The 140657-nt window shown below is 37.3% G+C and overlaps 7 protein-coding genes across 11 annotated transcripts; 3 read left to right on the top strand and 4 right to left on the bottom strand.

Annotated features, from left to right (window-relative positions):
* Positions 1-25152: 25152 nt before the first annotated feature.
* mtnr1bb (melatonin receptor 1Bb) lies at positions 25153-39066 on the bottom strand. Its single transcript, XM_027171883.2, has 2 exons — positions 38847-39066; positions 25153-26683 (listed from the first exon to the last, which is right to left on the bottom strand). Exons 1-2 carry the CDS (start codon positions 39031-39033, stop codon positions 25839-25841), a joined length of 1032 nt encoding a protein of 343 aa, XP_027027684.2. The 5' UTR covers positions 39034-39066; the 3' UTR covers positions 25153-25838.
* A 7614-nt stretch (positions 39067-46680) lies between these two features.
* Positions 46681-93438, bottom strand: LOC113659236 (protocadherin Fat 3). The gene is made up of 28 exons (XM_047805238.1): positions 90068-93438; positions 84791-85108; positions 77423-77484; positions 75459-75773; positions 75086-75296; positions 74792-74860; positions 74056-74198; positions 72595-72870; positions 72218-72428; positions 67975-72066; positions 67366-67562; positions 64745-64898; positions 63873-64106; positions 63025-63417; positions 62622-62836; positions 62278-62415; positions 61701-61844; positions 61396-61593; positions 60540-60817; positions 59904-60439; positions 58490-58621; positions 57334-57491; positions 56522-56984; positions 55558-55711; positions 53847-54562; positions 53139-53228; positions 52146-52205; positions 46681-49307 (listed from the first exon to the last, which is right to left on the bottom strand). Exons 1-28 carry the CDS (start codon positions 93348-93350, stop codon positions 48814-48816), a joined length of 13734 nt encoding a protein of 4577 aa, XP_047661194.1. The 5' UTR covers positions 93351-93438; the 3' UTR covers positions 46681-48813.
* A 2602-nt stretch (positions 93439-96040) lies between these two features.
* chordc1b (cysteine and histidine-rich domain (CHORD) containing 1b) lies at positions 96041-101764 on the top strand. Its single transcript, XM_027171818.2, has 11 exons — positions 96041-96254; positions 96553-96602; positions 96707-96763; positions 96852-97012; positions 97153-97253; positions 97521-97579; positions 97678-97748; positions 97869-97974; positions 99902-100021; positions 100237-100299; positions 101118-101764. The coding sequence occupies exons 1-11, from the start codon at positions 96191-96193 to the stop codon at positions 101295-101297; spliced, it is 1032 nt and encodes a 343-aa protein (XP_027027619.1). The 5' UTR covers positions 96041-96190; the 3' UTR covers positions 101298-101764.
* Positions 101765-103076: 1312 nt separating this feature from the next.
* kpna7 (karyopherin alpha 7 (importin alpha 8)) lies at positions 103077-106291 on the bottom strand. Its single transcript, XM_027171817.2, has 11 exons — positions 106216-106291; positions 105999-106083; positions 105778-105918; positions 105599-105684; positions 105256-105524; positions 105052-105134; positions 104705-104968; positions 104364-104597; positions 103588-103770; positions 103300-103446; positions 103077-103215 (listed from the first exon to the last, which is right to left on the bottom strand). Exons 2-11 carry the CDS (start codon positions 106062-106064, stop codon positions 103126-103128), a joined length of 1563 nt encoding a protein of 520 aa, XP_027027618.2. The 5' UTR covers positions 106065-106083; positions 106216-106291; the 3' UTR covers positions 103077-103125.
* Positions 106292-106554: 263 nt separating this feature from the next.
* Positions 106555-109520, bottom strand: LOC113659178 (tyrosinase). The gene is made up of 5 exons (XM_027171816.2): positions 108605-109520; positions 108237-108453; positions 107859-108006; positions 107596-107777; positions 106555-107102 (listed from the first exon to the last, which is right to left on the bottom strand). The coding sequence occupies exons 1-5, from the start codon at positions 109427-109429 to the stop codon at positions 106873-106875; spliced, it is 1602 nt and encodes a 533-aa protein (XP_027027617.1). The 5' UTR covers positions 109430-109520; the 3' UTR covers positions 106555-106872.
* Positions 109521-110574: 1054 nt separating this feature from the next.
* grm5a (glutamate receptor, metabotropic 5a) lies at positions 110575-133973 on the top strand. Of its 5 annotated transcripts, none has more exons than XM_027171814.2 (9): positions 110575-110878; positions 111625-112365; positions 117104-117353; positions 121467-121702; positions 121945-122191; positions 123487-123655; positions 124081-124207; positions 128610-129549; positions 132206-133973. In XM_027171814.2, exons 2-9 carry the CDS (start codon positions 111681-111683, stop codon positions 133080-133082), a joined length of 3531 nt encoding a protein of 1176 aa, XP_027027615.2. In that variant the 5' UTR covers positions 110575-110878; positions 111625-111680; the 3' UTR covers positions 133083-133973. The 5 variants fall into 5 exon arrangements, with proteins under 5 accessions (XP_027027615.2, XP_027027613.2, XP_027027614.2 ...); XM_027171812.2 differs by having other exon boundaries at positions 111530-112365; XM_027171813.2 differs by having other exon boundaries at positions 110575-110887.
* A 1320-nt stretch (positions 133974-135293) lies between these two features.
* On the top strand, positions 135294-140428 carry rab38b (RAB38b, member of RAS oncogene family). The gene is made up of 3 exons (XM_027171691.2): positions 135294-135569; positions 136402-136682; positions 138708-140428. Exons 1-3 carry the CDS (start codon positions 135371-135373, stop codon positions 138858-138860), a joined length of 633 nt encoding a protein of 210 aa, XP_027027492.2. The 5' UTR covers positions 135294-135370; the 3' UTR covers positions 138861-140428.
* Positions 140429-140657: the final 229 nt, after the last annotated feature.

The raw sequence follows: 140657 nt of genomic DNA, 5'->3' as shown, positions 1-140657 counted from the left end.
TGTTTGTGGGGGCAAAGACGTGAGGGGTACAAAGACAAGTGTGTCTTGCCTACAGTCAAGCATGGTGGTGGGAGCTTCATTGTCTTGGGCTGCATGAGTGCTGCCTTTACTGGGGAGCTACAGTTCATTGAGGAAACCATGAATGCCAACATGTACTGTGACATACTGAAGCAGAGCATAATCCCCTCGATTTGGAGACTGGGCAGCAGGGCAGTATTTCAACGTGATAACAACCCCAAACACACCTCCAAGATTCCAAGAATCTGAGGGTAAAAATGATGGACTGGCCAAGCATGTCTCCAGACCTAAACCTTGTTGAGCATTTGTGGGGAATTCTCAAATTGAAGGTGAAGGAGCACAAGGTCTCTAACATCTACCAGCTCTGTGATGTCTCCTGCATACCTTCTTCCTAGTTTACTTTTAATTTCCTGTTGAAATGCTCAGTTTCAACATCATGCACGTGAAGACAGCCCCCCCCCCCAAACCACACACACAGGTAAAGACAGAAACAGAAACCTTGCACCCAGCAAATAAGAATCGCCTACATTGACATATCCTTACTCTATTTTGAAACCTGTGAATTTTGTTTGGCCAAAAAGAAAAAAGAATGTAAAAGAATGCAGAAATCTCAAAAAAAAATTTTGTCAGATTTATTTGCACTATGTTCTTACAAACAGGTTTTCATAAATGATATTTAAAGCTAGAGAATAAAAATATGGCCAAAGAAAAAACAGCATCATAACATTTGGTTCAAGTTCCGTGGATGTTAGTCATCTTCATTTTCCTTTAAGATCTGGTGATGCTGATGGTCTATCCTTGTTGATGTTGAATAGGTTTCAGCTCACAGATTTGATGCAGTTCAGCTAAACAGAAAATGCAATAATTGTCAGATGAAGAATGGATGACATTTACAGTAAGATGCTGTCAATATCTCTTATCACAATCTAATTTGGCATTGTGTGTGCCATTGATAACTCCAGCACTGGGGCACAAAATTTTGTTCATGATTAGGGACAATCATACTGCATCAGAACAAACAGAAAGATTATTTCAACCAGAACCACGCACATTTCTTTAACCGGCAAAGCAAAATAATGATTGTGTAGAGGTGTCATGACAAAGGTTCTTCTTTGTGAAAAAAGGACGGAGGGCTTCGACCATGCATTGACTATCGCGCTTTGAATGAGATCACAGTGAAGTTTCGCTACCCTCTCCCCCTCGTGCCATCAGCCCTAGAACAACTTCACAAATTCAAGTACTTCACGAAGCTGGATCTGCACAGAGCTTACAACCTCATCCGCATAAGAGAGGGAGATGGATGGAAAACCACCTTTTCTACCCAGTCGGGATACTATGAATACTTGGTCATGCTGTTCAGCCTTTCTAACAGTCCGTCCGTGTTCCAGTCCTTTATTAATGATGTTTTCCGTGACATGCTGGACATGCTGGGTTATTGTCTATATTGACGTCATCCTCGTTTACTCCGAGATGCTAGCAGAACACATTCGACACGTGAGGGCCATGCTTAAACGTTTGATACAACACTGACTTTATGCTAAGGCCGAGAAGTGTGAGTTTCAACATCATTCTTGGGTTACGTCAGCTCCGCCGAGGGGGTCGCCATGGACGATTCAAAGGTACAAGCGGTGGTGAACTGGCCTCAACCTCAAACCATCAAGGAACTGCAACGTTTCCTTGGGTTTGAGAACTTTTACCGCCGCTTCATCCGTGCGTTCAACACTATAGCTGCACCTCTCATGTCCATGACCAAAAAGGCACCGTCTTGTCTCACCTGGTCACCCGAGGCCATCAGGGCCTTCCAGCTACTGAAGGAGAGGTTCACCATGGCTCCCATTCTCCATCACCCTGATCCTGGCCATTTATCGTCGAAGTTGACGCCTTTATCAGCGTCAGGGTCCGGCTAATAAGATATATCCCTGTGCGTACTTTTCCCAAAAACTCTCGCCCACGGAGCACAACTACGATGTGGGGAACCACGAATTATTGGCCATGAAGACTGCATTCGAGGAGTGGTGGCACTGGCTAGAGGGCGCTCAACACCCGTTTACAGTCCTCACTGACCACAAAAATCTGGAATATTCACGCTTCGCCAAACGAATGATCCCCCGCCAAGCACGATAGGCCATGTTTTTCACCCGTTTCCAGTTTACGGTCACTTACAGACCAGGATCCAAAAACACTAAAGACACACTCTCTCGTCTGTACAATAAGCCAAACTAGGACACTATTACGGAAACCATCATCCCTGAAACCCAGGTCGTCACCCCTATTCAGTGGGACATTATGACGGAGATCTCCCAAGCTAATGCACTGTCTCCGCCTCCTGAGGACTGTCCTCCCACCAAAATGTATGTGCCCGAATACCTACGTTCCACCCTCCTCGAACTGCTGCACACCTTGCCCAGCTCCGGTCATCCCGGCATTAAAGCCACCATTCACCTGGCACAGAATAAATTTTGGTGGTCCTCGCTAGCTGAAGATGCAAGGAACTTTGTCAAGAACTGTGCCGTCTGTAACACCTCTAAAGCCTCACATCAACTCCCGGCCGGCCTGCTGGTCACAACCCTGGTCCCACATAGCCGTCCCACAACAAACCAATTCTATTCTATATTAAAGTGATTATATATCATGATAAAGAAATCTGGAATAAATCTGGAAAACCATTATCATAATCTTATACTTGTATGTTTGATAGTACACATTCATTGATATATAAAATATATCAATAATACAATATATATTCTTGTACTGATGTGATGCTCTAAATCTTATGAGATTTTACCACCTACCTATCTTATGAGACTTTACCTTCATGGGAAGTGGACTCCTTCAGTAGCTCAGAGACCACACAAGCCTTGCGTTAATTAAACCAATTCAAGCCACACATGATCACTATTTCCCTGCTCACAAAAAAGTAATGTAATCCTTGTTCTCTGTAGTGATTGTAGTAATTCCTCTTATGTCTTTCATGAATTGTTTGTTTCATGCATATGTTATATAATTTATTATTTAATTTTGGGTTTAAAAAAAACTTGTCTGTGAAAGGCACAATATACACTACAGGGCCAAAAATTATAGACTGCTGACCATCACAAGTACATGGATTTACAACATCTACTAGATTTTTGCTGTTATAATAACATCTAAATTTTTATAATATGGCCTTTCAATTACAGCATGTAAAACTCCTTAGTGTGGTTATTGTCTCCAGGCTCTGTATTGAGGCAAATGTCTATTTTTTGTCAGAAATTTTGCTCAAATATATATAGAATAATGAAGACTACAACATCTGGAGGAACGTTTCCTACAAAGCCTTTAGCTATGGAGCCTTCAGTTTCCATTTTAAGTTTAGTGTCATGTAATTAAGAGAGTACTTTAAACATCTATTTACAATTTTATGCTACAGTTGTACACTCCTAGTTCAAAAATTGATAAGTAGAATAGAGAGATACTATAAATTGTTTACATAATCTGGAAAGTAATGCACATGCAGTACAAGGACATTCAGATTCAGTAGATTGAGTCTGATATCACTACAGGACAGTAAGTGACTGAAGTGCAGTTCATGGTACATACAGTATGCTTGTGGATACAAATTTTATTTGTTTTGTTTGCGAAATATGTATTTTTTTTGTACTATTGTCTCTTTTTTATTTACCTGTCATATTTCTGTTGTTGATTTCCACCCTGAATTTTTCAAGATCTTTTCCCAGTTATGCTATTGTCACGATGTGACACGGGGAGACAAAGGCGAGAGGGATCCAAATGCAGTAAGTAATCCGTTTAATGAGCAAACACCGAAGAACTGGCAGACAAACACAAGGCAGAACACTCAACAGAGAACTGAGAACTGGGAACTGAGAACTGGGAACTGGGAACAGAGAACAGAGAACAGAGAACCCAACACCAACACAAACAACGACCAACAACAGGGAAGTGAACAGACAGAGTAAATATAGTAGACAGGAGCCAATCACAAAGCAGAGACGATTAGAGACAAAGACAAGACACCTGGGGAAGAGATGGAATGTAATTAGTGTCCATGGTGAGCAATGAGTGGGCGGAGCAAACAATTAACATCAGGGAGAGACGGCAGACAGAAAAAAGGGGAAAACACAGACAGACACGTTACCCCCCCCCCCCCCCCCACACGAGCGGCTTCCAGACGCTCCCAAGTCCACAAAACCCAGTCCAGGAGGGTTGAGCGAAGGCCAGGGCGGCGCCGGCAGAGCAGGAGGCCAAGGCGGCGCCAGGGGAGCAAGAGGCCAGGGTGGAGCCGGCAGAGCAGGAGGCCAGGGCGGCGCCGGGAGAACAGGAGGCCAGGGCGGAGCCGGGAGAACAGGAGGCCAGGGCGGAGCCGGCAGAGCAGGAGGCCAGAGCAGGACCGGGGACCAGGGTGGTGCTGGAGGCGGAGCCAGAGACCAGAGCAGGACCGGAGACACGGGTGGTGCTGGAGGCGGAGCCAGAGACCAGAGCAGGACCGGAGACCAGGGTGGTGCTGGAGGCGGAGCCAGAGACCAGAGCCGGACCGGAGACCAGGGTGGTGCTGGAGGCGGAGCCAGAGACCAGAGCAGGACCGGAGACCACGGTGGTCCTGGAGGCGGAGCCAGAGACCAGAGCAGGACCGGAGACCAGGTCGGTTCGGCAGGTTCCGTCGACCCGGTCGGTTCCGTCGACCCGGTCGGTTTGGCAGGTTCCGTCGACCCGGTTGGTTCCGTCGACCCGGTCGGTTCGGCAGGTTCCGTCGACCCGGTCGGTTCCGACAGACACGTTACAGCTATATTATGTCTGTCAGGGAGGCAGGGATAAAAGCAGACCCAAACACAGGGATAACAAGTAAAAAAAATGTTATTAAAAATTATAAAAGACAAACAGACAGGGAACATAAATTCACGAACACAAGAGCCAACAACACATGATACATAAACCGACACACAAAAGACAAGCTACTGTACGCACAACGCAGTGTTGTGTAAGCTTCTTCATTAACAAACAGTTTCATACAATAAATAAGAGCGCATACAATAAATTACCCAAAAGTTAAATTGTGAAGTTTTGAGAGTTTCCTTGATCTTCACTTAGCCAAGTCCCTGCTGAGATCTAATAGAATGCCTCTGTTTTCTGATACTGCAACTTTTCTGACCTTTCTATTCTTTGTCCCTTTGTCTTTGTTTTGGTCTCCTATGAGCTTTATTAGCAAACAGTGAAAATTCATGCTAACAAACGAATTAAAAAGTTTTTTAAATGTCACACTTATCTGATATGACATGAATAATGCCAATTAAAGATAGATATGTGTATCCTGATTTATCATTCATGTATGTGGACTTATGAGTAGGATGAGCTGCACTTGATGTTTTCAGTTATGTGATGAATCTAAGCTTTTTTCTTAGAAGATTTCAGAAAACCAATTATACATCATGACCTGCGTATTACATTTTAAGATATCAAAGCTAGACAGGGCACAGAGACTAGATTTCATACCATGAGCTGTAGTCTTGTTCAGTAAGAACAACAGAATATAGCACAAACCTTATACTTTTACATACTTACTTTCCCTTATACCATTGTAGCAATTGCATGCTATTTACTCTGAGACCATTGGGTGCAACAGTGTATTACCTTAGGACAAAAATAAAGAAGACAAAGAAATTTATACAAAGACATATGATTCCTTAGATTTCACTGAAGATTTAAATCCTCTGACAGGGTAAAGTACTTACTATAGGAGGTAGAAATAAATAATAATAATAATAATAATAATAATAATAATAATAATAATAATAATAATAATAATAATAATAATAATAATAATAATAATCCCATCACAGTACACACAACTATGTTTTGCTTGAGAATATTTGTTTCATCTTTTCTCTTTTATTTTACTGCACATACTGTACATACACAATGGCTGAGCAACTACACAACTAGAAGACAAGTTTGGGCCCTCCTCAGGGTGACATCTAGTCAATGTCTGGTCTCTTTGGTTTGCGTGTCTCTTTAAACTTTTTAAACGATCGAGGACTCATTTCCAGGCACTGACCTCTATAGCACTTGACAGCACTGTTCAGAGGGCTGCTCTTCCAAGCCACACACTTTATCACAACTGATACTGACACACACACACACACACACACACACACACACACACACACACACACACACACACACACACACACACACACACACACACACACACACACACACACCACATTTGGACTCTGTTTATACATTTCTAATAAAATTTTAAAGAGACTTTGATCTGAAGTGAGACAAGAGTATAATCTTTAGTGTGAAAAGCCTGTAAAAGATATAGTACTAGGTGGATGAATGTTAGTGAAGTTGGCGCTCTTCTTCAGCTTTGCGCAATAATTGGTGACTATTTCTAAGCTGTTGTTGGTAGAACGCCATGCCAAACTGCTCTGGAACTTACAGTATATGTCACACATTCTATCGATGTCTATGGCAGGGAAACTAAACATTAGTGATTCTAACAGTGATGCTGCAATATTTATAAAGACCCCAAATGTCCACAGTTACTTCCACATCCAGTGTTATTTTAATGCAATGTTTAAAGGTTCAGATCTGTTAAACGTCTCTGTATTTTCACATTCTGTCTCAGCTTAAAGCCCAGTCTCTTAATTAATTAATAACAACCTTCCATTGTGACTCATGCACTCCATTACTGTTTGATTATTTTGGTTTCAACCACAATCAGTCATTTGTTCTGACATTTATTTTTTTTGTAACTGCACATTTCACAATGAATACCAATTGGGAAAATCTTGCCATAAACATGTTCATAAGCAAGCTGTAATTCTGAGCTTGTAGTCATTTAAGAAAAGGTTTTTATTTGATTCTTATTCCTAATTAAAGTTTTGATTGCAGTTCTCTGGAGAATGACCCCTAAAAGATAATAGAAGTATTTGAAATTCCAGTTTTGCTCCATATAATACAATTTTAATTGAGAATTATGAAGTCGGTGCACGTCTGGCACTGCTTAGAAAACACACCAATGTTTTTGCCTGCAGCAGTCTGAGCTTAAATTAATAGCCAGTGCTATGTATCAGACTAAACAGAGAATAAACTGTTCTGCTGGATAATATTAATAAGAATTTGAAGTGATGAGCTGTTGCATTGTTGTTTGTCTGAATGGATGTCTGAGTTAGTGTGCTTCAAGAAACTGGAGCTTTGCCCTAATCCTATACACACTGCTTCTGAATAGTTAAGATGCCATTCACAGTTGCTACTATAACTTGCTTCTAAAAAAAAATGATGTCCTTGTCAATGTCAGAAAATGGCACCACAACAGATGGTTTTATTTTTGGTAAAATGCTTAGAGCACCATCAAGGTTTAAACATTTTGACACTTGAATAGTAAAGCTTAAGCACTAGTTTTGAGCTGTTCAATATAGGTTGTTAGGTTATAATATAATATAATATAATATAATATAATATAATATAATATAATATAATATAATATAATATAATATAATGTCACAAACATTAATGGATAAACAGATTACTGTGACAGCCTGTTTTGACATCTTTATTTTGGATTAGCAGTGTCCTGTCAGTCAGATGTTCCTTCATCTAATCACTGATTCCGAGCCATCAGATTGTTGGAGGCTTTGCACGCATTACATAAGCAGGCCATGAGACCCTTAGTAAAATAAAAAACAAAAAGCCATTGAGTCAGTAAATATACAGATGTGATTTGTGTACCTTCAAGCTCAAAAGCATTTGAAAGCTGCTCAGGCTGTTCTATTTTCTTTACACTTTTACCAGGACTTATGTTCTAATATAATAAATTCTAGCCTAATCTATAAAAGCCAATACAGCAATTAACATCTGGGCAAATTATATATATATATACATATATGTACAGTAAATAGAAAAGCACACCCAGACATGTATTGGCACCCTTGAAATTTTTCTAAAGTGTTTCTCACAGAAAAGTATTGCAATTACATATGTTTTGTTATAAACATTTTGTGTTGATACAACACAAAAAACAGAGAAAATAGCAAATTTCACACAAAACTCTAAATAACATAACTTGGGAATGACTGTATATGTGTGTGTGTGTGTGTGTGTGTGTGTGTGTGTGTGTGTGTGTGTGTGTGTGTGTGTGTGTGTGTGTGTGTGCGTGCCTGTGTGTGTTTTTAACTTGATGGTATCTACATCCAGATTAGGAGAAAGGTCTATGAATTACAGCACTTTTTATATTGTGTCTAATGGACTAAATGTAATTTGGCAATTGTCTGCTGAGCTGTTCTATGACCAAATGTTTATTAGTCCCTCCTTACTTTACCTATAAGATAAAGGGATTAAAGTTTTGAAGTCTGAACCTCTTACTGTTAACTTTCACTATGAAGGTCAATGAGCTGTGACTGCTCACAGTTAGCAAAATCATTAAGCTTGGTGTTTGTGTATTTGTGTGTGAGTGTGTATTCTCTATATAAATTCAGAACAAATGCTTGTGAAAGCCATTGAAGAACACTGAACTCGATGCCATGTTCAAGAAACAGATGACATTTTAAGATGCCTTTTCTTTGTGATATGATGCATTTAACCTGCTAGAAATAGCCATTAGTCGATTGGAAGACAGTGTCCTCTGGTGGCTGGGAGTCTGGGAGTGACTGCATGCCATTTGTTTAATGCTTAATTTGGAACATCTGTATCTGCCTTTCTCTAACACACAACGTTAACTTTGTCTTTTAATGACTGACACTTAACAGTATAACCATCTATAACAATTTCTTTACTTGACAATTTAGTAAGTTATAGTACAGTAATAAATTTATGAACCCACATTTTGTTGTTTTTATTTACATGAATCATAATTTACCAGCACTGAATTTGGTTAGCCTTTTCACTCAGGTACTTTGTGTCTCAAATTGGAAGACAGGGTGGAGATAAAAAATTGTTAAGCCACCATTTGAGTCAGATTCTAGACACATAGACACTGTTTCTCCCAATTCAAAGGATAAAATTACCTGATCAGATCTGCTGGAGAGATTATATGCCAAAATTATTTTTAGAAGGTTTGGGAATCAAATGTGGACAATTATGGAAGACCTTTAAAGCATGTTGCTACTATAATGCATACTAGGAAGTGGATAGTAAACAAAATAAAATGAATTTAAATAAAATTAAGTTAAAGTACATAAAGTTAAGTACCTAGTGATGAACAATAAGTACCTAATGCTTCAGTAAACAAGACCAATTTTTAAGACATAGCAATGAACAAAGAAATATTCCCAATTAAGAAATTTTGGCTTTGTAACTTTAAAAGAGGTAAAACTTTTTTTTCCCCGAGGTCTCATCAGTAAAGTAAAGTAAAAAAATAAATTATATATACACACACACACACACACACACACACACACACACACACACACACACACACATATATATATCTATATATCTATATATATATATATATATATATATATATATATATATATATATATATATATATTATTATATATTATATATATATTAGCACTCCTGGTAGAATTGTTGGCAACTCAAGCATTTTATTGAAGTGAAAATAGCTGAGACCAACTGTGTCTAGCCAAAGACGAGGCAGTTGAAAATAAATACTCTAATTCCCTAGCTTCTACTCTCTTCATTCCCTTTGTAGGGAAAATGATAAAGCTATACACATTGTGGCTGGGAGGCATTTAGTGGGACTGTGATTGCATGTCAGGTTTCTTTGTTGGACCAGCTGCAGAGAAAAGTGAGGTGTCTTCAGTGTTAGAATAACTGTGGAAAGAGCTACATTATTGATAGCTCCTTCATAACACTGGTGGCTGGCTGTTGGCAGAACAATGTAAGCACCAACTCAAATAATAACGATACACTTATGTTGTGCCATGATTCAAAAAAACACACACAAGTGGAGCTGTATCCTGCTCTACAAGAAATATTTCTTGTAAAATGGAAAATAAAAGCATACAGCACTGTCAGACAAAATGGTTGACCCTGATGAGCCCCCCTTATTTGACATGACGTCTCCATAGTGTCTGAATGAACAGGAACTGTATTATTACCATGTGTGTGGGTATGTGCGCCTTTGTGAACGTCTGCATCTGTGATGTTTTCATGTCTGTGTGCATGAGCAGGTATGTGTAAAAGACCTCTGCGATATAACAGCACAGTACAGCATAACAAGTGACTGCTTCCTTCTCTCCATTTGTTGAAGGTCACTTTGAGCAAGTAGCAGTGAGCAAATCTGACCACTTCAGTCCTGATTCTGTTTAATGTGATGTGACCTTCTCTTCATTTCATCATTCGCTCTGCATTTTTTGTTTCATTTTTTTCACTTTATTTATTATTTTATCTGAATCACTTGGAAAAGAGCACAAAAAAGAGAATATAGATTTTATCCATAGGCTGTGTTCTTTATACATGAATTATTGAGTTACTAGAATCTAGTTATCTGAGAGAGATGCTGGAAAAATTTTGTTTGACTAATGAATAATATGCAAGACTACCAGCTCAGGCTCAAAACTATATATATATTGTTAAATGCATATATTTTAATTGTTTATTTCTGTCTATTTGTTAATTTACAAAATGCAAAGTAAGCAGAAATTTTTTTTTTGGGGGGGGGGGGGCTTCAAATCAGCATAGTACTGTTCAAAGATTTTAGGCAGGTGTGAAAAAATGCTGTAAACAAAGAATGCTTTCAGAAATATAAATAATGAGTGTTTATTTCTGTCAATTTACAAAATGCAAAGTGAGCAAACAAAAGAAAAATCTAAATCAAATCAATATTTGGTGTTATTACCTTTTGCCTTCAAACCAGCATGAAGTGATGGCATGGTCCTCACAGAGCCCTGATCTCAACATCATCGAGTGTGTCTGAGATTACATGAAGAGACAGAAGGATGTGAGAGAGCCTACATCCACAGAAGATCTGTGGTTAGATGTCCAAGATTTTTGGAACTACCTACCAGCCAAGTTCCTTTAAAACTGTGTGCAAGTGTACCAAGAAGAATTGCTGCTGTTTTGAAGGCAAAGGGTGGTCACACCAAATATTGATTTGATTTAGATTTCTCTTTTGTTCATTCACTCTATTTTGTTCATTTATGAAAATAAATGTTTAACACTTCCATTTTTGAAAGCATTCTTTGTTTACAGCATTTTTTCACACCTGCCTAAAGTTTCGCACAGTACTGTAGATTCTTTCACTTGCACATGTGGTACACTTGCACAAACTCATGGATTGAGTCAGGTTCATGATAAATCAATAATACCAAGCAGCTGCTAATGATCCAATTTCAGATGTTGGTTAACTGAAACAGAAACAGCTGTGTAGGAGCTTAATAATGAGTGAGGAACAGCCAAACTCTGCTACTAAGGTGAGATTGTGGAAGACAGTTTCTTGTCACAGGTCATACACCATGGCAAGACTGAGGACAGCAACAAAACACAAGGTAGTTCTACTGCATCAGCAAGGTTTCTCCCAGGTAGAGATTTCAAAGCAGACTGAAGATGTGCTGTTCAAGCTATTTTTTAGAAGCTCAAAGAAACTGGCAATGTTGAGGACCACAATAGCTGGAAAAGGATACTTCAGCAGACACATCATGCTGACTTCCCTTTGACATCAGAATATGCCCAGCAGTGCCATCAGCAAAAAACTGGCAAAACCAGTCCAGTTACACCTATCTAATGTCCAGAGAAGTCTGGCCAGAATTGATCTTAATTGAAGAATTGCAGCCAAAAAGCCATACCTCCGATTTGGTAACAAGTCAAAGCAACTCAGCTATGCAAAAAACATACAGTAGGGACTGAGGTGCAGAAAAATGGCAGCATATGCTCTGAACTGATTAGTCAGAATTTTCAATGAAGGCTGGAGAGTGGTACAATAATGAGTGTCTGCAGGCAACTGTGAAACATAGTGGAGGGTTCATGCAAGTTTAGTGCTGCATTTCTGCAAATGGAGTTGGAGAGTTGGTCAGAATTAATGTTGTCCTTTAAGCTACAGTATGAAATACAGGCTGATACTTATCCATCATGCAATAATATCAAGAAGGCATCTGATTGGCCCAAAATTTATTCCACAGCAGGACAATGACCCCAAGTGATGGTTTAGCCCCCACAGAGCCATCTCAATATCATCATGTCTCTCTGGGATTATATGAAAAGACAGAATGATTTGAGGCAGCCTACATTTACAGATGATCTGTGGTTATTTCTCCAAGATTTGGAACAACTCACCTGCTGAGTTCTTTCAACAACTGTGTGCAAGTGTACCTAGAAGAATTGATTTTGTTTTGCAGTCAAGGGGTATTTTCATAGGCAATACAGTGCTCACAAAAATATTTTTCCAACTGTCACTGTCTGTTGTTCTTTGCTGTTCTTCCTACATGATGTTAAGTTGCTCACAATATATTGGTCTAAGGGAGAGTTTTGAGAGGACCCTTAATGTGTAGGTCCAACGGTTCAAGTTCAAAGTAAAACATTTCCCAAACCTGTATGTTATTTAGTGTTCCCTATTGTCCTTGAAATCATATTAGTCAGGAAAGAAAGATGCTCATAATCAGTATTTAAACCAAGGCCCACAAATGTGTGTTGATTATAAGATGCTCATGCTGATGTTTGTATGTTTTCCAACAGTGGAACATGAAATAGTCTAAATGCTGGTGTGAAAATACTGTATTTGCTGCTAGTCTAATCTCAGTTCTCTAAGATTTCATACTCCTGTCTCCAGTGTTAACAGAGATAACATGGCACATGAAACAAACAATTTTTAGTTCAGTTCTTTCTGTTGGAATGATTATAGGGCAAAATAACAAGCATTATGTGATTGAAGCACATGATTGATGTGTTTGATGCACAAAATAGTTCACACTGTCTTGCTCAGACAATTTTGGATTTATGGCTTTTGTCTGCAACCACTGTGATTGCAGACAAATGAACCACACCAAGGGGGATTAAACACTGTAAAATAAACACCATAAAACATTCAATCAATATGAATTCTATCCCTATGACATGGTCGCATGTCCCTGTGCACAAAACATGTCATTTGAAGTTAAAAAAAAGGTTAGTACAATAATTAATCTCAGAAAAAAAGGGACAACTGCAAGAATCTGAGCAAATTTGACAAGGTTAGACGACTGGGTCGGAGCATCTTTCTTCTATTATGCAGTGGTTAGTACCTACCAAAAATAGTTCAAGGAAGAACAACCGGTGAAGTGTTGTCAGAATTATGGTTGCCAAAGTAGGGCAGCGATGACTAGCCTTTTTGCTCTGATGCCACAGAAAAAACTGCTGTAGTGCAACTGAACTGCAGAAACTGCTAAAACCTTAAATGATGGTAATTATTAGATGAAATAATTTCAGATTAATTGGCTGTTATTTACAACTAGATGTTAAATAACATTCTAATATGTCAAACCTTTTGTCTGAACCCACCAATATTTCAAATGATCTAAAATACTCGAATATTTTTGTCATTTTTGTTTGTGTTTACTCTTGATTGGAGACCTGAACCCTTTATTTCTTTGCCTGTAAAGAGTGCATTTGTTATAAAAAGGTTAAACAAACATGAAGACCAGATGCTGTCTATTGGAAAAAAATCAAGCTATAAAAACACAAAACAGAAAAAACAGTAGTGTATCAAGTAGCTGAAACTGAGGGATTTGGCTAAGGAAAGCATCAGTTGTTGACAGAAACATGGGGATAGCTGTGTCAAAATGCCCTCATACAACTCTGTCAAGCCTGTTAGCAGTTCCTTGTTCCAATGCTTTTGGAAGAGACTTTATATTCGCCTTATCAGAATCTGCATGCTGCCATCTACAGAGGCTTCTTCATAATTGTCCTCTATATCAGAAGCCTGATCCTTCTTGTCCTCTTCACCCCACAGAAACACTGCTGGAGTGTGCATATGATTTGGGTATGTACTCTATAGTACTTCAAGGCGATGAACTCTTCCGAGGGGATGAATGCATTTGAAGTTTTCACATTTCATGATTCAGAAACCTTTAATTTTCTTACAGAGAGTATGTTTTTGTACAGCAGGGAACGTACTCACTCTTTCACATGTTACTATAACCTACTTAAAGTGGTGCTACAGTAAAATCAGTGCAGGATTAATCTAAAACTCCTGTTTCACCTTTATTATAAATATTTCTAAAATCCTGTTTCCAAACATATGGAAAATTAGTTTCAGGCAGTTTTCAGTACAATATAAGATGTACTGTAAATATTCTCCAAGACCACTCAAGACCATTTACTGTAATTTAAAAGTAAGCAATCTGTATTTCTGTTTTTTTTGTTTTTGTTCTCAGTTATTATCATAACATCAAATAATGAAATAATTGCATTTTTATTGACTGTTAAACCTAGGTGTAAAAACAAGCATTGGATACATCATTTAAGATATAAAAAACAGGGCTTTATTATTTATTTATTACTTTTTTGTGGTATATCTTCCCTCTACTCACTTTCTGACTGACAGTATATTACAGTCATTATTGTTTTTTCTATGTACTCTGTTTTATTAATAACTTATTATTAGGTTAGGTTAACGTATAGGTGGATGCTAAAATTTAATTGCTTATTTTTTGTATGTGTCTAACTTTCTCCTGTTTGTAAGTCTGTTGACGTTTGGTAATAACTTGGCCTGTTATCATGTCTAGTTCTGCTTTGAAGCCTGCCTTGGAGAATCATATATTTATTTTTTTTTTTTAATAGAACCATTTTTAACCATCTTTCTCTCCTTTTACCTTTGTTCCCCTGTGTATATTTTATCGACTACCGTCTTTAGTAGTTCTGCTTCAGTAAACAGTAGCTTATAGGCCAGAAAATAGCCCTGAGTGCTTCCGATGTACCATATGTCCATACATGACTGCACTTTGATTGCATGTCTGTCATACTCAGAAAGCTTTTTGAAGCAATCTGATTATACCCTATGGTATAAAATCTATATGATTATAGCTTTTCTTTGTTGATTTTTAAGTGTCCTTCAGTATTACACAAGGAAAAATAGCCAATCTAAATCTTCTTATCCCGATTGTAGTGAGGTTTGGCCGGCTAGAGAAAACATGAAGTCTACAGAAAACGTGAAGTGCACCACGGCCAACATGGCTGAACCACGCTCCATTCACCCAGCACACATGCACTTCCTAGTACACACACACACACACACACACACACACACACACACACACACACACACACACACACACACACACACACACACACACACACACACACACACATATAGAGTTAATTTTTATAAACCTTTTAGTTTAAGTCACACTGTGAAGTATATGCTCAATTTATGTTTTAGTCTTTTTCTATGCTTTTGACTTTACTAAGCCTCCTGGTCCTGACGCTGTCTCTGTTAATTTGACTTGTTTCTTCATCACCTGACCTGTGCTTTGTTATGACCCTAAACTTGTTCAAAGTGCTATTAAAGCTGCCTTAACTGCACCTGTCTCAGCATTTCTATCTTGACATCACTAGTGTATACTTATACTTGGACATGTCACATTTACATTTAAAAAATGGCATTTAGCAGACACCCTTATCCAGAGTGACTTACAACTGAGCAACTGAGGGTTAAGGGCCTTGCTCAGGGGCCCAGCAGTGGCAGTTTGGTGGACCTGGGGTTTGAACCCATGACCTTCCGATCAGTAGCCCACTTTTTTTACTTTGGTCTACAGTGTGTTGAAATTATAGCTAGGTCATTATAAAGTAAGTTCCTTTTATGATAGTTATTTAATTTGTACACGATGTAAAAGACCATAATAATGCTGTAGTGCATTTCCCTGTTATGTTTCCTGATATTGTGATGATGGCATTCTGCTTCTGCATATAGATATGACTGACAGAAAATGAAATGAAATGAAAATGCAGCGTGACAGAGATTTGCACATTTGGTTCAGAGATACTTTACTAGAAGTTTTTGACAGTAAGATCAAGAGAAAAGCTTCAAGTAGGTGAAAAGCTTGGCTTATGAATCATCAGGCTGAGCAACAGAATTGCTGAAGCATTCCCGGGAGACAGAATTAGGCAAATCCTTCCAAAAATGTACAGCAAGATTAGTAAGCAAATCAGAAGACCAGCTGAGAAAACTCAAAAGAAAAAAAGGAAAAAGAAAAAACAGACAGATTTGTGTGTGGTGGTGTTTTTTTTTTTTTTTTTTTTTTTTTTTTTTGCAGTGGATCAGAACCTAAAAGGAGAGAAATGTGGGAAAAATAGTACAATTAATTCAATTTGAATTCCTTTGAAACGTTCTTCTTTCGTCTTATGTAACTGCTCTCTCTAAACCAACGCAATGTATTAAGCCAACAGAACCAACAACTCCTTCAATTCTCTGTCATTTCTTTTTCAACCCTTTTCTATGTACAAATTGTGCTGAGGTATGTGTGTCTTGAGTTATTCTTCTATCTGCAAGGGCATGAAGAATGGCTACAGGTGCAATTTTTAGGTATGAATGAAAAAACACTTATGGCAAAATCACCGTGTTTGTATGTCAAGCCATAGACAGACAGACAAATCAGCATAAGAAGAGAAGGCCTACCTAACATGCATCTTAAAATGATACTGTGCAGCATGATAGCTGACTAGACATAAGGTACTGATTGGTGAATTTAAAGTCAAGTCACCGAAACACTAGAGATGTAAATGCAACACTAAATAATGATTTTTCATTCACCCAGGAAAAACCTCCAACCCCAAATAGAGTCTGTGTTACATTTCCTTGTCATTTTTATAATGAGCATATGCAATATAACTGCTACTACTTTTTACACCACATTCATACAAATCCATAAATATTTGGACATCAACAAAGTTTATTTGTCTGCCACAATACATGTATATCAGAGTTAAAATTTAAAAATGAATTGAATGAGATTAAATTTATCTTGAATTTATCTTAAAAATAAATTGAATGAGATTAAATTTATCTTGTTGCAAAAACATTAGGTGTAGTCAAATAGTCATATGGCACATTCTTAAAACAAATGAATGTACTGGTGAGACTTAAAAACAATGAGCATTTACTGCAAGTCTACCAATGACACTATTTCCTGTGCCTAAATGATGATGCGACTTCAGACAAAAGCAGAAGAATGAATTCTGAAAAGCATGATGTTATATATTCTTCTTATATTGTGCCTATTGCTTCAAAGCACATCAGACACTGCAGATGATATCGATGGCACCCAAAGCACATTTTGAAAATAATCAAAGAAGTTTTTTAGTCTAAACAGGTGGAATGTTCTGCAATAGTAAAATCCAGTCATGTCAGCATGAAGGCAGAATGCTCCAAGAACAAGCAAGAACAGAATATATTTGTGTTAGGCCTGGCAGAGCACCACCAGGGACAAAACCCAGCTTCTGGTGATGTCTTCAGGCAGACACTGAATGCAAAAGACTTCAGGCAGACACTGAATGCAAAAGACTTCAGGCAGATATTGAATGCAAAAGACTTCAGGCAGACACTGAATGCAAAAATGTAATTTCAAAAGTATGTGGACACCTGACCATCACAAACATATCTGCAATTCCAAAACTATGGTTATAAACATTAGCACAGTTTGCTGTTCATACAGCCTCCACTGTTTTGTGAATGCATTTCATTAGATTCTGGCTGTGACTGTTGGTCAATGGAATATTTATGAATCCTTAAAAAACCAAACCAAAACTTTATATAACAGTTGATAGATGATGTTTACATGCTATGCTCCTCAGCACTCAACAATCCTTCCCAGTCAGTTTACATGGCGGTTTATCATGTTTTGTCTCCTCACCTTTAGAAAGTTTTTTACTTTTTTACTTTTTTACCCTCTTAACTTTGTTATTGTACAGAGAAGGCCAAGCACAGACTCTCTTTTCTTGTCACTGCCTTTTTCTGTTTATTTTTCCTTTAGTACAGATGAAAAGTCTACCCATGCAACCTATTCAGACACTGTCCCCTGTTCACCACGCAAACATCTTTCTCTTATTGTATAAGACATAAAGGACAAACGGTGACAAGCAGCTGTGAGTGTGTGTGTGTGTGTGTGTGTGTGTGTGTGTGTGTGTGTGTGTGTGTGTGTGTGTGTGTGTGTGTGTGTGTGTGTGTGTGTGTGTGTGTCTGTGTCTGTGTCTGTGTGTGTGTTGGATTAGCTTGTGCACACTGTGCCTGAGAAAGATATTGTCTGGAGCTCCACAGTAATTGTGTTTTCCAAACTTTATGTCAATGAGGAAGGCTTATCTGCTGTGTGTCCATATACTTTTGGCCATATAGTATATCCTTCCATGTGTATAGCTCACAGTCATTGTCTTTCAAAAGAGTAGCGCATATTTCATTTTCTATAAACACTGTATCATAGCTGCCCCTGTGCTCCTACCCCATCCCCCTTAGTTGGGATAAGTGAAAAAAAAAGAATTCAACTGTGTTGTAATGTATAAGTGGTGATAAAAAAGGCTTCTATTCCCCTTTTTATAATCACTTTTTACATCCAAGGTGAGCAGAAGCATCTCAGCATGCACAAAACATTGAGCCTTGAGGTGGATGGGTATCAACAGCAGAAGAGCTATTTGGGGTTCACTCCTGTCTGCCAAGAAAAGGAATCAACAACAGAAAATTAATTGAAGCCATTGAACTGCACCCTACCACATGATTGGCTGATTAGATAACTGTATGAATATGCAGGTGTAGATGTATTCCTAAAAAGTAGAAGGTGAGTCTAATGTATAATGGAAATTAGAAATGTGAATTGTTTTTGATGTCTCCTGAAAAACAAAGGAAAAAAGGGGATTAGAGTGACAAGGACTGTGTTTGGGAGGTGAAATGCTGCACAAGTGGGTTAGGGTCTGGTGATTGAATTGATCAGTCTAAAACCTTTCACTTTTTCCCTTGCCTATAATTGTTTTGGCAGTGTGTTTTGGGTTATTGTCTTGCTTCATAATGAAGTTCCTCCAAATTAGACTCAATACAAATTGACAGACAAAATGTTCTGTTTTCACCGTCATGAGTTAAATCATCATTAAAGATTTGGAAGCCCACCACTACCTCCACAATGCTTGACCATTGAGCTTGTATGCTTTGAATCATGAGCAGACTACCCTGGTGTGAATAGGATTTACATGTAGGGGGACTTTTGTAGATGGGCAAAGAGTCATTACCAGCAAAACACTCCCACAAGCAATATTTATTTCATTTGAGGTGTTGATTCATAACTGTCTGAAGAAATGTTTGTGTAATCTGTCTCAACCATCAAAGGAGAAGTAAATGAATAGATGGATTATTTTTGATGAACTGGGGCAAGATGACTTGGTTATTGTTGCACAGCTGGATGGTTAAACATTTTACTGGGCATATCTTCAGCGAATTAAAACGCATGTATAATCCTTGCTGATCAGAAAGAGAAAGAGAGAGAGAGAGAGAGAGAGAGAGAGAGAGAGAGAGAGAGAGAGAGAGAGAGAGAGAGAGCCCCTATCCAACCCAAGGGAGAAACAGCATAAATGAGCATAATCCTATTAGAGGTACGACTTAGTAAGAATAGTGTAATACTGACAAACATAAAATAGCATACCTATTCAACAAAGATGCCAAACACCTTAGTCTCAACACCTGGACCAACTCAGTCAAGTGACGTTGAACAACTAACAGAGCCTAACTCCCCCGGACTCAAAGCAAAATGGTAGGAATTCTCTTTTTCCGGCTATCCGTAGCTGTAATATACCATAAGCCCAGCCCACTTATTTAGCTATTGCCAATCGCTTAATTAGAAAACACAAGGTGGAGAAATAAAAGTCACCTGCTACACTTGGAAAAAGACTTCCTTGACCTATTGCACATTTCTGAGCTCACTTTTGTACAGCTTTGAATAAAAGCTGACTGTCTGCTTGCAAATTCCGGTAGGATCAGTTTCAAGCCCTCCTGACTCTGTTCGTAAAGCATGTATAAAACTTTTCTGTGCATTTTTTTTTTCAGGACCAAAAAAGAACTTGGATGGAGCCTACAGGTACATCTCTGTTGCACCTTTAAAGCATGAGCGGACCAGTGCCCCCTGTACTGTTTTTCCCCACAAAACTGTACTGTTTTTCCTTTTGAGCGCACCAATGTGATTTCCTGTAGACTCCACCAAACCCTGGCGTTCGACCACTTCTGTCTCTAAAGGTCTGAGAGATCTGGTGATGTTCTTAATCACATTGTGAGCATATTGTTGACAACATACTTTAGTTTGTACTTTTTCCACATCTCACAACTGTTGCAAAGAGGTAAAAGATGGCTTCTGATGCCTAAAAGTATCCCAAAAAACATAAAACACTCTCTAAAATTAGTATCACCTAAAAGTGCTGCATTAAAATGCAAGTTTTTTTTTTAAATGCAAGTTTACTTGTGCACGGTACTTTAAAATGTTCTGAAAAGCCCACAGGATAAATAAAACATGACCTAAAATTATTCATCTGATGTTTAAAATTATAAAACTATAATATAAAAAAAAAAGTCTTGCCAGTGAGAGTATGTTTTCCTTACAGTGTGACCATGTGTACTGTCTCTGTTCCCTGTGGAAATTTCTCCATACATAACTCAGCTCATGTGTTTTTATTAAGTCACACGGTTGTTTTTGAGACACGGCATGAGGTTCTAAGTGGTTCCTGTCTAGGCTGACTTCAGTGCAGTTAAAATCACCTGCAATGAAGAAACTTTGTTCTGCTTACAAGAACCAATAGCATTGCTTAAGATATTTAAAAACAGTAACAATTCATTCGTTTGTATTCCTTCTAAGTTTGGTCACCAGCGCTTTAAGACAGTAGATCACTTTTTTTTTCAAAGGCTCCACTTCGCATTAATTTTCTGACTTCATTGAACAAATTGTTCTGTGTCCAGAAAAAACTCTCCAGTTTTTACACCTCTTTAAAAACTTAGAGATGTGTCCTTTAAAAACTTAGAGATGTGTGAAGCTAATTTGGACCAGTTCTTTTTCATCTGGTTATAAAAACTGTGACAAACTAGATCAGTTGTGCAATCATCGCTCTCTACTTCCACCTCTGACTCACTTTTTTTGCTTGTTTATTGCCTTTACTTTTAGTCTAATGTTACAAAACAGTTCTGCTTCCATTTCATTATCAATATCCTCATTATCTCCTGGGATGCAGGATAAAATAGACTCAAATGCAGGATAGCTAAAATAAACAGGGTTTATTAACTAAAAAACACAAAACAGGACAAGACAACAGCAGACAAGACTAGGACAACAACAACAACAGAGGATTCCGTGCTGCTTAACGCTGCTCGACTAAATACTAATCACAATTGGATACATGAGGAACAGGTGTGCAGAGGCAGGGAGGAAGAGACATGGACAGGGCTGACACATGAACACAAAACATAAACAAATGCACATGGCCAAAGTCCTGACATCTTCAAAATTAGCATCAATGCTGCCAGCCATCTGGAAGTCACAACAGGGTCCAGTATGAATGAGGCAGGAGCTACAGAGAGCTCACCCTCCCCAGAAACACTGTTGCCTGTCAGCTCAGTCCGCTCAGCGTTCCTGTCTTTCACCCCTCCATATTTAATTTGCCTGGGCATGCTTGGACCAAGTGCCCAGTTTTTCCACAATTAAAGGATTTCATACCAGCATCTGTTGTGACAAAACAACATAGTCAAAGCCTTCTACCCAAAATTTCATAATTGTCTCATTTTTCAGGAAGGTAGGAACGTCTGACAGTATGATCTTTTTTAGCTGGAATACTGTATGAGTGAATCGTTTATCACTAATTTAACAATTAATAATACAAACAATCATCATGCCATGCAAGCTTGCAGATAAAGAGAGAGAGAGAGAGAGAGAGAGAGAGAGAGAGAGAGAGAGAGAGAGATAAAGAGAGAGAGAGAGAGAGAGAGAGAGAGAGAGAGAGAGAGAGAGAGAGAGATTAAAGAGAGAGTAAATGAAGGATTTAATAATTTTTTGTTCCTGTCTTTTTGTGCAGCTTTAAAGTTGTAGTTGAAATAAAAATTTTGCTGAAAACTTGCCAGCCCCCATCATCTTGCCACTGTAGTCTGTTGTCAATTAGGGATCTGTAATTCTACTCCTAAAAACACTATCCAAATAAAAAACATCATTTAACAGTGTCCTGTATTTTCCTAATTACCAACATAATTCCAGGTTTTTTATTATGGTAAATGCATAACTATAAGTTAACTTTAAAGGGGAAACCAATCAGACATTCAGCGACATTGGAATATGTCTATTTGGTATAAAATACCCAATACATTTTAACTTAATCAATGTCTGTGGTATTTAGACCACATTCTGCAGCAAAGAACAACAGATATTTAAATGTTTTTAAAGGTATGCCTTATAGACTGTGTATCCACATATGTTATTTTCTTATTGATTACATTCACAGCTTTTTATGCACCTCATTGTAATGGACTTCAAATGCATATTATATATTTTTATTATATATATATTGTGTGTGTGTGTGTGTGTGTGTGTGTGTGTGTGTGTGTGTGTGTGTGTGTGTGTGTGTGTGTGTGTGTGTGTGTGGTTAAATAGGCTTGTGTCAGGAAGAAGGGGAGAGGAAAGATAGAAAAGAAGACCAAGTGGTGGAGGTCAGACATGAACCTGGGACAGGCTTTGGGTGGTCAGAAAGAGCTTCCAGATGACTGGTAAACTACAGCAGAAGTGATAAGGGAGACAGGAAGTCTTTCGATGCTTGTAACTGAGGAGAGATTAAAGAAAAAGGCAGCAGTAAAATATGACTGCTAATTAATCTATTATTAATGGTTGTGGAAGTAGGGAGGATGTACATGAAATTTCCCACCTGTTTTCTGAATGCTGGTTTACTAGTTGGTACAAATGACAAATGATTTGACAAATGACAAATGATATCTGCTGTATTCTGTCACCTGAGATTATTTGCTTGTTTATAAATTTTGGTGAGGACCACATTTGATATTACATTGATATTTAGCCCCTGATAAATGAAAAGGAAACGTCTTTATAATACAGTCCCTGACAAAAGTCTTGTCGCTTGTGTACAAATTGACCTGAAGTGCCGCTGAAATATATTTCGAATCAAGATTTTTTTTTTTTACAAGAAATGGCTCATTTTAATCCCAACAGCTTTTGTAATAATGTTTCAGTGCAAAACGAAACTGTCAAAAAGTATTCTAATATTCACAGCTTGGTAAAGCCCATTGAGTCAAGACATAAGACATAAGTCTTTTCGCCTTGTCATATGAGCTTCATCTGTGACTAATAATGGATCAATTAGGTCTCAGGTGTGTATAAAAAGAACCCCAGTACACTAGACCTTCACATCAACTGCAACTAGACCTCTGCAAACATGCGTAAGATTCACCCTGTGACTGAAGTTTTGATTATCAAGAGGCTGAGGACCAGATCCACTGCTGATGTGGCAGACACCTTCAATGTGTCTCAGTGTCAAGTACAGAGGATAAAAAAAGATTTGAAGAGACTGGAGACGTTTTGGACAAGGCCAAGTCAGGTAGACCCCGCAAGACAACTGCTCGAGAAGACCGTTTGTTGGCTCAAAAATCCAAGGCCAGCCCATTTTGCACTGCAGCAGAGCTCCACGAGACCTGGTCACCTGAAGTCCCTGTGTCAACCAGAACAGTTTGTCGGATTCTGTCTCGAAATGGCCTCCATGGTCGAATCAGTGTCCAGAAGCCAGCACTAAATAAAAGACAATTGACATTTGCCAAGGCCCACAGCCTGCTAAAAGGATGGATGCTGGAAAAGTGGCAGAAGGTAGATTTTTCAGAAGAATCTTCTGTTGAATTACACCACAGTCGCCACAAATATTGCAGGAGACCTACTGGAGCCTGCATGGATCCGAGATTCATTCAGAAAACAGTGAAGTTTGGTGGCGGAAAAATCATGGTCTGGGGTTACATCCATTATGGGGGTGTGCAAGAGATCTGCAGGGTGGAAGGCAACATCAATAGTCTAAAATACCAAGAAATCTTAGCTACCTCTTATATTCCCAACCATAAAAGAGGCCAAATTCTGCAGCAGGATGGTGCTCCATCACATACTTCCATCGAGACATCAAAGTTCCTCAAGGCAAAGAAGATCAAGATGCTCCAGGATTTGCCAGCCCAGTCACCAGACATGAACATCATTGAGCATATGTGGGGTAGGATGAAAGAGGAAGCATGGAAGACAAAACCAAAGAATATTGATGACCTCTGAGAGGCATGCAAGACTGCTTTCTTTGCTATTCCTGATGACTTCATCAACAAATTGTATGAATCCTTGCCAAATATTAAATTTGGATCTCACAGCACCACTACTTAATTTGCCCACATATTTTTTGTATTTGCAGTAAATTTGTTCAATTTCTGTATAGGCGACAAAACTTTTGTCTTGCCAAAATCTGACCGTTCTGTCTTGATTAAATGATAAATCTTTTTTCAGTGAAACTAATTTATTTCAGTGCATTAAACATCATTTGGGAGGGTTTTAGCTTTTCATATGAGCTATTTCTAATACCAACTGATTCATTAAAAGTCAGGTTAATAGCAGGTGTTTCTACAAAATAGATAAGCGACAAGACTTTTGTCAGGGACTGTAGACAGCTGTGATTCTTTAGTTTTCTAAACCACTGAATAGTGAACAGACTGGATCCATCCATTTCTCCAATCTTCAAGAACTGTTTGATTGGTGTGTGTGTGTGTGTGTGTGTGTGTGTGTGTGTGTGTGTGTGTGTGTGTGTGTGTGTGTGTGTGTGTGTGTGTGAGAGAGAGAGAGAGAGAGAGAGAGAGAGAAGAGAGCAGTAGTGTCTGTATATAGAAAAACAAAAAGGAAACCCATACACTTTGCATAATCCTGTGTGAATCTGCAGCCATAAGGTTTAGACACATCTCATTCTTTTCTTCTAATCCTTGGCCCAACCCCTTCATCAACACTGAGACCAGCTGCATAGGCAGCATTTCTTTCTTTTGAATCCTTTCTTTATTGAGGTCACCCATAAAGCATCATGTTTGTGCACAGTACAGGTTTTAAATCTCAGGCTAAATTCAATATTACATTCTCAGACAGAGTACAATAACAAGTACATATTGTCAATACATTCTATACATTTCCTGAATGTGAAAATTTTTCTATCACTTTTATATGTTTTTGCCGTGGGCTTATTTTTCACAAACTGTTAAAGCAATTACGTGATACTGCCATGCATATTTTCTTCTGGAAAATAAATGATCAATTATTTTAATGTATGGATGATAAGAGATGAACAAAAAAATAGATTGGAAGAGCCTCCTCTTCCTACATGGTAAAGGCCAATACTGGTCTTAGCTAAATCATTAGGAGGAGATTAAATGCTGTGCTTTATTCAGCTTTTCTAGTCCTTTGACAGATTTAGTGATACACACATATCAATCTACAAACGTTTTAGCATTTTTTTGTTAAAAAAAGTTCTCCACAATTTCAAATGTTATATTCAAGGACAGATGTTGAACATAGGAGAATTGCAAATGAAACCATACGTGAAACATTCACAAATGTGTGCCAAAACATCTTTAATAAATGCATGAGTTAAAATTATTTGATGTCACCAGCAGAAATTATGTTAAAGCAAACTTTGTAGAATATATATAGTTGCAGCAAAAATGCTAAAAGAAATAGAATGCTTTAAAATCGATAAACTTTCCAGAGTGACAAAAAGAAGACAAGCACCCTGAGCTGTGTAAAAAGATATTTTCACAAATGGCAAGTAATGACATAATCATTGACATATACGGCTTGAAGTAAGCATTTCACTAATCTTCATTACCCATTTGAGGCAAGAGGGAAAATTGATTGTCTGTGTCTTTTTCACATAATGTTAATGACTGGTGAGGGTTTGCTTCGCATGCCTTCTGTGACAGCTCTGGATGTCTCTGATACAAATCGCCGTGGCATCCACACAGATGTTACAATACGCTTGTACTCCTTACGAAAATTCCGGTTGAGAAGCCCATAGATGATGGCGTTGAGGCAGCTGTTGAAGTAGGCCATAAAGTAGCTGACCACAAATAGCCATTCAGGGATGCGAGGGGCCATTACTTCTGGGTCGATGGCCACCAGCAGGCCAATAAGATTCAGTGGTGCCCAACAGATAGCAAACAGCACAAACACCACAAACATGGTGACAAAGTTTCTGAGGTCACTGGGTCGCACCGTGCTATGCTCTGTCTTCTTCACTTTGCGCCGGACCTGAATGACCAGCACCCAGATGCGGAGGTAGCAAAAGGTCACCACCGCAATGGGTATAAGGAAATGCACCACAACCACTACCACTGTGTATGAGCTGCTGACTGTCTGTGTGAATGTGCATGAGTAGACCCTGGGGTCATAGCTCAACGAGCCTACAAAGAAGTTGGGGAGGATGGCCAGCAGAGTCAGCATCCAGATGAGTGCCACCAGTAGCAATGTGTTACGGAAGCTGTACAGGCGCCCATAGGCAAAGCTGTGGCAAATGTAGCAATAACGGTTGATAGCAATGCCTGTAATGTTAAACACTGAGCCGATTACACTCAGGCCCATTAGGAAACCACTCACTTGGCACTGAGTGTCCCCCAGTGACCATCCATCATGGAACAGTGCATACAAAACCAGTGGATATGGGTAGAAAGCCACCACCAAGTCAGCAAAGGCCAGGCTAACCACAAAAATATTACCTGAAAAAGGATAAGAAAAAAATTATACACTTCTGGGTCACATTTCCTAGGTAAATTTAGCTAATATTACACTAAAGAATTACAGCATGCAATTTACGAAACATCACTTGAATTTAGTTTAAATGGGTGGCAACATAAATGAAATGTAATTAAAATAAATAAAATGTGCTATTGAGCTGTCACCAATTCAAAGTGCTAGAAAACAATAGCAAGGTAATTAGTATAGAAATACAGACAAACACAATTATATTCATGGTTTCTCTGTTTAGTTCTATAAAACAGAAACTGAGCTGAATTAACAGGCAATCATAGAAACAATCATATATCCAAATAATCATATGTATTTTCATTGTGTTTATTATTGTCTCCAATGTATCACCATCAGACCGGCAGATTCACACCCACATAGGCAACCTTGACTGTGCTGGAGAATGATTTTTCTACACAAACTGACCAGACCTTGATCCCTTCTACAGTATACTGCAATCAAGTACAATTATAAATTCACCCACCACCCAGGATTTGGTAAGGCTTCTGTTGTCTGCATACAATGGCTCAAACAGGAACATCTGGAGAACAGTCCATCACTGGAGTGAGGAAGGCATCATCAAGCTCCATAACTGCTTTGACACCACCAATACAGATGTTCTGTCATGCATTTTAATGTGGACATTAAGTGCATGATGGATTTTGACCCTAAAGGTACAGTGAGGTAAATTCCTAACTAAAAGCATTGTTTAATGATTAAAACCTCTTAAGGATCTCGCCCCCTATTGCATGTTTTTCGCCTACATGACCTACCCAACAAAAAGTGGTACAGCTCCCACATACTTTGACACACAGGGGTGAGCCTGGTCTCATTGGAAAGGAGAGATTCTCTAGTTTCAGAAACTAGTTTCAGATTGGCCTTACTGGCACAAAGTTACAGAGGCTAGAATGGAAGGTTTTCATTTCCGCCTGGGTTGTTTACCGGATAAACTGATTAATCTTAATTTTCTGGAACATGTTAGGGACCAAAGGCCTCACAGGTGATGGAGCCATTTGCACAACAAAAGGAGGAGAACAATGGAGCTGTAGGGGTGCTGGTAGGTGTGAGGTCCATGGATTTTACGCAAAATTGCGCAGGTTTAGCAAAACTAGTGGTAATTGTCAGTCAAAGGCGGGTTCCCAAAAATGATGTCATGACATCATTGGCTTCTCAGCCGTCTATCTCTGCCATACAAGCACCGATTGGCTCAATTGAGGGCTTGTTTGATTCGTTAGGACCTGGGCTATAAATATGATGTAGATTTAGAATTGTTGAATACCCCAATGAGAAGTTAGAGCGGCAAAACGAGATGATGGTGCACTACTGTTTCCAGTTTTCAGAACACTAACGGAATATTTGCGGCGCGACCAGAGCGTTTTGGATTAAAAGGCTTACAGATTTCAGTTCCTTGGACCTGTGTGGATTTTTGTGGATTATTTGTTTTGGAATATATTACCCCAGTGAAGAAAGGGACGCGTCTAAAGGTAAGGGAAAAACCGGTCTAGCGCCACCTAGGTCAGTTTTGTCCAAAATTTTTTTCTAATAGTATGAAGGCTGTGAATCATATTATGTTTTGTGTGTGGGCTTAAAAAAATATTGAGAGTATAAACTTTACTAGGTAAATAGGTTTTTTCGTGTTTTTAGAGGATTTGATGCTTTAAAGATGAATTGAAGCTTGTTTCTGGGTCATCCCCTAGTGACCTGGCGACCTGTAAGAGGTTGCAGACATCTCTGCCAAACAGAGATAAAGCATGGTTGCATCCAATTCAGGTGACCCACTTGCCTAGAGAGAGGGAAGATATGAGCTGGTCCATATACTGTATTCCTGCCAAAGGTTTTACAGAGACAGGGTGGTGAAACTACCAGGGCTCCAACCTCAAGAGCATGTGAAAATGACTTTTAGACGGCAAACATAGACTTTCCTTGACATTGTCTAACAAACGTAACATATTCTATGCTCACTTTGAGTCAAGCAATCTCTCTCCTGCTCCTAAACTTACTTCTGACAGCTAGACACTTACTTTGTCCACATTAGATGTGATCAAGGCCTTCAAAAGAGTCAACCCTCATAAAGCACCAGGACGTGAATCCATGGCCATTTCATCAAATAACGTGTCATCCAAATGTCAGAGGTTTTTTTTACACATATCTTTAATTTCTCACTGAGTCAATAAGTGTTTCCTACTTGCTTTAAGGCCAACCTAATTGCATATGTTTAATACTTTCTACCATATTCAGTCCTCTACAATTTGTATACCGGTCAAAGAAAACAATGCATATCATACACACTGCTCTCAGGCACTTAGACAAAAATAAAATATGTATCAGACTGCAATTCACTAATTAACACTAATTCTCCCTGCTAAGCTCATCATCTAGCTTATTGCTTTAGGTCTTTAGGTTCTTTAGGTTGACAACAACCTGTGCATTTACATACTTGACTTTCTGACTGGCAGACCCCAAGGAGGCCCATGGTGACCAGACCATCATACGAATAACTATCTGTGTGCCACTTTAAGTATGTAAATGTACTTAATTACTTACTTTCTTTTTATAGCACATTTACCACTGTGCTACATTATTCTGTAAATGTTAAACCCAACTGCAAATCAATATTATGTTCTATTTGTTCTATTTGTAGTTATTGAAGTTATTTAGTTACTTATGGAAGGTTTTGGTGTTGCATCTGAACCTTCACAAATTCACAGAGACTCATCACAATGCACAGTTTCTCTGGCATATTTCACAACAAATCTAATGCACATAATGTTTACAGATCTCATTCATCTATGTATAGGCGAAGTAGAAAAGTTTTAGTTGTGTAGGTTTTGTAGTCTTATACACTTCAATCTGTGTCAATTTTTTTGATATATACTGTACATATAAGTGTTCATGCTCAGCTCCAGACCTACTCCAATGTCCACATGCACAGGTACAAAATAACAGAAATATAGATTGTTCAAGTAATTGGGACTACAACTGGAAATATACTGTATTTATGCATTAGAATAATTGACAATTAGACCTTACAAAACATAACACAATTTACCAAGAGCTGCCAGATATTCTGGTTGCTGCCAATTTTGCTTCTTATAATATAGACACATTGTTTATAATTTAGACACATAATTGTGTTTTAAAAGCAACAAAACAACATAATCAGAATATGCATTTTTCAAGAATTCTACATTAAAATGTCTCTGATGGGGAAAGATTTTTTGTGCTGTGACGTGTTCAAAATGAATCTGCTGAGATTTTCCACCAGCCACCTGACCTTAATCCAGTCAAGCTGCTACTAAAGTTTTTGTATTTCTTTTATATATATATATATATATATATATATATATATATATATATATATATATATATATATATATATATATATATATATATATAATTTATAGTTCAATTATTTTGTTGTTCAATTGTTATTATTTCAAATATTAATATGTGTGAAAGCCCAACATTTTAAAAAGACAGGTGCATGTACAGTAGTTATGGATTACTATTTGAATACTACAAGTATACAGAAACACACCACACAGTTAGGGGACATTACTGCTTAATTGAGAACAGCTAGTAATATTTCACACAGTTTGGGAAAACCACTCATATTTGTTTTGCCTGTCCTGCTTTTTCCACCATACTGAGCCCTGAAGTAAACGACTACTATTCTGCTTCCTGTGATGGATTTTGTTTGAGGTGCACAGGCTGAGAAAAATGTCATGTTGCCATCAGTTCATATTCTTTTTGGCTTTGAAGTTTCAACAATGAAACACAAAAAGCACACTTTCTTGTGAGCAAAAGGACTAATTTGTCTCCATCATACCCGGTGTGAGCAAAGTGAGAGGCAGTGGACTGTAGCCTGCAATCTATTTTACACCAGTCCACTGTACCAACTTCTAAGGCAGTAAAATTGCCTTACTAAGCAATGCCTACAGTATAGTCCAACAAAATTGTTCATTTCAAATGTAGTGCACTGCCTATTTGCATTGCAATATGCTTTAAATAAAAAAAAAGCAGAAAAATAGAAAATGTACAAAATAGAAAATGATCAATAGTATCTTGGGTTAGTTGTTTTATAGATAAAATGCCGAGTGGTAAAACCGATAGGCTGTTCGCCAAATTAAGATTCATCTGCATTACTCGAAGCCTCTAGGCTTTTTAGTGATTCATCTTTGCCTTTGATCATAATCCTTTGATTAAGAGATTTTATATATTTCACAATTAAACTTTGCCCCAAAAGTTTGCCTTCAAAGATTTAATCCAGCACTTAAAAATTTCCACACTCTATTTTTTTGCTGACCAGCATATAAAGAGACAAAAAAAATTACAGAACACTGGTAACAGTGAAAAACAAATGAGTCTATGGAGTGAATGACTCGTATGCATGTGCACACACTCTGAGGTATTGGTCCAGCATGCATTTTCTCATTTGAGATATTACACTTGGAAACCTGGAAGTAATAATGACATCCCTTTACACAAGGCTGCTCGTCATCCTAACAACTTTCCTGCTGTGTGCTATGTGGCTATTGCTGCAACATATACAAGAACCAGCAATACAGATCAACATCAACATTTTGGTGTTTTTTCCATAAAATACTGACAAAATTAAATGCAGAATTGAGGTATGCAGGCAAGTCCTAGAAGTAGTCAGATGTACACATTCTGTCTCTAAGAGCAGTCTATTTTCCAGCTACTAGTCTGATGTAATCAGATATTAGATGTAGTTTATTTCATTACAACACCTAGGCGGTCTTTTTGGGACATGAAGTAATAGAGTATGACTGGCCAAATCCACACAACAGATGAGACATCTGAATTCATGGGTTTGGCCCCTGCAAGCAACCTCAATATACTGACATGTTTGCAAGGGGTCAGACACACTCTTATGAAAATGCCAGTCTTATATGGGTAGGTGAAAAGAATCTGGATTTAGAGCCCAGCAGTTTCTGCAACAGAGTCAATGGAGTGGATATAAAGAAAACAAGTCAGCAAACTGTATGCATTATTTGACAGTGCAGTGTCTACATTGTGGTTCAGAGTAAAAACAGTTCATGTCATGATGTTGTCAAGGTTCAGGAATAGCAGCATGCGTATAAGCTTATCAATCAATTAGTAATGTGCGGGCCAGGCCTATTGAGGGCTCTCAAGGTCTGTCTAAGTCACTAACATCTGGTATGTCACTGACCAGCTGTTTGTATGCTTTATGCCGTGTTTGTATGCTTTATGCACATTTAGGCAGCAAAAGGTTAACCAATTGAGTAAGGGATTGCACATGCATACTTGAATGCAGGTCAAAATGTGTTTGCAATAAAATATTTTTGTTACACAGACAAGAACGTCACATGTGCACAGCAAAGACTTCATTGCACATCCTTGACAGGATTTAAATGCTGACAGCTCAAACCGCCTCCCATGTGTTCTGTAAATGCTCAGTAGAGGAGAGTAGCAGAACTTCAGTCTTTAGTAATAATTGTCATTCTCTACAAAAAGTAGTATCAGGATTTGTGCAATTACTATCTAATCATTACTAATCATCCTCAACCAAAAAGATTTATGAGTGCTGTCCATTATTTTCTGCTTAAGTACAATCAGAAAATTTCATAATTTGAAAGAAAAATTATTTTTAAATATGAATTTCACTGGTTTCAAAGGAAATTGTCTATAAATAAGAGCACTGAGCATCTTCCAATACTGGGGACTTCTGGACACTACTCTTTGCAGACCTTACTTAATATTTTTATGTTTGCTATTGGATGCATTTTTTTAATTGTCCTCTCTTCATTTCATGTACGATATGAAGTTTATTATTAATAATTAAGTTCTCTTAATTCTGGAGAATTATCTCATTACACTATTAGTAACTAGCATAACTTAAATAACCTACATGACTGATTATTGGTATATAATAACAAGCGTTTATTATACATGCTTATGAATTACAGTAATAAAAGCTAATAGAGGACAAAACTAGTTAGGTTAAAAAAAAAAAAGTCAAACTATCAAACCTTACAAACCACTTCCCCAGAATAGTGTTTATCAGGTAAAATACAATTATATTAACTGACAATAAATCAATGTAATTTTTTTTTGGAAAAAAGTATTTAGGAATGCGTTAGTTTCAACATTTTACATTTTATGATTTTATGCTTTTATGACATTCACAATGACCAACTGTCACGATCAGCGCACCTGCCTCGCTTCCCGACCGGCAACGGAATTTTAATCGTTTCTGGACTACACCTCCCAGCATCCATCCCGAAGACTGATTGCTGCGCCACCTGTTTCCTATCAGCCAGCGTGTATAAATACGAACTTGAACGTGACCTCAGTGCGAAGTCTGGACGTGCATTAGCAGTCATCCAGTCTGTCTTAGTTCCGATTTTGACTTAGTTTCTGTGTATTGTTTCTCTGATTGTTTGCTGCCTGCCCTGACCTCCTGCCTACCCTGACCTCCTGCCTGCCCTGACCTCCTGCCTGTCCTTTCGGTTCTGATTTTGCCTGGCCTACGATATCATGTTTGCCGTGTTTGACCCTGCCTGTCTGTTTTCGCGTTTTGAATAAACGCTGCAAATGGATCACCAGCCTTACGACTCCTCGTTACAACAACATTGTCTGATCTGTTCACTGTTAATTTATGATCTTTGTGTAGGCACTGCTTCTTAAACAAACAAGACTTTAGTATTAGAGTTATAATACAGTATAGTATAATCAGAATAGTATTAGAAACAAAGATAACTTTATTTAGTAGAAGAGTATTTGCAGCATATTGTTTACAACATAAAATAGTTGTGTGTATATATGTATGTGTGTGTGTGTGTGTGTATATATATATATATATATATATATATATATATATATATATATATATATATATATATATATATATATATAAACCATCGGCAGGAATTTGAACATTGTAGCATATGTTGGCGGATATCAGAGGCCAAAGATGCACCATGATATAGATAAAGGAATGTTGCTGTGATAAATAACATCAGCTTTACTTTCTTCTGTCTCTCGCCCTACCTTGTAGTCAGCGAAAACTGTGCACATCAAAGGCACCAATCCTGCTATAGCACTCCACTGTACTTAAAGATGTCCCCAGGCCTTGTACTGTATGATGCTTATGAAAGCTCTCTGTTCAAATTATCAAAATGCGTTTAAAGGAGATATAAAAAGGGATTTGGATAAGAAATTGGATTATATTAAATATACTGTTACATATGCAGCGCTGGATCAGATGCATTGGCGTATAAGATTACTATATTCTTCATGGCCGACTATTAGGGAAAAAACACTGCAACTGATAGTCTTTTTATTATTGTTGATGTTGTCTTTATGTATCCGTGTGCATGACACAGATTGGAATATTTCAAAAGAATAAACAAACAAAAAAACTGAAAGAATAATATAGTTTCAATGTAAGGACCCTTTTCTACAAATCACTTTTTTATAAATGATCATTACTATAACATTTTGATGCCATCATAAAGGTTTTCCCGGGTTTTCCCAGGTTAATGTCATTTGTGTAGCCTCATAATATACCATAGGAGAAGAATGTCACCAATATACATATTTAAAGCCCAGGTGTAAATATATACAGTACATAAAAGATGTATATAGGCAACAACAGCTGGCGACTGAGAACAAATTCAATAATAAGAATAATACATATAATAATATGCAATAAAATAATAAAAATAATAATCATTCAAAATAATAATTTCTGCTATTGTTTAAATTGAAAATGTGTATTATTTTATGTTTATTTTAAACAAACATTTTTGCTAATTTTATATATATTGACAGTTTTGAGTGCTTAGAATTAATGCTTAATATCTGTTTTCTTTAATGCTGACCTCTCACATAATGCATGTTAATTATTTATTGAGAGACAAAATTTTTGTACACATGAAATCTCTATAAGCTGTCCACTATGTAAATTAGCTTGACGCACAGAATCTTTTAACTTAAGGTACATATATTAGTCACAACAATCATTTTCAAATTTTCCATAATCCCTTTTGATCCCTTCAGGTTTTAGTGTACTATTCATGTTTCTCTTTCTCTCCCTCTCTCTCTCTCTGTACAGCAGATAATCAGGTCCACATGTTTTTCATTTTGGAATAGGTTTTATGCTGGATGCCCTTCCTGATGAAACCCTCTGATTTTATGTGGGCAATATATATATATAGAGGAGGCCCACTCATCACTCACTCATCTCAGGCGTCTTTGGGCATCAAGGCAGGATACACCCTGGACGGAGTGCCAACCCATTGCAGGGTATATAGGAGGCCGTGTGGGCTTTATCAAATTTATATATTTATGTAAGTCTTATTTTTCCAAGCTTCATGGTTCCTGCCCTGTCAGTGTGCTCAGTGGCAGATCTTCTCCTTGCCCACATTTGATTTTCACACTGTGCCCTGAGACCTATTTGCATCTGCCACAGAGAGAGTATGTGATCAGCCATTAGGCAAGGAAGCCTTTTAGGAAGCTGACACATTATTATCTCAGCATTACATAACATTTCAGTGCTTTTCACATTTACTCACATTACAGTATCAAGTCAAAAAAAATAAAGACATAAACTAGATCATTTTGCATTTATTTTTTATTAACCTTTTGCCTTTTGTTCGTTTAATTATGGATATACGATTCTTATGTCCTCTTTCCCATTCATGATTTTCACATATTTGTGTGTTTTCTCTAAGGGAAAGATGGTGAAAATTGTAGGAATACAGTTTCCTTCCTCGTGGTTAGAGGTGAATGGTTCATACTGTAAAGGGCAGAAACTAGCAGCTGAAAAACTAGTGATCAATCGGATGTAAATTTTGGCAGTTTCCCTCCCTGACCCTAATATTCTGACATGAACAGACAGTAGATAATCTGAAAAGGGATTCATGCCTATCAGAATTATAAGAAAATGAGGCTGATTTTAAAGCTGCATTTTGCAAGTATTCCACAGACCAGTTTTTCATCTGATGCTGCATTAGGAACCCAATAGAATGACCTGCCAAGCCTCTGTCATTTTTCAATTAAGAGCCATACAAATAACATGCAAATGTTTTGGATTACACTCCACTCTGTTTCAAAAATGAGACTGCACTGGGTCTTAACATCAAAGCAGAGAGCTGAAATCATGGTCAGACACACAGACAGTTTTTCTCTGACAAGGTTCTGGAGCCTAATCTCAAACCAGTGCACACATTTCCACCACAAAATCAGTTTTCTTCTGGACCATGACTCACTAATGTCAGAGTTGTGAAAGCAATGCCATCAACATGGCAATAACTCAAGCAAATTGCTGGCAACATTTAATTTTGTTTTGCATTTAAAATTTCAGTCTATAACAGTATATTTGAAAGGTGTGAGCTTCACCATTTTTCTTAAATACATAAAACCATATAAGATAACATTCACATTATAACATGAACTAATTCAAAGCATCAAATTTGGAACTACAGTTGGTGAATTGATCTATTAATACCATATTACCTCAATCTTAATTATGTCTTAATTAATTATGTTACATTTCTCATGTTATATATTAAAAATCTAACTGTCTCAGTAAAAAATTCTTATTAGATAAGATCAGTGCTTTATGTCTTCTTTTATACTAATGTTCACTAGGTGTAAAATCAACCAAATACATGTGAAGAACTTTAGTTTAATGTTCACATCAAACAAGACAATGGGCAAAAATGTGTTCTCGGGAACTTAACCAGTATGGTTGCTGGTACCAGAGGGGCTGGATGTGGTGTATTTTAAAAATATAGTACAGTTATTTTTTTAAAGAGAATGGTCGAAGAGAACGACCAGAATGGGTCGAGCTGAAAGGTAAGCTATGTTAACTCAAACAAGCACTATTTACAACTAAGCTAAGCAGAAAAAATCTCAGTACACACTACATGCCAACACATGAGGCAGATGAGCTACAAAAACAGATCACAGTTTTCCATCCTTTGACAGTCCGGAAGAAACTGTGCCCACTGTAGCTTCATATGACAAGTTGGCAGTTGTAGCAAAATCGATCTTATTATGTATGAATGTTCTGAATGGTAGTAACAAGAAAATGCTATAGGCTAGAATATGCTATAGGCTAAAATATTAAAAAAGGGACTAGGAGTAATGGAAAAGCTGTTACTCTTGCAGTGTAATTGAAATTTTATCAAAATGCTTCCATGGAAACCTCTCTTAAACATCTGAGCTGTGTACTTGTGTGACTTGTGTGACGTGAGTTTCTCTCTGCTTGTGTGAATATGCCAGCATGACAGCACAAGGAGTGAAGTATTGTAGGAACTCAAGAGCATTGGCTAGGTAATCAGTTATCAGGATAGTGAAATGGAATAGAAATGATTCTTCTTATTGATGTACACACAAAGCACACACACTGATATCATTGTTTATAATACCATACTGTTTTGTTATTTGTGGCACTGCGCTGATTCAAGTATTTGAAATAGGTGAATAAAATATAATGTAATGCTAATTTGCTTCATGAAATTTCACTAATAGGCAACGTTGCTGCTCAAAATATTGCACACTTTGTTTGTTTGAGAACCAAAACATGTAAGTGAGCCATTTAGGAGCCTAAAGAGGCAGCTTGTTGGTGAACTGATGCAGACAAACTGACTCACTCAAAACAGCTGGAATCATTAGCTTATTAATTATACATGCATGAAATGTCCCTTATTCATTTACTGAATAAAATATTTTCCTCTCTTTATAGATCTTACAAAATATGTGACCAAATTAGTTTTGAAAAAACTATTATTAAATGTAATTATTATTATTTGTTTGTTCATAGTTTGGTAATATATTTTTTGACATTTTCATTTATCAGCCTTTTTTTTTTTTTTTTTTTTTTTTTTTTTTTTTTTTTTTGCAATTTTGAAATTAAATCTAAAAGAAAAATTACTAGCACATTCATTGTAATCAGCAAAATTAATATCCCTATTAACCAACATAAATGTCCACTTTTGATCATCTTAATACTGCCTTAAATTCTATTTATTCTTCTATACTTTTAATGATATGTACACAGATTGTACTTTCCACTTATGTTCCATTACTCACATAGGTTCTGCAAATAACAGTGACAAATTAAGAGGTTGAGAGCAAAGAATATTACTCATTATTTTACATATTTATTTAAATTTTATGTATATTGTAATACATAAATGCTACCAGTCTGGAATCATAGATTATATATTACAGACATTCAGACAACTGTCTATGGCTGAAATAGCTTTCATTGAAAATTGAATGGTTCTCCCACCTAAATCTAAAAGAAGCGGCCGACAAAATTAGTCTGAATAAAATTCAAAATAGTAAAATGCAAAAACCCTATGTGCATTTAACTGATAGTGTATAATGCCGATAAGTGTTTTCTCTTACACTTGATAGAACACTCACAATAAGTAACGTACTTTGTTAAATTTTAATCATATTAAACGTTGTGCCTTTTATTTCTCAGAATCAGCCTATTCTTAGTTGTGCATTAGGATGCGATACAGCAAAAAAAATAAAAAAAATAAATATATATGTGCCACAGAGCCCAGAACCCCACTGAGAACACACACACACACACACACACACACACACACACACACACACACACACACACACACACACACACACACACACACACACACACACGCGTTTTCCTGCTTGATACACAAAGTACTCAGCAACCGATTGATGATGTTTGTGTATTTCAGAAGTTGTGAAAGATTTTGAGACAACACAAAGCACTAATACTAATGCGCAGGGATATAACAAGACCAAGCCCGGTTCAGTTAACTGGCACGTGCCCTAGTGTGACTGACTCCAAACGTGCGTGCACATTATTTCACTCACACACACACACACACACACACACACACACACACACACACACACACACACACACACACACACACACACACACACACACACAACTTTATTTCAAACACACCGAAGGGTACACATTGTTACACCTTCAATTAAACTTTTGATGAAGATGTGGTTTGACAACGAGTTTCCAAAATACTACACACAGGTCATTTTAAAATGAGAAGAAAGTAATAAAGAGAAGAAAAAATCGGACATGATAGTTGTACACTGTGTGATTATTCTGCTACTCACCCACATTTCTCAGTTTACGATTCCGGAAAACAGAAATGATGACCAGCAAATTCCCCAACACGTCGACTACAGTGGTGAAGATCAGCACGCTGGCCAGCAACGCTATGGCCCAAGCAGGACGTGCGCCGGAGTCCGACACGTGCCCCACTTCCCTGAGGTTCCTGACGTGAGGGACGTTTTCTGACATGCCGGAATAAACTCAAGCGTCTACTCATCCAAACCCAATCCATTCAAAATGACCTGGAATGTCGGAAACCAAACATCTAATCTTAGTAGTTATGCTACTATAATATACTATACTATAATATACTAACTCTTATTGTTGTTAATAAGAAATACAGATTACTGCAATATTTTGGACATGCAGTGGACAAACCAACTTTCATTTAATCTTCATCATTATCTGTTTAGTTTAATCAGTTTCATCTGTCTTTCTGCATCATTTTAAAAAACAACCGGTTAATGACAATTGATAAATTGATTGATAACAGATTAATTCATTACTCATATCCCTGATGTCTCCATTTCCTGCCACACAGTCGAATACACAGCGTGAGCCTTTACGTCCTCTTGGTGCGCTTTGCTCCTCTCCGAATTACTGATTAATAATAAAAGGCGCACCGCTTTTCCAAGAGAAAATCCGACCATGCTGAAATATGATAATTCATGATGAATAAACCAGAGAGAAGATTCAGGCTCTTCGCATAGAGAAGCGCAAAACACAAGCTCGCTCGTGTAGGAGTCTTTATGAACAGCGCGCCCTGATGATACGCTGCTGTTACGCACAGTTACCTCACTTCAGCTTCGAGCGCACAAACCTGATGTAAGGTTTTAACACACACTGAAGGGTGTTGCATGCAATAAGAAGCATGGCTAATTTTTCATTTTGCTATTAATGGGTTTTAAAACGTTATTCATTCAACAGGTATGGTGATTTTAGCTGTGCTGCGACAGTTACTGGTTCAAATACCTTTCTAGAATCCTAAATTTGTATATTATGAACACGTTTTAATTCTTTCATTTAATGTTTACATTAACTTTAGAGAAAAAATGTTTAGAGAAACATGCCTTACCATGATTACCCTTTTCAAAGCGTTTTAATGACACGTTTGGTAATTTATGATATAGTTTCATTCGTTTAAGCTTGCACATTCATCCTTAATCACATGTTTACAAAGATTTTATGGTATGTGCATTTTCATCAGTAAATCAGATTCCAATAATGAATTGCCTGAAATCTTTTTAAAATCTATAATGCAGAATAGAAAAAATGAATTCTCTAAATCATTTCTTACAGCAATTGCAACAATAACAGGACTTCTGACAGACCAGCCCATCTGTTACCAGCGATCACATTTATTCCCATTTTGATGTGAACATTATCTGAAGCTCTTGACCTGTATCTGTGTGATTTTAAGCATTGTGTTAGTGCCACATGATACCTGCATAACTCAGCAGGGACAAAACTGAGCAGTTCAACACTGTTCGTCCCCAGTCTTAAGGCCTTCCACTGAAGCCGAATGCACCAATGTGCACCAATGTGCCTCTTCTAGTGCTAACTTTGTTCCCAATTTTGGAACAATAAGGTGTAATTATAACATTATTAACTATATTAATGTAAATGTGGCACTGAGAACACTGCCCTATGATTGTGCAACATCTGGAAATATGACATCAGTAATCATTGGTATTTGTTTGTAAAATAGTGTTTTTAATAACATTTTCAACTCGGTGGTCAATCAAACAATATGAACTATGTAGAGAAAAGGCACAAATGTGAAAACCAAAACATGATCTGAAAACTACTGTAGGTAGAAAACATCATTAATAATGAGGCTTGGTATTGACAAGTAATAGAAGCAGTACCCTTGGTCGTAGACAAAAAAAAAAATGCTGTATTCAGAACCACTGTTCATGTACTTTAAGAGCCATGCATTGAATCTTGTAATTTATTAATGAATGTCTTCATTAAGTTTGATGAAATAAGTTTTCAAAAAGTTTGAATCGGCTCTAAGAATTCACTGTGTCTTTCAGGTCCTGAAGCAACAAAAACAGCCTCAGACCATCACATAACCACCCCCATATTTTACCTTTGGTATGACGTTCTTTTTCTGAAATGCAGTGTTACTTCTACTCCAGATGTAATGGGACACACACCTTCCAAAAAGTTCAACTTCTTGTCAGTCCACAGAGTTTTCCAAAAGTCTTGGGGATCATCATGTTTTCTGGCAAATCAGAGATAAGACTTTAAGTCTTTTTGCATGCAGCGGTTTTCATCTTGGTACTCTGCCTTGATGGCCAATCTTGCCCAGTCTCTTTCAAATGGTGGAGTCATGATCACTGACCTGAACTGAGGCAAGTGAGATCTGCAGTTCTTTGGATGGTGTTGTGGGGTCTTCTGTGACATCTTAGATAAGTCGTCACTGCGCTCTTGGTGTAATTTTGGTCAGCCGGCCACTCCTGAGAAAGTTCTCCACTGTTCCATGTTTTCACCATTTGTGGATAATGGCTCTCACTGTGGTTCGCTGGAGTCCCAAAGCTTTAGAAATGGCTTTATAACCTTTTCCAGACTGATAGATCTCAATTACTTTCTTTCTTATTTGTTCCTGAATTTCTTTGGACCTCAGCATGATGTTTAGCTTTTGAGGATCTTTTGGTCTACTTCACTTTGTCAGTCAGGTCTTATTTAAGTGAGTTCTTGATTGCAAACAGGTGTGGCAGTAATCAGGCCTGGGTGTGGCTAGAGAAGTTAAACTCAGGTATGATAAACCACAGTTATGTTATGTTTTAACTGGGGGCAAAAACTTTTTCACACAGGGCCATGTGGGTTTGGATTTTGTTTTCCCTTAATAATAAAAACCTTCATATAAAAACATGCGTGTTGTGTTTACATGTGTTATCTTTGACTAGTATTTAAATTTGTTTGATTATCTGAAGCATTGAAGTGTGACATACGTGCAAAAAAATAAAAAGGGTGCCAACACTTTTTTACACCACCATATATCAATTATGCTCATATTGTTTTAAATAATAAAACATTCGCTTTAAAACAAACATAAAAAATAGAACTAAAAGTAATAGTCTACAGCTCATGGCCCGTATGGATTTATAAACCCCTAAACAATGGAGCCCATAGCTTCTTACATCCCAGTACTATTATTTTGCTTAGCTTAGATATTAATTTAGATAGAGATACAATACAATGGGGTATTTTAGCTAAACACCAGAACTTGACTACAGCAAGCCTTGCCCAAATTAACACTGTTTTAATTTAAGAAAATTTTTGTAATCACATTAGGCTTTAGAAAGAAACTGATCATTTATTAATATAAATCATCTAGGACTAGAGGTTCTGGGACATGTTGTTACAGCCTTGCTGCATTTTCAGCCACTATATTCACTGACCGATGATTTATTCATTTAAAATTCAAAGCTATGATCTTAAAACACAGGAAAATGCTGTGAAAACTATGAGACTCTTGTCTAATCTAGTAAAGCAAGGTTAACTGTTACAAATAAAAAAAAAAAGAAGAAATCTTTGTGTAGAATAAAGAGCAACCCATCATTTAGTACAATATTCATTGTGTAAGATAGAGAAGCAGGCTCAACAGATGTGACTGCTATTAACGCAGAAGGCCAACAGCCTTTTCCAGTGCATCTGTGGCTATGCATTGAAGTTGTCACTGTGTCTGCCTTAAGGCATCCCTTGGGTCCAAATAAACTTTGTGATGTTGTTTCAAGGTCCCACAAACTGCACTACTTGTAGGCCAGTTGTACATAGTGCATTCATTGTTAGTAATTCTTTTAAGTAGTACTTAATTGTAAAGCATAGCAATATGTAGGCACAGATGTTTTCAGACATTTTACATAATTATCATGGGATATAAAGAAGCTTGTCCATGCTTGTTCCCTTGAGGTTGGATTACTTCTGGTATGGACATCACATAATTTTCCATACTCTTCAATGTTTACCAATTTCTTATTGGAATCAGTCAGTTCATGGAAATGCTGCATACTAAATTAACCCTTGTACTGTATGTTGTTCAGGTCTGTGGGACCCATATTCATAAACATCCATAGTTTTGAAAAACCTTTCTTCCTTGTAAATTTGTTGATTTTTCCACACTCATAACTTGATTAAATTTGATTTTCTTTTTTTTATTACGTTTTATTAAAAAAACAACAAAAAACGAGTTGCACTTTAATAAAAAAATGTGATGTAATAAAGGTAAAGGGCAAATATTAACCATATATGCTGTTTATATTGCTTATAATTGGGATGAAGTAAACACCTGTAGAGTATTTTAACATACAATTTTGGATTGTGTTGAATTAAAAACCCAAAAAATGCAGCGGGTCTATCAGACCCATGAACACTGGCTGAGTAGCAAACTGCTTACCTCCATGACCTCCATCCACATTCTCCGTCTGTGATGCAACTATAACTAATTAAATAAGACTACTACTAAGACTATAACTACTACTACTACTACTACTACTACTACTACTACTACTACTACTACTAATGATAATAATAATAATACTACTAATAATTATTATTATTATTATTATTATTATTATTATTATTATTATTATTATTATTATTATTATTATATTAATAAATATTATTGTTGTTGTTATTTCCCCTCTGGAATATTCATATAGAATATTCAACGCACGCTTACTACTCAATCTGTCATGCTGTCAGCTAAAACATTTTGCCAATTTGTATCTATTTCCATTGACAATTTTCCAAACCTGAGTAGGTTTCCTCATCTCTTCTCTGGGAGACATACTGTATGAAATAGCTTTTATTTATAGTCATGGAAAGGAAAAGGCAACAGGTAATTGCAACAGGATGCAATATTCAAAACTGATTGTCAGTACTGTACTTCTGTACCTGAACTTTATAAAGAAAGGATTTTCTTTTCGGACCCAATACAGCGTAATTTCAACATTTCATACAGAGAGTCTTATTCTTTGGTCACGAAGACTTTTCAATGATCATGGAGAAAAGGCCAGCCAGCACCTAGCCCACTGACATTGAAATATTGGGAACTATCTTTAAATTCCTTTACAATTATTAATGATTTTAAGAATTTATATGCCAACCTTTATAAATCAGCATCACATGAAGATCTTGTCTTGTCTGTACAAGTTTTTTTGATCAAATAAAGGTCCCAACTATTTCATCAGTACAATTTAGATCAACTCCTTCAACTTCAAGAAATCTCTAAATGCTATCTGAGCAGCAAGGCCCCAGGGCCTGATGGATTCGATTCTATAAGACATTTTCTACTAAATTATCCCATCCTTCAACATTTCATTCACTAATGCTGTATTTTCTGGATGTCCATTACACTCCCTCATCTCAGGAAAGCACTGAAATAATGTCAAGTTGTGTTTTTACCCCTGAAGTTGTAGTGCAGAAAAGGCATTTAATCAGGTGTAGTGAGATTACCTTTTTTATGGTTTAAATATATGGGTATAAACATTACACAAAGTCTGTATGAAAATATATATTTTTTTATTCGTTAATGAAATGGATGCTTTAGTTTACATTTGGGATGATTTATTAAACATTTAAAAGGATGCAGTATGAAGAGGTTTCTAGTTACAGAAAATAGAATTTTCAGGTCATTCATGGCGCCCAACACATGACCACCAGGTCACAAGATCTACTGTATCCTGACATTTTACATTTACACTGATGATTTTTGGGAAGGACTGAAAACATACAAGGCAATAACTTTTTAAACAATGTGTTAAAACCTCTTCCACCCGAGAGCCTCCAGTACCGAGGGCAAGGAGGAGCTTAATATATAAATCAGGTTCATAAACATATAAATATTTTATGCATCTACACATGCAGCACACCAAAACAATGGGAACAAACTCAATTATTTTGACCGAAATAAAGAATATTTCCAACACCAAGCAATTGAATGAACAGACCAAAAAACTTTGTAAACATTTTGGACATACTGTACAAACATAACCTTGGTTCAATCAGAAAGCTGAGATTCTACATATGTCAATATTCACAGAATTAGAAGGAAGGAACTACAAAACAAACAAGCAGTCAAATTTGCATGTACCTTTGGTCTTACAGGATTATAAATCATATTCCAAGAGAAAAATTCAGTTGAATTATAAAATTTCATCTGTCTGCAGCTAAATGAATCTTCTGTTGTTGTCTCTGTTACTTTCTGTGTCTGTGAGATACTTACAAAGCCAAGAAGTCCATTGGCCATCATTCATCATTCACTATTGGATTATGCTTCAAATTGCATAGGTTTTTGATAGGTGAGTCAAAAAACGTATGAGATAAAATCAGATAAAATAAATCTCTGAAGTTTTTAGGATTTCACTGCATGAATTCAAAAAGATATACTGTCCAAAATTTGTAATATTTTGTCAGGCAGAAGTTTTATTCTTGCTGTGTTTTATTCTTATTTATTTTATTTTTGCTGTGTTCGATATTCTCTTACTCTGATCTGGTAATATATATAGTTATTTTAACACTTCTGCAGCAATCTCACACGTGCTTTTTCTATTTTAGTACCAGAATTATTCAAATACACCCTGAGAAACCTCAGATATTACAAAAGAATGCCAACATGTGCCATCATGGCACACAGGAGAATACGCCTATCGACATCCTTCAAAAATCTCTCTAGAATATTTCTGATACACAATAGATAAATCAGTCTTAAAAGAGTTAATGGTGAGATGTTATAAAATAGATTTCTGGAGTTTTTAAGCTTTGTTTTCAGTGATTACATAGGGATATTCTCTCTGGAATTGGAAAATTTGGTCAGGCAGGATCTATTATAAATATATATCTTACATGTTACCTTTATTTTGGTACCTGAGTTATTCAAGTACACCTTGTAGTTTTAGTTTAAGAACACATCGTTCAAAAAAAAAAAAAAGGCAGAGAAATAGGCCTAAGGTAGAAGAGGTTAATTTAAGAAGAGGTACAACAGCCATTTGAAAACAACCAGTCACTCAGTAACCAGGGCAATTGCTTTCCACCACCTAAGTACCAGAACAGAGAAGATATTTGATGCATATTTTACATGCATCCTCTACCCTGAAAGATGCTAGGTCCAAAAAAGCAGTGCTACAGGATCAGAGGGAGAGGTGCAAAACAGAGTGTTATAAGGGCTTTAAGGAAGGTGGGAATTTGTGGCTTTTTAGGCAAGTATTAATGTTTTAAATCTGTTGCATGTTGTGACAGGGAGTCAGTGGAGGAGCCGTAGTAATGGGGTAGTGTGTGAGAACTTGGTGAGGTTTAAAGCATGCCGCACATCTGCATTTTGCATGAGGTGAAAAGTAAAACTGGCAGTGATTCAATCTATCAGACAAAATGATGCACCCATCATGCATACAGCCTACTGTACAAGCCTGTAAGGGCAGTTTTATGATCTTTCTAAGATCTCGGTTCAGCAACGTTGTTCAGCAATGTCAGCAATGTGCCCAAAAATGAGGTCAGCTAACTACCTGAATATACTGAATGATAAGGTTTTTTCATCAGTGAATTGATGAAAGATGGAAGATTGATATTCCAAGATGACAAAGACAGGATTCATCAAGCTCAAAGTGTGAAATAGTGGTTCAGGGAACATAAAACATTATTTTCACACATGGATTGGCTGCCACAGAGCCCAGAACCCCACTGAGGATACACACACACCACACATACATTATATGTATATATATATATATATATGAATACATATTTTTCTTCTGTGTTTATATAGAATTGTGTAGGTAAATGAGGATAAATGAACAATAGGTGAGCTCATATGATAATCAATAATAACACGTGTTTATTCAACCATATTTACAGTATGAAATTAATTTCATACACAATTAATTTACAGTATGAGCTTGAAAGGTAATACACTTAAGACAATCAGTTTGTGTTAAGACAATCAAATTGGCAAAGAGTAAGAAAACATACAGTATGTTTGTTTATTAACTAATTATATTTACTACTGAAGATTAGGCTTGTTAAGAATATATATTGTTGTAATTCTAACATTCTGACAAACACATTTTACATCCTGACAACCAAACATTTGAAACATACACAAATGTGTAGATTTGTCACAATGAGTACAATACACTTATTGGAAAGAAAGTATTTAAAAAAGTTTTAAAACAGAACCTATCGTGAGAGTCCACACCATCACAGTAAGTGTTTTATGCTTCTGTGTTTGTGTTAATTATTAATCAAGAAAGAGATAAATGATGACTCGCTTTCTAATTATTTTTAGTTGTAGGGAGTCTTAAAAACTGTATGTGTTCTTGAAAACGTTTATTTGGATACAATATGTCACCCCAGACAAAGCTACATTTGCATTGCATATCACCATCATTTTAAAGTGGCTCCATTTCACATGTCACATGTACAGCACCCACAACCTCATGTTGGCTAACTTGGAAACACCAATGGTCTCTTTTTTCCAGAGTTCCTCATGGCATTTACTCGCCAACCCTTATTGCAGTCTTGCTTAAGACTTCATTCATGCTGCACAACTATGTTCATGTGGACCTTCAGAAGCTGCTGGAGGTATGCACCATCTAGCCAGTCAAAATATAATATACCACATATTTTATATCAGAGCTTCACCTTTCACCCTTCACCTACCACATTTTTTCAAGCTAGACCTCCACCAGGGCTATTTACAAGTTCCCATGCACCTTAACAGCATTTGTCTTACATGCCAGGGTATTCTGCTAAACCAGACTCTAATGTAGCCTCATTTCAGCCCCCAGTTTCTTCAAAAAAAAAAAAGACACATCTTTAGAGACTTTCTTGGGGTGGTGGTTAATTAGACATTGTAGTGCATAGCCCAACACATACCCTCCATAACAAATGCTTGTGCCATGTATTATTCATGCTTTTTAAACACTAACTCACACTCAATGGGCATATTTGAGTGTCTCCAACATAGTTTCCTATAGGATGTTAACATGTGAGAGCCTGTCGTACTCAAAGGTGGAAGCAGTGCTGCATCTACCTGAGCACACATATTTAGGCAAGTTACATCATTCCTTAGTATTACCATTCTGAAGTCATCCAACGGCTTTGCCTCCTGGACAAATAACCAATGCCTCCTGGGCTCTCTGTTCAGCTATAGTGCTCAGTTGAAGAATGTAAGGCTCTGGCGTGAATTTGAGCTGGAGAACGGTGGCGAAATCTTGCTCAGGATACAGATTCCCATTGCATCCACTGCTGGACTGAACAGTATCACTTTAGCTATTTAGAATCCAGTGTTAAAAACCCCTCTGCTCAGTAGGTTTCTTTAACCTGCTTTGTCGCAATTAAAAACACTATACAAATAAAAAGTGATTCATGTTACGCACAACAAGGATAAATCAGATGATTTTTTTTTGTAGCCCCCACCCAAATTTAAAATACAGAAGAGTTTTCCTTTAGCTTCTGCAAGAGGAAAAACTACCGCAAATCAGTGGTTGTGTGATTCAGACACTGAAATAATTCCAAGAGAATAAAAAAGTAAAACTTAATTCATCTGAAACCGTACCAGCACAAAATAATAAGATCATTTTCATTCATTCTGTTCATATGGGGTGACAACAGATATGGAATATGACTGTCTTTGACTGTTCGATGTTGCATACAATTAAAAATTTTAATATAACCATCTATTTATATTTCATATGAATGTTGGTATACATAACTATTACTAATCTGCTATATACTTTCCTGCTGCTTGATTTTAAGTGCCCACACATACCCAGTAATACAGTGTGACTATTCCATAATAGTGTATTTGTAAAAAGTTATACTTCATACTTGCTATTAGGCTTTTCTTTATATACCTCTTTTTTCCTTCTTTTTTGGTCCATGCACATTACATAGTAGTAGTGATGCCACTTTGGCCAGATCATGGCAGTTTCCATACAGAGCCATAAGTCTAGGCTGACATTGCAGCTAGTAGTGTTTATACTGATCAGCTTCAGACATAGATGGGCTGTGCTGGTTACTGTGTGAGCACTGAGCTCCAAATGACCGTCTGACCCCAATTCTGCTGATCTCCCTATGGCTTCCAAACGAAGGAGAGTCTTTCCAGACATGAAGCCTTTCTTCCCTAAGGCTAGATTGATAGCAGGGAGCATTGGATATCCCCTCATTATAGCTCCTTTGGAGAAAACTTTCCTCATCCTGGCACTCCTCACACACTGGGACAGGGCACCTCCTAGATAGGGAAGAGTAGAATTCTCTGTGGCCTTCATACCTATGTAAGGGATAGCTGGTCTCCAAGGAGTGTGTACTGCCACCTAGACGGACACTACCACCAAGTCGGGTGGGGGTAAGGGCAAGAGGAGCTGGTAAAGAATGAGGAGTTGGAGAGCGCTGTCTATTTGTGGCTTCCAGGTCTGTTATAAAGGTGTCAGCAGTCCACTCTGTAGCCTCCCAGTGGTATGCTGCAGGGCAGAGAAAGATTGGTTTGATTAAAACATTTGTTTGGCTGTGTTGTGATCTGTGGAGCTTTAAGTTCTTCACATGTAACAAAACAGAATGTAGAATAAAAAAAAAATTCAACAGACTTTGATATTGTGCATTTTTAAATCAGTAAAGGTTTTATCAGTCACTCAATAAAGGTTTGTCCAGTCATTAAGAAGTGGTTGATTTGTTGAATATTTCAAAATATATGTGGTGTGGTAAAAAGAAATCTGACTAAAGTATTTCAGTAAGTAAGAAGGGATTTATTTATTTACTGTTAACCATAAAAGCCCACTAAAGTATTTAGAATTTGATCACTCAAACATTGGAAAAAAAAAATTCTTACAATGCAGACTGCTTACAATTGACAAAGTATTCTATGACGTATTCAATGCATGTTTGAGCCACTTGATGGACATGTGGATTAACTGTAATCAAACAGAAATGAAACAAAATGCAACGAAGAAATTGCAATAAAATGAAAGAATGCTGTAACAAATAAAATGATATAAATTAAATTATATGGTGAACTGATTTTAAAAAAGCAACAATATGCTTTTTTAATTGAAATTATTTCCAACACACAGGAAATGTACAGAACTGTGCAAAAATCTTTAAGAACTGAAGAAATTTGGCAAAACTGTCTTTAAAAAATACTGAATTTAAATATAATGTCTAAATGGCAAAACAACCAAAAACTAAAATGATAATAATTATAAGTTTTCAGCTGCATAAATTCCCTTAGGTGTAGTATTACAAGGAAATGTGCTGCAAGGATGCTCGAGGCTTTCTACAGGAGAAACCTTTCTGCAATTCTTTTTTTAAATTTTGGTATATATATATATTTTTTAAATCAGGAATGTGGTTTATTACATAATGTTCATTCATTCATTCATTTTCTACCGCTTATCCGAACTTCTCGGGTCACAGGGAGCCTGTGCCTATCTCAGGCATCATCGGGCATCACGGCAGGGTACACCCTGGACGAAGTAGCAACCCATCGCAGGGCACACACACACACTCTCATTCACTCATGCAATCACACACTATGGACAATTTTCCAAAGATGCCAATCAACCTACCATGCATGTCTTTGGACTGGGGGAGGAAACCGGAGTACCCGGAGGAAACCCCAGAGGCACGGGGAGAACATGCAAACTCCACACACACAAGGCGGAGGCGGGAATCGAACCCCCCACCCTGGAGGTGTGAGGCAAACGTGCTAACCACTAAGCCACCATGCCCCCTATTATATAATGTGATCTATAAATTAACAAAAGTCTGCTGTTATATTGAATTAAATTTAATGTTTAGAAATCTTTTTCCCTTAAAATGCTAATATAGTAAAAAAGACCAAATCTAACTTATTTAATTAGTTTTTTTAGGGAATAAAATACAGTGCTCTTTTTTTTAGGGAATAAAATACAGTGCTCTTTAAAACATAAAATTGAAAATGAAATTTAAAGATGTTGAGAGTTGCTGTGGATCTTGCACCTTTGTGGATGGATGGGGAAAGAGAAATTTCCCAATGCAGCTAGCTGTATGTTACTAAGGTCACTTTGCCCATGATTTAAAATAACTAACTGATAACTGAAATCACCTAAACAACCCTGATCAAAAGTTTACACATCCTTGAATGTTTGGCCACATTATAAACACACAGGTTGACACACAGAGGTTTAAATGGCTATTAAAGTGACTAATTGCTATTGTAATTTGTGTCTGTGCATAAATAGACAGTGAGTTTCTCAGCTCATGAGGTGATGCACATGGCTGGATACTGCACCATGGGGAAGACTAAAGAACTGCCAATGGACCTGCGTAATAAGGTAGTTGAACTTTATAAAGCAGGAAAAGGATATAAAAAGTTCTCAACACTTGAAAATGCCAGTCAGCAATGTTCAAACTCTGATAAAGGTGGTGGAAAATAAGAGGTTCTGTTGATACTAAGCCGCAGTCAGGTAGACCAAGAAAGATTTTACCCACTACTGCCAGAAGAACTGTTCAGGACATAAAGGAAAAACCCACAAACAACTTGGAGAGAAATAGAGGCTGGTGTTGATGACCACACAAATGACCTGCATGGTCGAGTTGCGAGGAGAAAGCCGTTACTGCGCCCATGCCACAAAAAGGCCCACCTTCAGTACGCCAGACACCACCACGGCAATCCTCACAGCTTTGGGAGTCATTTGGAGTGATGAGACCAAAATTTAACTTTATATTCACAACTATAAGTACTGTACTATGTTTGGAGAGGAGTCAGCAAGGCCTACTGTGAAAAGTACACCATCCCCACTGTAAAGCATGGTGGTGTATCTCTTATGATTTGGTCATGTTATGGGAAGTTAGTGAAAATTGATGGCAAGATAAATGCAGCATGTTATCAGAAAATACTTGCAGACAATTTGCATTCTACAGCATGTAAGCTGCGCATGGGACACCCTTTACTCTGCTGGTAGTATATGGAAATAAGCATTAAAATATTTTAAAGCTTGTATTTTTTTAATGGATATGTTTGTTATTCTTAAAACGTAAATGATCTTTCTATAACTGTATTAAAAGAAAATCAAATGGGAATAATAATAATAAAAATGCAGTTTAAAGATTCTATTTTGTACAGGATTCTGATAATGTGTTGTTTCTTAAATGTAATTAATAATAGCCTAAATAACAGTTTCTCAGTTTAGAGATAAAGATATTACAATATCACACTTATTCTTGAGCATATCGATATACATAGCTAGTGTTTCATTAATAATATTTCTATGTTATTAAAATTAAAAAACCAATGGAAGAAAACAGATATTATCATACAGTACCTTCTTTTTCAGCGTTGTCCTCTGCATCGTTGACCCGCCGTATCACTGTCACAATGGAAGCTAATTTGAGGTTTAAGCAAACAACAAATCAAACTCCAGGCTATAAAGGACTAATTTATTACACTCTAGTAGTTTTGTCAGCTAGACAGGAAAAACATGTTGAGATTTACATTTAATGAGGAATCATTTACTTTATCATAAATCATAAATGGAAGATGACAGTGGAAACACTTTAAATCTGTGTGTTTTGTATTGTTTGGGCATATTTAATCTATCTAACAATCTGTTGTTTTTACTAGTTCTGGCCTGCTATATCTGCTTGTATTTCCAAACAGTATTCCCACTAATCCTCCAGTATTCACTGAGATATCTAGTTAACCTAATTGATAATATAATACAATTTAGTAATTATTCTGATTCAGGTTTAAGGTTAGACCTTCAAGACCTGCCGGAATCATCCTGATGCTATACTACACTTGGAGATTTCTGCTCTTGTGACTCACATTCTGCCACTCTGACTGGTCCCACATGAAGGTTTTGTTTTTCTTTAACAGTGTCACCTTTGCCTTGCTCAGTAGAGACCTAAATCTAAGTTTAACTTTCTGTAAACTTTCTTTTTCTTTGTGATATCTATTCTTAAAATCATGACACTGATAAAGTTGAATTGAACTATATGCGTTCTCAGTTTCCTGAGCCAGAACATTTAACAGTACAGTGAAGTTGTTCAATAGAACACCTACATGTTTTCTATGCTTAACTGAACCTTACTTGTTGCAGTAGGTTGCTGTGGTTATGAGCACAGAAATGTCAGATGGAACATTTTAATTTCATTAAGATGTAATTGTCATAAGGCAACTTTGTTGGAAAGTGCATGACATTATATTTAACTTCAACATCTACAGGCAGTCGGTAGTGGCTAATGTGATGGGGAACTGGATTAGGATGGTTATTACACTAGAAGATGCATAGATGATATTCTGAATGTAGCCTCACCGTCATCACAGAAGTCAGATCTGACAGAATGAGCTTCACTTGTACTGCTATCTGAAAAAAAGGTGGCCTCTTCCACTGAACTATCGGACTCTATAGAGGAGTAGAACAGAAGTTACCAACACACACACACACACACACACACACACACACACACACACACACACACACACACACACACACACACACACACACACAATTTGATGATATGCTCCTAGTCCTAGTTATTACACAGTAAACACAGTAAATCTGTCTCTTAACTAGACTATACACACAAGCTGTTTTCTGTCTTTGTGCTTTTGGCTATATAAAGAAATCTTCTAATTAAATCCCAAATTCAAATCTAATAATTGCTCTGCCATAATTTAAACTTAATCATGACAATATTTCATACAGTGGCCAATTTCTTTCTGAATTTACAGAAGCACCACCATAAACTAGCAGCATAAAACAATTTACAAGATGCTCATCTCATATTAAAGATGAAAAAAAGAAATGAAAATATAAAGTGTGAGAAATCAGCAGATAATTAATTTGGCAAGGAACCAATATCTTAAGTAAATGTAGTGCTTATAATGTAATTATGTGCACTTTTCATTAGTGGGGATGGACTTAGCTCCCTTTCAATTATTAAAACATTTCCTTTATTTATAAGAAGTGAGAGTCAAATAAGTGTGTGAAGTGTACATGTTCATGTAATCACTCCTTTACCCCATTTTGTGTCCATTTCCTGTCCATCTGCCCGATGGCACATGTTCCTATCTTGCCATTTTAGTGCCTGAGCTTCATGCTCTTCATTCTCATTTTCATCATCATCATCTTCTTCTTCTTCATCATCCTCCCACGGAGGTTTGCGGAGGGGGAAGTTAGGCAACAACGAGGGCAGATTTGGAGCAACGCTACATACAGCTACCCCTCTTCTAGATATGCCTAGATTTTGCGTTGTTATCTGAAAGCTTCCTAGTGGGGGTGGGCAAGAGATGGTGGCAAGAGCATGTGTTCCTGCTGTTTTCTCGCCCTGACGCTGAGGTGCTGTGTAAGCAGTAGGGCGCACCATAACCTGCGGTGGCCCTCCAGTACCCTCAGCACCTGCACATATTTCACGTAGGGGATAGCCATTCTCTGTGGAAATCCCTGCTGACTCAGCGCTCACCCAGTCTTTGCGTAGCAGCTTCTTATGGAAAACAGCCAGCAGCACGAGAAGCACCAACACCACAAAAAGCAAAACACCAATGCCAATCACTTCGGCTGGGCCGATGTAGGACAACATCTCGGCCTGTGTTCCTGGTACATCTGCTGATGGCTGCCCACAGAACTGGCCCTCGAAGCCAGCTGTGCAGTTACAGTAGAATCCACCGAATGTGTTCACACATGCGCCGCCATTCTCACACTCCTCCCGGTTACACTCGTTCACATCCTCATCGCATCTGTGTTAATTGAGTAAGTCATTAATCAGCGAGTCATTAGAAGTTTCATTCTCTTGCTTTTTCACAATAACTTTCTGTAATGTTTTTATATAACAAGAGACCAAGGGATATTTTAGTTATTTAAGTTACTCATATTAAAACATTTCTAATCATAAAAATAATTTATAAACTGACAATATAATTTAAAAGCCATGTAGAAGTTGAGAAAGATGTTACATTTTAATGAGTAGTCTGTTCAACTGAACAAAAAAATATTTTTGCTTTAATAGTTTTAAGCACCACAGGTGTTTTCTCTCATTTGCACACACACACACACACACACACACACACACACACACACACACACACACACACACACACACACACACACACACACACACAAACACACACAATGTGCAACTGTCTGTCTGTAAGTTGTTAATTGCATTGAATAAAACTGAACACAGGAGTAAGAATTTTGCTTAGTGACTTTCTTTTTTAATTTCCTTACCTTTCCACAGCAATGCTGCCCTCTAATGGAAGAGCTTTTCTTACAAAGCTCACAGTCTGTGCCTTATTATCAGTGCAGTCACCGAACTACATGAACCTAATTAATGTAACATCCATCAATAATTATAACCAGCCGTAATGGCATTATGCAGGACTTAATTGAAAATAACTGTTACATGACCAATCAAATACAATGAGGAATTTGTATTCTGTTTAAAGAGAGAGAGAGAAAGAGACAGAGAGAGAAAGAGACAGAGAGAGAGAGAGAAAGAGAGAGAAAGAGAGATTTTTTTTTTACTTTGTGATGTCACAATCAGCGTGACTTTTTTAATTCTGTAAATAATGTTTCCTTTAAAAAGAGAGAGAGAGAGAGAGAGAGAGAGAGAGAGAGAGAGAGAGAGAGAGAGAGAGAGAGAGAGAGAGAGAGAGAGAGAGAGAGAGAGAGAGAAAGAGAGAGTGTGCTGTCTGTGTTGAGGTACGGTTTATTAGTAAAATATGAGTCTTACATGAGTCCGGTGAAGCCTTTTGGACAGCCACATAGAAAAGTGTTTCCTACAGCTTTGCACTCTCCTCTGTTCTGACATGGTGTGGGGACACAGGATGAGACCTCTGTTTCACAGAACATACCGGTGTACTGTGGTAGGCAGCTGCAGGAAAATGCTGAGGGACCATGACCATGAAAATCAGACATTATGATAAGCAATCATTTATCAGTCAGTTATTAACATTAAATATGATTAATAAACCAAGTCATTAAATTATTCAATGCAACACACATCAATGTTATAACACATACTCTCAACATAAAAATGTAAAGATGAATATAATTGTACACAACACACATTTTACTCAATTGTACTAAATTTACTAAATTGTACAATTATATTCATGTACATTTTTATGTTTTTCTTTATGATTATCTTTAAATTTTGCATTCTTTGACTACATCTTACTGCCTGAAACTTTCATCAGACAAAGCTGTAGCATTTAACATATGGAAAAAAGCATAAACTGCCCTCCTCGACATCCTCACCACAAAAGCACTGACATTGGTCTCTTGGACTCTCATGGACAAAAACTCCTTCTGAAGAATACTTGTTGTGTTCCTGTTGTTGTGTCTCCATGCTTATAGAGGTAAATTCTAAAATCTTTTTTTTTTTAATCTCTTAAATAGATTTAGGAAACATTTATGCTAATTGTTTTGTAATATATTTTAATTTTAGTTTTATTTAGTTTTGTTAATAATTTAGTTATATTGTCACATACCTCTACAAGGTCATATTTCTGCAGAAAATTAGAGCCAAAATCATGTTGTTGTTATTTTAATCCCCATAAGCTCTTTTGTCACTTCTTAAAGCAAATACTAAATTTGTGTTTGCTCGAATCTATTACTATCAAACACACAACATAAATATTACAGACCAAAAGCTTTCAGAGCTATTTAATGACGCACTTTTCTACACATCTTACCTCCGAAAGGCAGGCTATTGCAGGTGGCCCCGTTCTGGCACAACGTCCCCAGACAGGGGTTAGGGTACAGCATGCAGCCCATCTTCACCTCATTTGTGACCGTTAACTCACCATACCGGTTCCTCTTACTCTGTAGTGGCAGCTCATTGCCATTCAGAGTTACAGCACTCAAGCAGCCCTGGAAACCATCATATGGCCGGAGGTCCCTGTGCCCACCACTTTGTGTCACTTGGGCCCCAAAGAACAGTGAACTATTGGTGCCATGTGGCCAGAGATGAACAGGGATCTGGGCATCATGCCAGCGTTCTACGTAGCTGTCATCCAGTGAGAGCAGTGTATAATTGTAAGTCAGATCCAGGGCCACAGCATGCCACGCACCATCATTTATGGCACGTCCAGGGATGCCCAGCACATCCAGGCTATTTGTACAGTCCAAATGGAACCAGAGGCGCCCTTCCTCAATCTGAATACACAGTATGGCTGAGTATAAGTGAAATGAAATAACTGGATATGCACTGCATAAAGCACATTTGTAATACTAATCTAAATGTTATCACAAAAACCTAAATGTCTGGATAGTTCATGGTCGAGGTCAGTAAATTCAGCGTAAACAAGATTTTGGCATTATTTGGCATTATCAAACCTCCACAAGAATAGAACTCAATTATGTAGTTATAACTCTTCAAATAAACAAATCTCTAAATTGAAGACACTGCAAAGACTTTTCTCTGATTGTGCAGCTTCTATAAACATAAAATAAAAATACATTATACAGAGGTTTAAATTTAATTAAAGTGTGTGCTTGTGTTTACCTTTAGCATGTGACAGGGTGTTGTAAGTCTGTACATTATGACTCCTCTGTTTTGCAAGGTTCTGACTTTCAGACTGACCTTCATACCGTGATCCTTACTGCTGACTGTCACTCTGTACTTAATATAGCTGTTCCCTGAAAAACTCAGAGAGGTCTGACCTGCACAAAACATCAGAAAAAGACAAAGAAGCCTCAGGAAAACAAAATTGCACACACGCGCACACACACACACACACACACACACACACACACACACACACACACACACACACACACACACACACTTCTTTCTCTTTTGCTACATACTGCACAATGCCAAATAAGTTATGTACATTGCTCTGAAATTTATGCCCATACCATTGATAAGATTATATTCTTGTAGTAAAGACAACCAAAGCTAATTAGAAGTGATGTGCTTTCTTTTTTTTAGTGCAATGTACTCTCGTAATGTAATTGTGCTATAAATAATCTAAAAGAGTACATTCTGGAAACACTGATATATAAATTAAAATACACTGTATGACAAAAGGTATGAGAACGATTGACTATGACACTCAAAGTACTGTATGTGCCTATTGAATATAAAATACCAAAGCTATGCCATTAATATGCCTCTAGCCTCCATTCTTCTGGGAAGGGTTTTCACAATATCTTTATTGTTGATTAAAGATTTGTACCCATTTAATCATAAGGTGATTTCTGGTGAGGAAGTCTGGCACGCAGAATACTTTCCAGTTCTGAAAGGTGTTTCAGTAGAGTTGAGGTCAGGAATCTGTGCAGGCCAATTGAATTATTCCAACCCAATATGTATTAATGGATGTCACTTTGTGCATGTGGCATTGTCATGTTCGAATATGGCCTCTTACTTCCAGTGAAGGGAAATCATAATGAAAAACACATAAAGGCGTGCCTTCAACGTTGTGGCACAAAAAAAAACAAAACAAAAAAAAACATATGTGGGTCGTGTTTAGGCATCCACATACTTTTAGTCATATAGTGTATTTAGGTTTAGCTGATTAAACCTGTTAAATTTTATCTCACTTATTTTATCTGGCTATAATTGCTAAAGGTTGTATAAAACTACCAATAATCGTATAACTGTTATGTACTTAATGAAATACAAAACTAAGTACTGAAAGACTTGAGTGAGCTCTAACCTGCACATTGGTGAAGAGATTCAGGCAGACACTGGCAGGCAGAGGGAGCTATTGAGGCACTGCGTACACACTGCATGTCAGGAGGACAGGCCTGGCCTTCACAAAGCTCCGCAGATTTTGAACATATTCTACCTACTTGAGAGAGAGCACCGTGCTTAGTTCATTAGTTATGCAAAAAACAAAGGATAAACAGGAAAGATTTCAGAAAACATATGTTTTAAAGGAAAACCTAAGCAAACGCAGCCAGAAATCTAAAGCAGTGTAAGATTTTCATTGGCTCTGTAAAGAGAATTTTGAAATACATTCACTGAGCACTTTATTAGAAACACTATACTAATACTGGGTTTCACTTTTGCTCTAAAAACAGCATCCATTCTTCAAGGCATGGATTCCACAAGATGTTGGAAAAATCCTTTAGATCCTGTTCTTGTTGATATGATTGCATCCTGCAACTTCTGCAGATTTTTCAAAAGCACTGAATCTTCTACCACATCCCAAAGCTGTTCTATTTGATTCAGATCCAGTGACTCAGAAGGCCACTGAAGAATGTATTCATTGTCTTCCAGTGTGAGACACCTTTTGCTTTGTGAAATGGTACATTAACATACTGAGAGTAAACATTGGAAAATGGTAAAATGTGGCCATAAAAGTATGCACATGGTCAGCAACAATACTTCAATAGGCTGTGGCATTCAAGTGATGACTAATTGGTATTGTTCGGCCCAAAGTGTAACAGGAAAACATTCCCTACACCATTACACCACCTTCATCAGCCAGATTAGAGCCATAGATTCAAGATATTGATACCAAATTCAGTTTCTAGTTGTGTCTGCAGAACTGCTGCTCACTGGATGCACTGTTTTGAGTAAACTCTAGTGATTGCACGAAAGATTAGCAGTTATAGAAATACTCAAACCCCAACATCACGTCACAGTCAAAATCACTGAGATCACATTTTTTCCTCAATCTGATGGTTGAGGTAAACATTACCTAATGCTGTTGGCCCATACAGTAACTGCATTATTTTATACATTGCACTGATGCGATATGATTGACAGATTAGATAATTGCATAAATGTGTAAGAACACAAGTAATCTAATAATCTGTTTTATATATTTATATTAATCCTAATGAAGTGCTCAGTGAGAGAAGATTTAACCAAATTGATAAAAAAAACTGGCGACAGCAGTGCTGCCTAATCACCATGCTGCCTAGTGTCAAATTCTTTATTTGTAAGATCTATTGGACATTGTTATAAGAGCAAATAATAAAATTTAGTTGACAATAAAGTTTATGGTTTTATCTGTGTCATGGTTTCATCTGTCATGACTCTGGGTCCAAAAATCTACCAAATATCTTTGTGTCAGTTCAGTTGTGATTGGCATTTGGTATGCAGCTTAGTGTCAGACCTACCTGAGCATGTGCAAGTCTCTGTGCGTCTGAAATGTGGCAAGACGAAGCTCATTTTAGAGGTACAATAGGTGATGAAGTCAGCAGGTTTCAGCTCCAGGCTGAGCTCACACACACCATCACCACAATCCAATTCTCCTGAGCAGCTCTGATCTAGCACTTCTGCCAGCTTCAGTGTTCCTCCTAGGTTTTCCCGTAGTTTACCCAGTCTTAGTGCCAGCTCCCCAGGCCCCAAATACCCTCCCTCCTCTGCCTCCACTGCCAAAAGCACCTCTAGCTGAGAAGACCCCGCCATTGACTGCACCCCTATAAAGTGCATAGCCTCTGGGGTCTGTGCCATTCCAGCCCCAACCAGTGAATTCTGAAGTGTTCTTTGTAAATGTTTTAGGTATATACCCACAAAGTCCTCAGGAGAGAGGTCCTGGAAGCGCAGCATGACTGCATTCTGCACCATTTCCTCTGTAGCCACTTCAACTTGTACCTTTATACCGACTGTTTCAGACAAATGTCCATCACTGACTGTGATATTAATGAAGTACCTGAAAGAATTGGCAGTGTTATACAATATCATACAACCCACAGTCTGAAACAACAGAAACAAACAAAAACAGAAGTACACACTGTTGTTTACACTGCTACCTGCCAGGCTCCAGGCCATTGAGGGCCACAATCTTTCCATCCTTTTGGTCGACCCTAAACATGCTTTTTGGCTGAGGCTGCTGTTTAAACGACAGCACGTCATTTTCATCTTCATCACTGGCGTGGATCCTACCAATGATGCCACCAGGAAACACATCTTCCACGATCACTATAAAGATTTCCACAGGAAATACGACAGGCTTAAAGACACTTCCTCCGATCACACGCACAACCACGAAAGAGGATGATGACAAGCGAGGCTTTCCAGAGTCCCATGCCTTACTCGTAAAGTGGAAAACACATGCAGAAAATAGTATTAATAACATTAGGGTACAGTACTTGTATTTATAAATGCACTGTCTTGAATTTAGTGTTAGTCATTTTCATACAAGATTGGATTTTGCATCAATAAACCAAACATATTGATAATTTGTTTATTAGGATGAATTTACTAAATGATTTTAAATCATTCTGTTTGACTAATGGACCATCAATTGGAAAACTGATGTTTGATGTTTTACCAAACTTAACATATTATTTATGTTGTACCACATGACTAGTTAAGTTAAAAGCACTAAGGTAATTAAGGTGTTTGACATACTGTTTACTGCACGACAAAGTCAGTTTTTTTTTTTTTAAATTAGCAAATGACATTACATAACTATGTCACTTGAAGCAGGTGCTATGTTAACTTGACAACAATACTGACAGCTAATGCATGTTATATTAGGGATTTATAACTGTTTAAGTAGAGTAGTGCCAGTTGTCATAAAGGGCAAGTAAAATATTGCACAATGAACACTTTTAAGTATTCTTAGCCTACAATTTGTCAATATGATACTGTTTTTAAGCACACCTGTATCTCAAGGACATGCTCCCTTGTGTCATGTGGTTTAAACACTTTGTTTGAGCACAGCTCTCCATTCCTGTCCAGGGTGAACACATTGTCCTCATTCCCAGATACAATCAGGAAATCAAAAGGGGCACCGTTTCGTGGAGAGTCATTATCAGAGACAGACAGTCTAAGGATAGTGGTACCTAGTGGTTTGTTCAGCTGAAAATGCACAACATAAAATTTTATTTTCATAATTTTATTTTAATGTAACCTATAACAATGTTACAATTCCTTAAAATAAAATTATAAACATGATGAACACACACCTGAATAACTGCTGAAGCATTCTCTGGGGAAAACACTGGAGCATTGTCATTCACATCAGCAATGTCAATGTTCACAGTTACTGTGGTAGACATTGCAGGAGATCCACTATCAAAAGCTTGGACTAGCAGCTTGTAGCTTGAGATCTTAGATGAGATATAAGAAGACATAAGAATGGTGCATAGTGTTGTATTAAAATAATTACAGCCTACACAGCCACCAGATCTCAACCGGTTTATCAACACCTGTGAGTGATTTTGAATTCAGCAATCTCTAACACCAATATCAATATATCAATAACAGTAACAACCTGAAGAATGGAGTTCATCCTTCCAAACATTTGCAGAATTCACTCGTAGAACGTATGTAACTGTAACTGAGCTAAGACTCTTAACAGCTAATTAAGGTTTTTTTTTTTTTAATATACTGTGACACTTGTCAGTAGAATACAAAACTTTGTAGTGATGTGGCCCTTCATAACTGGATACTTGATTCACATGGCTTACAGATTCACAAATCTATATGTAAAGAAAAGATAACTACTTATTAGGCGCCATAAAGGTTGTTTAAGTATCTAACCTTCTCTCTATCAAGTGCCTTGTTGACTTTCAGTAGTCCTGTGACAGGATCGATCCAGAACTGGTTCCCTTGGTCTCCTCTCAAGATTGAGTAAGTAATTCGTCCATTTACTTGGCTGTCAAGGTCTTCTGCTAATAACTTCACAACACAAGCACACACAAAACAACCTTAATAATGGTGCATAAAACAACCAGCTGGCCTGTAACTTTTGTAGCTTATTAATTAAATGTAAGGGAGAACCGAACATAATTAAACTCTGGCTACAAAATGAGCTGAGTTATTATCTAGTAGTGGCTAATAAATGCTAAATAAGTTGTATAAAACCAGACAGTAATGAACCCTACCCTAGTGATTGTCTGTCCAATGGCAGTGTCTTCACTGACCAGAACATTATAAATCTCCTCACTAAAGAAAGGTGCGTTATCGTTAACATCCATCACTTCAATGCTTATTATCGTGGATGTTTTCAGAGGAGGGGTCCCACCATCCACAGCCTCAACTTTGAGGAAAAACTCTTTACACACTTCATAATCCAAATCATCAGCCACTGAGATGCTCCCTGGAGTAATAAACAATGACAATTAGTCGTTAATACAGTTCAGATCTGCCTACTGAAGACTGTAGGCCATTTATGATAGTGTTATTAGATCGTCATAAATGTAGACAATTTATTATAGTGTTTTTCAACTTTACATTTAATATAAAAAATTAAGAAATTGCCAATAAACACACCAATCTGGCTCTCACCTTTGGTCTTATCAATGTAAAACTTTCCATTTTCATTGCCTGTACTGATACTGTAGTAGATCTCAGCATTGACACCAATATCTTTACTGGAGGCAAAGACCTTCAACAGCTCTGTTCCCACAGCAACATCCTCTGGCACTGTAACAGCATAGTCCTGCTTCTGGAAGACTGGTGGGTTATCGTTCACATCCAAAACCATGACAAAGAGGTCTACCTGTGTGGAAAGGGAGCTGGCTGCCCCTGCTTGGTCTGCAGCCTGGACCCTCACCCGGTATGTGTCTTGGATCTCTCGATCCAGAGACCTCTCCAGAATTATCACTCCAGAAAAAGGGTTAATGGAGAAGACACCATCAGCAGAGTCCACTAGAGAGTACATGATTCTTCTGTTCAGGCCTGGGCAAGACACAGAGTAATAATATACAGACCACAAGGAATTGATTGTTTTGTTTTATTTTCAGTGTTTGCATGAATAACATTACATGACTACACTTAATCCATTCCTAAAGGTGCTTTTACATATGTAATATTTAGTATGTTTGAATTAAGCTTTGATGCGCCTGGTGCAGTTAATTTATAAACTTGAATACAGGAATCTCTGTAAGAGAAGTGAAGAGTAGTCTCATGCCGCTCTCAAGCAAAGCCTAGTAATGTTAAACCGATTCAACATTAATTAGTCATTTAATAGAATGAATCATTCAATCATAGAGAAGCGCAGTTATAGCTTTACACACTTTCATATAAAATGCTTCCCAAGTATATTCCACTTCTGCTCTTCAGTAAAAAGTAAAGCAATCCTTTATTAAACCAGCCTATGTGTTATGAGGATAATGCATTAGTGAGGTACTCACCCTCATCAGCATCTTCAGCTTGCAGACGTGTTAGCAGGGTTTTAGGTGCAGCATTCTCAAATACACTGGCTAGAAACTCAGTGAAATAGAAGGATGGAGCATTGTCATTTACATCTATTACAGTGAGAAATATCTCAGAGCGACAAAATAAGCCACCTCCATCTGTAGCCTGGGCTATTAGATTATAGTTCTGGGTCTTTTCCCTGTCAATCAGAGAGGCAGTCTTCAGCTCACCTGAAAAAAAAAAGAGGGGGAAAAAATAGGTATATATAAATCATGTAATATTTTTCTATATTTAATGTGTAATACCAACCAAAAGATTTCACCTGAAAACCAAACAGAATTATTTTATAGAATAAATGAAAGAAAAAAACATACTATAACCTGACTGAATAAGTGTGCACACCGCTTCATAATGGGGAAAATGTAATTTTATATACTTGTCATCAGTGAAGTGATTATGATTAACCACAAATTAAGATAACCTGTTTTTATAGGATTTACTTGACATACAATGCAAAAGCCAAGGTCTGGATAGAGCTTACTAAGCATCCATGTGATGTCATTGTCGAAAGTTATAGTTCAGGAAAGGGGAGTAAATGAAAATCCCGAACAATGTATCATGAAACACTGTTTCTAATGAAATGGAGAAAATGAGGCAGGACAAGAAAAAACCTTAACAGGGAAGCTGTCAAGAGACCTACAGCAACATTAAAGAAGTTGCAGGAATATCTGGCAAGCATTGGTTACTCCCTGTACTTGACAACAATCTCTAAAGTTAGGGCCTAAAACACCCCAAATGTCTGCTATGTATGATTCTGCACATTTTAACAGTATACTGTCAAATAACTGGTTAGGGAGATCATCTTTACCAGTGTTAGTATCCATGTAGAAGTCTTCAACTCCTATCCCAAATACAGAGTACTGAATTTCTGCATTGGTGCTGATGTCAGAGTCTGTAGCCCCAACAGTTAGAATTCCATAATTAATGGGTATGTCCTCTGGAAAAGAGGCATCATATATAGCCTGGTGAAAAAGAAGGGCAAAAAGTAAAAATAACAAAAATAACTTAATTACGTATAAAATACTTGTAAAATGTAACGGTTTTATCATAAATGTAATAATATGAATAAATAAATGGATACATACTTATGTATTATATTAATTAATGCCTATTGTAAACGGTTCATAATTTATGTCTGTAAATAATATTTACTAAACAATATTGATGTTAATAGCAATAACAACAATAATAATAACAATAAAATTTATGTTTAGTTTAGTTCAAATTATGTCAATTAATCTTTAGTTCCCCTCTAGTGAAGTGTTCTTTATTATTAATTATTATAAATTTCACTATTACATTTTAGTTTTAGTTTGATTGTGTTATTGCTTTATTATTTAAGTATAGATATCTATCTATATAAGTATAGAGATATCTACATTCAAACAACTGGCTGAAATTGTGAAAATTCTGAAAGTACATCAAATGATTATAGTGCACAATTAGGCAATGTATAAATTTTAGTTACTGTCCAGCACAAAGGTAAAAGAATTTTAAGTGAACAAGAATAAAGATTTACCAAGCCTGAATTGGCACCATTTTATAAAATTTTATTTACATTCCCAATTTTCAAAGTATTAATTAAATAGTGTTCCCTTTTGAGAGAACTCAATGCTGCATCATGGCTGATTCTATGGGAACGCTCCTTGCAGAAGTGGTGTCTGAAGCTCTGTGTGAAATCACTAAATCACTTGGCTAAAAAGGTCATATGACAACGCGTAGTGCGCCAACAAGACCATAAAAGGGCATCTACGCCACATGGTCTTCTTTGTCTTCAGGAAGCACTCTGTGTATGTTGGTGTCTATTGTCTGTCTTATTGTCTAAGACTAGGGTCTAAGACTGTGTCAACTGAGGTTGTACAGACTACAATACAAAACAGACTACAAAACTTTTGCCTCTGGTGTAATCGGCGTTGTTAGGATGTAGTTCACTGCCCTGTTGGTACAATTCTAGAGTTCCTGCAGACACAATTATTCGAGGTCATATAACCCTCTACATTGAGATATATGTGACAGCCATTGCTGCGAGTCACACACCTGTTCTCTGGTCTCTCACATTCAGGTGACTGAGTCTTTTTTGCAGACCACGTCTCTCCTCCTAATACCTCTTAGTAGACCTGAGAGGGCTGCTCTGAGCCAATGGAGTCAGCCTTGGAGGAGTTTCTGACCCTGGAAATGGCTCTGCTACCAGCTGGACATTTTTTTTCTGCCGGCCTTCTGCCTTCTTCCCCACAAGTTGGTGGAGCAGGACAGTCTGCATCTGTTGTGGCAAGTTCTGGTTCTCAGATTTTATGCCCATTGCTCAATCATGTGGGGTAAATCTTATCCTAGCAGTTGTCCTGGAGGGGCTGCTAAGTACCCTTTGAGCTAATAGAGTCAGCCTCCGAGGAGTTTCTGACCCTGAAAATAGCTCATTCAGCTTTTCGGCAGGCCTTCTGACCCACAAGTTGGCTTCAAGTTCTGGGTTTTATATTTTTACACCCATTGCTTGAGCACATGTTGTAAATCCTATCCCTTCCATCAGCTTTAGTGGCCACAACAAATCAATCTGGTCTCCAAGCAGCACCTTATGCAAGGTAGTGGTATTTAGGCCTGTGAGGCATGGTGTGTGGCTTTGCCTCTAGGGCCCACTCCACTAGGTGTATTGCTTTGTCCAGCACTCTGTACTTGAGAAGTTTTGTGCTTCTCCCCACAATTACAGACAACAGAGGATTCTGCGCTGCTCAAGGCAACATGGCTCAACTAAATACTAACAACAAATAACACATGAGGAACAGGTGTGCAGAGGCGGGGAGGAAGAGACAAGGGCGGGGCAGACACGTGAACACAGAACATCAACAAAAGCACATGGCCAAAGTCCGGGCTGAGTCCTGACAGTGTGGTGGTGTTGCTAGTGGTGTTCCCATTGCATCAGCCATGCGTTTAGTTCCCTCAAAAGGGAACTACACCAGGTCACATATGTAAACCCGTTCCCTGAGAAGGAAACGAGATGCGTCGCTGGCCACACTCTGGGCATCCACTTGCGCTTCCCTCAGAAAATAGAAGCTGGTGTAATGTGAAATAGATGCCCTTTTATGGTCTTGCTGGCACGCTCCATTTCATCACATGACCTCCTTAGCCAATAGATTTTCGTATCACACAGAGCTTCAGATACCACTTAATCCGCAAGGAGCATTTTCATAGCATGAGCGAAGACACAGCATCTCCTTCCCTTCTCAGGGAACTGGTTTGCTTACGTAACCTGGTGTAGTTTTAGTATCACAGACATTGTTTTTTACACTTTAAACTATTAATCTATTATTTAAAACTATATTTATTTTACTGGAGGATTTAAAGGTAAAAGCAAATAATCAAAGTCGGAAATAATATTGTGTATGGGAGATATGCTTGATGTATATTTTAACAAAGGTAATTTAATTTTACCCACACCTGGTTACATACGGGGCTGTTGTCATTGGAATCCATAATGGTGACCTCTACAGTCACCTGGGAAGCAAACAAGCTGTCGGATGCAGTGATATTAAGTAGATATTGATCCTGTTTTTCCCTATCCAGTGGACGCTTCACAGTCAACATCCACACTCCTTGCACTGAAGCCAGTGCAAACACCCCCCTCAAGTTCCCCCCTGGGCCAAGGAAACCACAGACAATAAAGACTATATTTACAATTTATATAATCACATTAATAAATTAATCTGTATCAGATCTACTTTAATCCCCAATGGTCCAATTTGGCTCAGGTGTGCCTTTGTTTCAGCCTAAAAATATTCTTCCAACAGGTAAGGTAATTTTTGTGGCTTATATTTAACTGCAATAAAAACCTGCAGACACAACAGCTCTTAAAGATTCAGAAAACGTGATAATTATTAGTAATTTAGAAGGCTTAGGGAACATGATTAAACCTGACAACCTGCTCACTCAAATAAGGATATGACACAAAGATCTACATTTTCTTCCAACATGCATTGCCTTTTTACTCCACAGTCCATTATACTTATTATACTGCATCATGCTACAAAGGCCTAGATCAATACATACCTGTGATATGGAGGCTGAGCAGCCTATTCTGATCTGAAGTGTCTGAGTCTCTGGTGCTGAGAACAGACACTACTTCTCCTATTGGGTCATTCTCTCTCACAAAAGCTTTGTAGTGGCTCCTCTCAAAGATAGGAGGGTTGTCATTGATGTCAGCAATGGCAACAGTAATGACAGCAGTAGAAGAGAGAGAGACTGTCTCTCCTAGATCTGATGCAACCACAGTGAATGTGTAAGATGGACATATTTCATGGTCCAGGTCTCCAAGAGTAGTAATCCATCCAGTTTTACTATCAACTGCAAACATGGTATTGATAGTAGAGGTTCTCTCAGATGTTTGTTCTTTCTCATGATTGAAGATTGATCCAAGGCTGTAGGTAACCTGACCATTTGACCCCCAATCATGGTCCAAAGCATGCACCCGCATGACCCTTGTACCTACAGGAATGCCCTCCATTACCATAGCTACATATGAGGTAGTCTCAAAGGAAGGCTTATTGTCATTCACATCTAGCACTTTCACCTCCACATCAACTACATACATAGATTCTACTAGATCTTCTCTAATGGTGGCAGACACTTTGAAGCGATAAATGTTGACTAGTTCATAGTCTAGTGTATTATCAAGCCTGACAACCCCAGTTTCCCTTTCAATTATAAACATTTTACCCTGATTGCTCTCTACTGTTTCCCCATTTACCACAGCAAAAATTGCTGTCGGTCCTGGACTCAGGTACACTGAACCTATGGCTGTCCCAATTGGTGTGTCCTCTAATATGGTAAAGGAGTATTGGGGTTGAGTGAATGATGGTATGTTTGCATCTGGCGGCAGCACATGGATAAATGCAGACACCAATGAATGTTTAGAAGGGACTCCTCCATCTGTAGCCTTGACAAAGAATGATAGTACAGTTCCTCTCAAATGAGCCAGGCTTCCCTTTGTTACCATCCACCCACTATCAGGCTCAATTTCTAACACATCCACTAGAGGAAGCCTTGCCTCACTGTACAGTGAATAAGTCACCTTGCCATTGTTCCCAGCATCTTGGTCCTGAGCCTGTATCTGAGTCACTAGTGTACCAATGGCTATATTAGCTTTAATGCTAACCCTATACTCTGCAGCCTTGAAGAGTGGTGCATTATCATTCTCATCTGTTAGTATAACTCTAACATTACAAAAAGATGCTCTTCCACCTCCATCCAGAGCCATTACTATAAGTACAATGTCTCTGTTCACTGGATTCTCTCTGTCTAATTTTTGGGCAGTGGTGATCACTCCATCTGCCCCTATAGCAAACAAAGTCTTTCCAAGGTCATTAATAAATGAATACATTATCTGTCCAAAAATCCCATAGTCCTCATCTGTGGCTCGCACCTGAATAACCTTAGCCCCTGCAGGGACATTTTCTTGTATGTCAGCAAGGTAAAACTTCTGGCTAAAGAGAGGGTTATATAAGTTAGCCCCCAGTATTTGGATGTTTACCTGTGTTATACTAGTGAACACTCCATCTGATGCAGAGACATTAAGTATGTATATCTGCTGCATGCGCTGTAAACGTTGGTGTGACAAAGAGATGACTCCTGTTTCAGGGTCAATTAAAAAGTTCATCCTATCATCTCCGGAAAGAATGCTATATCTTAATCTGTCAAAATCAGAGATGTCCACATCAGAAGCCTGAACACAGGTTACAAAGTGCCCCCTGGGAGCAATTTCATTAACAAATGCTTCATAGAGTGGCTGATTAAAGGATGGAGGGTTGTCATTTGTGTCATTTACTAAGACAGTAATCATGACCTCACTGCTCTGGGATGGACTTCCATTGTCTGTTGCTCGGACAATGAAGCTATAGCGTTGGATAAGTTCATAGTCCAAAAGACAGGCTGTAACAATAAGACCAGTGGTGCTGTCAATGTCAAAGTAGTCTGAGTAGTTCAAAGTATCTGAGAGAATCTCATAGTGAATATCACAATTTTCAGATTCATTGTCTGTCGCAAAGAGTTGTACCACTGTTGTCCCAGGCATTGAGTTCTCAGCCAGAGTAACAGTATATGAAGCTTTCTCAAATACAGGTGCATTGTCATTCACATCTAAAATGTCAATATTAACATCCACCTCTGATGTAGCTCCAGTAAACATATCAGTGGACCTGACTATGAGCTTGTAATAGGGAGTAGTCTCATAATCTAAGGGGTGAATTACACTGATCACACCACTTTCAAAACCAATATCAAACTGAAGAGATGGATCCCAGTTCACAATTGTGAAAATGATCCTCTGACCTTCAGAACTCACAGCTTTAATCTTTAGAATTGAGGTTGACAAAGGTATGTCCTCTCTAACAGAAATACCATAAAAGCACTTGTCAAAAACAGGCATGGCTTGGTTAACTACTGTGACAGAAAGTTCCACTGCGGTGAAAAGAGAGGGGTAGCCGGCATCACGTGCAATAATGACCAGTGAGTACTTAACATTGGAAATGTGTGCTACAAAAGATCTTTGAATGGTGAGTTCCCCTGTTGTACTATTTAGCTTAAAATATCTATAATCATCCTCAAGCTCATAGGAAACCATCCCATTTATTCCTTTGTCTACATCTGTGGCTGACACCTGAAATATGGATGAGCCAATTTGTGCATCAACTTGTACTGCAGCATAATAAGGTAGGCCGACAAACTCAGGAGCATTATCATTGATGTCTTCCACTTGCACCCGTACAATCACCCTGGCAACCCTTAACCAGTCATACTCACGACTCGCCTCCACCACCAACTCATAGACCTCTTGTTCTTCACAATCAAATGAGATCCCTGTGGTCTGTATGACCCCAGATGTGGGTCCAATTTCAAAGTGCATCCCTGCCTTTAAGACTGCATATTTGATTGGCTCATTCAGATGGTTTCCTATAGTGCTGACCACCATTAAGGTAGAAATGTTTGATGTGTTCTCCAGCACTGTGGAAGAGTATAAAAGCTGACTAAACAAAAGTCCACTGTCCATAGCCTCACGCACTATCACTGTAACAAGAGCAGTGCTGGAGTAACGTCCATCTGATGCCTTTATGTTGAAACAGTAGCGGTCCTGGGACAGTTTGCTGTTTTTTACTGTGAGGATGCCAGTGCTGGGATCAATGGAAAAGGGCTCCAAGTTGTTGTCAGCAAAATAATAAATTGAACTTGTACTGTTGTCAGGGTCTAATGCCTCCACTCTCAATACCTCTAGGCCTGAATATGTAGGAAGGAGCACAACAGCATCATAGGTGTACTGAGAGAATCTAGGAGGAGAATCATTAATGTTTAAAACTTTTATTAAAACTTTGGCTGGACTCTCTACAGTCAACTCTGGGCTACCACTATCCCTGACATTGACATGGAAGAAAAACTCATTACAGGTCTCATAGTCCAGAGTAGCGATGTTTCTGATTGATCCCGTACCAGAGTCAACAGTGAAGAATAATTTAGCCATGTCTTCAACAATCTGAAAGACTAAAAGAGAATTCTGATTCCCATCTGAATCGATGGCTTGTATAACTAGGGGACTTCCATCCTCACCTAAAACCACACTGTTGACAGGGGCTTCTTCACTAATGGTCCCTGTGTAGAACAGCTGTTGAAATATAGGTGAATTATCATTCTTGTCAATCACTTGAATGTTAAGTGTAGTACTGGAAACAATCCCTGCCATGTTGATAGCCTGGATAACCAAAATGTAGGACGATGTAGTTTCAAAATCTAACGACTTCTGAGTCACAATTACACCTGTGTAGTGGTTGATTCCAAATCTCTTCTCATTGTTCCCCTGCACTATATTGTACATGAGTTCTGAGGGACTTAAGGCTGTGATACTAGTAACAAAGGCTCCAACAGGCACATTCTCAGGAATCTCAGCCTGGTATTCTAATTGGGTGAATTTAGGACTAGAGAAGTTTGAGAGTGAGATAGCAATTCTAGCAGTGGCTGTGGCACTTAGCGCTGGAGTTCCACCATCCGTAGCACGAACAGTAAGGATGTAATGGCCAACAAATGTGTAGTCAAGCTCTCTGGCAACTGAAATGGTGCCAGACAGTGAGTCAATTGCAAACGCACCCCCTGTGTTACCTGAAAGAAAATAAGTTGCTTATTATTCTACATTATTCAATAGAGATATGAATAGCAGACTGACAACAAATATCTTCAAATATTCAAATGACACTGTTAAATCAACCAGGGAATCTGAAACAGGGTTTTAATTAATATTTTATAAACCCACCTGTTTCGATGGAGTATACCAGCTCTTTATTCCTCCCTATGTCTCTGTCCATGGCTAAGACCTGTACAACAGGTATCCCAAAAAAAGCAGCATCAGTTACTACACCATCATACACTGTCTGTGTAAAAAAAGGTCTCTGGTCATTGGAATCCTCTATATTCACTATGATCCGAGCCAGGTCTCTGTAGTAGGGGAATTCCTGGTCTTTTACCTATAGAAAATATAAAAACATACTGTAGTGACAGTAAATCATAAGTACATTTCCCTGAAGAAGACAATTCCCTGATTAGTTTGACTGCAATTACTAAATCAAATTCTTTAAGCTAAATAAGCCATTATGGATTTGCAATTTGGAGAATGTAAATGTTTTTTCTTACCATAATAGTAAGGATATGCTGAATGCATGCCTCATAATCCAAAACATCAGCAGTGTAAATGACACCAGTGCCAACATCAATCCGAAACATGCGCATGCTGATGAGATCCACACTACCATGAATAGAATAACTTAGCTTGGCTTGTTCATCACTATCTGTGGCTTTTATGCGCAGAACCTCAGTGTTCACTGGCGTGTTCTCTAAAACTGAGACCTGATATACAGGTTGGGAGAACATTGGAGCATTATCATTGTAGTCCAAAGCTCTGATATGAACCTGGAATTAGAGGCAGTGAAAGCCAACAAGCCAAAACACCTGCATTACTGTATGTAAAAGCTGACTGTAAAATGTACACAGATTATTTGTACGCATGCACTCTGCTGACCATGCTGCATAGTCTTTGTAAATGACAAAGTTAAGTAACATCCTTCTATCCTAATTTACTTAAGTTCTGTTAGAGTAGCCAATCTTTGAGTTCTTGTTTAGAAATTTATTTTAGGTTAAAGTATTTAATTTACTAAGCTTGTAAAATAAGTTTCTTTATTGAATGTCTCAAGTATCCCCTTTCAAATATGTTCCAACATAGCCTGGTTGCAACTACTCTAGTCGATTGTGTATAGTATGTGAAACCTTAAAAAAACCACACATGGTGTGTTAATTATCATTCACCTCACATTTGCTTACTATACAAATAAATTTACTGAATACAAAGGAGTGTTTAAAAATACACTATACTGCCAAATATACGTGGACACCAGACCACCACACCCATGTGCTCATCCCTAAACCATGGTTATTAATAAACAAACACTTTTATCCTGAGGAACTAACATTTATCTATGTTAATAGATAAATGTTAATGTTCGGGGGCCCAGCAGTGGCAGATTGGTATTCCTGGGATTTAAACTCTGAAATTTCAGGTCTATCAGTTGACCAACAACATACAGTATCCAATGATCTACCACTTCTGAATTTTGTTCTTTCTTTTGAAGTTATAGCCTCCATGCTTTTAGAATAGCTTGGCATTAGATTTTGGAATCTGGCTCTGAGGATTTCTGCTCATTAAGATACACAAGCAGGCACTGATTCCAAATAAGTAGTTATTGTGAACACTTCACCAATTCATTCCAAAAGTATTCAGTGGGGTTAAGGTCAGTGCTCAAGCCACTGGAAATCTTCTACATAATCTTAGGATACCATGTCTTTAAGGACATTGCACAGGGGTATTGCCATGATGAAACATGTTTGGGCCATTTAGTTACAATGAAAGGAAATTGTGATGCTACAGCATACAGAGACATTCAATAACAATTTTGTTGCTTCCATATTTGGGAAGGCCCACAAATGCGTGTAATGGTCAGGTGTCAACATACCTTTTGCCATACAGTATACCTAATAAAAGAACTATCTTTAAGTAAAGAAATATAATTTGAAATGAGAGGATTCTTGAACATATCCAACCTGTGTCATTGCTGAATTTGTTCCATCAGTCACCTGAACAGTCAAGTTGTAACGTGACTGCTTTTCTGCATCCAGAGGCTTCACCAAAACTATAGTCCCCATACCCCTCTGGATTTCGGTTGCTCCATCATAATTTTCTTTTGCTAATATATAAATAAATAGAAATTATCTTTAAAATAGTGTAACAATATTTTACATTCATTATGTTATATTTAAGATTATCTGTTGTTGGGGCAGCTATAACATAATATCAACATAATAATTCTACCAACATAATGATTTAGTATGTTTTCCACATCTCTGGGAAATGCAATTTTCATGCTGCAAAGCTCATCATCAAAGTTTTAGACTTCATAGCATCAGCCACTGTATGCTTGCATCTTTCTCATCAGCTATGGTCTCATATCTCAATCTGCCACAAACAGCTGCAATACGTTCAGGCTTTCCTTGCCCCAGTTCCTCAAATCGTTAATTCCACTCCATTCTGAAGCATGAGGGCATTTTTAGTATTCATTGCATATGTCTTATCCAATTTCACTCAATTTCCATCGTATTTAACAGAGATCAGCGGAAATGGATTCTGGCAGGTGTCGAATATTCACTGTTTATTGTAACAAGGGTTGTGCTTTTTGCCCTAAGCAAACTGAGGTCTTGAAGCAAGTATAAAAAAGTGGTATGTGTGATCTAAAATAAGGGAATTCAAAATGCAAGTAACATAAGAAGAGTTTTCTTTCACCTGTGCTGGTTGTGCAATTTCTAGCATGATAAATTTGGGGAATGTAAAACATTTCCTGTGATGTCCCATCTTTGAAGATGAAGCCATTAAAGAATAAACAGAGAGAGAAAAAAATGAAATGTGAAAGACAAAAGGTAAATATAATTAAGTTAGTATTTCAAACCATCTAAAAGTCTGTCTCTAAAAAAAAAAAAAGAACAATACCAAGGTTGTAATATAAAACATTTTATGTAACCATGCAGCAATTCAAGCTGACATGAAACCAGATTCATTTCCATCCATGTTATTGCTCACCAGTGATATCAAACCAGAGAGGTGTTTCTGTTTGCTGTACAAATATGGTGCCCACTTTTCCAAAAACTTTAGCATTCTCTGAGATAGTGAAGGTATAGTGAGACTCCATAAATTGCAAGGCCTGTGGCAAAGGCAAAGGTTTTCTGATCCACTCAACACGTAGCTGTACTGTTGACCACTTCTGTGGGATCCCATTGTCCATGGCTTTTATCTGCAGAGTATTAAGAATGCAAAATCATATGTGTAAATACACAGCAAAATACTTTGGTAATAAATAATAAAGAAGGTAATATATTAGGCTTAAATTAGGATGTGGAAACCACAATAAGTTTGATTATTGTAAGTAAGTATGATTGATAAAAACATTATGTACCGTGAGGATGTCGTAAGCCCCTGCTGTAACCATCTTTCTGGTGTACACCATTGCAGTTTTGGTATCAATGAAGAACTTTCCATCTTCATTCCCATCCACTATGCTGTATGTGAGTTCTGCATTAGACCCTTCATCAGAGTCATACGCAAAGGCTCTATAAACAGGATCGCCATGTTTGTTCTGGTCACGCTCTGGGAGACTTACACAGTAGAGTCTCTGTGGGAACTCGGGTGTGTTGTCATTCTCATCTTTAATATGCACTATCACCCACACTGTGGATTGCCTGGAGACACCACCACCATCTGTAATGGTAACCTGAATGCAGGGATACATTTGCAATCAGTTAAAAATTAATAGACGGAAGCTGATAAAAATTAGAGACGGAAGCTTAAGATTGTTTTCATAGTATAATAGTACAGTATAACAGTTACAAAATACCAACTATTAACAAGCATTATATCATTAAATTAAATGTCTATAATTATTGTATATAATTAGTACAAAATGTAAAGACTAACAATCAGTTAGTTTTACACCATTGATGAAAACACCAAATTCCATGTTAATAAACAAATTTAATGTCTATTTTCGTCTTGAAAAATACTGCCAAAAATAGTGCTAAATGCAAGTCTACCTCAAGGATTGTTGTTAAACTGTATTTCTGTATTTCATGTTTGTGTTTATATATCTTTTATCTATCTAAAAACTTTTAATTAATTAATAAATGTGGATTAGTATAGATAATTCAAGTTCAAGACCATGAACCATGCTTGAACTTGAAAGACCATGCTTGAATCTCCACCTTTATATCAAACAAACAAACAAACAAACAAACAAATAAATATATGCAAGTTGTCACATTCGCTCTTCTCCCTTCCTTCCACCTCGTTGTGTCTGCCCTTGCCCTTCTATTAGATACACTCCATCACATAACAACCAGTGAAAGGCCTTGGGGATTTCATTTACAGTGGGAACATTGGACAATACCAGCAGAAGGGTTCAGTGTTTTTTTCCACTGCACCAAACAACAACAATACCAAAGAGAGCGAGAATCATAGAGAACTATACATATTTTAGATCTGCAATTCTGTACAACCCTGACCGGCTAATCAGATCTGGCTCAATAGACAGTATCAAAAATTTAATGACTGCATATGTGTTGAATAAAAGAATAAGAGTGCACATTCAACAGCATTTCTACGCCGTTTGGTTGATTCCTTCACATAATTCTCATCCATAAGCTAATTAGAAATGCTTTAGCAGCTGCATAGTACAGACAGTTATTCTGCATTGTATCCATTCTAGCCTAATTAAAATAATCAATGGCATATACGATCCTTTTACTGTGATTTGCAGTGAACACGTTTAATGAGCTGATGGATGTGCTCGTGGAACAAATCACTAGAGAAATCACAAAGTTTTTGCAGCTGTAAACAAAATAAGTATTATGTAGGAACATATTCACAGAATTATATTCAAATAAAAGAAAGGGCTCACAGTTATTAAAAACTGCTATGTGGGTGCATATGTAATATACGGTACTATGTACTACATGGCTGATTTACTACTGTATGTCATCATATCCAGTAATTAATATTAAGGAAAGATGCAAATAGCTAGCTACCTTTTTTACACTTGACTAGGTAGCTAGTTTATTTAAAATTTCAGTTACTAATGGAAATAACACCTACAGTATAAACTAGCTAACTAGCATATGAAAGCCTGAGTGTGGATGTTTGCTTGAACAGTTTGTGCATTTAAGGATGCTGCAGTGATTGAAATATGAATTTGCTGCATCTTACAGTTTTTAAACACTACTTTAAATGAATTTTCTGAATTCAAAAACATGGAAGTACAGTATAAAAAATGTCTATTAGACTTAATCACATGCTATATGGGGAAAGGTATTAAGTTCTTGCATTACTTCTATTAATAAGTGTATATGTAAATTATGTAATTAATACCTCCAAAAAGTGCTCCGCTTGCTGCTCTCGATCCAGTTTTCTTGATGTTGTAGTGATCAGACCTAAATGAAATGATCAACATTATCATCTAATAATACACAGTCCAACATTTTAAATAACCATGCCACTACAATAAACGTTTGGTGCCATACATTAGAATAGCCATGGAATCAGAATCAGTGGTAATTATCCGTATGTAGCTATACTGTACTGTAGGTGGGTCCAAGCAGACAGAATTTTCTTTCTGTACACCACCACAGTGGATTTGAAATGAGGCAGAGAAATGTGATCAAAGCATAGTTTTTCAGCTTTATTACAAAAGGGTTTAACAAAAATATTGCATTGAATGTTTAATAATTGCATTTTTACATAGATCCTCCAATTTTTAGGCTGAAATGTAATTGGACAAACTTACACAATTAGCAATGTAAGGATTATTTTAATACTTTTAAGCAAATCCCGAGCTGAGTTTCCTCCTTTGAGATACTGATACTGCCTTTAGTTGCAGTTTGTTTATGGCTCTGCTTTCAGAATTTTGTCTGACTTGGCCATTTAAGAACATTCCATTTCTGTGCCTTAAGAAACTCTTGGGTTCTCTTTCACTGTATGTTTTACGCCATTAACTATCTGTACTGTGGACCAAAGGACTATCAGTTTCACTACATTTGACTGTATCTGAGCAGAAAGTATAGCTCTCTACACTACAGAATTCATCCTCTTCCTTCGATGAGCAGTCACATCGTCAACACCACCCAGCCATACATGCCCATGCCCATGCCATAACACTGCCTCCACCATGTCTAACAGATGATGAGGTATTGCTTTGGAGACATCTGGCCAAATAATCTCGTTCCAGAACTGGACAGGCTTTATTTTATATGTTCACTAGCAAAATCTAAATCTGTTTTTAAGAGTTTGCATATTGAGGTAAACCCTATTTGCATTTGTGAAGGCATCTCTTGATTGTAGACTTCAACAATGATGGGGCACTGGTAGCTCAAGTGTTTAAGGCTCTGGGTTGTTGTTCTAAGGACTGGGATTCAAGCCCCAGCACTGCTATACTGCTGCTGTTGGGCCCTTAAGGCTCTCTGCTCCAGTGGTGCTGTGTTATGGCTGACCCCAACTTACAATACTTGGGATATGCAACAAAAGATTTCAGTCTCTTTTTATACGTCTTCCTCCTTAAGAGTGTTCATGACTTTGATTTTTCCATATGAAATAATTCTGTAATAATCCATTTCAGTTGTCTTCCAATGTTTTCTAGGCCATTTGGTGTTGCCATATTGTACCAAATTGTTGACTTGGTCTCTTCTAAAGTTTCTGTTAGTCATTTGATAGGTGTGCTTTGATTATTTTAAATGTAATGACACTGATACCTCACTGACACATCTTTGGACTGCATATTGAGAATACCAAATGCAAGCTTCCAAATGCAAATTCAACACTTGTATTCGGCTCCAGATATTCAACTGAGTTTGTCATGAAACTACAGCACCTGGCTGCTTAGCAGTCATTGGTCCAATACTTTTTTATCCTGTGAAAATGTAATGTTTAGGAAATATTTTTGTTAAACCACTTGAATTAAAGCTGAGAGTCTACAGTTCAATCATATGCTGATTGCGTAGTTTCAAAATGACAAAAAGTGTGTCACTGTCCAAATACTTATGGCCCAACTATAAATACAAATAATACATCACAAATTTAAAACAAGCTTGTGTATGAAGGAGGAGGGACTGGACAGCATCCCAACATCCGAGCGAAGGGGAATGTTTGCACAGCTCAGTTTTTTGAGTTCCCTGTGACCTCTATAAAATTATAAAACTACCCTCCTGAGATATTCAGACTGGAAAGATACTATAATCAAAGATTTTCCCTGACAATGGGCAGATTCAAAATAAATTAAAGACATGTCAAACATTGGCCCACATTCCTGTCGATCCTGTAGAAAGAGTAAGGAGCTGAAAAAGAAGCAGATGGCATAAAAAGCATAACTAATGTCCATGTTATAATTTTGAAACTGTGGCTACAAGAAAGAGTGCAGCGCAGCTGAACGTGTTATCTATTCCCAAATGTGTAACATGCTGATCCAGAGAGACTCCATTAAACAAATGACAACAGCTGTGAACTGGCAGCACACACATACATGCAGAGTGACTACAAAGAGAGCATTAAAGCCAGGAGGCAAATTTATAGCAACAGAAAAGACATGGGCCAGCAAAGACATAAGACAAAACTATGTGTAACTATACTAACGGGAAAAAAAGATTAACATCATCAAATGCTAGCCATAAAAAGCTGCCAGTGAAACAAGAACATAATTAAATCATTACTCAATAAACTACAACTTAAGTAATCACTGACCCAAACTAAAGCAAAAGCATAAATATAAAGGCATCTCAATTTAATTTCCTGTATGTCCAATATTATATAGTTTTAATACACGGTAGTATAATCTTATGTAGTTCTTTTATTTATTTATTAATTATAAATCGAATAGGATATGGCCTCCTCCTTATTTTTTGAATCAGACATTCTAAGAAGATGAAAAATGTAAAACTCGACAGTAAACACGTCTATCTCTTCCATAAGAAACAAGATGTTCACTGTATTTACTAGATAAGCACACACACACACATACAGCATATCACTCTATATTCTTATCATTTGGTACATTGATTTTACATTGAAACGTGCCAGTGAATGATTTTACATCCTCACGTGCCACTGAATGTGTGCCATCTGACAATGCAGGTCACAGCTACTCTGTAAAGCTCTCCCAGGAGGATGAATTACGATTTAATTATTTAATTTAGCTTTACAAATTGATCACTCATGAGTCATGGCGTATGCAGGCAGAAGTAAACACGCTCAGAGATGCAGAATAAGTTTGAGCAGGAGCAGAATATATGACATATTGCATCCTATATGTGTGGAGACAAGTGTGTGTGTGTTAGAGAAGTGGCTCGTAGATGATCTGACACAGAAGGTAATTACTAGGCAGCTAGCAAGCACATGGATCAATACCTGTTATTGCCCATCTCCGATTGTGCTGCCACTGGCCTCATTTAACTACTACACAAAGTAAAACCCATGAGTTAAAATGCAGAAGTACTTCAGAGCTGGTAAAGTCTCTCTCTCTCTCTCTCTCTCTCTCTCTCTCTCTCTCTCTCTCTCTCTCTCACACACACACACACACACACACACACACACACACACACACACACACACACACACACACACACATTATATAAACATATACAGTGGTGTGAAAAGATGTTTGCCCCTTCCAGATTTATTTTTTTTGCACGTATGTCACAATTTAATGTTTAAGATCAACAAACAAATTTAAATATTAGTCAAAGATTACACAAGTAAACACAATATGCAGTTTTTAAATGAAGGTTTTTATTATTAAGGGGAAAAAAAAAACACATGGCCCTGTGTGAAAAAGTTTTTGCCCCCAGTTAAAACATAACATAACTGTGGTTTATCACACCTGAGTTTAATTTCTCTAGCCACACCCAGGCCTGATTACTGCCACACCTGTTTGCAATCAAGAACTCACTTAAATAAGACCTGACTGACAAAGTGAAGCAGACCAAAAGATCCTCAAAAGCTAAACATCATGCTGAGGTCCAAAGAAATTCAGGAACAAATAAGAAAAAAGTAATTGAGATCTATCAGTCTGGAAAAGGTTATAAAGCCATTTCTAAAGCTTTGGGACTCCAGCGAACCACAGTGAGAGCCATTATCCACAAATGGCGAAAACATGGAACAGTGGAGAACTTTCTCAGGAGTGGCCGGCCGGCTGACCGGCTTGCCTCAGTTCAGGTCAGTGATCATGACTCCACCATTTGAAAGAGACTGGGCAAGAATGGCCATCAAGGCAGAGTACCAAGATGAAAACCACTGCTGAGCAAAAAGAACATAAAGACTTATATCTGATTTGCTAGAAAAAATCTTGATGATCCCCAAGACTTTTGGGAAAATAGTCTGTAGACTGGCAAGACAAAAGTTGAACTTTTGGGAAGGTGTGTGTCCCATTTACATCTGGCGTAAAAGTAACACTGCATTTTAGAAAAAGAGTGTCATACCAACAGTAAAATATGGGGGTGGGAATGTGCTGGTCTGGGGCTGTTTTTGCTGCTTCAGAACCTGAAAGACTTGCAGTGATAATGGAGCCATAAACTCTGCTGTCTACTAAAAAATCCTGAAGGACAATGTGCGGCCATCTGTTTGTGACCTCAAGCTGAAGCGATCTTGGGTTCTGCAGCAGGACAATGATCCAAAACACACCAGGAAGTCCACCTCTGAATGGCTGAAGAAAAACAAGACTTTGGAGTGACCTAGTCAAAGTGCTGACCTGAATCCTATTGAGATAATGTGGCATGACCTTTAAAAGGCGGTTCATGCTCGGAAAACGCTCGAATGTGGCTGAATTACAACAATTCTGCAAGATGAGTGGACCAAAATTCCTCCACAGCACTCTAACAGACTCAATGCAAACGTTTGACTGCAGTTCTTGCTGCTAAGGGTGGCCCAACCAGTTATTATGTTTAGGGGGCAAGCACTTTTTCACACAGGGCCATGTGGGTTTGGCTTTCGTTTTCCCTTAATAATAAAAACCTTCATTTAAAAACTGCATGTTGTGTTTACTTGTGTTATCTTTGACTAATATTTAATTTTGTTTGATGATCTGAAACATTAGTGTGACAAACATGCAAAAATTAACAAATCAGGAAGGGGGCAAACACATTTTCATAACACTGTTTATATACACACACAGTGTCATTGAAAGTTTGTGAACCCTTTAGAAATTTCTATCTTTCTGCATAAATATGACCCAAAACATCATCAGATTTTCACAGTCCTAAAAGCAAACCCAAACAAATTAAAGAGTAACAAATAACGTTTTAGAATGCAAAGTCAATGTCCCAACTTTAATCCAAAAAATACATTTGTGGAAAGACCTGAAGCAAGCAGTTCATGTGAGGATGTCCACTAAAATCTGTGTTGAATCTCTTCTGTACTGAAGAATGGAATTAAATTCTTCTAAGCTGTTGTGCATTATTGATTAAAAGTTACCCTAAACTTTTCTTAAAGTTATTGCTGCACAGGGAGTCTGAACACCTACTGAAAGCAAAGGGTCACATTATTTTGTAAGTCACATATATGTAATGCTGGATCATTTTTCTCAATAATTAAATGAAGAAGCATAATATTGTTGGCTCATTTGTTTGATTTGATCATGTTTTGGCTCATATTTATACAGAAATATAGGAATTTCTAAAGATTTCACAAACGTACAAGTCAACACTGTATATTGATTGTGTCAATACTGTATTATCCATTATGCTTTTTAGTGATTTGTTTGCTTTTGTGGCTGCAGTATTAGATGAATTTTTGGCTTCACTGCACAAGGCCAATATAACTAGAAGTGAAAAATGGCTAAAATTACCTCACTTTGGAACAGAATTAATCTAAGTCAATAAAATATATTTTGATCAGTATGTATTTTCCTGCTGAATAGTCATACATTTTTTAAACACAGCCCCTCTACCTATTCTAGAAAGAGACTCAAATCATTTAAGAGTACTGAGGCATGCCAGTTTATCATATATCATATATACTAAAACAGAAAGAATAACTGTGTTAATAAGGAGGGTAAATTGATATCAGCTCAGTAACTAAGTGCTAATGTTAGCAATTTTCCTATATAATTTCCCCAAATATTCCAGTTTTCCTATAATGTTGCTATCTAGCATATTACTCAACTAACTCATCTGTTAAGAGATCTTCTCTCACTCTCTCACTCATTTTCTACCACTTATCCGAACTTCTCAGGTCACGGGGAGCCTGTGCCTATGTCAGGCGTCATCGGGCATCAAGGCAGGATACACCCTGGACAGAGTGCCAACCCATCGCAGGGCAGGCACACACACACACCCACACCCATTCACTCACGCAATCACACACTACGGACAATATTCCAGAGATGCCAATCAACCTACCATGGAAACCGGAGTACCCGGAGGAAACCCCCGAGGCACGGGGAGAACATGCAAACTCCACACACACAAGGCGGAGGTGGGAATCGAACCCCGACCCTGGAGGTGTGGGGCAAACGTGCTAACCACTAAGCCCCCCAGTTAAGAGATCTTTTTGGAGATAATTTTTTATTTCACCAGTTATTAGCTAGCAAATGCAGATTCCAAACTTCAGTACTGTAGCCCCTTTGCACATATGGCTAATGTTATTGTAAATGACAAAGCTAACATGACTGAAGCAGCATAGCATAAGCTAACTAGTATCTAATAAAAGTACAATTCTGAGAGTGCTCATTACACACTTTAGTTTAGTGGGTAATGTCTTTATGGTGGTGATCCATTTATTTTGAAGGTCGAATAAAATTTTATTACCTTCCTTCATTTTTAGTTATAGCAATTATTTTACCCTGACACACATCACACATGTAATGGCTGCAAAAAATAAACTATAGTGGTTTTCAATAAAAAAAATAAAGTTTTTACAAGCATACTAGAATAAAAACCACAAAGTCTCTGACTATATCTACGCTGTTTTCTAAGTTGTATCTAAGGTCAAAAGGGTGTTAAACTTTTTCAAAGTTTGAAAATATCACATACTTTTGATGAATCACAGCAAAACAGAAAAGCAACAGCATGAACTTTACAATACAGGCACCAGTGAACACTGCATTTTGGAGAAAGGTAACAGTTTTGGAAGAAATCATGGGAGTAGATTGGTTTCATCTGATAGTATTTCATATTGAGACATTTTATTAAAACAGACAATCGTGTTCTTTTAAAGAGAAAACAGATTTGTGTTAGGAGCATAGTTATAATAATTGTAATAAAAATGGTTACAATTATTAATTTAATTTGAAAATATAATAGTAATACTTTTTATTCAAGTTCATCAATCAGTATTAAATAAACAACTAATATATGGATTTTTTCCTAATCAGGCGTCATCAGGCATCAAGGCAGTGCCAAACCATCGCAGTGCATACACACTCTCATTCACTCACGCAATCACACACTATGGACAATTTTTCCAGAGATGCCAATCAACCTACCATGCATGTCTTTGGACCGGGGGAGAAAACCGGAGTACCAGGAGGAAACCCCCGAGGCATGGGGAGAACATGCAAACTCCGCACAGACAAGGCAGAGGCGGGAATCGAACCCTGACCCTGGAGGTGGGAGGCAAACGTGCTAACCCCCTACACTGCAACACTACACTTACCTTTATCTTTCTGCATTATCAATGAACTGTCCTAAAATTTGCTCTAAGTACATTTTCAAGTTTTAATGGACAATATTTTAAAGACAGTCTGAATCTTCTCACCTGTCTTAGAATTGATGGTGAAGAAGTTTTGTGGGTTTCCAGCAGTGATGCGGTACGTGAGATGGTTGTCTAAAGAGGTGATATCAGGGTCGCTGGCCTGTACTCGCACCACTGAAACATCTTTGGGTGAATTCTCCAAGACATAAGGATGATAGATAGGCTCAGAGGTCAAAGGGGCATTATCGTTGACATCCTCTACCTGGACATACACCTCGATGGATGAAGAGAGTGGTACAGCCCCTTGGTCTGTGGCGTAGACAGTTAGCCAGTATGAGTCCTGCCTCTCACAGTCTAGAATACTAGATGTGTAGATCACTCCTATTAAGGAAAATCACAAAACATTATAAGTCTGAGCACATAACATGCAATAACACTCAATTAGCACATAAGGCATGGGCAACATAAATGTTTTCTTATTTATGATTTTATCATTATATATAAAATTATACCACTATAGTTACTGTTTCTTAAAGCCTCTTTTAAGTCAAGATTTTTTTTGAAAAAATATCCTATTTTGTAATATAAATAAGCCAGCACTCCATATCAAAATGAAATTACTTTATAATACTGGTAATACGTTTCCAAAGATCCGCAATGTTTTTTAAGCATTATAAATCTGATTTATTCATATTGAAGGAGTAGACCATTTACGATTCATCATAAGCTGTCAGAAGTCAATCTATATGAAATGATACACACTTATAGAAAGGAAATTATTTATAATAGTACTATTTGGCTTTTCCCAGGTTAGGATGAGTTCCTGTCAATGAATCTTCCTGGTATCATCCCAGTAAGATTTTAATTGCCACTGTTGCCTCTGGCTTGCTCATTAGGGATAAATGATACTTTTATGCATTTTTAATACATGTCCTGAATTTAAATATTTCTGCAAAGCTGCTTTATGTTAATGTCCAAAAAGTGATATACTGTACAAATAAAACTGAACTGAAACGCTGTAGGTGTCAAAAGAGTGCTTTGGGTTTTTCAGTTATTAGACAAGACTAGAAATTTAGTTACAATGAATGGGAACATAATACCGATGCAGTTTGATAGCTTCACATCAAGTCTTTATAATACAAATACAATTTGTCCTGTACTACAATTTTAAAATAAAGAATATCACACTAATCTGAATATGCTTAGGATGTTGACTTCAAGCATTTATTTTTAAAAACACACTAGCTTTATCAAAAGCATTCGTGTTTCCTCATTGGAGCTGTGCTGACCTTCTAATCTAATCTAATTTGTTGGAGAATCTTCTCTGGGGAAATTTACCCAACTACCCAGGCTACTGAACATAAGCTCCAGCAATGGGAAAGAAATTTGCCCAGCTTGCAGGTATTAACAGCATAGTACTTTTACTTTCTCATTCATTTCCTACAAAATGCTGTGAATAAAATCTTTAATCAGTATTTGAAAGTAAGATAATGAAAAAGGCAAAAATATGTACATAAATAAAGGATTTTTATTCATGTGCGTCTTGTTTTTGCTGTGAAGGCGCAATACTGTGCCAGAACCATAACTGCTGAATGAACAGATTTTTAACGGGTGGTGTCAAATCCACACTCACATGGTACAGTTTTTTACATTTAATGTTGAAGAAATCATCTGGACTTGAGAGCCTCTTACTGTAGGGAACAACTGCCATGGCAACACCCAGGGACTGGACGACCTTCAGCTCTTCAACATAGAACATCTAATCGTTCCTGACCAAAGTGCTACCTCTGCCATTTTGTGATCGGGATCCTCAAATACTGCAACGCTCCCAGATGTAAATATGATCACCACTGGGGCTTTGAGCTGCCGACAAAGTCACCCAGCACATGGCAGTGCAGCAATCAGACAGCTGTCCCCATCCACTAGTCCATACTATGGAACTCACTTCAGTACCACTCAGCTAGAAAGTGCTGCCTCAGGGGTTCCAACTAGCACATCCACCATGAGCAAAAAAAAGTCTACTCAGGTCACCCAGCACGCTGCTCCTAGAGTGTAATTAGGATTGAACAGGCTTCTGCAGAAGGTATTAAGCACCACAGGACATACACACATGCATACAAATGTGCATACATTTACACACTAGACTATAACAAAGAGAGACAGATGATGGATCACCTCACAATAGGATAAAGCAGCAATTCACATAACACCTTCATTTCGAAAACAAAAAATATGTATTCATTCTTTTTTTTAAAAAAATGCATTCACTCTTTAACTAGTCTGGTGACAATAAAGGTCAGAAAGTACAAACTTGAAAATACCTTAATATAACAACCTTGCCATCTTTAATCAGTTATTTCCACACATGTAAAAATTAATCTAACTGCTTATGGCCTGTTTAAAAATCTACTATTTTAAAGAACTGATTAGCTAATTATGTATTGTAAAAACTATGTTCATGTAAAGCACATTAGTTTTAAAGGACATTTACAAACGGATTTTCTGACAAACAAACAAAATGAGAAACCCAACTATATAAGAAATATAATTCCACATCTGTCCAGTGGCCAAACTTCTTTAAACATACAATTAAATGGGTGCACATGAACACATGTCTCTTTTTGCACAGATTGCTTTGCTCTTGCACAGAAACACTCAGATTTGTGCTGTACACTGCATTGTGCAAAAGTTGGTATCCTTGCTTTCTGGTAAATGTGAGGTAATGTTAGGTAACATTCTGGTTCGAATGAAGTAACCTTCAGACCTGTGACCTAAATGAATAAGATTAATAACATGATTTTGACATGAATAGGAAGCACATGATTTTTTTTCTTAATAGAAAACTTGCACTAATATCAATGTGCTGCAGTGTGCGATAAGTTTAGTTCATCGTTAATAACTGCTTGTTCAGGGTCAAAGTAGATTATATTAGGTTTCTAGGCAGGTACCATCAAGCACATATCTCTAAACGTAGAAGAAATATGTACTAGAAAATGGAGCTGAGGTTGAAAAAGTGTCAAAATCAGAAATCTCGGACAAAGTTATCTGATTTCTGGTTGTTTATGGCATTGCTAGCAATTAAACAAATACTTTGATGCAACAAATCGCTGTTTCTGTCAGTTAATGGAAACAAAAACGTTAAGAGCTGGCTGTCCTTGTAATGTAATGCCTGTTATCTAAGAATTCACATAATAGTGATCCACATAATAGTATGTTTCTCAGAGACAGGAAGAAACCTTAGATCCCAAAAGAAACCCATACATATACGGTGAGAACATGCTTATAAAATGCACAGACAGTTGCTTGGGATCGAAGTGGGGGCCCTGGAGCTGTATGGCCGCAATGTTACAAACCAGATCATAGAAGATGCCTGCTTGGTAGGTCTCATTAGAAAACTAGATCAAAAAATTGGCATACTTTTACATGTTTCACAAAAAATGAAGGAATATGAATGAACTAGATAAGCATATTGAATATGAAATATTTTTTTTAATCCTTATACAGTATGTGATATTGAACACAAGCTATGCATGTGTCACCAGAATCACATTCGATTTACATAATAAGATCTTAGGTCAACAAAATCCTTTTCCTGATTTTAAAAGTCTTGAAATAAAATAGAGTCAAAGCTATTGAACTCATTGGTCCTAAATTGCTTTTCAAGTCTAAGAAACCTTTTCGTAAATGCCACATCCTGTGAATATTAAAGACTTGTTCAGTTCTTGCACATCCCTTTAAGGCCCTTCTATTCTAAGCCTGGTCTTTGTTTTGTTTAACATATAAATGTGATCTCTACATATAATTATAATTAAACCTAAGTGACTTAAGTTCATGGTAAGAGACTTAAGCTCACGCTAAATTCTCTCTGCTCCCATGCCTTCAGGGAAACATGAAATACCTCCAAAAAATGCAACATGGTAATAAGATTATTCTGATTCTGTCAATGAAGATATGCTGTATTTATGTGTTTTTCCTTTCTAAATGAGTTTGATATAGGGAATTTTACCAGGAATAAAAAAAGGCAAGGGATCAGAGGTAAATTAAAGCTGAGTCTACTCCGTGACAGCAATCTAAATGAAAATGTGCTTTGACTTATTTCTCTGAGTTCTGGTGAGAATACCAATAGCTGCTAAAGGCAGAGACATGGAATGAGGATAAGCATTTTATAAATCCTATCCATCTTTTTAGTTCACTGTGACATTTAAACAGAGGAAGTTAATTTTACTAACTCGCTTTAACACATACAGCGCTACAATCAATCACAGCAGGTGTTAAGAGGAAAATTAAAGTGAGTATATTTTACTCTACATTTTTACAGGAACAACATACAGAATTCACTCTTTAGAAAATTATTCTGACACAAAATCTCAGCATGTCTCCTAATATGGAAGTTAATTAGATGCTAATTAGCGGATTTGTAGAGAAACACTAAAGCCAAAGCCAGTGTCATCGACCAACAAAAAAACAGTGCTGACTTTAAACATGAAATAAATCTTGAGGGTTGTTTTTAGTAGAAAATACATCCTCATCTGCAGCGCTGACATGGCTAGCCACACTCATAGCTTTAAACACTGCAAGATTAACATACTCAACCTAAATAGTTGACATGTGAATGGAGGACCACAGCTGTGTTACCCCACAGCACTCTAGCCATTTAATCAATAGTAATTAGCTGTAATTAATGATCAGACTGCTGCTCAACATGCCACATCAGTAATTGTGAATCTTTATTTTATTGGGAGGGGCTATTTTTTTTTCCTCCAGCAGAATTCTGCTGAATCAGCCTTCTACATTGTACACTCTTACTAAAAGTTATGAACTCAATCTCTGCAACCAAGTGCCTTTTAAGAATGCTTATTCAAAAAGCATGAAGGTTAATTCTTGCTTTCTAGATCAGTAGTTTGCTCTGACGGCTCACAGAGGCAATTTCATCTGATAGAGCAACAACCTTGTAATAATATGTAATTGGCAGTCTGTTGCTAGCACAAAGAAAAAACGCATTATTGTAACATGGAAAAATGTAATAATTGTATAATCATCTTTTCCCCCTATCAAGCAGGTGAAGCAGGAGAACTGATTAATAGACTGCATAGTTATGCACCTATGTAGGTTTTTATTCTATGTTAAGAACCTGCTATTGGGTAATGTCCAGAAGAACATGAATAATTAATGATACACTTTCATATAATAGAATCATTAGTGTTAATCTATCTTATTAATTACTAATGTCCTTCATGGGGCAAATGATATATAATGTGTGTGCTCTGAAAATAAAAGAGAAATGAATGTCTTTACCACAAAAGGGGTGCACAGAATGTATTTAAGTGATTAAATACATACCAGTTTCTTCATCAATGAAGAACCTGCCAAGGCCACTTCCAGATTTGATTGAGTATCTCAGTAGGCCATCCTTGCCCTTGTCGCTGTCCTTAGCAGTGATTTGAGCCACACTTGTTCCAAGGCGTGAGTTCTCCTTAACAGTGGCTTTCACTGCAAATTCAGTGAAGACAGGCTCGTTGAAGTTTTCATTAACATCAACCACCTCCACCTCAATGTAAGACAAAGAACGAAGCCGAGTGGAAAAATCACAATCCTCTGCAACCACAGAGAGATTGTAGAACTGCTGCTTTTCAAAGTCCAGTTCCTTTGCCACTTTGACAGCTCCACTCTCCATATTAACCTTGAACGTCCCATTGAAGTCATTGGTCAGGAAATAATTTACTCTGCCCCCTAGACCAAGGTCAGGATCTTGGGTTTGCAACCATGTGATGACGGTGCCTATGGGAATGTCTTCCAGTACACGACAGCTATAACTCTTGGGAATAAACATGGGTGGGCAGTCATTCAAATCCTCCAGGTAGACTTTTAGAGATGTCACTGATGATTTTTGATTCCCTCTCTCTGCCTTGTCTCTGGCTTCAATTTTCAGGGTAATATCTGACAATGACTCTCTGTCCAATTGGCCAGAAACATAGACCCAACCAGTGGCACTGTTAATAATGAAAAGTTGTGTACGGGTCAATAAAGTGTAAAAGATTTCACCGTTATGATCCAGGTCAATATCTGAAGCTACGATTTGGATCACTTCTGTGCCAATGGCTGTATTCTCTGGGAGCACTGCATTATAGCTCTCCAAAGAAAACTGAGGACTATTATCATTTACATCATCAATATTTACAGTTAACAGCCTCCAATTGTGCCTCTGAAGCAGACCCATATCATATATACTAATATTAAGGAGGTATCGGTCTGACCTTTCACGATCCAGTGGCTGATAGATATAAATCACACCAGATTCCATATCAATATTGAAACAGCTATCAGTATTTCCATCTGATATAACATGGAGAATACGAGCATTGAAGCCTGTATCTTTGTCAATGGTGTTCACTTTAATAACAGTTGATCCAACAGGCAAATCCTCACGAACTACTACATCAGAGGGAAAGGATTCAAACTGAGGTGTGTGCCGGTTGACAGAATACAGATCACTGTAACCCTCTTCAACCTTTGGCTTGTCTATTGCACTGGCTTTTTTGAGAAGCTGTTCCGCTATTTTTTGTTCAACTTTTGTATCATTACAATTAAAATTCCTGGATGAAACTTTCCCTTTCATAACTGTTATGTTGATGAAGGTGGGCTCAGAGAATAACTCGCCATCTGTGGCTGCTATTTTCAAGCTAAACTGTTCATTTTTAACATTAGTGCCAACAAGAGACTTCCTCAGGGACAATATCCCAGTGTCTGGATTCAAACTGAAGATACCCTGTTCATTTCCAGACAATACCTTATATTTTACCAAACTAAGATCATCGATGTCAATAGCAGAAAGAGTGATTATTGTATGTCCTACAGTGAACTCTTGAGCAATTACTCCTTTACATGACACACGTTCAAAGAGGGGTGGATTGTCATTGACGTTCAATATTTGTACTGTAACATTTACCTCACTCTCTCTTCTATAAGGTAAGCCCCAGTCAGAAGCCCGGACAAGGAACACGTATGTTTCCAACGATGATTCAAAATCAAGCTCTTTTGATGTAATTAGTTCCCCTGTATTCTGGTTAATTGTGAATGGCAAAGGCTGAAGGCTTTGTATACTGTATGTTATGCATCCATTATCCCCGTGATCATCATCTACTGCTGATAAGACAAGTATAACTGTATCAACTGGAGTATTCTCAGTGACAGACACTTTGTAGGATGCCTGGGTGAAAGTTGGAACATTATTATTAGCATCCTCCACAGTGATCTGTACATTGGCACTCAGACCACTCACAGCCTCTACTACCTCTAGTTCAAAACGCTGTTGTCCTAGCATGGTAAAGGGCCTTACTGTTGAGATAACACCAGTAAAACTATTAATAGTGAAATATGTGGATTCAGAAGTAAGACTTAATCTATAGGTGACATACTGTGGCTTAGGAGAAATTGCAACAGTCCGTATGATAGTTCCAAGTGGGGCCATTTCATTAACTGTTGCTCTGTAAACATCTTCTGCAAATTTAAAAAGCACAGGTTCTGGCTTTTTTACCATGAGATGTAGAATCTGAGTGTTGGAAAACCTTGGAGGTATGCCTCTGTCTTTGGCTTGAAAAGTGAGATTATATGCATAAGGAAATGTATTCCAGTCTGCTGGTTCAGATATTTTCAGCAAGTAATCATTGTCACGTGGTGCTCTCTTGAGAACAAATTGCTCCAGTGGGTCACCTTCGATTATACAAACCCACTCAATTTCCCCATTTGGACCTTCATCCAGATCCTCCACTGTGACCACAGCATACACTGGATCTTGGTCTGTTAAAGATGGGATGAGTGCAACCACATTTAATGTTGGTGAAAATTCATTAACACGTATGATGCTGATCATTACTTTTGCTGTGCTGCTCACACCATTGTTCTCATAAACCTTCATTCCACGATCAAATGCCAAAACCTCAAGCTCAAATTTTGTATTCACATCATCACTGGGTTTGGCTGTAAGGTATATAATGCCACTTGTGGGATGGACGGCAAACTCCTCCACTACTTTCTTGAAGAAATAATAGAATTCACCATTAGAGCCTATGTCAGCATCAGTGGCAGTGACCTGGGCAATGCTGGCCCCCAGCGGAGTGCTTTCAGGTACAGTGATGGTATAAGTAGTAGGTGAGAATAAAGGCCTAAGGTCATTCATGTCCATAACTTGCACACTGACTTTTGTAGATGCATTCAGACCACCATTGATTGTAGCTCTTACAATTAATGTGTAGTTGTCCTTTATCTCACGGTTCAAAATGTCAGAGCTTTCACCCTTAGTGTGTATGCGTAAAAAACAGAAGTCTCCCAGAACATATTTCTCTGCTTCAAACAACCCCTCATCATCACCTGACATGATTGAGTATTCGATGTCCCGTGAGATGGACTGTGACAGAATTATCCCCATTTTGACCTCACTCCTTAGGTAAGATCTAGCCGGGGTGTTCTCATAAATAGCAGCATTGTAGACAGACCTGGTGAACTGAAAACCTTGTAATTCAGCAGGCTGAAGCTGTGAACAACAGGTAAGCAAGCAAAGTATCAAGAGGGAAAAGGTGGAGAGATGGGCGCTCATATTTTCCCCACAAAATCTGTTTATATCCATGCCATTACCCGGTGCCCCTGTAAATAAGAAATTACTTGCTGTAAAGAATATACAGACTAATTCACAAAAGCATAGAATTTGGCTGTCTTTAAAATGAACTTGTTGACTTTTGGAAATTCTGAAGTGCTGCCAAGAGTTAATTGTAAAGAAGATGTAAAGAGTTTGATCAGGACGACAAAGTGCTCAGCAGCGAGGCAAGGACTGAATTTACAATTGTTCTAATCTGCAGTGAAATTAATCTCACAGCAGAAAGCACACTTAAAGGTCAAAAGGTAATATACTTTGTAAAAACTCAGAAAAGCAAAAAAAAAAAAAAACAATTCAATGGATCTCACTTTAATACACAGTATCTAAATATATATTCACCTTACACATATACACATAGACACACACATATGTGCATATATACCTGCATACATACATACATACATACATACTATATAGATAGATAGACGGACAGACGGACGGACGGACGGACGGACGGACAGACAGATAGACAGACAGACAGACAGATAGATAGATAGATAGATAGATAGATAGATAGATAGATAGATAGATAGATAGATAGATAGATACAGTAGATGTGTGAGTGAGAGAGAGAGAGAGAGAGAGAGAGAGAGAGAGAGAGAGAGAGAGAGAGATACTGTAGGTGTGTGTGTGAGAGAGATAGATAGATAGATAGATAGATAGATAGATAGATAGATAGATAGATAGATAGATAGATAGATAGATAGATAGATAGATAGATAGATGTGTGTGTGTGAGCGCGCGCGTCTGTTGTGTGTGTGTTATGTGCGCGCGCGCGGAGCGTCGCGCGAGCGCGCCGCGAGCGCGGCGCGCGCCGCGCTGCGCGGCGCCGCGCGCGCCAAGAGCAGCGACCAGCACGAGAGAGAGGTGTGTGTGTGTGTGAGAGAGAGAGAGAGAGAGAGAGAGAGAGAGAGAGAGAGAGAGAGAGAGAGAGAGAGAGATTATTCATTACATTATAATTCTCCTAATAACAATAAGCGTTTATACTGCAATGAAGCGAGATGAACTTTCTGTGTTGTCAGTAATGCTGGAGCTCGTAAACAATGAAACTTAACTCATCACTGACGGACTGAAATTTGAATAGGAAAGATATGTCTTACCTCTAGATGAGGGAGTGTAAACTAAAGAATTTACCAACTAAGAACATCACCCTTGCAGCGCAGTCAGATCCTCTTCACATGCTTCATGTCCCTTAGCGCTCACTGTTAACTGCGCGTAGTGCACGCGGCTGTCAGGCGCGCTCCCGAGTCACCAGCAGCTCTGCACGCGCAAACGCGTCTCTGCTGCTCAACTTAGTATTAATCACTTTGTAATAAACATAAACATAACTAGCGGGGAAAAAAACATGAGTATGCGATGTCATTTGTGTGCCTTACATCTGAATATAAATTGTGACGATCTTATTTTATGCAATCCTGTTGTTTCTTTGTTGAATTATAAAGATATTGCTTTCTTTTACTTTAAACTTACAACCTAAAGAAAGCTTTAAGCTCCGCCCACTTGAAAGCGTCAAGACCCGCCCACTCAAGAACATTAAGTCCCGCCCACTTAACACAATATAATAAACAAAGCTTTTTTCTCTTTGCCTATAGGTCAATTTAAGCGTCCCCAGTTAATGTTCTCTATACATCTGTCAGTCGGACTTACTTCAGAGGAACCACATATTAAACCACACAGCTTTTAAAAACAGTTTGTCTCAAAATCTGTTTTTATTTCACCTTCTTTTATTCACAATAAAAATAATTGTCGGATGAAATTTATGGATTTATGAAAATTTTTATTACATATTCATTCCTATCTTTAACAAGAAGGGAAAATGTTTATTACAATTGGATAAAATGACGTTTTCTCATCGACTTTATAAACTTCTGCTAAGGCCATGGCTTAATCTCTTATTGTTGTTGTTGTTGTTGTTTTATTTTTTAAAATCATGTTCTATGTAACTTCCACGTTATTTTTAAAAGTAAGTAATACATTAAAATCAACTGTTGCACATATAAAACACATATTATTGCTAAATTACAGTTTAATTGCACTACATGCAATGAAGTATTTTCACATTGCGTTGTTAATAATTAAATAATAATAATAATAATAATAATAATAATAATAATAATAATAATAATAATAATAATAATAATAACAGGGCGCACCGCTGTCTCTATGGAACCGGCAGGAATCAAGCGCGTCTCCCCTGGAGTTGTTAGTCGAGTCTGACACTTATCAGCCAATTAAAAAAGATGCTACACAATAGCACTATTGTGTCTGGGTAAGATTTATCGCAACAACCAATGAAAAAAATCATATTCATTAGAGAGGGTATTTTCAATGGTCGGTTTGAACAAAACCTCAACAACAAACAGCTTGTCTCCGGACGGGACATTGTCCTCAATCATGACCCTAAAAATGTCTGGGCTTGAGAGGAACTGTTTTAAATAGGAGCAACTTTACTATTGATAAAGGAGTCCAAAAAGGCATTGTATTTGGTTAAAAAAAAAGTGTTTTTTGGGGTGGTGGTTGGGGGGGGGGGGTGGAAATGTCACTTTTGCCTGTCTTCAAAACTTGAGAGCCCTGTAATAATAATAATTTAAAAAAAACCCATACACTTAATATCGTGATCGGCCCTCGATTCGTAATGCCTGGAATCGGAGTATCGACTCTCATTTGGATCGACTTCTCGCACTAGATCTTACGGTTATGGCGGAAGGAGCAAGCGGCAAGAAGCTCTTTAGAACCGACCGAATCCACATCTGGCTCAGCATCATCACTTACTTTTTACTTTAAAGCTTTATATCCATATATGTATTTACAAAATGTCTGTGCTCTGTTATAATAAGGGATGTGCCCAACGTTTTGACCCTGAAAAGAATGAAGACGGTGAGTTAGTAAGCTTGCTAAGCTAAAAGGTTAGCTTCATGCTACAACCGGGTTAAAGAAAAGTCGAGTATAAATAACAGTAATGTCGGCTTGGTTCATATGAACCGGCCATATGTAGCAGAATAAACGTGATTCTCGTTTTTGACGGTTAATTGTAGACAATTTTGTCGATCTTAAAACTCTTAAAGCCAGTCAAATTTGTAGTACGCTAGGCTAAGATGTGTTATGTGTCTAAATACCCGGTTTACTATTATATATTAATAAGCACGGTTAGCTAACGCTAATTCATTATCCACAGATGCATGTACTTATCACCCAGGTGTGCCAGTTTTCCACGATGCCCTGAAGGTAACTTAATGAGGAAGAACTTCTACTTTAAGCAGTGTTATATTTCTTTATTTATTTGGTATGTATATTTGGATTTATATGCTGCTTGTTTTTATTGTCATTAGGGTTGGTCGTGCTGTAAGAGACGCACAACTGACTTTTCTGATTTCCTTAGTATTGCTGTGAGTATAAATTTATGATCAAGTAATTCTTCATTAATAATGAATAGGAATTATTCAGGAATGTGCACTGTTTTTAAATTACTTTCAGGGATGTACAAAAGGACCCCATAACCAGGAGAAACCCCCTGAACCCATCAAACCTGAGGTCAGGACATCCGGAGAAAAGAAGGATGTTGATGACTTTAAACCAAAGTTTAATGAGTCTATCATCCAGGCACCAAAACCTGTTGAAGCAATTCAACGACCAAGGTAATAGACGTTCTAACTTTACTTTTATTTGTCCATCCTGTTAATACTTCAGATATACTTATTTGTAAAATTGTAAAACACATTGTAAAATGTGTTTTAGCAGAGGACATGCAGCAAATCTCTGCTTTTTGTTTTTGCAGTGGAGATGAACCAATATCAAGATTACCACAGAAGGTCTCTGCTTCACTTAAGCAAGCTTTAGAAAAGCTCAAGTTATCAGATAATGCACCAGAGAAAAAAGGTGAGTGAGAGGGTTTAATGTTGAATTTGTTGGGACCTGATATCTGATATCTTTAAATCTGCCTTTAAAATAAGACAATAGGTTTCCTTTGGCTGCTGGGGTTAGGACTAGGGTAGGGTAAATGCATGCATGGCATTTAATTAGCTACATTAATAATCATGTCATGGTCAAAGCTTGTCAATTTTGCAAAAAAATCACAAGGCAAGACAAGCTTGTTTCTTTCTGTTGTTCTTTATAAAGGGAATAAGTTCTATATTTATTTTACAGAGGAAGAAGGGGATGAAATTAAGATTGGAACATCTTGTAAAAATGGAGGCTGCACTAAGGTACGTTTGTGTACAAACTTTACAACTAGTAGATAACTTTGTCTCCACTGCCAGCTAATAATTACTGAATATTTGGTTTTGACCATGCTATTCATTAGACCTTCAATGGAGCAGAGAGCAATGAAGAAGTTTGCATGTATCATGCTGGAGTCCCAATCTTCCATGAGGGGTAAACAAATAACTAATCATAACTAATCAACAATAATTCTCTACTAGAATAGAATAATAATTCTGGCTAAAATTGGGGCAGGGAAACATTGTATCATCACCATTCTGGTTTTCTTGTCAGGATGAAATACTGGAGCTGCTGCAAGAGGAAAACATCTGACTTTAATACTTTTCTATCTCAGGAGGGCTGCACCAAAGGAGAACACCTATGGCGGAAAAAAGACATGGTGTGTGTTTGTGTGAATGTTTAGAATAGTATACGATGAGAATGGTTTGTAAAACATTGCATTATGGTAAAATATTTGACACCACACTTGGGTTTATATTTATGCAGTTGTTCTAGCACATTGTAGCTCATTTACAGGGAATTGGAATCCAAGACTTATAAGATCACAAGCAATTAATTTTACTCTACCAAGACAGCTAAAAAGAACACTGTTCGACTTTCAATATTATTACTGTCTTGAGTGTTGTTTTGCCTTCTTGTTTAATTTTCAGCCTTTCTTTTAAGTATGAGCATCGAAAGACTTTTCAAAAAATCAGGCCAACATTAGCAGTGTCTGCCATTTTGTCCCGAAATGTATTGAAGCTTCTAGCTGAAGATGGAAATGTTCACTAGATAGAATAAACAACACATTTCAGAATTCCAAAAATCAATGTCATAAAATTCACAAATGACATCTACAGCAACCTGGAAGTGATTTTAATTAGCAGCAGTATGTTTGGCATGATAGACATGTTCATTCCCAGTTTACTGACTGGCAGCTAAGTACAAGTTTCCACCCCCCCCCAAGAGGTCTCCCAATCATAATAAGGATAAGCTGTGTATAAATCCGGGCCAAACAAAAAGCACGCTGTTCAGTTACATTAACATTTATTTGTTTAGAAGATGGTTTAATCCAAAGTGACTAACAAATGAGGAAACGGATATACATAGATACATTAAGTAGTGATACCAAGCAAGATTTTTAATTGAGTGCTAGGGGAGTATTAGAATTGAGAGTTGAGCTAATGTAAATGTATATTATTATATTTGTGTGTGTGTGTGTGTTTGTTTATTTATTTATTTATTTATTTGAAGTGTGGACAAGTTGAGTTAGTTAAGTGTTCATGGAAAAGGTGGGTCTTTGAAGATCACACCATTATTACACCACAGAGGGACAGTCAGTTTGGTGACACGTTAAAAGCCTGTTGTCCAATGAGAGTTCATTTTTCATTGGGCTTTAATAGCTGTGTAGTAGTGCTGGGTTGCAAGCTTAAGAGAAGATTTTCATGCAAGAATTTGAATTTAGTGAACGATCAGGCTTTTTGTGTTCAGCTGAACATGCCTTTCCAGATTTAGTGCCCCTTTTCTTGTTATTATAACCTCGTTACTGTAGAATTTGGAGTGTGGATTCTGGATGTACCCATTCAGTCACAAGAGCACTGAGGTCAACTTCACTTTGTGTACAGGGACATTTTCCTGCTGAGAAATGGTCTGGTATCAGTCTCATCACTTAATGCTTCAAAAACCCCAATTTCCATGTGCTTGCCTGTCATGGTCCACTTTGTGAGATAATTGTAATGAGTTCATTATTTCATTAGTTCATTAATTCAATAAGTTTGTACTTTTTGTTAATGTTAACAGATTTTAATTGGTATTCAGTTGTCTGCTGCAAACTCTACAGTTTCTGTAATTGTGTGTGTGTGTGTGTGTGTGTGTGTGTGTGTGTGTGTGTGTGTGTGTGTGTGTGTGTGTGCGCATAAAAAATTGACAGCTGGTATTTAGAAACTGAATTTATTAGGCCAGTTTCACTATGCCTCATATCCAAAAAAAAAAAAAACCCCAGATGAAAGCATGACATTCACTTTGTGAGGTGTGCACACTTAGCTGGCAAACTAGCAATTAGAACATCTTTTGTAGACTCAGCCAGTTTGTTAAATCATCTCTTTATATTTAATGTAATCTCTGCAGGCAGAAAGCCTAGGTAGTTTTATAAGAAAAAATAAAACGTCAACTTTTTGCTTGAAGTACAGTGGCAACATATGTCACAGCATATGTTCATTTTGGCTCTTGGACCCAATTTATCTCCAGCAACAGCATTGCTTCCCCCCAGACAACCACATTTGGGTCCTGATTTGAAACATAATGCTGTTGTGTACATCTGTTTCCAGGGTAAGAAGGTTGTGCCATGCAGGTTTGATTGGCACCAAACAGGAAGCCAGGTCACCATAACAGTCTATGCCAAAAACGCCGTCCCTGAGCTTAGCTACGTGGACGCCAATAGTACCCAGGTACAAAAGCACTAAGCCATGAAACTTCTGTCTGTATTTTTATTTTGCATTTTAGAGTTTTGTCTGTGGTCGTTTCTGTTCGATTTTTGATGTTTTTACATTTTCATATCAAGTTTAGTGTTGACTTTTACAATGTTAAATGCAAAATCATTATTACTAGTAATGAGCTCAAAACTCAAATGACTTTCTAATGATAACGAGTCTTTCTGTTGCAGTTGGATATCCACATCACATTTGATGGAGATAAGGAATTTGAACAGAAGATAATTTTATGGGGTGTAAGTACTAAACTTCCTGCATCTCAGAATTCATGACGTGTAATGGTGTTAAAGACTACAATGCTCATACTGAACATACTTTCCCTTGATTATTGTGCACAGTAGTGATAAAATACTGGTATACAGTTCACTATCCAGTGTAGCATTTAATTCTGATTCCTTTCATTAGTTCTTGGAGTTGTTCCTTGCTTGTTAAGGATCTAAATGTAAATCATGAAGATTTCTGTAATACTGCTTTGTGATGGTGTATTCTTAATCTCTATGGAAATAACTGTCATTTGAATTGTGTACACATTTTGTGTTTATACATCTTGCAAATCGTTTTAAAAGGTCAGAGAAATAAAAAGAAAATTTGGTTTTTATTTAGCTCTGCCCTAAATAAGCTAGTTCACATAACAGAAGTTTATATATAGTCTACAAGGTAAAGTGATCACTGAATATTTGCATCTTTTTTAATAGTAGATTTGTCTGAAAATTATAGTCACTGTTGGAAGTAAATAAATATTTAGAAAAGCAAATTATGTACAGGACCTGGAAGGTTTTTCTGAAGAATACTGGGTAATGTATTTGTTCAGGACAAACAAAGGATTCATGAATAAACATCACAAAACTTATCAGTTCTGGATCATCCTGGTAATAACACACAGTATTAAGAATACAACATAAATAAAAATGAGATGTAATTTTTATCATCCCATTTTTTCCTCATTTATCATCCCTTCCCTTTTTCTTCTTTGTTTTTAAATTCATCATTTTGTAAAACTGTATACAAACATCATTGCTCAGGACTAAAAAGCAAGCTTTTTTTCTCCTCATAGGTTATCGACACAAACAAAAGCACACTGAACATGATGGCTGCGAAGATTGAGATTGTTTTGAAGAAAGCTGAGCCGATGTTGTGGGCACGACTGGACCTTCCACCAGTAGTCAGTCCACCCAAAGAAGAGGAGAAGAAAAGAGAGCATGATAGTGATAGTGATAGTGATGATGATGATTAGATGAATATACATTACTGTGAGAGATTTCTGATCATTTCCTATGAAATTACTGAACAAAGAATGAAATATCATGATGCATGAAAGACATTCTATGAAGACCAGTATTTCCTGTGTTCACAATTCATTGCACATGGCAGTGTAAAATGCAGTTATGCTTTTCTTTAAATTAGATCCAGAGTTTCTATTCTAATAGTATTACACTATGAACGGTTATGAGGTGTCATTTTCCACAGTAGACTGCTTGAAGCAGGGTCATTTAGTTTAATATTACAATGAAGGACATTACTATTGTCATAATTGTAAAATATCAAGTTGACACCAGATTACAATGGAAATAGCCATGGTTTTAGCAGCGCACTGCAAGTCTCCTAATTCCTTCACATTCCCATAGATTAACTTTCCATGTCTTTAAAACATCACGCCTTTAACTTGAATGTTATGTTTAGTAAACTATGGACCAAACCTAACACTGAAACTGAGCGTTATTTAAATGAGGTCAGATGAAAAATTCATTTTATATGCAAAACCTACAATATTTTACAAAGTCCAAGACCAAATCCACGGATGTCTAAAATGTAGGAGGCCCAGAAGGGTTAGCAGATGTTGGGTTTGGAGCTTTGTTGTCCAGTTGGTACTCTCAACAAAATGGCCAGTTGAGTCTCACTTTTTTGTTGATTTTGACTGATTTAAAAATGTCTTTTTATTGTCAAGGCAGCAAAATGGCCTAGGAATAGAAAAAGATACAGAAAGGAAATACATTATTTGGTCAATTACAGTGTATTAATTGTTACACGTTCTAGATTTCTTCCCCCCCATTTGTGCTTGGATGTGCTAGAATGAACCAGCTCTCCTCCATCACATGACAGTTACCAGCCAGGGAGGATAAAGGCTAACAGTGTTTCCTATGAAAAATGGGAAGCCAGACACAGCAGTGCATCACACAGTGGAAAGCACTGTATAGCCAATGCCTTTTTCATCTACCTAAAAGTATTTGGGTAGTCATTAGTACTTCATGTGTATTTGATTAATAACCAGGGGTATGGCAGTCACATCAGAGCTAACCACATCAGAGTACATGAAAACCTGAAATAAAGCTTCCCATTGCATTGTTCAGTAGTCATATTTGGTTGGACAGGAAATCTATAGTAGGTACCCCAAGTTTACTTAAATACTGTGAATAATTTGGAGGGAAAGGCAGTATGAACAAACTAGAAAGCAAAGTAAGGGTGGTCTTGTTTTACATACATCTATAATTGGTACAGAATGGTGGTGTGTACTGTTGGCCTATATGGTGCAAGGTTAATACCAAATTTGCTAAATATCTAATCTCATTTTAAAATATATTCGTGAGTTGATACCCATCACACAACCAGCAAAGATGTGGCCATCAGACACTTGCATTCTGGGGAACATAAGAACTAAATGTTGATCAAAAAGGCCTCTATTCCAGCATGACAACCATAGCCGGGTCATTATTCTGCATCGTCAAACATTGGTCAGTGATTATTCTCTCCTACTCCCATTTATGGCCGTTAGCATTTAAGTGATTGTACATGGTAATCTAGAGCTTTTTAACAACATAACATGCTATGATACAGAGAGCAGACAAAGGCTGTATTTATTACCCTTTGGGTGTAAAACCAAATGACCAAGTGTTTAAACATAAGACCGGTCTTATGACAAATCTTTGAAAAGCAACAAGTAATAAGTCAGGTATAGGAGCTCACAATCAGGTTTGGCCAACTAGGACCATCCCCAAAATACCACCAATAGCCAAAGTACTGCAAAAATATTTATTCTTACAAAACTAAGGCATAAAAAGAAATTCTCAGAAGTCAAATCTTCTCTGGACCTCAGCTGGTCCAAAAACAAAGTCCTTTTCAGTAGCCACAGTCTTCAGGCACTCATCTTCAATATCCTACATCAAAACACAAAGTGCATCAAATAAGCCATAAAACAAAAACATCTGCACAAAACTACAGCACCACAGTTTGCAGCCCACCTCATTGAAGTACTTCTCAATAAGAGCTTGGGCAGCACGATACACAGCATTGTTTTCATGATTCTGCAGGAGCTCTATGTGATCCAGCCCACCCAACTCCTCCACAAGCAAACAAAGCTTTTCAACCTCCCCAAGTTTCTCAGCAGCCTAAGAAAACCAAAGCAGTCACAGTCAAGCCTCAGACACACCAGGTTGGCAGTTATTCAGCAAAGGTACAGCCACTGAGTCACACTATACAAAAAAGCTTAAAAGTTTCAAGGATAAGGCCCAAGGTCATAGTACCCTTACCAAGAAAATGTTACTGATTGCATCCAGGATGACTAGGATAGTCTTGGAATCTTTTACGGTCAATAAATTTAGGATGCCTTCCAGAGCACCACTTTTAACAAGCTGTACAACCTGTTCCACTGTTCCTCCACTGGTGAAGTTTGTGACAGCCCAGACAGCTTCTCGTTGAGTCTTAAAGTCACCCTGAAAGCAAGAATTAAATCAAGTCACTATACCTTCAAAGAAGTTCAGTTTTTTCTAAATAGTGTTACACAAATGGTTTGAATGAAGGAATAAAATTGCAACAAGCCCTTCTGTTAAAGGAAAATAATCTACTGGATGGTGTGGCAGAGCCACCCCAAAGTGGGTGCATGTAATTCCAGTCATGTTTGGTACATCTAGTACACCATACATTTGGTGAACTGTACTTTTTAAACTTTAACTATTCAATGTGAAACAAGATCATGCACACTGTAGCAGTTACAAGAAAAAGAAAAAATCCTCCATCCTAAAGCATCAAAACTTGCAACTCTTTCCAGAAATGTTACAGAACTAAAACATTAAATAACTTTTTAATCCTTTTAAGGCTGTTTGTTGACTAATTGCCATCAATGTTCTTGTGAAAGCACATTTAAAAGGTTGTCCGAGTACTCAAATAGTAACTTTGATTACAGCCAAAACTGTACAAGCCAATAATCTACAACTGCAGAAAATAAAAACCTGTAGTAAAAGTATCTAAAATGCATTCCAGTAATTCCCTCATCATTATTATGTATGTATCCAAGTCACCACTTTACATTCCTAAGTAGATTCACAAGATGAGGGAGTAGACCACATGTTATTAGTTGCTGAATCTGTTGGCGTGGTCCAGCTGCAATGTTGGAGACAGCCCAGGCTGCTTCCTTTTGGACACTGGGTTTGGGGTGATTCATTAGTTTTGGCAAGGCACTCAGCACACCAGCCTCAATAGCCATCTGTGTCTGAGGATCTGAACCACTCACAATGTTCCCAATAGAACGAAGTGCTGGAGTCTATAATAAAAGGTCATAACAGGTGATAATTATACAAGTCATTTCATTCTAAAATTTTGCTAGAATGAATAAAAAAAAATTAAAAAGCCAGAACAAGTTTGGCTTACCACCACTACAAGCTCCTCAAAGCCCAGAAGCTCAACCAGTCGTGGAAGAACCCCAGTCTTTATTACAATATCAATGCGCTCATTTGGTCCGTCTGTAAGGTACGAGATGGCCCAGCATGCATCAGACAGAACAGATTTATCACTGTGGTGAATCAGCTGTATAATGGAGGGAAGCATCTGCTGGACTGCAGAGAAGCGGGGGAAAGGATTTTTGTTTCTGCACAGGTTTGAGAGGGTCCATGTCAGGTTGCGCAGATAGCCAACCTGTAAAAGTCAACCAGTTACATTCTTGTTCCTCCATAAAGCCTAATATTCAGCTACTATGCTTTTAAAATGCCATAACTTACAGGGGCATCTGGTGTTATCCGTGCTAGTAGTGCAGGGATTACATTGCAGTCAATAAGTGCATCACGATATACTGGGCCATCACCTGTGGGAACACATTTAGTGTCAAATCTAATTCTTGGTATTTTAAACCATAGTTGCACCTTCATTAAGCTCATGTCAAATCTCTATGCGGTCATAACAGTACTCAAACATTCCTGAATTACCTGCAATATTACCCAGGGCCCACACAGCTTGCTCACTTATGTTTAACATCGGTGAGGACAAAAGGGCTATGAAGGCAGGCACTGCACCATGTTCCACCACCTGCTGAGTGTGCCATGATGTGCCTGATGCCACATTAGTGAGTGACCAGGCAGCCTCAAATTGCAGAGTGGGGTGATCATTCCTACCCAAAAACTCTACAAAGCAGGACAGCAGACCTATGTCCACTATCTCTTTTAATGGAGGGTTCCTCTCTCGAGACAATAGCATCCTAAAATGACAATGAGCATTAAATACCAAATAAAAATGACCATAATTGATAAGCAGTCGGAGAATTCACTCTACCTGGCTGTTCGACAACCCTGCAGCTGTCGCTCTGGACAGTCGCTGTTAACATTAGCAACAATTTCCTGAATTATTGTTGAAATGACCTAATAACGGACAAATGGTAGATTCCACACTAAGAATCAACTATAAGAAGACACTAAGGATTCAGATTGCTGGAAGAATAATAAGGCTACAACCTCTTGGATGTCAGTGTTGTAGTCTGGAGACAGGGGTTCTTCGTCAGGGTAAGAAGAAATATTTCTCCTCTTCAGGATGCTTTCCACTCTTTGGGCTTTTCGAAGCTCCACACACTCTGCAACTCTGCGCTCACGCATTTTCTTCAAGGAGGGCACAAATTAGCCAAAAGATAGATGCTTTTCAACAGGCTACTTAGCTTTAATAATGGGTTAAAACATACCATGGTATCCTTGCCTCGGTTTTTGAACTTGCACATGCGCTTATCAACCAAATTTTCAGTAGGCATTGTGTGTCTTAAGTTGCCACTAGAAATGGGGGGGGGGGGGGTGTTAATCTACAGGTTATTGAAATAAATTCCTCCAAGAATCTCAAATGAAACCAAGAGTAAGAAATAGATTAGGGTTTGTAAGAAATGGCTTAAAATGCATCTCACTCACCGAGATCTTCACAAAATAAACCTTCAGGGCACAAAAAAAAAAATAACCCAACCTCCTGCTGAAATATTTAAACACTGAGTCTAACAATGATCAGGTGATCCTAATCAGCAATTCGCCCTGCTCATGTTTAGCAAGGTTTTGTACCTCTATGCAATGCATATGCTCCAGTAATACTAAATGTGTCTGCAACGTGATGAGCATTGAACCACATCATATCTCTCCAGATTTATTGTCTTTGGATGTGGTGCATTCATTCCTTTACGCACGGTTGAGGCAATGGTGTCCTATGGTCATCTTTATAGAAACTCCAGGAAATAATTGATAGATGGATAACTGATATATTGTGACACAGGTTTGAATTATTTCAGTAAGTTTATCACTGAAATATTCACTGTTTATTGAATCATCATCGTCAAGTATATCCTCAAGATTTAGAATGAAAAAAAAAAGATTTCTGCATTTTATTTTTATATGCTTAATGACATAAAACGAAGCAAACAAAATGGATTATGTCGGGTTTTCTCCATAGCTACGTTCATATATATATATACTGTATATACACACGCACACATTCTCATGGGTTATTTAGCGTATATAATATTTGGTGTAGGTGAATGAGGCTTCATGGACACTGTCGCCACCTAGCGGTCACATGCTTCACGGCATCATGGTTTGGTAAGAGTCGGTGGAGTCCTCGGAGCTGCTGAGGAGTGGCTGCTTCTCGGAACTACTTTTACCTCGCCTTGATAAAAGCTTACAAATTTTAGTCAGCACTACAGTTAAAACTGCAAAACAAACTGCGCCCAAGACCGCGGCGCCCAGGAGCCAGGGCCAGATCTCATGCGCTTTCTCCAGATAGGACACGATGTCATCTACAATCCGCTGACCTACAAATTAAACAAACAAACAAACAAACAAACAAACAAATAAATAAATGTTGTAAGATTCAGTGCTCTTTATATATGCAATAATTGTCTCAAATGTGACTATTATTTGTAACTCATAAACTAAGCCTATACATAAAAAATGTTTAGTTCCATGTTGTCATATATGTTGTCATATAAAATAATATAATATTATATTCAAAAGCATTTACTGACGCACAATACCCTGCTCAAGTGTCATGAGGATTATGAATGATAGACCTAATTGTGTGCAATGAATTCTAAAATAGATTTTAAAAGAAATCTAAATACATTATATTTTATACATTGGTACTTTAATCAGGTTTATTAAAATGGGTTTAAACTACAAGATTTTATAGACAGTTGAGAACATTAGATGAAGATATTTATTCCTTTATAAGTATAATTAGAATGAACACTGCAGTATTTGCAATTATCATTATATGAATAAATATAAAGCAAAAATATATATCACCAGGGTCTTGAAGGTAGGAGTATTCATAGCCTATTTCTTTGCTGGAAATGAAGTAGTCCCCGTTCTGATAGAGGGGTATGAAGGGTGCCATGTAGTATTCACTGTTGTGGCCAATTGGTGCATTGGCTGTGGGATAGTGAGACTTTTCTGGCTGGTGCCTTCTCAGCCACTGCTCGTAGATGCTGAGGAAACAGGACAAATTCAAACAAGCCTTCAAAGCAAATCATCAGTTAGAAAGTGTTCAATTTCACTTGATTTCTCACCTATCAACAAAGGCATGGTGTAGGAGGAAAACTGGGTCATTGGCTGAGCCCTGCACTGAAGACATGGTGCCATTCATGTAGACGTGCAGTGCTGCATGCATGCCAAGTTTGTTGCTGTTCCCAAGGCCTGTATGAGGATTTCCAAAACCTATACAGGAACAAGAGATTATTTTTATTAAACTCTGCCTGGTCAAATCATGGAATTAAATTAGTTCAATCAGGGGAATAAACTAAAACTGTGTCACCATCTTTTACATAAACAGCAGGTTCAGTAACTACAGCCATAGATGAAAATGCCACAAGTAAAAAAAACACATTTAGATTTGTGTTTCTATCTTAATGGTGCTTTATGAGTAATTGGTGTCTATTGTATTTAACCTTCTAGTGTGTTCCTGAAGCTCATGTTGGCCATGCGGTCCATTGGTTCAGTGTCATACTGGGATAGACTGAGAGTGAATTCCACTTCAGAGGATGTGGGAAGCCCATCTGCCAGATTTCGGTCATGGTTCCCAGGGTTGCGCAGTAAAGGTCCTTCCTCTGTGCCACTACACAAGATACCTCTCATACTGTATTCTGGTTCTCTGGAGCAAATCACCTATAAGGATTTAATTAAACAATAATATAATCAATAATACAATCATAGTTTAGTCATTAAGAATGCAATACAACCTGGAATAAATCCAAGTCAGATATTTATTCTGTGTTATAGTGTTGATTAATGTATGACCGATTTACTTTCTCATTACCTTCCAAGAGGAGAAAACAGAAGATGGGCTGATGAGGCTGGGGTTTAGAGGACTTTGTCCGCCCACAAGCTCATCTGTGCAAACCTCACAATCCTGTGCATCCCTCCAGTCCCAGTATGGAATGGCAAAGTCAAAATCTCCTGTTAATTTCCTAATCTCGTGTTCCCAGCGAAGCAGAAACACCCTGTGCCATGGCAAGAAGCCCGGGGCCCAGTGTCCAAAATCTACCTGCATCCACACATTATTTTCCCCTCCAAGCAGAGCGGGCCTGGAAACATAGTAATGCATCCAAACAAAGAGATCGTAGATGGAAACGTCTCTAAACATCGACCCAGATGAGTTGCTCATTTGGTTATAGATGCCCGTGATTATCACATAATCTTGGCTGATGGTATTTTTGGCTAAATTGAGATAAGAGATGAACTTCTGCCTTTCGGCCTTTGAAAGCTGGAAAATATTTTTTCTGACCGTCTCGCGTCTTTCAGTGCAAGCCGACCCGAAGTAGCCAAATGCACATTCACTGCAGTCAGAACCCATAAAGTTTCGGAGACAACGACAAGTTCGGTTAAAAAAGGTGAGAGGCCATCTCTCTCTGTCATCCAGCCCGTTAAACGGGTATTGAGGTCCATCCGGCTGCGCGGACACGGTTACGTCTTGGCAAATTCCCCGACCAGAGCGAGCTCCGCATGCAGATCCGTCTCCGGTCCAAATGGGACAGCATTGCCTCGAGGCCAGAGCTTCTCTATTAGCGCACTGCCGGGGAATCTGCTGCCATGTGGGCTTCAATAGCTGAGCGAAAAAGACTATAACAACCAGAGAGAGCATCTCATAAGTCGAAGGGGTTCTGCTTTTGGTTGTACACTGATGACTTTTGGGTTAATACTTTAAGAGTCTTTACCACCCCATCCGTTACCCACTCCCCCCCTTCAGATTCTTCAAATCACATGCCTCTTTGCCTCAGGGTCGTTAGGGAGAAAAATGATTTCCTGCATGTTAATGCTACTCGAAATCGTTTCGGAGTCAACATTTTAACATTGTACATTTTTTATATGTTAATAGATAGGAGTTCATATTATGTCCCCTGTGTACATTTATGCCAGAATTTGACGTCCTTCTCCAAAGAAGGGCATTAAAAAACTTTCTTTCTTTTTCTTTCTTTCTTTCTTTCTTTCTTTCTTTCTTTCTTTCTTTCTTTCTTTCTTTCTTTCTTTCTTTCTTTCAATTAATTACAGTAATCTTTGAGCCAGGGTGGATTTAGAAAGCATGCCAAAATGCATGAACACGGGGCGCAAGGCTATAATTGCAGGGCATTTATATATACAGACATTTATACACTCGTTCCTGTCCAGGGACAATGCAGAATAATCAGTTCGCCTACCATTTTTAAAGGTGAAACCATTGAGAACCATGGGAAACTAAAATGAACACCGAATCTGGGCTCAAGACTGACCCGGATTCCTTTAAACTTTAATGCGCAATATACAATTTAAACAGAAGATGGCGCCGTGAACAAATAGCAGAATACAGTTCGGGTTTTATGTTAGGGAGGATAAAATTACTTCTCTATGAAGCGAAAAATTGAGGCTTTGTACCGTGCCTCAGTGATGGATTTTGAGATGTGATCCAAGATCAGCTATGATATATAGTTTTAATTAAATCATGTAGATCCTGGATACATGAAATTTTATTGTCTTTGGGAGGTGCTTTGAAACATGTTTCCTGAAGTTATGTAATATAATACTCGAATCTCTGTCTAAAACATGGCCAATGTAATGTCCAATCTTGAGTTATTTGTCCTTCTGTAGAGGCGCAATAAGTTATAAGATGCTTAAAAACCTATAGTTTCTTATATGATTTCATAACAAGATGCCCAGTGTTGAATAAGCACATAAGAGGTTGAATAAATAAATAAATAAATAAAAAGCCAACCGTTAGATCTACACATATACACATTCAGACTACCGTTAATTTGGTTCAATCTGCTGGGAGAGGGAAACAAATGTCCTATAACGCCATACAGAATACCGCATTCAGACCACCTACGCTCACTCTGCGCTGTTAGTCTTCTGAAATGGACGTGTGTGTATAGGCTACACTTAAGGGATGTGCCAGTGTTTCTTAGTACCCTTGATGTATGAAAACTCTTTGACTAGCGGGCAAAAACGAATAGGTCTTTTATTCATAATGCCATGTGACACTCGGAGGTGAAACGGCACGCTTTTCGTGAACGCTTATTGCACGCAGAGATGTCCACATTTTAAGACACGAAATTAGGTGAGAAAGGTAAGATTTCCTTAAGTGGTTCAGTTAACTGTAAATTCGAAGCAGACATTTTGGGGCATTTTTTGTTGTTGTTTTTTTTATATTGCTACCGTGATATTGTTCAAGCTCACGGAACATATCTGTTTTGTGTAAATCGGAGGTGTTGGGTTTTTGCAGACTGCATATTAAAAGTCAAATAGCTTCTTTATTCTGCACATATTTTATTTTACTACTATTTACTTTGTGTGATGATTGTAATTCACATTTCAAGACATAAGACATTTCAGCACCGCGGACAGTTCCGAGACTTTAGCCCCAGGTATGTTGTAGGAGTCTTGAGTTTATAAGGTCTTGTCAAGTCAACACTAATTTGTTTGGTCAAATTAAATGCTACGAGATCACTGGTTATGAAAGTGAACCTATTATTTAACAGGTCTCTCTTGGCTCCAATACGGACACATTCAAACGCTTAACAGCCATTTGCCATAAGCTATTTTAGTTCTTAAAGAGAAAGAGGGCTCTAATTAGGTCTAATTAGTTTTAACTGACAGAATTTAGTGATTTTAGTATTGCTTTTGATGACTGTATAATAATTCCTGTTTCTGTTGTTCTGTTGTACACACCTCTGAAAAAACTGTTTTTTTTGTCATCCCTTTCCTTCAGAATTGAATAGAGGATGCATAAGAGTCTGTTTTCTCCAAAGATTTTCCTAGATCTTTCTTTTTCTGTCTGAGCTTCTTTTCTGATAACTGTTGCAGATGCCATGACGACTCCATCTGTATTTGGCACTGACTGATCTGAGCGAGAACAGGAAATGGGGATTTTACTTTTCTTTCTTATCACACTTCTTGGAGGTATCAACAGGCTCATGAGGCTAGGCACAATGGTGCATGCCCAATCTAATGAGCGCCGAGTCCTGGCCCACATGCCTGGTGACATTATCATTGGGGCACTCTTCTCTGTGCACCACCAGCCACCAGCAGACAAGGTCCATGAGCGGAAATGTGGTGCAGTGCGTGAACAGTATGGAATCCAACGTGTGGAGGCTATGATGCACACACTTGATCGCATCAATGCTGACCCCAACATCCTGCCCAACATCACACTGGGCTGTGAGATTCGAGACTCATGTTGGCACTCAGCGGTGGCACTGGAACAAAGTATTGAGTTCATCCGTGATACCCTGGTCTCAACTGAGGAGGAGGAGAGCATGTCCAGGTGCTCAGCTCATGGTGGAGGAATACCCATGAAAGGGAAGAAACCCATAGTGGGGCTCATTGGGCCTGGTTCCAGCTCAGTGGCCATCCAGGTGCAAAATCTTCTTCAACTTTTCAACATACCCCAAATTGCCTACTCAGCCACCAGTATGGATCTCAGCGATAAGTCCTTGTACAAGTATTTCATGCGGGTGGTACCATCAGATGCTCAGCAGGCCAGAGCAATGGTGGACATCGTCAAAAGATACAACTGGACTTATGTGTCAGCCATACACACAGAGGGTAAGATGCCATGACATGCAATTTTTTCATATGAATGTGACTCTGGTGGAAGTTTTTGGATTAGTGTAAATTGACAATTTGGGAATTGTGGATTGTTAGTATCATTTGCATTGCTGTTTATAGATGAATACTGTATAAAAAAAAGAATTTAGCTGTAATCTAATTTAATGCATATGGCATTCAAAAGATAAAAAGCATATTAGAAATATTTGATTAGGAGGTTTTCTGTGTTTCCTATGTTGTGGTGGTGTTCGAGATCAATATCTATTTTTATTTGAGAGTTTGTTCTTTAGGATTTATCTTACTAGAATTGAGCAATGTTGATTGTTTTTTAGTTTTCTTGTGTTTTTATTTATGAAGTTTGTTATTCATTCTAAGAAAAAGAAAAGTCAGGTCTGTTTGGCAAAAAAATCCATTTTCTTAATGCAGATGTATTCTAAGACTATGCCAGCAAAAGGGGATGCTTAAATGTATTGGATATTACATATGGGTTATAATATCAAACAAACTCATGGATAATCAGTGTACTCAGAAATTGTTAATACTTTGCATTAAGAAAGTTTTCACCCAAATGATTATATCTCTTTTTGCTCTAATGTTATTATGTTATATAAATGTCTGGCTAATTGGAACAGTTGTTCTTCAAGAATTCACTCATATGGCTCAATCCATTTTGCCTTTGACAACAAACTTTCCAGCTTCTCCTATTAAAAAAAAACTATGATGTAATAAAAGGTTTTATGGTCTGATAGGACTAAAGTTAAGTCGTTTTGTCCTAAACGACTTAACTTTAGTCCTATCAGACCATAAAACCTTTTATTAAAACAGGTTCAGATTTAAAACAAATCACAGATTTTCTAACATAGATCAGAAGTGGTGTCTCTTAGATTAGATAGATTTTACTATAGTCCTTAGACAATTCTCAAATTTCTATACTCAAATTTTCAGTCCAATTTCTCTCCTAACACCTTTATTTTCAAAGCTTTTCAGATTTTCATGGTCTTCATTTCAGCAGGACTGATCAAGTATGACATTTTAGCTGTGAGACTGAGATATTTATTGTGTAAGCATACAACTGGACACAAGTGGACTTGACATTAACACAAAGATGTACCTAGTTTAACCTGTATGTAAGCCCTTGAGAATAAAAAAATGCTAGCCTCAATTTAGATTGGTGAATTCTGATCATGTTTTAGACTTTTTAAAAATGTCATTGTATTAATGTAGACACTTAAAAATGAGCAGAAAACGTCTGATTGTAATATTCTTAAATTTGGTTCTTAAATAATCAAGTCCTAGCAATGTTTTTCCAATATTTCATCATCTGAACACTATGTAATTGAAGTGAAACTCCCCCATATTATTTCTGTTTATTTGCCTATAAACACTTGATGGGCATATTGTGAAGCAGCATAACACTGTTGCTGTTACTAGGGTTAATGTGTAGGCACCCTGCTTTTGCTTTTACCTCTCTATCTGTAATGACAGAACAAATCATTCAGAAGGGCAGCTTGGATCACTTGATGAGGAGTGATCATGATTACCATTTACATATTCATTTTATTTTTTCCCAACCAGTGGGCGTTGGTTACAGTGTAATTAATTTCCCTAGTGGAACGTGGTGTGTTCAAAAGCTACTGATATTTAGATGAGAGCCTATTCACCTAAAATAGATATCATGCAAATGCAGCTTTTGTACTAAAGATGTGTACCATTTTTTAAGCAACGATTTTTCATAACACTCTCAAACAAAAACAGGTTTAATTGGTTTATTTGATTTTAGAACAATGTTTTGGGTATGTCTTTCACCATATGCACAACACAGCGGTATCACAGTAATTCAGAGGAACAGATTTTTTCAAAGCTGTACCAGACAGAGAAACAAGGAGACGATTATCTGTGACTAGGTTCATGGTTGTTTTAAAATTTGGTATAGGAATTTCAAGAGTGTGTTCTATGAATATAAAGAGCTTCTCCACGAAGCAAAATGCAAAGCGGGGAAAATAAATAGACATGATAATAAATGAATTACAAACAGTACTAATGAGACACGTGACAACACACTGCTGGAACGCCCTCTAATGTTCCGGCAGAGAATGTCCAAGCAAAGTCCTGACAGTTTTCCCCTGATTTCCTCATGATGGGGCAGTGGTGGATCAAGACGTTAAGACTCTTGATTGTCAATTGAACGATTGTGGTTTAAGCCCCAGTACCGGCAAGCTGTCACTTTTGGGCCCTTGAGCAAGGCCCTTAATTCTCTCTGCTCCAGGGGTGCTGTATCATGGCTGACACTGTGCTCTGACTCCAGCCTCCGGAGTTGATATATGTGAAGAGAGAAATTCACTATGCTATATATGTGAGATAAATATAATTCTATTCTATTGTATTCTTTTCTTCTTATTATTTTGTGTGTGTAACTCTTCAATCTTCAAACTTTTAGGGCACATCTCTGTATTTCCTTTTTAATACTAGTCTGGCCTTCTGATTCTTGCTGCTGATGAGTGGTTTGCATCTTGTGATACAAACGGTTGCTTGGAGTTTCTTCACAGCTTTCACAATGTTTCTATCAACTGCTGTTGTTTTCTTTGGCTGACATGTTTAATGTTTGGTTGTTAGTACACCAGTGTTTTTTTTTCACTTTCAGTATATCCCAAATAGTTTTATTGGCTATGTCCAGTGCTTATACAATACCTCTGATTGATTTTACATCTTTTCTCATCTTTAAAATAGGTAGTTTCTCACCCATAGACAGCTCTCCAGGTTTCATGTTGGTTTATCCTATTTAACAACAAATGCAGTTTTCAAAGATGAATCCCAGGGCTTAAAGCAAAAGTGGACATTGAGAACTATTAATTGTTTAATCAATGAATCTATCAGGACACCCCTGGGCAGCAAATAAATGTAGAATGTGTTGGTTTAAACAAAATCTGCCATGTTAAAAATTGTAAATTTCAGGAAATAGAAGCTGAAATTTTCATATTCATCTCAAATACGAATCTTGTATAGGATAAAAAAGTCCCATTGCAATTCCAATAATTTCAGAAGTGATTGCATATAAATAATATTATTTACTGACTGTGTATATTAATCTGATTATGTAGGTTTAATTATTGCCTTTTGTTTTATCCCAGTGAGCATGGTAAATGCATTTTACATCAGCACTCCTAACACTTGATACCAGAGGGTCCATATTCCTAACAGAAAGTAGGTGACCTGATTTTAAAGTAATATGGGGGAGCTTACCCCTGCCAGTGTGCCAAACAGGGGCATAGCAGAATAATGTTCATTAGTTTTTATCAGACAGAAAAATTTAATATGTTCCTGTGTAAACTGAAAAAACAATTCATGCAACATCTACACAATACGTACAGGAATCAAGTATGGCAGCACTCCTGTGCCTCTAGCATATTGTTTACATGCAGCTACTGCTCTCCAGAGAAGGCAGATTGCAAGACATTGACTTGGAATTGCTGAAGTTGAAAAATGTACCTGTATTCTGTTTACTATTTTGAACATATGGTTCTCTAGGTATGTGATTAGGATGACTTGTTAATTAGTACACACCACAAGCTATTTGGAACAATGTCCCCTACATGTGTGTAGAGACATCCATATCTAATATACTATCCCAGCCTCTTGATTGCTAGGAAACTATAATTCCTCTGATATAGTCAGTACCAGTAATGCTGACCCTTGTGTCCATTCCCAACTTATATGGATCCTAAACCTTGTCTGCACAAGCCTGTAGCATGGCTCAAATTTGCTTAATGCTGAAACCAAATCTGAACTACAGTCAAACCCATTTAATGATGAACCCATTTATGGTTAACAACCTGCCTGGGATGTTGCTCTCAGATCATAGGTAACTCAGAATTTGGGTCTAGATCTAATAAACAATCATAAATATAGCCTTTGTATGATTGGACTGTCTGATTGAAAAGCTAACTTTCTTAGATGATCAATGTTGTGGCCTTGAATGCAGACTTGATGCCCATATTGAGCTTCTGAAGAGCCCAGGCATTATACACATAAACAGAGAAGTCTGCATTATCACACTTTACATCCTTTATAAAGTTAAGCTGTAAATAGTAGGAATCTGCAGTTCCTTGATTCACCACTAAGAGTGTTATTTGAAGAAGAAGAAGAAGAAGAAGAAGAAGAAGAAGAAGAAGAAGAAGAAGAAGAAGAAGAAGCCTTTATTTTGTCATTATATACATTACAGCACAGTGAAATTCGTTTATGACATATCCCAACTTTGGAGGTTGGGGTCAGAGCACAGAGTCAGCCATGATACAGCACCCCTGGAGAACAGAGGGTTAAGGGCCTTGCTCAAGGGCCCAACAGTGCTTGAAACTCAATCCAACGAACAACAACCCAGAGCCTTAAACACTTGAGCCACCGCTGCCCACCAAATCTAAGGCAGGATGAAATAAAAAACATCAGAACTAGACTTAATTTGATGCTCAGTAAGGGTTTTGGCTGAGGAACAGCAAGGGTAAACTTGCTTGACATTAATTCAAGAAGAAACTCATTCTGGACTCATTTTTGTGTGTAAGGTCACTTAATATATAAATATAATATAAAACAAGAATTTATTAAAAAAGATAAAATATTAAATACCATGGTAGGTTTTACATAACTTTTAGAATTCTTAAAATTTGTATACAATACAGCAGATCAGGACTTCAATCTGTGACTTTAAATCTCAGTATTGTATTTTTCATTTCTTAATCTTCAGGAAACTATGGTGAGAGCGGGATGGAGGCATTCAAAGAAATGTCAGCCAAGGAGGGCATCTGTATTGCACATTCAGATAAGATCTACAGTAATGCTGGAGAGCAGAGCTTCGACCGGCTGTTGGAAAAGCTACGCAGTCACCTGCCCAAAGCACGTGTGGTGGCATGCTTCTGTGAGGGCATGACTGTGCGTGGCATTCTTAAAGCCATGAGAAGACGCCGGCTAGTAGGAGAGTTCCTTTTGGTCGGCAGGTAATTCTCTCTCAAGGGACCTATAATTCATTCATTCTGCAGTGGCATATTAGTCCCACACTGAACTGACTGCCATCATCAACATCACCGTATTCTTTTTATTTTCCTCTTGTGCATTACGTAATTTACTCATTCCATGAGTGGGAAAATTTCATTACTTGTGGCATATCCCAGTGAATAGTGTTTCAATAATTTGTACCCAGAAGCCTTCATAATAAAAAAAGAATCCAATGTGCCCTTTATAGTATCATTTAAACAACTGATCTTTCTTTTCATTTTCATTTTGTTTACATTAAACACCACATTCCTATTAATAGATTTAGCCCCATTGCATTCTTGGTTGTTTCTTTAACTATAAATTGGGACGAAATTACTTCAACTCCCACGAGGCATCAAGTTCAGATTTACATTCTTCATGCTTGTAAGTTCATACCTTTTGCTATTATTTTAATCAGTAATTAGAATTTTGATTAGTATTTTTCTAAAAGTATATTTTATAGACACTGCTGTAATGTGTACCTGCTAATAAAAACTTGCTAATGCTAATTTGCTAATAACTTCTGATATTTGTACATAAACATTATTAGACATAATGGAAGCTTTCAAAATCTGAAGTTGTTCCTAATCAAGCATTTCGACAAAAATAGCCTCTCTCTCTCTCTCTCTCTCTCTCTCTCTCTCTCTCTCTCTCTCTCTCGCTCTTAGACCCCCCCCCAAAAAACACACACACACACACACACACACACACACACACACACACACACACACACACACACACACACACACACACACACATACACACACACACTCTAACCTTTACCACAGTAATGAAAAGGAAACTTCTGAACTGTTCATATCTTTTAAATAGCAGGGTTTTTATATTTTAATATTAATTTTAATACTAATTAATATGATATTTTATTCTATTACTAAAAACTAAAATCAATTAATCCCATCCCCATTCTTTCATTATTTACTCAGAGCTTTGACTCCTAATCCCAGCACTGGGAGTAAGGGGTGAGTTAGAACAACCTCCTGTTTGGAAAAACTGAATAAACAGATCCTTAATTCTCAGATTAATAGATTTTCCCTGGAGATGTTCTGCCAGACGTGGTGTACATATTTTATCCACCCAGAGAGAAGGTTCCTCTTTTCAACTAGAGGAAGCTGTAAAATTAAACAGGTCTTGCCATTGTTTGCCACTAGTCTGCTGACATTACATTATATGTTAACAGCATGTGAATACCTTTATTGAGATTTGTTTTAGCTTCTTGCTCAAATTACATCATATAACTGTGGGAGCAGAGAAGTATATATCTTGCCTATGCCACTGAGGTCCCATGACTCTTCATTTGTCAGAAGAAGTGCTATCTCTTTCATCCCTGGCAGGCTGCTACAGCATTAAGCACCTCATCTACATAAACACATGCAGGTGTCTGTAGAAATATAACTCAACAGAACAAAGTCTAAATGCTTTCAGCACCATATCGCCAAACAAGATAGAAAAAATGAGGTACGATAAGAGAAAATTGTATTTATTATATGTTCATTAATATGTTTGTAAAATTCTGTTGTTATTTCTTTTGTCATTTAATTTAATTGTTTTTCGGTGTCTGATGTAAAACATGTTTGATATACACATTAATGCCTTTTGGTTCATGAAAAAAATGGGCCTTAAAGCTCCATTCAAATTCATCATAAGTGAGTGCTTTCAGAGAGAAGCATTGTGGCATGCAAGAAAAGCCCAAATGTTGTTTACTTTATGCAGAGAGTGAATTTTTAAAGGGTGTCTATTTCAGAAAATGGTGTCATGGATGTGATCCAGACGGCCTGGTTTGACGTAGCAAAGCTGCCATGCATGTGGAGGTGTGCGTACAACAGTCTGTGATGCAGGCTCTAGGCAAATTCCAGGCAGACAAGCACTGAGTTTTTGCCAACATTTCTACATAGCATGTTGGATTTTATAGAATAGATATTTAATTCTGGCAGTTTTTCAATACACAATGCTTTCAATTAAGTCACGAAGGGGATTGTGTTCTGGGAATGATATGAGAGAAAATGTGCAATTTTTTTCATTGTTTCATGGCAAGACTTATTGAAAATATTAAAATGAAAATAAAAATAATTTAATATTCTCAATTGTCAAGTCTAAACACATTGCTTATATATTCACTAGTAGCACCACCTCTGTATTATTTGCTGCCTCATCATACTGATGCAGGCACAATAAAACATTTTATTCAAATAAGCCAAAAGCTTTTTAGATATCTAGTTTAAATACAGTTGTGCAGATTATCTTCTAATTATTACTCACTGAAATGATGATAGTATCTTGAATTAACTAAAATAAGTGTGCAAATGGGATTTATCATGTTCAGGTCTCTTTCCCACAACAACAGTTTATGAAAATTAAAAAGGCTTAAATCCACTCTTATGGCTCTTACCATAAAACAGCCTGCAAAAAACACTTAATGCAATCGGGTGCCTTTCAGTTCATGGTGAGTAGTATAATGAGTCATCTGTCCAGCATGAATCAAGATGCTAATATTTTATTTTTTATTAACTCTTCTCCAAAGAGAGCCATTAATGTTAATGGAACAATCTCTTAACAGGACATTTTTTTAATAAAGCCCTGTGTCCTAACTAGTGTTCGTTTAATATTTTAAATCAAAATTGCTTAAATACACTTTGCTAATCCTGAAGATATTCTACAGATCAGTTCAGTTTAAAATAAATAAATAAATAAATAAATAAATAAATAAATAAATAAATAAATAAATAAATAAACAAACTCCCTGAGACAACATGTAGATTAAACTCAAAAGGGAATCCATCATCTACTAGGTGACACCAGATAGTGAAATTACATTATTGCTCTTTCTCGATTTTATGCTATAAAGAGTATAATATATTGTATCCAAAGGATCTAACAATAATGCAGAAAATGCAGATGTACAACCAACAAAAGTGGATCTGAGTTAAAATCTGATTATCTACTGTTATAAGTCTAGCGTAATTTTAATCTACAGCTTTCTCCTTCTGTCTTCAAGCTCTTCCATAAAAAAAATAATATAAAATCTTTATGTGTCTAAATGTAATAGCAGCTAAAATGGCTTGGCTCCTGTGCAGGATCTTTTTTATAACAGTAGCAGTCAGGAGTTATGAAGAAGGCTGACCCAACAGGTCAGTGTGTGGGCTATTGCAGAGCTCACTAGCACGCTGTGCTGCAATGTTTCAAGCTTGCCACTAACACTGCCTTCAATGTTTTGCTTGCATCGCTTTTGGCTCCAAGGACGAGTTATGAAAGCCTCTCCTTCCTTAGCGAGAGAACAGAAATGAAACAAAGACCTCCCACGCTCTGAGTTGTGTAACACCGGAACTGCAAAGCTTGGAAGTGTTTGAAAAGCAAAAGGCAGAATAAACAGAAAATAGTTTTGTGCGTATTTGAAAGAGTTGGAAGGCCACAGCCATACACCCTCAGCCTCACCTCTGATTTGCAAGAGAATGAGAATGAGTTAGTCTGGAACATCATCCACATCACCCACTAAAATATTTCTACAATAAATTTATATTCATTGGTGAGAGAGATGTCTTGCATCTGTATAGACATGTACAAATTATTATATATATATTTTTTTACTAATAGATACATGCATGTTGGGTGACACACTAAAACATTACTCTGATCAAATACATCACTGGCATCATTTAGAGAGCTGAACCATATTTTCACCCTATAAAGTGCTGATATATTGCCCATTTCACATTGCCCATTTCACATTTGACTGTCACAAATTTCCCCTCTCACTGGGATTACATCTCACGTTCTGTAATTTCTGTTTATGTTATCATGTGCTTTTCCTACTGTTCCTACTTGATTAGTTTGTCTATTTACGCTCCACTTCCTTTGCCTCTTTGTGAAGACCTATTGTATTTAGTATTATTAAGTTTGAGCCTTGTTCTTTAGTTTCATTATTCTGTGTTTCTGGTTAGGCCTGTTTAAGACATTGCTGCTTAGGTAAATTTATTCCAACTTTGAATCCTGTTTTCATGGTCTATGATTTCACTGCTATCACCCTCCTCGTTGCTGCTGTTCTCTGTCCATCTCTGCAGTGATGGCTGGGCCGATCGTTATGATGTGACAGATGGCTATCAGAAAGAAGCAGCTGGAGGCATCACTATCAAACTGCAGTCTGCTTATGTCACCTGGTTTGATGATTACTACCTAAACCTGCAGCCAGACACAAACCACCGCAACCCGTGGTTTATTGAATTCTGGCAACATCGCTTCCAATGCCGACTTAAGGGCCACACACAGGAGACCACAAAATACAACCGCACCTGCACCAGTGAGTGCTTAAACTTTAAATAAAATGTTTTAAACACCTTTAATTAAATGAGTAGATCTTGTATTATCTTTTTATTATCTTACTATCTAAACATTTCTATCTAATTTTCTGATTATTCAACTCTGTTAAATAAAATGTATATCTAAAACAAATCATTTGTTTATCCCATTTCACCCTATATTTCATGCGTGTTCATTTTTTATGCTTTAAAGAAGTAATTCATCAAACATTTATCTAATCAGAGAAAGAGTCTCTCCGGCTCCACTATGCCCAGGACACCAAGATGGGCTTTGTCATCAATGCTATCTACAGCATGGCTTACGGTCTACACACCATGCAGAAAGCTCTGTGTCCTGGTTATGTGGGTCTGTGTGATGCAATGAGACCCATTGATGGCCGCAAGCTTCTCGAATTCCTGATGAGGACCAATTTCACTGGTGTATCCGGAGAGGTGGTGCTTTTTGATGAGAATGGAGATTCTCCTGGGAGGTAGGAGCAAAGGTTCAAGGAAATAGGAGCAAAATTTTTCCTGAAATGTGAACAGGTCTAATTTCTTCATCTAATTTCTAAAAACTAGAAAAAAGAACCACATTTATTTGACATTTATTTCAAAAAGTATGTGAATTTTTTACCTTTGCTTTCAGAATGAGGTGTGACCCAATTGAGTAGCAATAACATAAAATAAACATTTCTGGTAACTGGTGATAATTCTGGTGATTCCTGCAATGTGTTGTAGTTAATTTGTCCTTTACTCCTTCTCCTTAATATACTGCTTCGATTCCGTAATATTTGATGGACTTTCAATGATTCTATTAGTTTGAGGTCTGGACTTTGACTTGGCCTTTCCAAAATGTTACATTTCTTCTGCTTTAATAATTTCTTTGTATACTTACAGTACTTGTGTGCATAGTGTTTTGCTGCATGAGGCTTAAGTTGCTCTTACAGTCCAGAATTTCCCTTGATAATGGCAAGACATCCTGGGCCTGGTTCAACAAAGCGATCCTAAACTATTGTACTGCCGCTCCCATGCTTCATGGATAGTTTTCTCCAAATATGATGCTTTTCAATTAAACTCAAAAGGTCTATATTGAATTCATCTGTCCACAGAAAATAATGTTAACCATTTGGTCTTCTTGGAGAGCAGTGACTTCTTGCTGGCTTCCTGCATGCATTCAGAAATACTGGCACAATTTAATGCAAGAGTGGCTTGTAGGTCATCAGAAATGACCATGGAATTCTTTGTGACTTCTTGTAATATTTTTTGCCATGCCTTTGGAAAGGTTTTCGCTACTAAGGAGTGTAACAATGGTCCTCCATTTTTATGTCAGCCTCACAGTGGGTTGGTGGTGGCACTTAGGTCTAAGGTCCATAAAAATCTCCTTCAAGGAATGACACACTACCATAATCCTATGTGGTGAAGACTAGACCTTGATATTGAAAATCCAAGTTTATGTTTTTGAAAGTTAATACTGCTATCCCCTTCTTTCACTTTTACTTCATTTATACCTTTAAATGAACTCCTAACCCTAGAGGTTCTTAACCTTTTTTTTTTTGGCAAAATATTTATTGTAGGATAATTTTCTGAATAAATAAGTGTAAAACTAATGTTTCTGCAAACATTTTAATTGGTTTCTCCTGTCAACTGTATGCAGAAATACAGAAAACAATAAATGCTTCACGAATGTGTGTGTGTGTGTGTGTGTGTGTGTGTGTGTGTGTGTGTGTGTGTGTGTGTGTGTGTGTGTGTGTGTGTGTGTGTGTGTGTGTGTGTGTTTGTTGGTCAGATATGAAATTATGAACTTCAAACAGATGAGTGAAGAAGACTACAGTTACATTCATGTTGGCAGCTGGGACAACAGGGGGCTAAAGATGGACGATGATGAGATCTGGGCCAACAGCAGTGCGATCATTCACTCGGTCTGCAGTGACCCCTGTGAAAGGGCTCAGATTAAGGTGAGAAATATTACAGAAATGTCAGGGGCTGGGCAAATACACTAAATAAAATAATTGTGTGATCTGCCAAACAGTTTTATTATATTAATATAATTGAATTAGTGTTAATTGGTAACATGACACAAATTACATTATTAAACATCGCAAAATATTGTAATTACTGCATAAAACAATGTTATTTGACACAAAGTTTATTTGGCTCTGTAATATCTAGTGGGGAGGGGGGAGGTGACTAACATGAAATACTGTAATACTTTTATAAATATATAAAATAAATATTTGTATATAAATATACATAAATATGACACAAATAGGGTGCAAATATTTAAAAAAAAAAAAACATAAATAAAATAATACTGAGCTGCTTGATATACAGATGGGGAAATGTAGTTGGACTTTTTTTTATTTCCTCTCTCTCATCTAAGGTGATCCGGAAAGGTGAGGTTAGCTGCTGCTGGACCTGTACTCCGTGTAAAGAGAACGAGTATGTATTTGACGAGTACACCTGCCGGGCCTGTGAGCTGGGATCCTGGCCAACAGATGACCTTACAGGTGAGACAACAGATATTACTGATGTAATTAACATGATATGTATAATGTACTAAACCAGAGAAAACCAACTAACTTGCAAAAGGCATACAATGCGATCACCTACTGTTGCAGGTTTCTAATAGAAAATGTATGTTATAAATCCTATACTGTATAAATGGCTCCCAGTCAGAGATCCAACATTTATGAAACATCATTTATGGAAAGATCACATATATTATGAAAGTAACATGCAAGCAATGCAGGTCATATGTCAGTAATATCATGTCACTGTATATGTCAATGTTTAAAAATATAAATAAATAATTCTATTAAATAGTTATGTTTTACTAAATAAATCCTTTATGAAATCACAATGTGAAAAAATAAACATTAATGATTTATTTGGGGGGATGTCATTTAATTATTCACATCTTAATTTTGTGACTATTCTTTATAATATGGTATGAAAATCTTGGTAGTTGGAGTGCTGGCTATATAATATTTGAATGGGTAAGACCTTACATGACAGTTTATTACTAAAATACTTGTCAGAAAAATGATAAGTTTTTGTTTTGTTTTTTTTATAAACAATATTGTGACAGTCTATGTAACATGATTACTGATACTTGTCATGTCTTCCATATGAATCCAATTTGACCTATGTACAGTCATGGGATAAAAAAGGACACTGTTTTCAATTCAAATAATTCAGTTATATTTGTATAATGCTTTTAACAATGGACATTCTCAGCAGTTTTACAGGAATGTATCATTCTCATCTAGGTAACACCAGAGACTTTGATTATATAATGTCCTTTCAACAACTTTATATAGTCAATTATGTAAACAGGAGCCTAATTCCTTTCTGGGGGCATGGTGGCTTAGTGGTTAGCACGTTTGCCTCACACCTCCAGGGTTGGGGTTTCGATTCCCACCTCCGCCTTGTGTGTGTGGAGTTTGCATGTTTCTTCCCGTGCCTCGGGGGTTTCCTCCATTGGTCCATAGACATGCATGGTAGGTTGGTTGACATCTCTGGAAAATTGCCCGTAGTGTGTGATTGTGTGAGTGAATGGGAGTGTGTGTGTGCCCTGCGATGGGTTGGCACTCCGTCCAGGGTGTATCCTGCCTTGATGCCCGATGACGCCTGAGAAGTTCGGACAAGCGGTAGAAAATGAAGGAATGAATGAATAATTCCTTTCTGAGGAAGCCATCAAATGTTGGAAACCGAAGCCCAGCACAAAAAATAATGCATTCAGAAACCAAGTGGGAAAAATAAATGAATAATTGAATCTTTCTTATTTCTGCAATCATTAAAAGGTAATTAGCAGCCAGATACTACTAACAAGATGCAAAAAAGAAGATTTGGAGTACTTATGTGTGAATCTATATCATGCCAAGAAGACGATCAGCCACTAAAACAATTGTTGCTGCTCATCAAGCTAGGGTTATAAGGCCATCTCCAAGCAATTTGAATTTCATGATTCATGAAATATCTGTTGTTTTTTTTTATTTCAGAAGAGGGTAATTATTTGTGTAGTATTTGAATAAATTTGCAGACATACAGAATATTGCCATGAGAGACTGAGCAATGCTTGATGAGACAGAAATTGCAAAGATGATTATTTCAGTTACTCTCACATGCAGTACATACAGTGGGATGATCATTTGATAGAACAAGATCTAGGTTAGGAGTAGGAGTGCTAACATAAGTTATTGACTTTCATAAAATACACAGAAGCTGGGACATTGGGATCAGCATTTTTACAGTGGTATGTTTAATACAGAATACATATTCTGTTATAACCATCCAGTATCTGGGTCACTGAGATCCAAAGCAGACCCACAGCAATTAAATGCCATAAACATTGAATCTCCTCAGAACATTCTAGAATATCAAGACACAATATATTCTCAGCATACAATAACCATTTTACTGTACAAGTAACTCTGCCCATTAAGTCTCAAAGGATCTGTCTCAAACAATGATTTAATTATTATTTTTTTCTTTTTGCATGGCACAGGAAAGCATGCTTGGGGCTTAGAGTGTGTTATCAGCTTAAACAACAACTTGTGAGATTTCACCTACATTCAAAAAGCCATTTTAAGAAGATTATATCAATTCTTTTCACCATTTGTGCCAGGCTAATATTAGTCAAAGTTATTTAACAAGTGGCACAGAAGAAGCAATTGTTCTGTTTTACTGTTTCAGTTCTTTTTTCTTTTTTTTTTCTTTTTTTGGGGGGTGGGGGTGGGGGTGGTGGGCTTTTGGAGATTAGAACAAGTGTGAAAAATGTAAATATTATAATAAAATATGGAAATAATCTGATCCAGAATATGTAGGAATAGAGAGAGAGAGAGAGAGAGAGAGAGAGAGAGAGAGAGAGAGAGAGAGAGAGAGAGAGAGAGAGAGAGGCCCCTAAAAAAACAAGCTGTACATGACAGAAAGGATAGTATATTGCATTAAAAATTCTAAAAATCACAGGATGAAATACTGTTCATCAGTGAAATGAAGACAGGTCAAACAAATTATTCTCCCATCTTGGGAAAATATACACTATACTTGCAGATTATGGCTTTAACTTGTTCTTGAGGTATCTTTTTAAAAGTTGGAAACTGAAGGTCACCACTGTGCTAGAGTAAAAACATAAATGGTCCATTCTGGGATATATCAATGGCAAACCGGCTCCTGAACATAAAAAATATTTTATTTTTTATTAAATTCCCCTTATATTTGCAATGGGAACATGTTACTTACAGACATGTGGGCAAGATAAATTGCTGGTCCTGGATCAGTCCTGGGGAACATCCAGTGGTCCCAGCAAAAAAAACACTTCCTTGAAGAGGGTCACTGAAAATCAGAAGACTACCAACAGCAGGGCTAGGACTCAACAGAAGTAAAAGTTAAAACTGACTGGATTACCCCAGTTGCTTGCAATATCAACCTCCTCTCAATTCAAAGTCTTTTGTGCATTGGGACATCTTTGGTTTTCTTATCACAGACTTTCCAGTTCCTCTTCTGGGTAATCCCAGAGTGTGAGCTCACCAAATGCTGCTGGGAGAACTGGGCCAGTGCCTCTTTTTTTTTTTTGCTAAACACTGTTGATAACAGAAATACAAAGATATTTTAACAAAAATGATAAAGCCTCACATTGAATTAGTTAACCGCTTACATTTCCAGTGTAATCTTGATCTCCTAAATCTAATTTATAGTTTTAATACCTTAAACACTCTGTTTACATTGGTGAGTCCTGATATACACAGATCAACTCACATTTGGAAAGTCACTATGGAAAAGATAAATACGAATACAAATAAAGGTAAATAAAGAGTGCTTTCTCAAGTCGACACAAAAAAACATATCCTGATTGATCATCCATATAAGAAGAAAGAACAAAACAGATTTAAAATAATTATTTGCTACTGAGTTTGCAAAAAAAGTTCATTAAGCAATATTTTATCAGTAAAAAAGTAACCAAAACAAAGCAAAACAAGAAAAAAGCTAAAAAAAAAAAAAAAGTGCAATAAGAAGAAAAAAGCACCACATTAACCAGTCATCAAAAGCGAGGATCAGAAGCAGACAACAAACACACACACACACACACACACACACACACACACACACACACACACACACACACACACACACACACACACATATATATATATATATATATAAATATATATATATATATATATATATATATATATATATATATATATATACATATGTATATAGACCCTTAGAATTAATAACTGGTTGTCCCCCCATTTCTCAATAAAGACATGAAAGATCAGAATTTATTTTTAGACACATTATGTTTGTCAATACCTTTGACTTAGATGAAAATCAGATCACATTTTATGACAAATTTATTCAGAAAACCATTAAATTCCAAAAAGGACATGCACAGTGTATTTATGGAACCATTTACAGACATATTACAATGAAATTGAATACAATTTAAAAATTTTACACCAACCTACTTTCTATAATAGCATTCTGAGTCTCAGTACATTGTCCCAGGTGGTCTGTCTTTCTAGGAGATCTTTTTCTCCTGGCCTTTGTAAAACAAAATAACGACATAATCTCTGTTTATGAGCTTCATTAAAGAAAAGCCATTATTATATTTTATGCATTCTCAGTTAATGTAAATGATCTATTTGAAACATATTATCACAAATTTATGTCAGGCAATGATGAATAAAATTTAGTTTTGTTTCTTCTTTGTTTCTTCTTCTGTTTCTTCAGAAGCATGATTTGTAAAATAAGATAAATAGCCTATGTATATTTGTAAAGCCACCAAAAGTCCATCCTTTTATATTTATATTTAAAAATTCATTGTGATTGATGGTATTAACCATGTAATTGTTAGCTATGTAGCAACTGAAAATGATTTCCTAATAATACTGTCTTATTTCTCAGGGTGTGAGCCTATACCAGTGCAGTATTTACACTGGGGAGACCCTGAACCTATTGCTGCTGTGGTCTTCGCTTGCCTTGGTCTTCTGTCTACCATCTTTGTAACACTCGTTTTCATCAGGTTCCATGACACACCAGTTGTGAAATCCTCCAGCAGAGAACTTTGCTTCATCATCCTAGCTGGCATCTGTCTGGGCTACCTTTGCACTTTCTGCCTCATCGCAAAGCCACATGTAGTTTACTGCTATCTACAGAGACTGGGCATTGGTCTTTCCCCTGCTATGAGCTACTCTGCTCTGGTCACCAAGACTAATCGTATCGCTCGCATCTTGGCTGGCAGCAAGAAAAAAATCTGTACCAAGAAGCCTCGTTTCATGAGTGCTTGCGCCCAGTTAATCATAGCTTTCATCCTCATTCTCCTGCAACTGGCAATAATAGTGGCACTCTTCATCATGGAGCCACCTCAGGTGATCTATGATTACCCATCAATTCGTGAGGTGCACCTCATCTGTAATACAACAACACTAGGGGTTGTAGCACCATTAGGCTACAATGGGCTGCTCATCCTCAGCTGCACCTTTTATGCCTTCAAGACTCGTAATGTCCCTGCTAACTTCAATGAGGCCAAATACATCGCCTTTACCATGTACACCACTTGCATTATCTGGCTGGCATTTGTGCCTATTTATTTTGGCTCCAACTACAAAATAATCACCATGTCCTTTTCAGTCAGTCTTAGTGCCACCACTGCCTTGTGCTGCATGTTTGTGCCAAAGGTCTATATCATGCTTGCCAAGCCAGAACGTAATGTGCGCAGTGCATTCACCACATCTACTGTGGTAAGGATGCACGTAGGGGATGGCAAGCCCGTCTCATCGGCTAGCCGTTCCAGCAGTTTGGCTAAGTTGTGGAAACGACGTGGATCAGGAACAGACAATGTCAGGTTTGTTATTATTCATATAATTAATCAGATTATGTTAAAATCTGTTGTTCAGATATAATTTCTTTGTAAATTTACAGTAACATATTGGCAGCAGAATTACTAGGTAACTGTTACAATTAATATTTAGAGCATTCTTAGTATAGTGTTTGTTTACAACCTATACTATACCTTTAAAAATTAGATTTTTAAAGGGCTATATTTATAACAGTATATTACTCAAAAAACACTGATGCAAATGTATGCTTATGATGATATTTTAACACATATTTGTAAATATATATCAAAAGGTTTTTTGAAAAATTATGTAAAAAAAATTGTTGATTAAAACAATAACTTCAGTTTACTTAAGGAAAAAACATATCACAAATAAGATGCTTGATTAGGAATTTGCTAAAATAAACAATTCATGTACAAAAGCAGAAACTAATAAAATTGAACATCAACAGTGGGTCACCATCATGAAAACCAAAGCAAAAAAGACGATTTTTACAATATGGTCAAAGTAGTGTTGCTGTAGCTATATAATAAGGTCCAGGTGTTTTACTGTTAAAAAAATACATATTGTAGGTATATGCTTTACAGTTTACAATATTTGTTTTATTTGTATCTTCCGGTTTAAATACCAGCTTCATACATTATTTTTCTGCATCCAAAACAAAACAGCATACATTTGTAGGTATCTTCGTATATTGAAGATCTACAGTATAATAACAGTCACAGACCCGAAGACACCTAATTTAGAATTCTGCCTGTTTACCAAATTTACATCAGTAAAGGTCATGCTTACTAATGCAAATCTTATAAGTTGGCCAATAGCCTGCAACCCACAGAGATCAGCAAGATCATCAGATATGAGCTTCAAATGCAGCAAATTTTAGTTCCTTGTTGTTTTGGGACCATTTTGCTTTCAGCCTTGTCTTCACTAGTTTAGTCAGATGAGCAATTTATGTAAATCTTGACCAAATTGATCATTTTGTCATCTGGCTCATGGCTCAACTGTCTATTTACATTTAGCAGACCCAGATCCATCTTTTCTATCTTGAGGGCTTACCCGTCTTTTGACTATCTTAGTTTATTCTATATTAAATATTGTTAAGTTTTTTTAATATAGTGCTTCTCTTCATCTGAAAATCCAATGAAAACTGATAATTACATATAGAGTTGTAATATAAGATCTCTGTTTTATCCTGCTTCAGATTTGTCTGGTCTCTCCCACTTACTCCTGAGACCAGTTTTAGTCCTTATCCATAGCTCTATATTATGCATAGATTTTTATTATGCCTCTAAGCAATGCCTCGCAGAATGGCTTTCCATGTTATGGGCTGCACATTCAGTCAGTCTGGGGATAACATCCACAATGGGCTAGTCTCTATTTGGACAAGGAAGCCCCTTGTACCTTACATTTGTAACAAAGAGGGAGTTTAAGTATTGGATAACCACTATTTGAGCTTAGTAGTGCAATAATGCAGTTGATTGCAAGGCAGTCACTTGATTTGCACAATCGAATAAAATAACTCAATATAAGGAATGCCAAATTGTTGTGCAATGTGAAAAAATCAGCTGCAGGCGAATATATTAAAGGGTATCATTAATCATGCACAGGTATTCACACATTTATGAAACTACCTACTTCTTCTTCATGAGTCCACCCCTCCATTCACAAGAGGCACTTGACCATGCCCTTGTACCATACAGTGTTTTATGAGAAGGTGGAAATAGACTTTGACTTCAGTTACGCGAAACAGTCCTGTGGTTGCAATGGATAACATGGATTCCTTATTTCCATGAATTAAGGGAGTCCTTACAAATCTGTTCATTGGGGTTTTATATAGACTAGGCCCTGATTTCTAGTAGTCACTGGCCAATAGTCATCAAAGCACCTATTACCAACCCTGCCCTTCATGGATTTGTTCTGGGGATCTAATTAATAAAGGGGTGTGTTTTAAAATCCACATAGGCACTTAATAGGGTCCTAATAATGATAATGAGATTGTCCTCTTATCTGTAAGGCTTGCACAAGGCATATGTCTGTGGCTGTTATTGCTGTTTAAACATGGAGCTGAGATCTGGCATGTTGTTTTCAGGATTCTTAAACCTGTACCAGTGCATCTTTGGAAACAGGCTCAAAGAGTGACATATTTACAGGGCATGCATAAACTAGGTTGCCAAAGAGTTGCCCATGTCCTGGTCTTGGTATCCCAATCCTCATCATGAGGTTTTGATCAGTTTCTGCCCAGAGAGATCAACTAATGTAGATTTGAGTGAATGTTTCAATGCTAGCAACCAATTAGCTTAATTTGTGTTGTGCATGATGCAGCTTTGTTATGAGTGCTTCTGCATTCAGTGATTAAGTAGCAGGCAACTGGATATAGTAATTTATCTGGTAAGACCACTTGAGAGGCAAAGACAGACAGCAGCAATAGACACGTTGCCCAACTGTATGTCTTTATGCCTGTATTGATTATAATTCAGATTTCTTAGCAGACTAGACCAAGGACAGTGCAGGGCAAGGCAAGGCAAAGCCAGTAGGATGTGTGGAATATGTGGAATATTTAAATTAAGTAGTACAGTTGCTTCTTTTCTTTGTGTGGAGTACATTGACATGGACTAATATCTATATAGCTTTATCTGTTAAGACCTTTTTATTTTTTTGCAGTTCAAATGGCAAAACAGTTACTTGGGCACAAAATGAGAGAGGCTACCGGCCAAATCTGTGGAAGAGGATCTCCATTCACATCAAAAGAAAAGAGGAGGTAAATCAGACCGCTATCATCAAACCTTTCTCCAAGGGATGTGATGCACCATTAGACACTGGGATAAAAGTGTCCTATGACCGGCCACAGAGTGGTCAGCGCTACCCTGTGACTTACCGTCCACGCACACCCTCTCCCCTGCCCACTGTGTGCCAGCGTGGTTCAATGCAGCACTGCTGTGAAGATGAAGAGGATGTTAGAGAACAGCCTTTGCCAGTGGCAGCACTACCTACATACCTTACAGAGCGTCTACAACAAGGCGGGCCATTGCAGACATCTATTATGGACCAGATCAGCAGCGTGGTGAACCGTTTTACTGCAAACATCAGCGAGCTCAACAGCATGATGCTGCCAGCTGGCTCTTCTTCAGGCAGTACAATAAATGCCACTGGCCCCTGCTCACCATCCTTTAAATTGATTCCACGAGAGATGCAGCGCTCAACTACAGTGACCACCTATGCAGAGGTGGTGGCTGCAGCTAATGCTACCCCTCGCTCAGCGGTAGGCATAACCGGAGGGATAGTCACAGGTGGAAGCAGCAGAGCATCTCCTGCTAGCCTCTCTAATAGCACCTATGACTCCTTATATGCAGTCAGGACCACAGAGTTTGATGAGCTGGCTGCTCTCTCGCCTCCATCCCCATTCAGGGACTCCTCAGTGGACTCAGCTAGTGACTCTCCCACCTGTCCAGACTCAGAGCTGGTTCCGTGTGAGCGCAATTCCCCAAAGTATGACCGACTGATGCTGCGCAACTATAGCCAGAGCTCCTCCTCACTATAAATAGCCTACTGTGTGATCAAATCACATGCTAACCATCAGCGGCATGCGGGCATTTTAAATACTATTATGACATTAATTTCAAATCAGGTTTTACTACACTGTTACAGAGAATCAATCCACATTGGTGCAGAATTCATCTGAACTGGGATCAAAGTACTGAAAAAAGGATCAGGGATAAAACAGTGCTAGCAGGGATTTACTGAAGTAGCTGAATAGCTTCATTAAGTCTGAACAGCCTGGACCAAAATATTCTTTGTAAGCTTTTGAATGAAATGCACCAACAGAGATGTCAAAGCTTCAGGGTTTTTTGTGCACATATGTTTTGCTTAGGAAAGCTCAGTGAACTATGGATTGTTATTATACACTGTGCTTGATATTCAGCCAGTGAACACATTCCAACAATATCACACAATGATACCTGTAAGATAATACCACGTATGACTATATGGAGGCATTGCAATATTTGTTGTTTGTGTATAATGCTGTCATATGGCTAAAATTCTTGAATACTATAGAGCATTTTTTAATGTACAGTATTTCTTCTTTTAATTAGTAGAGGATCCATTCTACTGAACTAATCTTTATATGGCATTATTTTCCAGGTGAATGTGTTTCAGTGACAAGTTCCACTAAACAGTGTTGTCTAACACTTCAGATGAACAATGATGCATAGAAAAGCAAGGAATTCAGATTTTAATAATTTTCAGTTATTTTAATTTTATAGAATTTAGTGTTAAGCTGGCTGTGTGATGTGCAACATAAAGAAAGCAATACTTTAATAAGGCTTAGTGAATTAGTAGACAAGCATTCGAGTGCATATGCTTTGCATCATGTTATAATGTTCTTTATAGTTATTATGTACTTTTGGATGTGGATCACCTTTTTTTTTTACTCTAATGAACTTACATATGTCTGTTTATAGATTTGGACCAAACAGATTCTGTTTGAAAGATTTTTTATTCAAGGCAGTGCTTAAACTTTCTACTAATGTTGTGCACAGTGCATATCTCTACAGCCTTTAGTCTATTTAACATTGTGCAATATATTTATTGAATGGATGTACTGTAATGATCATTTATGTCTGCATGCAGAGCACTGCCAACAGCTGACTCTATAAGTGTTACCTTTTGTATATTTTCTAAAAGCATCTTTTGCTCTTTGCCTTTTTTTCAAAGAATGTAGATATTGCCTATAAGTGTGAGGTATTTTTCTACCAACGTGTGTTGATTTAGTAATATTACTGTAATATAGTGAAATGATAATTATTAGTTTATGCTTTGTGATAGTGGAATGAATGTATCTTGTAAAAGCTTTTATAATAGTTTTAAATTATCTATACAATGTGAAAATAAGCTCTATAAGTTTTTTTTTTTTAAACCTGTTGCATTTGTATTGTGTGAAAAACATTTAAATAGCTTATTGAATATCATTAAAAAGGACATAAGTGCAAGGATCTAATTTTTATTCAACACTGTGTTAGAGTAGATAAACGGTTAACTGGTTGCTGTGCGATTTTTTCCCCTTTCTTTCTGTTCCTCTTTACATTTCTTGCCACCTCCTTCATCCAGTCCGTCAAGCACGTGGGTGTGCACGCGCACACAGGATTAGACAAAGTCCGTGACTAAAATATGATTGGCTGAGCCAAGTTCGAAGCCTTTGAAAATATTAATATCAGCAATTGATAATTATATTGCGAATAGTTTTGCTAATACGTCATTTCTGATTTTCTAAGATCTTAACAGTGACATAAACACTTGCCAATGTGCTTCCCATTCCTGTTGTTATGTTGCGTGCTGTTAAAGGAATACATGCGTGGTAGCAGTATTTACTGTCGGCCGACAATTAGTCCAGAAAGAAACATGCATTGAAATATCTATTGAGCGCTGGTGTGTTTTATTTATTTATTTATTTATTTATTTATTTATTTATTTGCGTCGCTGTTTTTTTAAATCTATATTTAAAAAACACTTACATTTCAGAGTTAAATCTACAATTCAAATATTTCCAAGTGTTACCACATAATAATAATAATAATAATAATAATAATAATAATAATAATAATAATAATGATAGATAGATAGATAGATAGATAGATAGATAGATAGATAGATAGATAGATAGATAGATAGATAGATAGATTCATTAAAAAAAAAAAACGTGACGCCCACGAGAGTCTCTAACATGCAGGTCACAAGTTGTTCTCCTGCCCCAAACTGCCCCACCCTGCCCGTGGTTTACAGGGTCAGCTGTGGCTGCATACTAGAGTTTTCACACAGTGCGCCGCAGCCATGCAACGCAATCACAAAGAACACTTGTACAAAATCCTAGTTATCGGCGACTTAGGCGTGGGTAAAACCAGCATCATTAAGCGCTATGTTCATCAGACCTACTCGAACAACTACAGAGCCACTATAGGAGTGGACTTCGCCCTCAAAGTTCTCAACTGGGACTCGGAGACTGTGAGACTGCAGCTCTGGGACATAGCAGGTAAGCAATATGCTTCTGCCACTGGTCTGTTTCTCCATCAGATCCTTCTCAATCAGAAGGTTCTGATCATGTACACGTGTTGAAAAGATTCAAACTATTAATTAGACAGGTTCACACAAGTAATATGATAATTCTGCTATTATGTATTCATGTGTTTGTTTGCTGGAGAATATTTATCTCAGTGAAGTTGCCTGTAATGACCTCATTACAGCTTACTTTTTAGATACACAGAAATATGTCCAATATTAAATTAACACCTACAGTGTTTATGTAAGTCTGGTTGGAATGAAATGAACTGGGGAGTTTGCTGTTTAGATACACTGTGGAATAAAGAACTGATCCAACTGGCGATTTTTAAATGGATTGCCAGGTAAGCAAGTCCTCAGTGTGCCTCCTACAGAACACTATTTTAATAATCCATATCCATTCTCATGTGCCATCTATGCCCCCCCCCTCCCCCCCTCTGAGAACTAGGCTCATTTCCCATGTGGAAGGAATCATATGAGAACTGGTCTCATGTGAGTAAGATTTGGAGGTAGATCACATGGGAGTCATTGTGGAGGAAAATTACTGTAAACATACCAGCTTTGAAAACTTGCCCATATAAGAATAGAAAACCTAATGAATTAAATTTTTAACACAACCCACAGCTTATGGCAGATTTGTAACAAAAGTATTTGGATGTTAACTAAATATGTCACAAATAATCACAAATGAAAATCAGTTTTCCAATTGTATATTGCAGGCACAGCAATGAAGTTAAATGGCCTTAAAAAAAAACATATGCTTACGTTCCCATTCTTATGATTTGCCTGTCTTGCTGCTCATAAAGGTCAGGAACGCTTTGGGAACATGACACGGGTTTACTACAGAGAGGCCATGGGGGCGTTCATTGTTTTCGATGTCACCAGACCTGCAACATTTGAAGCAGTCACCAAATGGAAGGAGGACCTGGACTCAAAGCTGACACTTGCCAATGGCAAGAGCATTACTACAGTGCTTCTAGCCAACAAGTGTGACCAAAGCAAAGACATTCTGGTCAATAATGGTCTGAAGATGGACCAGTTCTGCCAAGAAAACGAATTTGTAGGATGGTTTGAAACGTCAGCCAAGGTAGGCTGTAATACTGACTTAAGAGTTTTTATGCATTGTTTTCCACTAGATGTGCTTATAATTAATTTACATTTCATCAGATGTCTTGTTTCAAATTATTTTATCTTTTATTTTATATTATATTATCTGATATTTGGTTTTCATTTGGATGAAACTCTGTAGAGCCAAGCCTGACTAAATTTGCATATATGTATGGGACTTAGAATTTAAGATAAATTTAAAAGTGAAGCTTAAATTTAAAATTCAAGCTCTAAGCTTCCTTTGGGTTGTTTTAACTGATGTTAGTAGTTCTTGCACCAGACATAGCCACGGGGCCCATTCCTCCCTGCAATCCCTCCATTCATACAGTACAGTATCCTTTTTTTTAACACATTCACCAATAATTTAAAAAAAAAAGAAAGAAAGAAATGAGGAGAGCAGTAGCATTTTGGTCACAAACAACCTATTACACACTATGGGCCTCATTTATTAACACTGTATTTAAAAAATCTAGACTAATCTCCTAGAATTCACAGGTATTACATTTGTGTGCCTTGTGTCCCTCTGAACATGGGCTGTAACTGAAAGCACAGACTATAATCAGTTTTGGAAGATGACAGGCCTAGTTTCTGCCATCAAACCAGTCAGACATTATAGCAAAGGTATCAGCTTATTCCCTATGTCCTATATTTCTAACAACTCTGTTAGCTTTTAATGGGATACAGAAATTCAGATTTTATAGTACAGTATATTAAAATGCTAAGAAATCCAGATGATTAAAAAAAAACGGTCTGCATCTGATATTTAATTCATGCACTATACTGTATAAAGCGATGCACTATATATCTAATCCGTGCACTATATACTGTAAGTAAAAACACAAATTATCTTAAATTATATAGCTATGAGATTTTTAAGGTCCAGCTGGAGCAGGGTTCATTCCTGTCTTCTGATCCTGTTAATTTATTTTATTTTATTTTTGGTTTTTAGTGATGGGTATATAAATGTGTATAAAGTCTATAAATGTCTGTTTTACTGAAGTGTTCTACAATAACAATGCTTGATTAAATATTTACTTTTTATTTTTTTTTTTACATTACTTTCTACTTTTTTAGAAAGTTGTTGCTAGAATTATGACCTTTTGTCTAGTCAAACAATACAAATCACGGAATCTGAACTTTACAAAGAACTGATATATATACACACAAATACTGTAATGTGAGAGCTGTTGATTTTAGAGCTTGACTTTTTGACTAGTCACCTGCCAATATATAAATAGGATTTGGATTAGAAATAGCTAAGCAATCTTATATAGGCAGCTCAGGTTATAATAGTATGTCAGGTGGCCAGAATCAGAAGATTATGAGATTATGAGACCTCTAATTAAAAGTCATGAATATTCAATTCCTTATTACAGCAGACAGGCAACTCAAGCAGCTGCTGAAGGAAAGTTTGAAGCTATTCAAGGTTTTTTCTCATTACACTTAATGCAAACTTTTAAATAGAGTCATTCATTCATTCATTCATTCATTCATTCATTCATTGCAGTTTACCATCCAATTTCATTTATATGTAATGAAAACTGTCGTCTTAGCAATTTGAAGCATTTTAATAATTCACAAAATTTCTCTGATTTAGAACTGGGAGAGATGAGATACTTCAAGTCTTCATATTAGCCTAATGATCAAAGGCATTGGGAATAATCATACTGCAATGTTAATACATTGTTCTGTGCCGTGTTTTTTTTAACCTGATTACATTTTTTTCTCTAAATAACAACTGCAATGTATTACATGGCTACTTTCCCCATTAATAACTAGATAACCTTAGGAAATAAAATGTTTCTAGTCTTATAAAGGAGTGCAAATGAAATTGCTTACCTCGTGTTGTATATTTGCCAACATGACAGTACACAGATGTAGATTAGTTTTTCATTTAAGTCAGTTAGAAGGATATGTATTTACTGTGTTGATTTTTGTCAATGTTTATGAGATGCAAAATAGTGCACATTATGAGTTTTCACCTTCTCTCTGTCTCAATGTTTAGGAAAATCTAAACATCAACGAAGCTGCAAATTTCCTGGTCAAGCACATCATTGCCAGCGAGAATGATATTCTCAAATCAGCAGTTCCAGATACCATTTCACCTCAACTGACCACAAACACAAAGATGAGCTGTTCTGCATGTTTTAAACCCTAACATCTGGCCAGGAGGTGGATTCAGGCTTAGCAGCCGAGAAGAACACTTCCACTAAATCTATAACCATAAGACCTAAGCAAGACTTCAAAGATTGACGTGTGTGAATGTAACACAGGTACATATATAGGTACTTTGTAAGGTTGCAGTTATTTATGTGCAACACAAGTCTGGAATGCACAGTTTTCAGGTTAAGTTTGATTCCAGATGAAGGAATTTTTAGAATTGAGACTATGTAGATTACATGCAAAAAAATTTCAGACAAACTTTCATCTTTATGGTGCATGAAATGAAAACCTACACACACTGCCTCTGTGTCTCTGTAGCTCTTTCCATCTATTTTCTGCATTCTCCCATCTCTGTTTCTCATTCTCACTCTTTCTCCATGCTCTTCAGTGATTCACTTTCTGACTCACTGCCATTATATAAAGCTCCCATGAAGCCCCTCTTCAGCACACACTTTGTTCACATCTTTAAACATGGTTATTGATCTAAGTTCCTTTCTGTTCCACTGCCTGCTGAGAGCAAACCTCTTGCACTTTCACATCGTACTAGTCTATTGTCGTCTATGTGGGAAGTATTACATAATTTAAAAACACTTTATCCCAAGTATTATATACATTTTTTTAAAGCAGACATGTATATAAATATAAACTCTTTTGTATTTGGATAATAATAATAACAAAAATGTTTATTGCTATTGCATAAATGTATTGTGTTTCTGAGTTAAAATGGAAGAAATCTGTTTTGAGTAAATCTTCTCTATTTGTCTCATTAACAATACTACTGTTTTAAATTGAGAAACCCTATGCAGTATTATAATTAACTCTGGTTAGGTTTTTGTATGTAAATATAATCATGTAAATGCAATTACTTAGTTTTCTTGGACTTTTTTCTACACCTTTTAGCAATAGAGTATCCATTATTATTTATCATGTACTATTATGTATTCCTGATATAGATTTTAATGAAAGTGACGACAAGCACACAACTAATTATTTTGTTGGACAAACAACAATTGTTCTAATATACTGACTATAGATTTAGTTCTAAATGTTTCATTGATATTTGTATGGATTGAAGCACAGACACAGTAATGTATGTTCAAATTAAACTAAATATGTTTTTCACTATCTGGGAAAAATTCTTGAGGAGAATAAAAGCAATAGTTCCTGTCAATGGGAAGAGTACATGATAGAATGTTGGTGAAATTGCAGTGCATTTTAGCATATTACTCATATTCAACCCAAGTCCTCTGGTATCACCATGACAACTGCTGAGCACAGAAGTATAAAAGCTCATTCGATGAAGTTTGCAGCTCCTGCAACATCCGCATGATTAATATTCTGCAAACCTGTGCATGTTGTTGCTCATGTTGGTTTCATTAGTACCCTGGAATTAAAAAAAAAAAAAAAAAAAAAGATCAGAGTGAGATATTGACTAAATTAAAAAAATGCATGACAGGAAATATTGTTAGTACAATTCACATACTGTATAGGTGATTTATAATTACTTGCTTGTGTTAGAAGACATATTTAACTACATAAGCACTTGGGTTATATCCTTCTTTACACTGTGTGAAATTATTAATCCGGCCAATAAATGCAACTCTAATATATAACAGATCAGTCTTTCTACCTTTCAATAATACTTCAACCAGGTTATGTAAAAGTATGTTTATAGCTGAGGTAAGTGATAAGCTTAGCTGAGGACTGAATGTGGAATTACTGCCCTGTTGAATCAGGAATTCACAGGTTGCTGGTATTCAGTGGCACTGCTAGTCATATGAATCCCATTAGC

Source organism: Tachysurus fulvidraco, chromosome 20 (assembly GCF_022655615.1).
Source record: "Tachysurus fulvidraco isolate hzauxx_2018 chromosome 20, HZAU_PFXX_2.0, whole genome shotgun sequence".
NCBI lineage: Eukaryota > Metazoa > Chordata > Actinopteri > Siluriformes > Bagridae > Tachysurus > Tachysurus fulvidraco.
The sequence above is the reverse complement of the archived record's forward strand: the minus strand, read 5'-3'. Positions and strand labels throughout refer to the sequence as shown.

What these genes read in the sequence shown, in the direction of transcription:
- kpna7 (XM_027171817.2), bottom strand. Translation starts at nt 106,064, where the DNA reads ATGCCTACTGAAAATTTGGTTGATAAGCGCATGTGCAAGTTCAAAAAC. An exon ending in TTGAGGAGCTTGTAGTGGTG is followed by an intron (nt 104,598 to 104,704) that starts GTAAGCCAAACT and finishes CTTTTATTATAG; the next exon opens with ACTCCAGCACTTCGTTCTAT. An exon ending in TTGAGAAGTACTTCAATGAG is followed by an intron (nt 103,216 to 103,299) that starts GTGGGCTGCAAA and finishes GTTTTGATGTAG; the next exon opens with GATATTGAAGATGAGTGCCT.
- rab38b (XM_027171691.2), top strand. Translation starts at nt 135,371, where the DNA reads ATGCAACGCAATCACAAAGAACACTTGTACAAAATCCTAGTTATCGGC. An exon ending in GCAGCTCTGGGACATAGCAG is followed by an intron (nt 135,570 to 136,401) that starts GTAAGCAATATG and finishes CTGCTCATAAAG; the next exon opens with GTCAGGAACGCTTTGGGAAC. An exon ending in GGTTTGAAACGTCAGCCAAG is followed by an intron (nt 136,683 to 138,707) that starts GTAGGCTGTAAT and finishes CTCAATGTTTAG; the next exon opens with GAAAATCTAAACATCAACGA.
- mtnr1bb (XM_027171883.2), bottom strand. Translation starts at nt 39,033, where the DNA reads ATGTCAGAAAACGTCCCTCACGTCAGGAACCTCAGGGAAGTGGGGCAC. An exon ending in TCGTAAACTGAGAAATGTGG is followed by an intron (nt 26,684 to 38,846) that starts GTGAGTAGCAGA and finishes ATCCTTTTTCAG; the next exon opens with GTAATATTTTTGTGGTTAGC.
- chordc1b (XM_027171818.2), top strand. Translation starts at nt 96,191, where the DNA reads ATGTCTGTGCTCTGTTATAATAAGGGATGTGCCCAACGTTTTGACCCT. An exon ending in GAAGCAATTCAACGACCAAG is followed by an intron (nt 97,013 to 97,152) that starts GTAATAGACGTT and finishes TTGTTTTTGCAG; the next exon opens with TGGAGATGAACCAATATCAA. An exon ending in AGAAGATAATTTTATGGGGT is followed by an intron (nt 100,300 to 101,117) that starts GTAAGTACTAAA and finishes TTCTCCTCATAG; the next exon opens with GTTATCGACACAAACAAAAG.
- LOC113659236 (XM_047805238.1), bottom strand. Translation starts at nt 93,350, where the DNA reads ATGGATATAAACAGATTTTGTGGGGAAAATATGAGCGCCCATCTCTCC. An exon ending in CTACATGGATACTAACACTG is followed by an intron (nt 64,107 to 64,744) that starts GTAAAGATGATC and finishes TTTTTTTTTCAG; the next exon opens with GTGAGCTGAAGACTGCCTCT. An exon ending in AGAGACTTGCACATGCTCAG is followed by an intron (nt 58,622 to 59,903) that starts GTAGGTCTGACA and finishes TCTCTCAAGTAG; the next exon opens with GTAGAATATGTTCAAAATCT.
- grm5a (XM_027171814.2), top strand. Translation starts at nt 111,681, where the DNA reads ATGGGGATTTTACTTTTCTTTCTTATCACACTTCTTGGAGGTATCAAC. An exon ending in ATACAACCGCACCTGCACCA is followed by an intron (nt 121,703 to 121,944) that starts GTGAGTGCTTAA and finishes TTATCTAATCAG; the next exon opens with AGAAAGAGTCTCTCCGGCTC. An exon ending in GTGAAAGGGCTCAGATTAAG is followed by an intron (nt 123,656 to 124,080) that starts GTGAGAAATATT and finishes CTCTCATCTAAG; the next exon opens with GTGATCCGGAAAGGTGAGGT.
- LOC113659178 (XM_027171816.2), bottom strand. Translation starts at nt 109,429, where the DNA reads ATGCTCTCTCTGGTTGTTATAGTCTTTTTCGCTCAGCTATTGAAGCCC. An exon ending in CTGTTTTCTCCTCTTGGAAG is followed by an intron (nt 108,454 to 108,604) that starts GTAATGAGAAAG and finishes AAATCCTTATAG; the next exon opens with GTGATTTGCTCCAGAGAACC. An exon ending in CTTCAGGAACACACTAGAAG is followed by an intron (nt 108,007 to 108,236) that starts GTTAAATACAAT and finishes GTTCCTGTATAG; the next exon opens with GTTTTGGAAATCCTCATACA.